Here is a 140,582-nt window from a genome sequence, read left to right on the forward strand (position 1 = left end):
TTGGATATTAAGGGTCTGTGGAGAACTTGTTTGTGTGTGGGGAAACAGCTGCTCTCTTGTCTGTGCACTCGATGCCCACCAATAACTCATTTTTAACAAGCATGCTTTGCCTTTATGCAGAAACAAGCTTCACAATTGCCAAACATAAAGTCTGGGGAAGGATAAAGTCCAAACACCATCCATTAACTTGGGATGGATTCCCCACCTCACACACACAATAACTGGTTTAAGTCACTACCAGCTCAGATTCAGCAGCAGCTCAACCTCAAATGCATTAAAGCCTTCAGGAAAGTTGTGTGATAACGTGTTATTAATTAATGTCTTTACCTGAGCTCAAAGTAACACCAAACCAGGTATTTCTTTTTAGGTAAGATTTCAAACTAAGCTCTGCAAAAATAAGAATTTTTTTCTGTTGGATTTGTTTTTCCCACATGTTTAAAGTTTATGTCTCTTCTCTATGTGAGCAGTAAGAGTAATTAAAAGAAAGGATAATTGGCAGTCATAATTTATTTGTGTTATACAGCATTCAGGAAAAACCCTTTCAGATCTTTAAACCCCACTAATTGCTAAGGATGCTTACACTTAACATCAACTAAAAAAATGCCATCTCAATTCCAAAGAATTTACTTTGCATGTATTTTCAGTAAGCAACACTTTAGAACCAAATATTCAGGAAGCATTAATCTAATATCTACACATGTAAAAATATTGGCTGCAAACAAATTCTATGGAAGCTGAACTACTCAGAGGCAAATGCTCCTCAGTCTCCTGATCAGTGTGAACCAGGTAAGTTATGAAACAGTGAGAGAATATACTGATCTCTCCTTTAAGTAACACTGGTCATTTCCTGAATTTTCCCAACCAAGTTATTAAATTTTCTGCATGCAACTATAAGAAACTGACTTTAAAAATACCATCTGGTCCTCACTTGAGCAGTTGTATCACTTCAGTATTGACTTAAAGTGAAAGATAATTACTGCTACACAGCAAAAAAGTGCAGCTCACAATAACTTCCACTGTGAATTACAACTGTGGGAGCTTTTCTACAGCAGATGCAGTGGATCTTTTCAGCAGAGCCTCCACTGAAGGCAAGTTCTCAGTGCCAAGTGCAGTCCATCTCCTCACCCAAGGACCTGTTTGCTGCCACACCAGAGGATGTGCAGAGCTCTGAGAGCAACATTTAGCACTTCCTCATCCATCACTGCCAAGGCTCCCTGACAGGGCATTTATTCACAAGCGCTCATTGTTATTCAATTTGCTGCTCATCCCAGGTAAGAATTCCGCGATGTGGGCAGCCCCTCGGACTGGGATCATTTTTCAGTGTGGCTCCTGGCTGGGGGCTGGCTCCCAGCAGTGGGAGTTCTTGCTCTGCAGCACCACACTGCCACTGCACGAAGAGCTGATTTATGAATATGAAGCACCACTGGCACCGGGGGAGCAGCTCCAGCCACGAGAGACTCCGGAACACTCCGCCTTGCTTCCAAAAGCTCGGCTACACACTTCAAGTGCTTTAATTTTATGCATGCATTTCATTATAAGCCTTGGCCAGAAGCTTTCCTAGACAAGCCAAGCAATCAGACAATCTTGCATCGTTTGCTGAAATCCAATTTTGTCCTTTGTCAGCATAAACAGTTTAATTTGATGTTCTCACTCCTGAGTAAGCACTGTGTACCTCTTAAATCTCTCTTGCAAGGCAGGACACCACTCTGTCCACAAAGACAGACCAAAATAAAACTCAACTTCTCAACCACCTTTCCTATTTAATACTGAATTTTCAGAAGTTAACTGGCCAAACATATCTACTCTGATTTAGTAAACCGCTTTTAGAACATTTGGAAAAAGACCCACAAAAACTACAAAAAACACCCCCAACAGATTAGTCTAAATAAGACTGAAATACAACTCCAACTGCTATCTTCAAGTGGACTTTTCATAGTTTTTTTTGCTGTATCGACTCTATCTTCATGCATGCATTAGCTAATTCTTTACTAAAACATATCCTGGCCACTGGAGGAAGTGTCTGTGCACCAGGGAAGGTGAAGGACCCTGATGCTGAGAAGGGCTTTGTCTGACAGTGCGGCCAAAAGGAACCTGTGGGCACCAGCCACACACCTGGTACTGCCCACAGCAAACCGAAGTTCAAGCTACACAGAACTTAATCCTCTGATATTCTGCTTCCCACTCGTCTGAACTTTGTCTGCTACCATGTTTTTTTTGTGGAGGGAAAGAGGAGCTGCCAGGATTTCTTGACAGGCCGCATTTTAAAGCTTTTAAAACCTAGGAAGAAAGTCAGCATGAGCGGAGTGTAGAGTGGCGGCACAGGGAAGCGGCTCCTGTGGCCTCGTTTGGGCCGGGCTACTGGGCTCACGGTCCCTCACGGTCTGGACCCTCACAATCCCTCACAATCCTTCACAGACCCTCACGGTCCGGCCCCTCACAGTCCTTCACGGACCCTCACTATCCCTCAAAGCCCCCACGGTCCAGCCCCTCACGGCCCCTCACAATCCCTCACAACCCCTCAAGGTTCGGACCCTCACAATCCCTCACAGCGCCATGGTCCGGACCCTCACAATCCCTCATGGCCTTCACAGTCCAGCCCCTCACAATCCCTCATGGCCTCCACAGTTTGGACCCTCACACTCCCTCGAGGCCCCACGGTCCGGACCCTCACAATCCCTCATGGACCCCACGGTCCTGCCCCTCACGATCTCTCACAGCCCCACGGTCCGGACCGTCACGGCCCCTCACAGACCCTCACAATCCCTCACGGGCCCATGGTCCGGCCCCTCACAGACCCTCACAATCCCTCACGGCCCGGCCGCTCACACTCCCTTCACGGACCCTCACTATCCCTCACACCCCCTCACGGTTCGGACCCTCACAATCCCTCACAGCGCCATAGTCCGGACCCTCACAATCCCTCACGGCCCCCACAATCCCTCACAGATCCTCACAATCCCTCATGGCCCTCACGGTCCGGCCCCTCACAATCCCTCATGGCCTCCACGGTTTGGACCCTCACAATCCCTTGAGGCCCCATGGTCCGGCCCCTCACAATCCCTCACGGCTCCAACGGTCCGGACCCTCACAGACCCTTATAACCCCTCATGGCCCCTCACAGCCCCATGGTCCGGACCCTCATAATCCCTCACGGCCCCTCACAATCTCTCACGGCCCCCACGGTCCGGCCCCTCACAATCCCCCACAGACCCTCACAGCCCCATGGTCCGGACCCTCATAATCCCTCACGGCCCCTCACTATCTCTCACGGCCCCCACGGCCCGGCCCCTCACAATCCCTCACAGTCCCACGGCCTGGCCCCTCACAATCCCTCCTCACGGCCCCTCACAATCCCTCGAGGCCCAACGGTCCGGCCCCTCACGGTCCCTCACAGCCCCATGGTCCGGACCCTCACAGACCCTTATAACCCGTCACGGTCCGGACCCTCACAATCCCTCACGGCCCCTCACAATCCCTCACGGCCCTATGGTCTGGACCCTCGAGGACCCTCACAATCCCTCACAGCCCCACGGTCCGGACCCTCACGGCCCCTCACAGACCCTCACAATCCCTCACGGGCCCATGGTCCGGCCCCTCACAATCCCTCACGGCCCCACGGTCCGGACCCTCACGGTCCCTCATAGACCCTCACAATCCCTCACAGCCCCACGGTCTGGACCCTCACAACCCCTCACAGACCCTCACAACCGCTCATGGACCCCACGGTCCGGCCCCTCACAATCCCTCATGGCCCCCACAATCCCTCACAGACCCTCACAATCCCTCATGGCCCCCACAATCCCTCACAACCCCTCACAGACCCCACGGTCCGGCCCCTCACGGCCCCTCACTCTCCCTCGGGCCCCCGGCCCTCCCAATGACGTCACGTGCCCGCGCCGCCGTGCTCGTGCGGCGGGCGCCACCCAGCGGCCGCGCTCCGCCCCGCCCCGGCCGCTAATTGCCAGCGTTAATCACGGCCCCTGTGCCCGCCCCGCCCCGGCCGCTAATTGCCAGCGTTAATCACGGCCCCTGTGCCCGCCCCGCCCCGGCCGCTCATTGCCAGCGTTAATCACGGCCCCTGTGCCCGCCCCGGCCCCCAGAGCCCGCAGGAAAACGGCAACCAGCAGCCCCCGGCAGGTGTGCTGCAGCCAAAAATGCCGACCAGAAAACAGAAAATATTAATGACAATCTATAAATGTGTATTTTCCCACCGCAAAAGCAGTATAAAAGCTGCAGCAGGCACAGGCTGACTTTACTAACCTGACATACTTCGTTTTCAGATCAGTTTTCTGATATATATCTGAACTTTCCCTTAAACTTTCACGGCTCTACCAAACAAGCTTCTGTTTAAAATAATTTGAGTCCTCCAAGCGAAATTTGTACAAACCACGAGTTAGGACATACTGCAAACCAAGTTTCTGAGAAATGTTTTTTTCCTTTCACCAAGATTTTGGGAATCCCACAATTCTTATGCTTTAAGGGGTGGAATATACACAGTATCAGCTTTCTGGCAGCTGAGTTTTATCCCAGCCCATGTCTGTGACGAAACAGAACGGTGCACCTGGCCTTATAAACACAGGTCTAACTTTATCATTGAAGTCTGAGCCCCCACAGCTCCCAGCAGACAAAGGGGATTTAACTAAAACCACTCTAAATACCGATGAGAAGTGCTCCCCGTGCCCTGGCCCGCGGCAGCAGCACTCACCCATGGTGACATAGGGCAGTTTGTCCGTGGATCCGTGCGGGTGGATGCTGTACAGGTGGGGGCCCGTGACATCCACTCCCCCCAGCACCAGCGAGGCGCCGATGTAGCCCTGGTACCTGGGAGCAATGTTTGTCTGTGAGTCTGCAGCCACGGCTCAGCTGTGGCAGTTTAACACAATGCGGGCATTTGGGAACTGTCCCACAGCTGACCTGCTCTGACCAGCTGGCAGCAGGAAAATAAAAAATGTACTAAAATACCGTTTATTTCAGTGTCCAGCAGACTGACTGAGGCCATGATTCTATCACAAATCAAAAGAAACTACCAGTTTTACAAGCTTGCACATCAGTCTGTTACTGGTGCAGCCTTCTCAGCACAAGGATACACAGCAGTTTTCAGGGGTGTGATTATATATTAAACTAAAAAAACACCCTCCTATTTTTGTTGTGTGATCGCTGCACAATTCTCTATAGCACCACGGACTCCTTTTCTCCTCCATCTCAGTTAAGAAGCCCACGAAGCAAAGAGCAATTATGAAATCTTTCCTGAAGTCTTGTTATGAAGGTTAATCAGGCTGAGGCAGGATCCTCCTTAAGCGTTATCTGGTGGTTTTACCAGCACTGTTAATATACATAAAGAATATACAAAGAAACCCACTCAGTTACCTGAACAGCATCTGCTTGAGCATCCGATTTGCCGTGACAACGCGTGGGAGCCGTCCCGTGGACAGGGAGTGGAGCTCCAGGTTGGAGGAGATCAGCTGGGTTGTCATCTCAGTGTCTGCAGCTGTTCCGGCACCGCAGCAGCTGAGGAACGGGGCGAGCAAATGAGGAACAGGAGACACAAACCTCCACACTTCAAAGCAGAAATTTTCTCATGACAAAACTGAGCGAATTAAGTTCTCACACGGAGAGCATGAAACAAGAGAGCCTGCTTAAGCGTAAATGGAATACCATGAACCCCCAAGCCTTGCTAATAAAATACCATTTGGAAACAGAGCTTAATATTCGCTGTTAGTAAAGAACACGGCTCAACACCCCAGTACTAACATCATTATGCAATAACGTACACAACAATTTACCACCCAGCAAAAAACCGCAATGCTTACTAAATATTAGGGGAAATGTAGTGTATTTTCGAGCAGTTCTTGTCAGCAACAACCATCCCCTCAGTTGCTCTCGTATCCGCTCCGAGGACGATGCCATCCTGCAGGAAAGGAGGATTATTCCCAAAGCCGGGACGTTCCCGTGGGCAGCTCGGGGGCCGGGCACACCGGGGGTGACTCAGCAGCGCGGAGCCTCCGCCGCGGCCCGGCCGGGCCCGTCCCCGCCCGCCTCACCTTGAAGATGACGCCGGCGATGGTGGTGCCGGTCTTGCGCGGCGCGGGCACCCGCAGCCCCTTCTGGACGAGCTCGGCCTCCAGGTGCGAGTTCCTGCAACACAGCGGGCGAGTGGGGCCGGGCCAAAGGCTTCCCCCCGGCGCCCCCCAGCCCAGCCCAGCCCGGCCCGGCCCTGCCCCGCGCTCCCCCGGCCCGGCCCCGCTCCCGCCGCCCTCACCGAGCGCAGTTGTCGAAGCTGAAGCCGCCGGCGGGAGCGCGCAGCACGGACACGGCCGCCATCTTCCGCCGGGCACGGGCGGGGCCCAGAGCGCTTCCGGGGCACGAAATGGCGGCGGGGCCGCGCGCCGAGGGGCGGGGCGCTGAGGGGCGCTGGGGGGCGGGGCGTACGAGGGGCGGGGCGCTGAGGGGCGGGGCGCTGAGGGGCGCTGGGGGACGGCCGAGGGGCGGAGCGAGGAGGGGCGGGGCCTGAGCGAGGGGGCGGGGCCTGAGCGAGGGGGGCGGGACGGGGGCGGAACGCGCACAAATAGCCCCAAACCGGCCCGAAATAGCCCCAAAACCGGCCCGAAATAGCCCCAAAACCGGCCCGAAATAGCCCCCAAACCGGCTCCAACGCCAGACCCAACACTGACCCCAAACCGACCCCAAATCTACCCCAACACCAACCCCAACACCGATCCAAAAGCCACCCCAAAATGACCCAAACACCAACCCCAACACTGACCCAAAACTACCCCAAACCAGCCTGAAACCGACCCAACACCAACCCTAACCTCAACCCTAACTCGACCCCAAACTGGCCCAAAACCGGCATAAAATAAAAGGTGCTCATTTTCAAAGTTACCACAGTTCTGCTGTATGTCACTAAAATTGATTTAATGCTTTCTGAGTAAATTACATCCAGCCTCCAGTGTAACTTTTCCTCCAGTGTCCCAAACCATTAAAGGAATTCTGAAATGTTTCCACAGAGAACATCTGCAGAAAGGATGTGCTTTAAAACAAAGCAGAGAGTGAGATTTTTCCAAAGTTCCCACGTAGGTGCTTCCTAGATGTTCTAAGTGCCTGAAATTAAAAATCTTATTGATTGAAAAAGATAAAGTGCCATTTTTTCACAACATTAAATATTAATTACTTGACACTCCTTCTCTTGCAGGAAAATGAACCTGTGGTTCCCTGTGTCCAACCAGATCTGCATGTCTGCACTGTCCTTCCTAATTACTGAAAAATTGCTGTTCTCCATCAGGGTGTTCTCCAGACGAACAATAAAAATGGGGTGGGTGGGCAAAGCTACTGGGCAATGTCTATTTTTTTTCCTCCAATGCTCAAAAACACTTGCCAGTTGGAAAGAACGAAAACAGCCACAGGGAAGAAATCCAGACCCCAGCCTCTCTCTTGACTGTGCCAGTCTTGCACAAAAAAAAGCCACCAGACCAAGCAAGACCATCCTTAAAGTAAACACACAGAGAACCTGTGCTCTGCACACTCCTCTCCCCTTCCTTCAGCCCTTGGGTAACTGAAATCCCGTGTTCTTGTACCCCAGTAAAGCTGGGAAGCTGTCTGAGAGACAGAATATCCTGCTGCCAGATGCTCTTTTTTTCATACTAACACAGTTGTTTTTCCCTTCACTTGATAAAGTTAAAATAAACAGTCTCTGGGGTGAATACCAGGCATCGAAATTGGATTGGCATATAAACTGTGGAGCAGTTGGTGGTGGGGAGTCTGGGGAAAAGGAAACAGCAGGTTTTAGCTAGAGGGGACAACAGCTTTATTTCCCTTTTGGTCCTTGACAACTAAGCAGATGTCCTACAATTATTGTTTTACCTTCTAGAAATACAGTGCCTTTTCCCATCCTCCCAGGTACACGCACGGCTGGCCCTTGTGCAGATGTGCAGGTACATCTCCTCCTGGTTCAAAGCCATCTTGGTGCACCACTAGCTCCATCTATTGCCGGGTGGTGGCTGGCTGAGGGTCAGACAAATCCTTGTTTCTCCCTCAGCTTCCTGGGATGCCTATTTCCAGCCCCATTAATGTGGATAACAACCGATGGTCTAAAGAACAAGATCTCAGGTCACCTTTTTCACACCTGTTATACTGTAAGCTGTGCATCTGGGTTGATGTCCACTGTAGACACAAGTGTCTGGTGATGTCCTTGAGAGCCCTTTGGTGCAGATGTCCCTTTGTCCCTTCCCCCTGACAGCAGATGGGAGGTGTCCCTGGGCACCCACTGTGCAGGGTTGGAGGATGGCACTCTTCTGAAGAGCTTGGGGAGTCCAAAAGCATGCAGACAAACACTGGGGAAGACAGTGCCGTGATCAATTAATTTTTAAGGTTCTGGTGCCATCTATAAGGAAAAGAATGTTATACATCTGGGAACTCCTCGGGCTGCACACCTCAGAGCTCACCTTAACTTGCTACGATGAGCTGCACTCAAGCCTGAAAATTGCAAAGTTTTCTATTTTTTTTTTTTTTTTTTAAGCAGTCCTGAAATCTGTTTCCAGCCTTAACAAAGCTGCAATCCAGGTTTGTCATCCTACAAGACATCTGACAGGGAAGTTAAATAGCACTCCAGACACATTTTTTAAAACTTACTCGGGATTGGAGGAACGTTTAGTGTTATCTCAGCAGGTGGGCATTGGAGCTGAGCTCTGTCTTTACTCTGTAATGTATAAACTCACAGGTATCTTGGTGTGACACCTGCCTGGTTTCCCACTTTTGTGTTCAGTGCTTTCTGAAAGTGTGAATGACAAATGACATCTTAAATTCTTGGACCTTTTGAAGACACACATTGGGTAACTTGGAATGTTGAACAAAATCTTCAGGATGGTTTTCCTCTCTGAAGCTTGCACCTGCTCTTGCAGTATGAGAGGCAAACTTGCTGTTTCAGGGTAACTAGAGGAAATCACCGGGAAATTTTTTGCTCTCTGGAATAAAGGAGTTAGAAAACGCCAAGTCTTACCAGGTGAGGCTGGCCTCTGCCCCACTCAGCCTGTCCTGCACAGGGCAGGTTTTCATTAGAGCTCATCAGAGGCAATGCAAACTGGCCAGGAGCTGAAAGCACTGCTGATGGTGCTCCTGACCCCTCATCACAGCTGTGTCTGGTGCATATTCCAACATTTTCCTGGTTGGTGTGTGTTCCCAACTCCCGAACTAGCCGGCAACTCCTGTGATGTCCCAAGGTGAACTTGTGTTAGGAGTGGAGCCAGGCAGGGAGATAATCGCTGAACTGGAGAATAAATGCACCATGTGTCTCTCCTGTTCCAAACCACTCTAATTTCAAACATCTCGCCTCAACAACGATCTGTTAACGAGCTGCAAGCCAAGAATCTGTCAGAAGAATTTAAATACAATTCTGACAGGATCAGAACTGGATAGACTCAAACTTTACCAACCTGTGGCTAAACCAAAGCTAATCGAGTAAGTGTTTGCCCAGGTCAGGACAGAAGGTGAGCTTGCTGGGACCTTCTTCATTGTAATTGAAACTTCCAAAACCAGACTTTTTCGATGTATTTAAATTCATTAGAGGAAATAGAGTGTTGACTTGAGTCCAAGAGAGTGCCTTCATCACTTTGAAAACTGAAAGAAGAGGTTAAAGCTGGAGCAGACAAGTGGCTCAGGCAAGAGGATGATGTAGTGAGATGTGAAGGAAGTTCCAAAGAGCTTCTGAAAGAGCCGTTTTCTGGATGGGAATGGCTTCTGGCAGAGGTGTAGATGTGAGAACAGACTGCCTCTGGCCATGGGACAGGATGTCAGAAAAAGGGATGTGAGGGGGTGGGGGGATTCCCAATCCAGGTTGGGAATATGCACTTGAGTTGACTGAACTCCAAAGCTGTGGAGACACCCAGGGCTCAGCTGGACACGATGTGTTTCCTCTTCCTTGACATTTGTGCTCCTGTAAACTGATGTGGGACTGCTTATGCCAGTTGTTTGTAGACCCTCCTGTCTTGTGACTGACGTGATTAAGCCCAGTAAAGAGATGGTTTCTCTACTGCCAGGCTCCTGCAGAGAAGATTTGGGCCATCTGCTTAATGGTCTGTTGCATTTCTGGCCGCTGGTGCTGTCGCAGTGGCTGGAGCTCTGCTGTTGTGCAACAGCCACGTATGGAAAGCTTTATCCTTTAATGTGAAAAATGGGAAAGACAGATGCAATCTGGGTCTAATATTGTTCTTGTATGCTTTCCTCTCATCTCTCAGGAGCTTTAGTGCTGCTGCCTTTCCTCACTCTGAGCATCAGAGCTCCGCTTTTTACTTGATAAAGCAGGCACAGCCACTGTCCCCCGAATCCAGATCCCGGCCTGAGGGTGTTCCTCAGGACCTCCAGAGGACATGAACCATCTCCCCATGATGGTTGTGACCTCAGCCTGTGCCTATTGACATCCCACAGGAAGGACAATTTGCAGAGTTTTTCCTAGCTGTGATTCCAGGTTCGAGTAGATGCACAGTGGATGTCTGGTTAAACCAGCAAAACCCCTTTATTAGAAAACTATGGAAAAAAAGGTATCAGAAAGATTTAGTGTTTCAAAGAGGATCAGAACCAGATTCTGCCTTGCTGGTAGGAGTATGGGAGATTTAGGAGGAGTGTGTAGCTTGAGACAAAAAAAAAAAACCAAAACTACCAAAAAGATGAGTAATACAGGCAGCTCCTGTTTTTTCTATTAAGTTTCTGGGCTATACAGATTTGTTATAAATGATGGCACTAAATAACCAGCCGTGCCCAAGCTCCCTGAAAGGCTCTGTAATATCAGCAGCTGATGTCCCACTGCGCAGGGACACAATTGGGTCTGTTCCTCCAGACAATACACCTGTCACTGGGAAACAGAAAGCTGGCAATTAGCGGGGAGGCTCTGTGTTGGGCTTTCATCCCAGACAATGGGAAGGGCCTGGAAGAGTGAGATTAAGGCTGGCATGTCCACAAGAGATTGCTGAAACAAACCTCACTGAGACTTGGGGGCATTTAAGAAGCAAAACCAAGAAAATACAACCCTGGTTAAATCTAACTCTACAAAGAAGTTAGAGTGCAAAACAGCACCGGAACGGGATCATTTGCATTAGAAATGTAAGTCTGGGGCTGTAGAGGAAACTTTCTTCTCAGCTGAGCTGTCTTGTATTTGTCAGTGTATCATAGGAAATTAAACCAAGTGGGGATCTGCACTCAAGAGCTACAGAGTTCTGGGAGTTCTGCATTGCTCAGCCAGGACCAGGACTAAGCAGCAGCCTCCACAGACAAGACTTTTCACCTAACTAAAGCAAGTTCCATGCCTGGAGACTCCATACCTTGCACTCTGAATGTTTAAAGGTCTCCCAAATCACCAGCCCTACAAAGGCCCTGAAAGCAGCACAGGTAGTGTCACCACGACAGGTAGTGCCAGTGACTGCCTGTGACCATCCTGAGCCTGGAAGGGAGCAGCTGTTAGAAAGGAGCTCATTTGGTCAGGAAGTCTCAAACATTTATTTTTTTTCTCCTGGTGCAGGTGTTCTTCCAACACGCAGGAATCAGGAAAGCCAGAAGAAAATCAGGAAAATCTTTTCCTTGCTACCAGCTCCGTCTCCCCAGGGATGTCACTTAGGGATTGTCACATGCCATAAAGCTGCCAGAGCAGAGCCCTGCGTGTCCCTGCTCACCAGGGCTGAGGTGTGATTGCTGTGCAGAGGGCAGGTCAGCTCCTGCAGACAGGGGCACGGGGGACTGAGGGCTGCAGGGAGAGCTGTACATTTTCTGTGCCAGGAGGTGGTTGGCACAGGCAGGTTTTTGAGACCTCCGTGGGTCACTCTGTCCCCTCGGGGAGGTATTGCCCTGCCTGTGACCTTGTGCCCTCAGCTTTGTGGGACACATATCCGTCACCTGCCAGGCTGGTGATGGGAAGCCTGCAGCATCAGGAAGTTTGGTCAACCCTGATGTGACAGACTTGAAAGGAGAAGAGGAGAGGAAACTAAGAGAAGTAGACAAATCCTGGCATTGCCAAACATGCGGGTGTCTGGCCATAAAATCACATCCGTGCAGACCTTCGGTGCGCAGGGTGAGGAATTCGTTTGGATACCTGAAGAAAGAGCTTGAGCACGTGTCCTCTGTGCCCCTGCCCTGCTGAGCTGTGAATGGGAAATGGCACCTGCCATCCCCAGTCCCAGCTGGGCTCTTGATGACTCCTGCATGGCCAGCCAGGGGTTGCTGTGCAGGTACAGACCAGTTTTCTAGGTAAGGTGAGCATGGAGCTCAGGTGGTGACACTGTCCCTTTGTCCAGAGGGGCTGGGAGAGTTGTCTAGATTTTTTTCCAGGCACTGCTGCTTCTGATAAGTTGATCCCTGTGCGAGTGGTAAGGTGTTTAGAGCACGTGTGTGGGGTGACAGGGATGGGATGTCCTGTGCTGAGGGCTCCCTGGGAACAGGAACAGAGGGAAGCTGTGCCGTGACCGGAGCACTGCAATGCAGGGTTAATTGCTTCCTGAAGGCTGATGGATCTTCTTTTGGGAGAGCTGGCCTGGAGAACCCAGCACAAGCCAGCAGCAGCCTGTGAAACATTCAGATGTGTGAAAGGGTGAAATAATTGCGATATGGCAGCTGTGTGACACACTTTGACAGCCCCAGTACTGGGGAGGGAGGTGAGTCTGCATCTCTTGTACTGGTGCCTCCTCGGTCAACCCCTGGGAAACCCTGCCTTGGGTCAAAACTGATCCTAATGAAAGTTTGGGTGACAGTAAACTCAGTGAGGAGGAGTTGGGTTACAGAGAGTGTCAGTTCTGAGCAGTAAACAGCAGGACAAAGAAAGACTGGGGGAGAATAAAATGCACAACTGGGCCGGGGGAATGCTGTTTTGAAGGATAACTCTGCAAGGGACAGGCTTGCACATGACTGAGTGATCTCTGACACGCTCCGTGCTTTGTTCCATTTCTCACTGCATCTTGCTCAGACACATGGCTTCTACTCCATTTGGCAAATATTTGATTTATAAAGATTAACATGTTGCTCGCCCATGTGCTGGGAAGCTCTTCCAAGGGTTGTGTGAAAGATGTGCCTTGAGGGTAGCAGCTCAGGGTTTACTCACTGCTAAGGAAACGTTCCTTAAAATGCACCTGAGCTGATTTTTTTAAAATTGATTGAGTGTAAACAGAACTGAAACCTACACCAAACCCAAGCTAACCCAGAGTGACAGCATCACCCAAATGGCACAACACAACTTGCCCTCTGCTCAGCTGCTTGTTAGAGAGATTTACCACCATTGAAAGTGCTTTGGGATTTTGCCATCTAACCACCCCAAGGTTGTATGTCTGTTTGCCAAGGTCTTCATGTGCTGGATAGACACCTCTTAACTCTAGGAACTCTGTCATTTCCACTTTATGTTAAGATATCTGAAGGAAGGTGATTCCAGAAACTGCAGTTGCCCTAAGGAGACAGCTGACTGGTTTTGTGGGAATTAGTGCTGATACAACGAGGAGCTGCCAGCACTGATGGCAATGAATCTGCTCCATGGCAAGGAGCAAACAGTTGGCAGTGCCCATGTGTGCACAGAAATGGTCTGGGGAGCCGGGAGGTCCAAAGGAACCACACTTCCTGGGCTGTGCTCTTTGGGGCCTTTTCACTGTCGTTTGAGGTGAAAGCACAATGAGATGCCAGCTATTGGTTTCCATTTGCTGGCTGTGACTTTTCTTTTGAAATGCCACTGATGCTTTCTTGCCAGGGTCTCCAGAGCCATCCTCGATGCCAGCCAAAGCATCGGGTCTTATTTGAAAATCCACTGTATGCTTATGGGAATTAATTCATGTTTAAATCCAGAGACCTGGTGGAGGTGAGGTTGGAAATGGGTAATGTTCAGTGATCACAGGGAACTTCTCTTCACCTCTCTGCATGTGCACAGAGAAAGGTTTAATTGTATATACGGAGAAGAGTGAGGCTGAGGGCTTGATCTCTTTTCTAATGCCACCAGAAAACTGTATTTTGTGATGTTACAAAAGGTGATTCATTCTCTTTAAGACACAGGCACAAAGACCACAGTTTTGATGTCTGCTGGGAAACTCTAACTCTCATTAAACCTGATCCAGCCCTAAATTGGAAATAATTTTGTAGTTCTCCTCTGAAACCTTTGGCGTAAAGTTGGGCTCTGCCTCCTCCCCTTTGCTCCCTGCACTGCTGAGGGAAGCAGTATCCACTTTTGGCCAAACCGTGGTGAGCAGCAGAGCCTTGTGCAGTGCTGCCATGCTGCTGGCAGGCCTTTGGCACTCTGTGCCATGCTACCCAGGAGTGCCAGGCCGTTTCCCAACTGGCAGCCGTGACTAAGCAGCCCAGAGCTGCTGCTTCCAAGGTCCATTCTTCTCTGGGAGATTTATTGCCCAGAGCAGAGGCGTTGGGATGAGAAAACTGCCTTCATTCCCAGGCCAAGACCCTGAAGAACAAAAGCCAGTTGCTGGTGAATCCGTGGTGCGATTCAAGCATTTGCTGGGATGGGAGGAGTGGGAACTGTGTGCCTGTTGCTGTAGCAAAAGTGAGTGGGCATCACCCGAAGGAGCAGCTCTGGCTGGTGAGGTGGGGAGTGTCACAGCCATGGGGGGGACCTGGACCCTCCAGCCTTGGCATTCTCCCCGGGGCAGCTGCAGCCCCCGCTGTGGGGAAACACTGGAACGCTGAAGGCACTCAGTGAGGACACTGCACCGGGAACCCACTGGGCATCTCCAGAATTGTCCTTCTTCACCTGCACTCCTCGGCTGTTGTGCCTCTTGCTGCAGTGAGGATCCCTGGTCACTGCCAGATTTCTTTGGCATGATCGTGTGCCAGACTTTCTGGGAAGGTTTCCCGGACACTTCTATGGAGCAGTGACTGCCGGGGAAGAAGATCCCGGTGCCGCTGGCACAGCGGAGCAGGGCGGGTGGTGAGTGCTCTGCTCAGGGCGGTGGGCCGGGCTGGAGGGGCGCCCCGGGCTGCGATGTGGGGTGAGGACGTGAGCAGTGGGGTGCGGGTGCCCAGCAGCGCCCCGGGGACTCGGAGCCTCCATCCCGCTGCCCAGCGAGCCCCTGCGGGGAACGGCGCAGCGTTCCGTGCGGGGCTGCGAGGAGCGGGGAGCGGAGCGGGGAGCGGAGTCCTGGTCCCGCAGAGCAGGGTGCGGAGCCGTGAGGAGCGGGGAGCGGAGCGGGGAGCGGAGCCGTGAGGAGCGAGGTGCGGAGCGAGTCCTGGTCCCGCAGAGCGGGGAGCGGAGCCGTGAGGAGCGAGGTGCGGAGCGAGTCCTGGTCCCGCAGAGCGGGGTGCGGAGCCGTGAGGAGCGGGGAGCGGAGAGTGCAGAGCCGTGAGGAGCGGGGAGCGGGGCTGTGCGGAGCCGTGAGGAGCGGGGTGCGGAGTCCTGGTCCCGCAGAGCGGGGTGCGGAGCCGTGAGGAGCGGGGAGCGGAGAGTGCGGAGCGGGATGCAGATCTGTGTGCGGAGCGGGGTGCGGATCTGTGTGCGGAGCCGTGGTCCCGCAGAGTGGCATGCGGATCTGGGTGCGGATCTGTGCGGAGTCCTGGTCCCGAGGAGCGGACCGGCCGCAGTTCCCGCTCTCCGCCGCCCCGGACACCGCCGGCCCCCGCAGCCCCGTGGCCGCTCGGTGGCCGCTTGGTGGCCGCTCTCCCCGCGGTGTCACCGGGCTCTCCCCGCGGTGTCACCGGGCTCTCCCCGCGGTGTCACCGGGCTCTCCCCACTGGGTCACCGGGCACTCCCCACTGCCCCGGCTTTTGTGCCCAACCCGGGCTTCAGGTTTCGTCTGCACCGTCTCCAGGGCCCTCCTTGGAGAAGTGGACACCTGAGGCTACAGGTGCAGGCGGGTTGGCGGTGCCCTGGCTCCCTCTCACCCATCAGATTTATAGTTTTGCCTGGAGGGCGAAGAGCTGTGTTCGGTGTTTCCAAAGTGGCTGCTGAACTTTGGAAGACTGTGGACGCAGAGCCCGGGCTGCAGAGCGGATCTCCGAACTCCCTTAGCAGCAAAGTGCTTAAATGAGCTTTTAGAGCGCCCACGGGAGCGCCCTCTGAGAGCTGAGATCGCTCACAGCCGGCCATGCCCAGAGCTTTAGGGCTTGTTTGCATTGGCGTTGCCACTTTCCATCCTGTGTCCTTGTGTACCCTCAGCTGTGATTTGACCAGGTTTTTTACTGCCGTGCCCTCGGGGTTTCCTCCCGCTGGGGCAGAGGTGGGGACATGGGGGTTCACCGCCAAGCCCTGAGGCTGGCAGCTCCCCGGGATGGCTCCGGGATGCTGGGCTCGGTGTCTGGGCTCACGGAGCCTCTACTGACCGCTCTGCAGGGCTCTTCTGGTGCTCTGTTCCTGCAGGTTTTAAAGGCAACGAGAAAAGCTGCCGGTGATGCCACACTGCTTAATGACGCCATTTATGGTGGCTTTTTAATTTAATTGGCGCAGATGAAGAGCTCTGCGATCTTGCCTGTCCGTTAATATTGCACATCTCTATGTCTTGTGCTTAATTATTTTGTATCCTGCAAACAAATGTTAAACTGAGACCTTAAGTTCTTCAAGAAGATCTGAGAATTCTATGGATAAGATACTATTCAGAACAGGTATTTCAGAGGGAGTCATTTTCTCCTTTTTGTTTTGAGATTTCTGAGGAAAGCAGCATTGTCAGGGAACTGGTTTTCTGCCGAATGCTTCTGTCTCTGCAATGCATCTCCAGTAATATTTTATTTATTCTGGCAAAGGGTGAAAGCTTCCCAGCTGGTCAGCATGTTTAGGAGAGACTTGAGCCCTGGTTCTTGGTTCTTCAGCTTTCTGGTGAGTTTTGCTGGTTGTTTTTCTTATTCTGGGTATTTGAGATAATATTAATGTTTCTCTGAATGTTTCAACACATCCTCTCCACCAGGTTGGTCTGTCTAGGAGTCTCCTTGCCTTTGCAGCCCTTGCCAAGAACCAGACTACTAAAGGTTAGTGTTTTTATCAGCACTCTCTATGTGTTTTACAAGCAATATCCAGCACAGAGAAACAAAAGGTTTGCCTGGTGGCGCGAACAAAGGCAAAGAAACTTTTTCTGTTATCCTGTTTTGTGCCTAAAATGCTGTTTGCAGAGCTGGTATTTGCCAGGCTGTTTGCTCAGCTGCTGCTCTGCGCCCCACTGCAACTCCAAACCAAACAGATTATTTTGTGCCTGCAAATTGCATCTGCAAGTGCAGGAGCTGGGAGGAGCTGGGAAGAGGGGACAAAGCAAGAAAATTTGTTTTTACCTGACTGCCTCGAACAAGGTTTTCTGAGGGGCATCTCTGGGCACAGCAGAGTGAGCTTTTCCTTTGTGCTGAGCCTAGCAAGGGCTGTGTGTCCCACAGGAGTGTGCCCAGCTCCAGCCCCGGGCGGGAGAGCAGAGTCTCAGTTCAGCTCCAATGTAGCCCGGGTTTAGCTGTCACACTGTGCCCACCAACCAGCCCGAGGGCTGCACGGGGGGATGAGCTCCTCCAAGATGCACGAGGCACTGTTTTTAACAGCGGGCTGGAGAGGGTTTTCTGTTTCCCCACGTTCTGTGTGTCTTTCTCCAGGCTTTGCTCCTGTCACAATTGAGACCCCGAGACACACGTATGAGTATGTGGCCACTGCTCTGGACTGGTGGCAAGCTGACAGATACTGTGAGCAGCGCTTTGCTCAGCTGCTCCTTGAACCCCAGGACAGTGAGCAAGGCTCCTTCAGCAAGCTGCTGCAGTCCCACCACATCAGAGGTTCTGTCTGGCTGAAGGAAAGGGACAGTGTCCCCCACAAAACAAAGAGGAGACGTGAGTATTGCCGGACATGGGCTGTTTAGAGATGTTTCCACTCTGAAAAATATCTCTGGAGAAATTGTCCTTTGGGGTTTTTTTATTTGCTTATGCTTCTTTCTTTCTGCTGACTGAAATTTCTTCTTCTAGGTGGCCACACTGTACCAGTGCTGATATTCGGAGACAAAACAGACACAAAATACGTGAAGGTGCTCTCTGACTTCCCGGCACTGCCTGCTGTCACAGCCTGTGCCCACGTCCAGTGGGACACCAGGACCCAGGAGGTGGCTACCATCTTCTCCTACGCCGTGCCTGCTTTCATGAACGAGTTCCAGCTCCGTGGCTGTGTGGATGAGGAAGGATTTGTTCGCTTTGCTCTCATAGTCCACGGGCACCATTCCCCTTACCTGCCTGTGTTCCGTGCTGATGGACAGTGGCATCACTTCTGCGTCACCTGGCAGCGGGAAAATGGCACCTGGGCCATCTATGCTGATGGGAAAAGGAGGGCGTCTGCCAGTGGTTTGTGTTCTGTGGGGCCATCTGCCCCCCAGGCCATCTTCGGCCAGGGGACCTTCATAATTGGGCAGGATCAAGATTCCCTGGGGGGCACCTTCAGGGCGAAGGAGTCCTTCAGTGGGAACATCACTGACTTGCACATCTGGCAGAGAGTCCTCAGCACCGAGCAGATTGAGAAAGTTCGCTCGTGCTGGGTGCTGGAGCAAGACCTCATCTTTGGGTGGAGCTCAAATGCCCTGGAAGTGGAGAGCACCGTCCAGACAGTGACCACAGAGCTTCTTTGCCCAGGTCAGTCTCAGTATCCTCGTGGCTGCTGTCCTGGTTCTTAAGGCACAGCCCACAGCGTTGGTTGTAGCAGGGCTTGAGGGTTTGCTGCAGGGAAGGTGATTCCTGCTGGGGATGGCACGTCCCTTCTGTCTGTGTGTGTTTCCACAGGGCCTGTGGAGGAATGCAGAGTTTTGGAAGTTGGCAGCAGCGGACTCAGTCATGCGTCTTGTTTGCAGGCTTTGCCTTTCATCTGTCACTACAGCAAGGGTACAGCATTTAGTTATTCGTGCTTCGCTTGCACCGCACGCACTCCTGGAGGTCCCTGCTGGGGTGGGGAGGCCCCTGCTCTGAAGGGTCTCCTGCAAACCCACCAGGGCTGGCCCTTCTCTGCAGCTGCCTGCGCTCTGGCAGGGGCTTTACTCTCCCCCAGCTGAGCAGTGGTGGTCCACCTTCCGTGGCTTCTGGCTGCAGTGCTGTGAGCGCCTCCCAACTCAAGCATTCCCAGATTCCCTGGCCAGGGGAGCGCGGGGAGAGGCAGAAAAGGAGTGTGAAACTGGCTCTCCAGATGGGATCTTGTGCTAAAAATAAAACACAGCTGTGAAGTCTCCTTGTCCTGCCTGTCCTGCAGACTTAGCCCCCATCTGAGGACCGCTGCCCAGGCTTTGAAGGTGGCATGTGTTAACCACGCTGTTGGACACCACAGCAGTGGTTCTGCTTCTGGTTTGTCCCCAGATGCGTACTGGCAACTGAAAAGAGCTCAGCTGGAGTCCAGCCACTCGCTCGCCAGCTGCGTGAACAGCCTTGCAGTGAGGACTGTGGTGAGTCCTGCAGCCCCAGCAGTGGCACCTGGAGCAGGCAGGAGCTGCTGGGGTGGGTGTACTGGCACCTAGTGCTGTTTGAGGTCGCTTTGCCAGCAGTTGTGCCCGGGAGCTTCCCCTGAGCTGCTGTCGGAGGTTGTGACCAACACAGCTGTAACTGGTGCTGTGAGCAAACAAGCAGTGTTGCTTCAGATTGACTCATTTCACTGAGGATGAGAGTCTGGACAAGAGATCCCTTCCCCAGGATATTCCTGGTTGGCCAGACAGGTGTCCTGATGCCAGCAAGGACACGCAGAGCATTGCCAAGGCACAGCTGATGATCAGAGGGAGTCAGGGACTGAACTAACCCTTCTTTTCCACGGCAGATTCCTGACAGTGTCTTCACCACTGGCATGCAAGACATGAACCTCTCTGTGGCTCTTGATGTTCTGGATATCTTGGCATCTGTTCTGAGAAGAGGAGAAGTGCCCGTGCTTGAGCCATCTGACCTCCTTGCAGTGCTTCAGTTACTAAGCCAAGTTCCACATATGGAAATCCAAGAGGGAGATGAGCTGGAGATGCTGGAGCAGTTGGGCCAGTATTTCATGGAAATAGCAGAGTTGATTCTGGAAGAGCAGAATACTGGGACATGGTCATCGATCAGCCAGGTAATGGTGTCCCATTACAGGACTTGTGCATCCAGCACAGCAGGACCTTGAGCAATGGGGCCACTCTTCTGCTGCCCTTCAGCTGCAGAGCCTATTTCTGGGTGAAACCTTTTCCAAGCAGAGCAGATGGTTGTTCTAGAGCTTTGTGAAAACCAGGAGTCAAGTCTAAAGGTCTTTCATTCCAGAAGCTCATTTAGTTATTTATTTCCCTGCTGTTTCAATGGCTTTTTATACAGAACAGCAAGTTTCCCTCATTGCCAGACTTGTCTCCTTGCTGAAGGAACTGGGAACATCCTTCAGTAAAGAAATCACAGAGGAGCAAAGCCAAAGCCTCGAGTCCCAGCTTCTCTTTTTTTTCTGCCAAGAACCAAATGTTTAAGGAAACACTTGTGAGCTGTGGGAAGAGAGGGCTGATTTCCATCTCTCTGTCTGTGTTTGCAGGTTACCAGGGGGCCCATGGCTGTCGTGGAGCTCTGTGACAGGATGGTGTCCCTCTTGGTCCCGCTGCTGACCCCCGAGAGGACAAAGATCACAATCCAGTATGGGAATATTGGTGAGTGGCCCTGGAGGGTATCTCACCAAGACCCAGAGCAGTCACCCCATCTGGTTCCCAGTCCAAATCCACTCCTGGCTCCTCTCCTGCTCTGGCTCACTTCTTGCCAGCCCTGCGGCCTGCTCCCCATTTCCTCCGCGCAGTGTCACAGTGTGAGGGCACCTCTCATGCTGTGGATTGCAGGAGGATTGTAAGAAACCTTTGGGCTTGGGAGAAACTGAGCCCAGATGCCTGTGGTTTGCACAGAAAGGGACCCGTCTGCTGCTGCTGCTGTGGCTCTTGGCGGCTCTTGGCTGGGATTATAGTGTCCTCGTGGTGTCTTGCTGTAGCATAGCTCTGGAGGAAGGCTGAACCCTGTTCCAGCACCTGATTTTACCCGTGCACAGGGGTGGAGGTGAGGGAGCTGGAGCTGGGTGAGCAGGAGCTGAGTGCTGAGGCATACAAAGTCCGGACCCCTGGGAAAGGCAGGCGCGACCTCATCGAAGTTCCCGCAGAGGAAATGCAAAGGCTGAAATCCAGAGGTGTGTTCTGACCCCTGAGCCTCCCCTGGCACCGCCTTCCTTGGCGACACAAACTATTTTCCCTTGCCCCTGTGAGGTCTGCGGGAGTGTGGGGAGGGGATGCCCGTGGTGAAAGGGAGAGGGGCCGTGGGGCAGAGGTTCTGTACGGCCCCTCTGGTGACACGGGGGCAGCTGAGGGTCTTCTGGGCCCCCGGTGTCACCCCCCAGATGAGGGCAGCGGTGGCCAGCGCTGCTCTGTGTTCTGTCCCTGACCCCTGCTCTGTCCCTGCAGGTCTCCAGAGAGTCACGGTGAAGAACATGTGGTTTGGCTACAGCTCCCTGCAGCGCAGCCTGTCCAGCAGCAGCTCCACTGCTGTGTCCCGGGACGTGGCTGCCTCTGATGGGGGACAGAAGTGAGTGAAACAGAACCCCCCCGCACCCCAGGGCTGCCCTCAGCACCAGAAGAGCCCATTTCCAAATCTGCATTGAGCTGGTGCCTCGATTTGGGGTCACCTTCATCCCCATCCATCTCAGCCCTCGCCCGTGCCCTGAGGTGCCCCGTGGGGTGTCCTGCGTTCCTCTGGTTCCCGGGGGTGACCATCTCCGCCGGGGTGGAGCAGAGACCCCCGTGTGGCCGGGCAGGCGGTGTCCCCGGGGACGGTGGCGGTGGCAGCGGGAGCCGGGCCCGCTGCGCTCCCGGGGCTCCGAACACTAGGTGGGGATGGCCGCCCGCACATCCCGCACACGCTGCTCCGCTCGGCCCCTGGGCTGCGCGAACCTTCGGGATGCTGCAGTGCCCGACCACGGTGGGGTTTTGCCGGGTGTCCCAAAGCCCCCCGTGCCCCGCGCCAGGCCCTTTGCGGGCAGCCACCCGGATCCCTGCCGCTGTCCCGTGCGCCGGGCAATGCCGTGCTCTGAGCGCTCCCCGTGCTGTGAGCAGCGTCCTCTCCCCGGCAGGTTCCTGAGCACCGCCGTGGGCACGGCTGTCATCTCATCCACGCTGCTCAGCGAGCACCAGGAGATCAGCACGGCCGTGCGCTACCGCCTGCAGCACCGCGTCCAGGTACCGGCCCCGGGGCCGTGGCCACCTCCTGCCAGCCGCACGGCCCAGCCCGCTGTCCCCAGGCACGGCTCAGCACCCCACGGCTCGGGGGTGAGGGCGTCCTGTGTCCCCTTGGCTCCTGTGCCCGGGGAGGTGTTTGTCCTGCGCTCCTGCAGCCGAGCGAGTGAGCTGTGTATCCCCAGTGTGACCTGTCCCCTCTCTGCCTGCAGGACCTGCCCAACACTCTGGTGGGGCCCCTCTGCGCCTTCTGGAACTTCAGCCTCAGGTGCCTTGTCTCAGTTCGGGTCCCCAGATTCTTTGAGCTTTTTATTTCCGCTGGAAAAACCAAACATCTCATTAGAAATGTGAGGGTAAGAGTAGAGATCTGGAATTTTTTGCCTCCTTTGCATGCTGACATCCCCTGTCTGCTGGAGCAGAATGCTTTCCTGGGAAGATTTCCTTTGGAGAAGTCATTCACGAGCAAGTGACCTTTAATGAGGTATATACAACTCAAATGGAAAGCCCCAGTTAATTATGATTGTTGCCTGTGACCGAGAAGAGTTAGTTCAAGATATATGCCCCAAAGACATGCAGGACTCCCAGCCTCATAAATCCTGCCTGGCACTGGGATGTGTTTTTGCTGAATGTCACTGTGGTGAGAACACTGAGGCTGTGATATATTATGGGTTGGTAATTAAGTCATTCAAGTGAAAAAAAAAACCCTCCTTAGAGTCCCAGAGTTGCAGCAGGCATGGATCAGGTTGGGGAAGATGGGGAGGGCATGATTTTGGAAACAGCTGGTTATTATCCAAAGCAGCCCTGCTCTGCTCCTGACCTTCCTGTGGCACTGGGGAGGCTCAGGGGACAGTGGGGACAGAGCTGCAGCCACGTCCCTGCCCAGGGAGCTCAGATGGGAGCGTTGCTGGGTGGCTGAGACAGGCCTGAGGACCCAGTGGCACCAGGCTGGGTTTGCTGGAGGCAGAGCTGGTGGGCAGAGTGAGGCACAGGCAGCCCGGTGCTGCTCTCAGTGAAGGGGCTGCTCAGGGAGCTCTTCCCAGAGCAGCTGGGTTCTGTTTGAAGCTCTGATGGCTGGACTCCACTCTGTACTGCACACATTGACACAGATCTGTTTGTGCTGCGTGCCTGCTGGATGAGGGAAAGCCGCTGAGACAAAGGGAGAACCAAAGGGAAATCCACACAAAGACCCGCTTCTGATATCCTCATCTTCCTCCTTTAAACTCTGCTTTTCCTGGGGGAATGGAATTCCCATCACGCCCTGGCTTTCTGTGGAAGTGAAAGGTGATTTCCGTGTGTTTTCTCTGTTTTTTGCTGCACGTTAGCCCAGATGCTGGTGGGATGTGGTCCACAGCTGGCTGCTCTGTGGTGATGTCTTTCTCAGACTCCACTGCCTGTTTTTGCAACCACACCACACACTTTGCCATCCTGCTGCAGGTGTACGAGCAGGAGGTGAGTGAGGGGCCTGTCTGGCTGCTGTGGGGTGGGTGCTGGGGCTGCCAGCTGGTGTGTGCTTAACTCAGGAGGGACTCGTGTCTCCTCTGGTTTCATGTCCGGGGCAGAGGACCACCACGGAGGAGTTCACGCTGCAGATTCTGACTTTTATTGGATGTGGAGTTTCCTTCTGTGCCTTGATAGCCACCTTCATTTTGTTCTTGGTAGTTCGGTAAGAAAAGCCTGTACACTCGTAGCCTTCCTGGCATTTTTCTACTCGATATTTTACTTCCGAGCCTTTCTCAAAGTGTCCTTTGCCAGCGTGGGGAGAGGTGGGAGCTGCCCTGTGGTCCAGGGCAGAGGGGAGTGCTTGTTGTTGGCTGGAGAGGGGCTCTGCCCTGGTTGTTTCTGTGGAGATGCTCATTGACCTGTGCACACACCTGGGTGTCAGCGGGAAGAACTTGCACCAATTGCTAACGATGTTTGCTATAAAAGCTGCTCTGCTAGAATTAATTTTTATAAAATAAATGGAGCAGGGACTATTTCTTTGATTGCCAACCCTTCTGTGTCACTTGGCAAGCACAAGAGATCTGCCTTGTGAGGCAGAGATCTCCCTCCACCTCCCCCTGACTGCCTGCTCCCTGAGCCGTGGCCGAGGGCTGAGCAGCTGCATCCAACTGTCCCCAGCACCAAGTGCTCCTGTCCTCTGCCCCTTGGGCTGTCATCTTTGCAGAGAGTGGTGGGGAGACCACAAGGGAGATCTCTCTGCACATCCTGAGAGGACAGGAAGGACCCTTTTGTCTTGCCCCTTTTTATCTGGCTGCAGCTCAGGGCTCCCTCTCTCCCTCCCCAGCGTCCCCAAGAGCGAACGAACCACTGTGCACAAGAACCTGATCTTTGCACTGGCTGCAGGAGAAGCTCTGCTCATGTTCAGTGAGTTGGCCAAGACCAACCAGGTGAGCCCACCGGGAATGTCCCACCCAGCCCAGGTGACCAGGCTCCAGCATCACTGTCAGAGCAACAGAAGCGCAAAGCCTTTTATTAATCACCTCTAAATGGCATCTGGGGTAGAATTGTCTGTCTGTGTGGAGATGCACATATATCCGTGGTGCAGTTGTGGTTTCTGTCCTCTCCAGGCGCTGTGTTTCATGGTCACTGCCTTCCTGCATCTCCTCTTCATGGCAGCCTTCTCATGGATGCTGGTAGAGGGGCTTCTCCTCTGGAGCAAAGTGGTAGCGGTCAACATGAGCGAAGACAGGAGAATGAAGTTCTACTACGTGACAGGCTGGGGTATCTGCACACTCCTCTGCCTTGGGTCCTCAGGAAATTATTCTTTTTCTTTTCTAGAGAAAGTTTTGATAGGAGACATGCACAGTTGTTTGATTTAATTTAATATGAGAACTGGGTGCCAGTGCCCCGCAGAGGCTCTCATGAATTATTTGTCAAAATGCTAATGTTGAAGTTAAGCAGCGTTTCTGTTGTATTTCTAAATCCAGGAGTTCAGTAAAAAAAAAAAAAATGGAGGAGGAGATTCATGGTAAGTTCTTGTCCTTGGAGAGCATCACTATTGTCTAATAGTAATTAAATATAAATGTGTTCCTCACTAAGCACCTTTTATTCTGAGAGAGCCCTTTAGGGACATAGAATTGTTTGAATAAGCCGAGTTTTATGTCAAAGAGGAGCCTCTTTAGGGATGTGCTGCTCGAAGAGCACACACCTAGCTGGACACTGGGCAACCACTTCAAGTATTTTGGATTGGTTTATGTCTTTGATTGTCCATTTTGTTAAAAAAGCAATCTGAGGAATAAATTGCTTTGGTCAGGACTCAGGACTTGGAATGCTTTATACCTCAGAGAAAGATGCTGACAGCTTGTAAATCTGGCTGTGTTGAGCCAGGGCAGATCTCAGCTGCAGAGAATTGATGTTGCTCGTGGGGTTTTGGAGTCTCACTGAAGCCTGTCTGATCAGGGAGGGGTTTGAAGCAATTGTCTGGTGCTCAGTGCCCTGCATGGGGCATCTCTGCTCTTCCCAGGGTTTAACCTGTGGGGTTTTTTTTCCTGCAGGGCTTCCAGTCCTTATCGTGGGGGTGACCCTTGCAACTTCCTTCAACGAGTATGTGGCAGACAACCACTGCTGGCTGAGCGTGCAGACCAAGGTCATCTGGGCCTTCGTGGGGCCTGCGCTCTGCATCCTGGCTGTGAGTGCCAAACCCTGCTGGGAAGGTGGCAACCCTCAGGCTCTGGTCCCAGAAAAGCAGTCCACAGTCAGGGATGCAGATCGTTGTGCCTGCTGCTTTTATAGGAAAAATATTGTTTTGCTTTATATAGACTTCTGCGGCACAAATGAATCGCTTCAATCAAAGAAGTTTTTTGATAGGAAAAAAAGTGCTCTAAGAAAATTGTGCTGGCCAGTTCTTGGTTGGCTCTTCAGTTAGGAATGTGGTGTGTGACACTGCCTTAGCTAAAGGTCTGATTTTAATACAGGAACATCTACATGCTCGAAATCTCATTTTACAAAACACAGCAGCAGAAAAAGGTCCAATGATCATGGGGTCCAGAACAGACCTTTAACAGGGAAGACGTTCTCTAGGAGAAGTTTTGGGATAAAGTTTCCTAGATTTCATACACGTGTAGATAGCTCTGTGAAGCCTTTTGGTTTCATTGCTTCCTTGGTAGTGATATTTGTCCCTGAGCTCTGACACTAGCAGGAGAGTCTCATCACTGGAGCTGAGGCTCCAGGGTGGGTTGTGTCTCCCTGAGCCCAGCAGCTCTGCCCTGGCAGGTGAACACCTTCGTGCTGCTCCGGGTGGTGATGGTGACTGTGGCCAGCGCTCGCAGGAGGTCGAAGATGCTGACGCCCAACAGCAGCTTGGAGAACCAGATTGGAGCACAGATCTGGTGAGCAGGGGAGGGCCTGGCTGCTCTGGGTGTGAAATATCCGAGATAGTGTTAGATATGTGGAAGAAATCCTTGTGAAGAGGGTGAGGCACTGGCACAGATTGCCCAGAGAAGCTTGGCCAAGTGAAAGACGCTGAGCTGTGGAGTCAGGGCACAAGGGGCAGAGGGGATTTTCTCCCCCAGGGTGACTGTGTCTCACCCAAAGACAGTCTCTGCTCCCAGCTGTGAAGCCCAACCAGCACCTCCAGCTTGGGCAGCCAGTGCTGGTCTCATCTGCACTCACACTCCCAAATCTCACCCCTTTGTGACAGGAGACCCTTGGCAGAACCTGCAGAAATCCAAGATTGGGACTTGAGTTGAAATTAAGGCTGCTGGGGGCTACACACCCAGGGGAAGAGGCAGTGGGGACTTCTGTAATCAGTCAATACTGAGAGACCTCTAAAAAACTGCTGCCTGAGTCATTACTTTATCATGCTCTGTGAATTTTTATTGTTGTTAGCTGGCGCCGGATACCCCTGCTAGACATGCATTGTTCCCCTGTAGCATAAATAAATTTCCCCAAATTTACAGAAGCACAAAGATAGGGCATTGCTGGAGGGCAGGGTGACATCCATGTGCAAATAAAATAAATAGAGAAACCCTCCTTGTAGCAGAAATTGGGGGGAAAATAGCTGTTTTCTCACGGCTGATGACGTCAAAGAGCTCCCTTCTTGCTGGCTTGCAGTGATAAATGAAGAGCAGGGCTGGCACACTGGGGTCTGGGAGGTGAAATATCTGATTTTTCCTGTCTTAACTTACTTTGTTTGCAGGGGAATTTGTTCCACAGCTACTGTCTCAGTAGTGTTTCATCTCTGAAACGTGCCCTGGGTAACCCTGAGCTCTTCCTCCCTGCAGGGCCACGGCCAAACCCGTGCTGGTGCTGCTGCCCGTGCTGGGCCTCACCTGGGTGTGTGGCATCCTCGTCCACCTCAGCATCGTTTGGGCCTATGTCTTCATCGTGCTGAACTCCCTGCAGGTGAGTCCTGCACCAGGTGTGTCCCCAGGTCACAGCCAGGAGACACCTCCACCTCCCTGTGCTTCGGGCTCTCTACCTGTCCTTGCAGCAGGGACACTTGAGCTCTGAAGCCAGCCCAGCTTTCCCAAGCTGCTGGGCTGTTTTGTCTGAGGAAACTTGTTTCATCCTTCCAAGATCCAAAATATAACTCTGGAGACCTTGTACATCTAATGACCCTCAGCACCAGTCTCTGCTGGTGTCCTACTGCTGCCACAGGTTTCCAGTTCAAATCTTGTTTCTTGTGTTAGTTTTTCTCACATCAGTGTGGTGATTCAATTCAAAACGGCAGTTACAAACTCATTAGAGTGTTTATTTGCTCGTATAATGGGTAATTAAGATGGTACCCGTGCAGTCAAATGGGGCAGACATCCCTCCTGCTGTTTGCTTCTGGGAAATGAGCTTCTTTCCTGCAGGACAGGGCTGGGCCCTGGGTGCCACTGTCCCCGTTAGGGCAGAGCCTGTCAAAGGTCACATCCAGCCACGGCACGCTCCGGTGGCGTGCTCCAGGATGGGTGTTTACCCACGGCTGCTGCTCAGACACTCGGAGAGGCTGTGAGCCCTGTGAGCAGCACAGAGCCACCTTCCCCTCGCCTGGAGCTCAGCTTGACTGGGGCAGACTGGGCAAGGACTGAGAATAGAGAACTGAGCCCCTTCACCCCTGAAATCCATGTTGTGTGCAGCCGTGCAGCTCCTCCCCGGGGCTGCTCCCAGTGCCCAGTGCCAGCTGTACTGGGAGTGTTTGGTGTGCCAGCTTTGGTGGGCTGTGATCAGAGCCTTGCTTGGTGCAGCTGGACACTTGGGGGCTGTTTCTGTTAAAGCCTTGTGTGGGTCATATCACCTCCTTCAGACTCTTCATTCCTCTTCATCACCTGGCCACATTTGTGAGGCTTTTTGCTTGTCTTGGCATCTTCCAGAGCCATGGCCAGGACTGCCATTATTGCAGTCGTGTTGTTAATGAGTTTGTGTTAACAGGGAATTCTGGAGGGCAGAAAGTAGCATCGTTACCTGGTGCGTATTTGCACCATTATTTTCAATATTATACCTTAATATCTGCTTCTGAGTTTACTGTTTTCATCAAAAGGCTTTAAAGCTGTAACCAGGCTGTTATGTGGTTAGGAGAGCAAAGCAAATCGTGTAAATCCCAGCAGCCAGGAGTGCTCAGTTCTGCCCCAAGCTGGGGCTGCTCCCAGGACCTGGGGATATCTGCACCTCAGGGACACACGGTGACAAAACCCCCTGGAACATGTGCTTGCCACTTGCCACCTGCGATTGAGAGCATCGACAGAGGCCTTGCCAACCTTGAGAGAAGGCAGCTGTAGATGGAGCTAGAGGAGCACTGAACACCCCTGAACACCCTGAACACCCCAGGGCTGGGGGAAGGAGGGTCTCAGCAGACAGTGGGAGCAGGGCTGGGGGGCACAGCGTGGGGCAGAGCAGCCCTGGGCTGAGCTGTGCTGCACCAGAGGGGCCCAAGGGCACTCCCTGGGCAGTCCCAGCCCTTGGCACTGCCCGTTCAGGGTGCCTTGCCCAGTGCTCGAGCACAAATCCTGCTCCAGGGGATCCAAGTGAAGGGAGCAGCTGGGCACTGCCTCCCCAAACCACTGGGATCAGAGAGTTTCCCACCCCCACCTCCCATTTTCCTTTCGTTTCAAGAGGAGTTGGCTCCTGCTGTAGCTCGTGCTTGTGGAGCAGCCAGGTTTATGGTGCTTCCCTCTGGCACACTCGGCTGTTTTCAGTGTAGCATTGGCCCAGCTCTCCAAGGGTGAATCCTGGTGTTCTCACCACGGGCACGAGATGTGTGACTGCCCAGGACTGTGATGTGACTGCCCAGGGCTGTGGGGTGGCTGCTCAGGGCTGTGGGGTGACTGCTCAGGGCTGTGATGTGACTGCCCAGGACTGTGGGGTGGTGTTCAGGACTGTGGGGTGACTGCCTAGGGCTGTGGGGTGGCTGCCCAGGACTGTGGGGTGGATGTTCAGGGCTGTGGGGTCCCTGTCCAGGGCTGTGGGGTGTCTGGCCCTGCTCCAGCAGCCAGGGGCTGCTCACACACATCCTCTGATGGGAGGTTCAGGAGGTTCCAGGGCCAGACAGGGGCTGCCTCTCCACATCTCCACTCTTAAGGATACCAGGAGGATGGCAGGAGGTCTGTCTTAAAGACAATTAAACAGCATCAGTTCTCCAGTCTCCTCATGCCACGCTTGGGCTACTGAGCAGGAGAGAACTGCAGGCTCAGAGCTTTGTGGACAGCCATGGCTGTGCTGTCCTCACTTTCCTCTGTCCCTTCATTCCCAAGCTCAGGACAATCTGCCGATTGCCCCAGGAGAGAAATAAATGCTGGGGAGAAGCTGCAGGGTTGAGAGAAAGTCACCCCACTTCAGGCCCTTTGCTGACTGTCCTGTGGATCAGCTGGGATTTCCTTTGAGGCCAGAGCATTTCTTCACCTGTGGGTCCTGTGCAGCTGTTCTGCTGCTGGGGTTGTTTTTTGTTTCACTGCTTTCTGTCCGCCTGCAGAAGCCCAAGCCTGTCTCCGAGGCTGCTCTGTGTGTTGGCACCAAAAGTGACAACCCCTTCTCCAGGCAGGCAAGGCAGGGACCCAGAGAGTGACTGAACAGCGAGAGGGAGCCTGTGGTGCTGTGGGGCAGGAGAAGGGCAGGAGAGGGGCAGGAGCAGCAGGAGCAGGGATGGAGGTTCAGGCAGGAGCAGGGATGGAAATGCAGGACGAAAAGGGATGGAGGTGCAGGAAGGAGAGGGATGGAGGTGCAGGCAGGAGCAGCAGGAGCAGGGATGGAGGTGCAGGAAGAAGAGGGATGGAGGTGCAGGAAGGAGAGGGGCAGGAGCAGCAGGAGCAGGGATGGAAATGCAGGACGAAAAGGGATGGAGGTGCAGGCAGGACAGGGCTCCCCCAGAGCTGCATCCCCACTCCCGCCCACTGCTGCAGCTGGGCCTCCTCTCCTTCCCCGCTCTCCTCCCAGCCGACCTCTCTGCTCCCCCCTCCCCACGCTCATCCAGAATGATTCTTTCAAGGAAGACCTGCCTTGGAAGCCTGGCCAGAAATGTGGTCTGGGGGAGTGACCAGCATTGCTGGCTGAAGGACAGGTCAGGGCGCGGTGCCAGGGGGCTGCTACCATTGTGCCTGCCAAGAGCTCGCAGATGAGAGCAAGGCTCGTTGGAGACAAGATGAATTGCATCTCTTGCTGCAGCTGATTTATCTCGCTGCGATAACAAAACACCCCACAGATATAACATAAATCTGGTGGGGCAGATAGGGCTGCTTTAAGGCCGGAATGGTGGGTCTGGAGCTGTAATTAGCCCCAGGCTGTGGCCCCCAGGCAGCGCTGCCTCTGGGGCTGGCCTGGGCACTCTCCTGGGCACATCCCTCACACAGCTGTGCCCGGCGTTCCCTGGGTGCCACTGCTCCTGGTGCTGGTGTGTGAGAGCAGCAGACTCTGTGAACAGCCTGGTCTCAGGGCTGGGGGCTCCTTGCTGCCTGCCTGTCCCTGGCTGTGCTGTGCCCACCCTCTGTGCCACTCTCAGCCATTCCCGTGCTCCTCAAGCCCCTTGGCTCCCTGCACAGGAGCACAAACCAGCCTTACACCCCTGACCCTTCCTCTGCTCTCTCCTTGCAGGGCCTCTTCATATTCCTGGTCTATGCCCTCTATAACAGTGAGGTAAGGGAAGGTTCAGTCCCTCAGCAGCCCACAGTGTGCTGGCACCTGGGGGAGCTGGGGTTTGGCACTTGCAAAGGCAGCACAGCCCCACTGTGCTTCTGGAACCATGGCTGCTTTTTCTCTGTGGCTTGCTGGAGCTGTGCTAGAGCTGCTGTGGCCCTCTCTCATGTCCTTGCTCTGCTGCAGGTGAGGAATGCCATCCAGAGGATGAGGGACAAGAAGAAAGCCCTCTCATTCACAGTAAGTTGGAAGGAATCCCTGCTGCCCCTTCGTCCACCAGGCACCCACCAGAGGAGGGTCCCGGCTGGACTGTGGGTCTGCTTTGAGGAGAAGATGATGGAAAGAAATCTCATTTTTTGCTTTTGTCCCCCTTCTTTGCAGCCTTGTTGGAGCCAAATATAGCCTAGCCCCTTCAGGCAGCAGCCTGCTCTGCCAGGGTGGGATGGGGACCAAAGCTGTGCTGATGAAATGGATCTTTGGAGCTGGATCTGGATGTAGCAAAGACTCCCTGCAATTTTCACTGACCTGTATCTCCTCGCTGTCGTTACAGAACTGCTCTCATCCCATCAACTACTCATCCAGTCCCAGGAACACGAGCTCCTGGGAGACAGGGAAGCTGAGTCCTGCAGCTGAGAGTGCCCTGCCAAGCCCTGTGCAGAAAGACCCTCCAGTGAAGATCATCACCAGCAAAGGTGAGAGGGTTGTTTTTGCTGTTGGCCCGGGCTGGGTGCTGACACCACAGTAAAATGCTATTCCCAAAACTTGAGTTTTAGTGCACCTGGCACTGCATTAATTCCTTTGCTTGTGTGAGCACAGGGTCTGCTGCTGCTGCTGAAGGGGAAGGCAGAGTCCGTGTGGGTCTCAGAGGGGTCAGGTCCATGGCTGGGGCTGCCAGGCTGTGCATTGCATTCTCCTGAGGAAAATATCCACATTAGTGTCTTAAAAATTAATTTTCTGGAGGAGAGGCAAAGGTGACAGTAGAAAATAGGGATTTTGGCTTAGGGGAAAAAAGGTTTTGCATTTTCCAACCGGTTTGTGGGTGCAGTGATGCAGAAAACCCATTTGATCCCTTTCCTTCAGTGAGGGACACAAAGCACCAAGTTCTTGAGAGAGCATGAATATTTCTGTTCTCTGGCCTGTCCACTGATTGTGCTGCTTCACCCTTTAGGAAACTTTGGAGCCAAAATTCCCATGGGGATTTCATCAATTATGTCCCCCGAGAGACCGGTATGTAACATCTGCTATCCTTCCTCCTTCACCCCGCCCAGAGCACAGCAGTTCTGTGGGGACACCCCTGAGCCTGGGCACCAGGGGACACCCCCCTGGGCTGGGGGACAACAGGACACTTTCCAAGGGCAGGAGAGGAGGTGGTCCCAGGACAGTGGAATCCCAAGGTAGAGGCTCCCCCTGAGGGAATGACACCAGGAGGGTGCTTAGAGCAGGGCCCTAGAGGAAAACGAGGTGCTGCTGAATTCCAGCCATGAAGCCCCAGGCTGAGGCTGGTATGGATCAAGCAGGAGACTTTCCCAAGGACAGCGAATCAAACCAGGCAGCGGGGCAGGTGCCATGGGCAGGTCTCATCTCTCCCAGGAGGGCTGTGCTGCCTGCATCGGGATGGAGAGCTCAGCATGGCGCTGCCTAAAGCAGGGAACAATTTAAATTTGACTACTCTGCTCCCACTTCCATCTCCTGCTATTGAAATGATCATCAATCCTTGTGCACTTGACACACAAGTGCCGTAATTTTCTCAGATTAAAATCCAACACTACTTTCGTGAGTCTCTCACTGAAGGATCTCTCTTTCCCTCTCTAATATTTATCCTTTGAAAACCTATGTCACAGAGACAGCTCTTATTTATCCAATAGATAACACTTCTATAGCTGGCGTATCGTTCTGAAGGCACTCAGCAAAATCCATATTTCCATCTCCCGTGATTTATACTGTGGTTAATGCTGCAGCACCAGGCCCCTCGTGCTGAACAGCACCAGGACTCTCTGGCAGGTGATGCTTTTCTCAGCCAGCCAGGTGCTGGCTGTGTGAGCCAGGGTCAGGGCTAAGCTCCTGGCACCAGATATGAGACGTGGGCCACAGGGATTAGCCCAAGGACCCGAGTTCCCTAAGGCAGGGGCATTAGGAGGCAGCAGATCCCCTAAATGCCAAGGCCGTGGCATTTCTGAGTAGGCAAAGACAAAAAGTGCTTCCCTCTGTGTGAGGGTCACTGAGGGCTTTGCTGTATCTTTGCTGCATAAACACTTAAACTGACAAAACACTGAGCCACCGAAGATACAAACACAGACAAGATGTTCTTTGTGTTTCAGCTTTTTAAAATGTTGTTTGGTGATCTTTGTTGTTGTTGGGCTGGGAGTAGGAATTTTACATCTCTCAGAGCATTAACCATCCTTTAAGCACAGAGTGTGTGGGCTCTTCCCACCACAGCACAGGGGTGCTCTCCTCCTTTCCTGCCTTCTCCTGTGGTCTCCAGCGTGGTACCCAGCCTGGTGGGTGACACGGGGCTGGAAGGGTCCCCAGAGTGGGTTTTTGGAGCAGGGTGTCCACTGCCCACTGCTGAGAGCTGCAGCTGTGTCCAGGGGCAGTGCCAGGAGCCCATCCCTCGGGGGTGGGATGAAGGCTGTGGCTCCCAGGGCAGCAGATTCATGCTGGGACAGTGGGTGGTTGGGTCCTGGGGAGCCCTGCCTGGCCCAGGGGGTGTGCTGGGGACAAGCAGCAGCAGAGCCATCAGGCCCATGCTGCCTGCTAACACACGCTCTCCCCTCTTTAGGCCATAGAGCTGACGGCGTTCAAGTGCTCAGGTAACGTTTGCCTCCACGGTGTTGTGTGGTTTTTGGTGCTGCTGGTGCTGGTTCCTGTGGTTGTGTGCTGGAGGGCTGCCCAGAGCTGCTTTCTGCTCAGGGTATTGTTCCCAAACTGCCCTGATGGGTCCTGCCCTGGCCAGGCTGGGGGAAATCTGTGTCCCCTGAACAGCTGAGGGAGAGGTGAGGGCTGTGGAGCCCCAGCAGCTCTGCCAGGGCACTGCCTCTCTCCCAGGAGAGCTGCTGCCCCAGCCAAATGTCCCCTCTCAGGGCACCTGCCTGGTTTGTCCCCACGTCTCTGCACCTTTCCTGCTGCCCACCCTTGTCTGCTCCAGCTGCTGGGGCCCCGCTGTGCCAGCAGAGCTGGGGGTCACAGGAGTGGGCCCTGCAGGTTCCTGCTGCTCTCTGCCCACCCCACAGCCCCGCTGCTCTGTGGGGTGCAGCAGGGACTGGCATCCCTTGCTGCTGGGCTGTTTCCAGGGGGGCAGCAGCTCTTTCTGCCCTGGGCTATTTGAAACCAGCAGCTGTGGCAGAAAACACCGGTGGGTGCTGGGAGTGCCACGATCCCAAAGAGGGGAAGCTGGGGAAGGTGGGGTGTTCAGACAGGGCTGGATTTATGGGCTTAAAAGCAGCCATTTAGCTTCTTCTGCTTCAGGTTGTGGAAAGGCCAATGTCACCATGGAGGTGGGTAGAATTAAAAGCAGAAATCCTTCCTAAGCCCCAGGCCTCTGCTGGATGGCAGCTCCCTGTTCCCTCCTCAGCCTCCCAGGCTGGCTTTGGGCAAGTGCCCAGCTCCTCAGAATACAAATGGAGCATATTTCGGTTTATTTTCTTTAACAACCGCTGAGTACTCCCAGTGCAGCTTCTGGATGGGGACCCTCAGGCAGACAGTGCAGTGAGGACACACAGGGGGTGGAGTGATCATCTTTTTTCAAGCATTGTGACATTTTCCTTTGTCAAGGCGAGCAGTGCATTAGCAGGTTTCTGATTCTGCCTCCACACACAGTGTCTAAGCAGGGCATCCTCAGACTGTTTTCGAGATGATGCCACCCAGAAGCAGTGCAGCTTTCCTGCCCTCACTGGACACGTGAGGAAGGCAGAGATGGTGGCGTCCAGGAGGAGATGTGCAGCAGCATTTTGGGCACAGCAGTGGGGTCTCAGAGGCAGCGAGACCTGCACCCAACACAGGCATTTGTGCTCTGTCCACCCACCCTCACCTTCTTCTGCACACCTTATAGCCCACGGGTGTTATTAAACTCCAGCTGTGTGAAGGAGTGGGCTGTTCAGTTTGGTTTCATTTGCTCAGGTGAGCCCTCGGTGTGTTTTTAAAAGCCCAGGTCTGTGCAGAGGGTGACGGAACGGTGCCGTGGCAGGGAGCAGGGCTGGAAGGAAAGCTGTGCACCCTCCCGAGAGCCCCCCAGGCCGCCCCCGTGGCTGGGCCATCCTTGAGCCCGGGGTGAAGGAGCAGATGTTGAAGCAGAAGAGCTCTCCTGTCACACTTGTGTTTGTGCGGCGGCACGTTGCCGGTGCCGGCCCCGCCGCTGCTCCGGGCTCAGCCACAAGTGCCTGCAGCCATTAAAGCCGGGAATAAAAGGGATATAAAACCAGCTGCAGAGGTGCAGGGGCACCCCAGGGCAGCTCAGCCTCACACAGCCGTGTGCCTTCACATTCTGGTCACAGAGCAGAGCGCTGCCGAGCTCCGGGGCGCCAGAATGGGGACAGATCATTCCAGCACAGACACTGTCCCCTCTTCTATTTGCTGTCTCCCAAATGGTTTAGTGAAGAGAGATATGTTTAGGCCAAGATATCTTTATTTGAAAGCTGCCAGCCAGCTGATGAAAATGCTGCTGCTGCCAGCAGGAGCTGTGGCACAGACATAGGAGGAGCCCAGCTGGGATGGGGTCCAGCACCTGGGATGGGGTCCAGCACTTCTCTGCTCCAGCCACACTCCTGTGAGAGCTCTGGACGTTGCACTGGCTCCAAGTGGCTCCATGGGGAAGTGGGAGGATGAGGGTGGATAAAATCCACGTGAATGCCAGGCCAGAGCCAAAGAACGAGGGGTTTTGCAGCACGGTTGTGGCAAGAGCCAGGCATGGCCTCCCCCCAAAAAAGGGCTCAGTGCATGGAGCAGTTGTGCAGTAATGAGCTCCAGCCCAGCTGTAGGGAGCTGCACTGTGCAGCCAGCCCTGCCTGGCTTCATTACACACTTTTTGTCAGCAGGGCATGGCTGGGGCGGTTCACATATTTGCACAAACAATAAGTCCCATCTTCCTCCTCCTGGCAAACAAGGGCTCCAAGAGGCCTCCACATCCTCCATCTCCTCGAGTGATGGCTGCTTTGTTTCCCCACGATAATTTCATTATTCTGTTTGAATACATTTATATGTTGCTAAGCCACACATAGCAACATGGATCTTGTCTCCACAGCCCAGCCTTCCTCTGATCGATACCGAGTAATTCTGCAACTCTCACCATGCTGTGTTACATAAGCTCGGTTTGAAATAATGAGGAATTTATGAGGCTTTGGGATTCAAAGGCAGAAAAGCACCTGAGTGTCCTGGGGAGAAATGCAGACCCTGTCTGCTGGGCTGAGCGTGGCACGGCCCTCCCTGAGGGGTCCCTTGTGTCCCCTGTGCAGCCCACACGGTGTTCCTGACACGGCAGAGCTGCTGTTTGCCTTAAATCCCATTTAAATCTCCTTGTTCCGTGCTCTCAGCACTGGGTGCTGTGCTCAGGGGTGACTGACCAGGCAAGAAAAGGTTTCCTGCCAGTTCTCCCTCTGCCCTCCCCTGCTGCCAGCAGAGCTGAGACCTCCTCTCCTTTGTTTTAGGTTTCTGACAAGTTTCTGGGCGAGGAGCCTGCAGTGCAGAGGGCCCTGCAGCAGGAAGGATGGCAGGTCGGAGGAGCTGGCTTCCCTTGGAGAGCTTCCAGCCCGGGCAGAGCTGTCACCCTGCCTCCTGCCCAGCTGCCAAACCAAGGCAGGGCAGTGTGGGCTCCCGTGGGGCTGTGTCTGCTGCTCCTCCCCAGGGTGGGCACCCCACACACAGGTACTTGTGCTCTGGGGTCCCCACAGCTCCTGCAGCCTCTGCTGGGGCAGTCAGGGCTGCCCCACGTCCCCCTGCAGCACTGGCAGTGCTGGGCTGTGCTCTCGGTGCTGCCTGAGGGGGCTGGAGCAGTGGGATGGGAACAAGCCCACCCAGCCGTGCCCACACTCCGTGGGGAGGATGGCAGCACTCCTGAGCTGGGGCAGGCCTGGGGACGAAGCACAGGCACTAGGGAAGCCAGCAGCTGGCTTCAAGCCTTTTCTAAACCAGCTGACATCAATAGCATCTTCTGCTGTTTAGGACAAAAATCCTCTCCCTGCTCCTGCTTGGGTTCCTTCCCGGCTGGCCTGGCCCCGTGCCAGCTGCTTCCCTTCCCTCTCCTCCTGTCACCTCTGGTGTGTTTAGAACATAGAAAATGTAGCGGGGTTTTTGGCCCATTTTGACAAGAGTAAATGCTGATTTTAACGACAACCTCCTCTCCTTGTTGCACTGTGTCCAGGGGAAACAGGGAAACTCGTGTCCAGCTCTGCGTGGCTGAGCCCAGTGAAGGGGGTTTGGCCAAGGACCAGAGCACTGCCCACTAACTGCCCAAAAATGTTGCTGTACCCGCACTCACTTGCAAAGCGCTTTAAGAGTCACTTTGGCAATTCCCAGCAGCACTCTGAACCAATCTGGAGTGCCCTGAAGCAAAGGCAGCAGCAGCCCCCTCACCACAGCCACGCTGTCCTGGTCCCACAGAGGCAGGTGACACCCCAGCAGTGCGCCCACAGACACCCAGCCCTCCCCATGCCAAGCACCAACCGCTAGGATTAGGAAGACAGCCAAAAAAGACAAAGTTTGCCGTTTTAAATGAACTGCAAAATTTATTACAGTGGTTTGCTCCTGACAAAGAAGTTGGTAACCTTCTGCCTGGGAAGGAGGGGGGAGGAGTGGGGAAGGGCAGGGATGAGAGGGAGGAAAGGATGTAAGAGACAGAGAGAGACACTTAAGGACACTTTTCATTTTCTGAAAATAAAACATCTTTTACCTCCCAAAACATTTTCTCCAGTTCTTGAAGTTCACGAAAAGAAGAAGGCGAAACCAAACCACAGACTTCAGGAGGAAAATGCACAAACGTGTTAAAGCAGAGACAAACATGCTCTTTCTTCTGTGTCTAACAAGCTTCACAAACGGCACGGCTCCGGGCAAGCCTCTGCGGCTCCTCAAGGCACCGGCTCTGCAGAGCTGCCCCTGGGCACCGGGACATCCCCTGCCCCGAGGAACAAACCTGAACGGCCCCGGGCACGCTGCAGGACCCCCAGAGCTGGGGGTCTGTGGGGCAGGGGCCGTGCTGGCCCCAGTGGTGGGGCAGAGGAGAGGAGAGCACGGCTGAGACCCAGAGAAAGCAGCAGTGAGAGTCCGGTTTGGGGGGCTGCCAGCCCCAGTGCTCCCAGTCCTGTCCGTGGGCCCCGCTCATGATGGGAGAGGAGCAGAGAGCTCTCTGCCTGTGGCTTCAGCACAGCATTTGCCATCCCCTGGGCCATGAGCACAGGGGCCAGGGGGCCCAGCATGAAGTGCAGGACAATCTGCATTCCTCCTTGCGCTCTCACCCAGGAGATCAATGAGGGGGGACACTGCAGAGCTCCCCGAGTTTCCCCAAGATCCTGGGCACATGCTGGAGCTTGTACCTCCCTCCTGCCTGGCTGCTCTGCCACCACACCAGTGGGCAGGACTGAGCTGTGCCCAGGCTCTGGGCACTGTGGGTACCACAGGACTGCTGCTGCAGCACCAGCAGGCACTAGGAAGATGCAGCTCAGCTGAGGATTCAGCACTGCCCACCCCTGCCCGCCCTCTCTTGGCCAGGCCAGCTGCAGGACACAGCTGGCAGCAGTTGAGACCCGGCCCTGCTCCTTGGGGTCCTGGCACATCTGCACGGGGCCGGCATCTCCAGCCCAGCCCCAGCGTTCTGTGTGGGTTTCCTGCAGAAATCCTCCACCTCTGTGTGTTCCCTGGAGACACCTCAACCGCCATAAAACCAAAACCTGGAGAGGTTTCACCTCCCCTCTCTCCTGCCCTGTGCACGAGGGGCCCTGAGACATGGGCAGGGCTGGGGAGGGATGGCAGCAGTGAAGGTGGGGACAGCAGGAGAGGAGCAGGAACAGGAGAAAATCCGGGACAGGCTTTACCCTTCCTCGGCGCTGCTGAGTCAGGCTGGCGGGTGGCAGTTTTGGGCACCAGCGGAGCTGGGGGTCAGCACTGCAGCGGGGCAGGCTGGCAGCCGAGCCACGGCCCCGCAGCCTCAGCTGTCCTTGCCGTGTCCCGAACCTTCTGGGGCGTTTCCGATAGCAGAGGTGAACTAGCATCACTGAGGAAGGCAGGGTGGGAGGCTGCTCCTGCCTGCCCCGGGCACCAGTCCTGCCCCGGGCACCAGTCCTGCCCCTGCTGGAGGCACTGGGGCGCGGCCGGCTCGTGCTGGTGGCCGCTCAAGTCCGCTTGGCGTGCAGCATCTCGATGAGCAGGTTGTTGCAGGGCACCTCCCCGCTCAGGTGCTTGTGGTACAGGTACTCCTCGGCCTGCAGGCTCAGCGCCCGCACCTCGGCCAGCCACAGCAGCAGCTGGCGGAACTTGTCCGTGGAGTGAGGGTAGTGGCACACCGTGTACTCCAGCAGCGCCGCGTTGGCTTTCTCCTGAGCGTCCTTGGCCAGCGTGTGGTTCTCCAGGTACTTCACGTCTGCAGGGGGGAGGGCGGGGGTTAAACGGTGCCCAAGTCACCTGTCTGCCCCACCTGTGCCACACTGTGCTGGGGGAGCCACGAGGGACACACATTCGCTGGTCAGCGATCCTCTGTGCGTGAAAGCACAGTGCAGGAGGGTTCCCACATCATCCCCACCCAGCCGTGGGCTCCCCATCCCTGCCCTATTCCCCAGCTCTTCCCTGGTGCTGAGGGCAGATTCCAAACCCCCCGGCCAGTAGGGCTGGTGTCTCACTGCCCAGGAAGCTGCGAAGCCAGAAGGTGTTGCCAGCTGTGCCAACTCACTGGGAGTCGCTACCACCAGCCCTCCTTAATTCCTGAAGGTCGAGGAAGCGGCTGAATTAATTCCCCTGATAAACCTGGTCTTTCCAATGTGGCAACCCGGCTCGCCAGCCTGGAAACCCTAATCCTGCACACCTTGCCAGGGCCACAGCAGCTTCCACAATCCTGCTGCCAGCGGGGTAGGGAGCAGCTCAGCAGCACCGAGGGGCAGGCAGGGTCAATTTTTGGTGCCTTTAGGTCACCAGCGCTGGGCATTGCCCCGTCACCACCTCCAGCTGCAGGCAGGGATGGCCCCACACCCTGCCCAGCAGAGACCTTGCTGCCAGCCTGGCACAGCCCATCCAAGGGGATTTAGAGGATTTACTGTGCAGGACGAGGTACGTGGGAGCACTGCCTCGGTCACAGCCCTAGTGGCTCTGCTGCATACAGACCCCGAGGCACGGCTAAATTCACACGGAAACCCGGGCACAGCCTGTGGCCAAGGCAGCTGGGACTTTGGGACTCCCTGGGAGGGATTGTGGCACCCAAGGCTACTGCAGCCCAGCAGAGCTGAGAGCCCAAGAGGTCAGAGCCGGGGGCTGAGGTGTGTCGGGGGGCTGAGCTGTGGTCGGGGGGCTGAGCTGTGGTCGGGGGGCTGCAGAGCCCCAGGGAGGGGAGGCACAGCGCAGCCGGGGGGCCCCGGGGAGCCCCAGCCTCAGGCCATGCCCACGGGCACTGCGGGGGCAGGCACAAAGGGCACAGGTTGTGCCAAGATGCAGTGGATCAGATCACCCTTCCCTTTTCACTCCGACGGCACATTTGCTCCTATTGTCTCCTGCTACCCGGGTTGTTGTTATAAAATCTCTTTATCTGCATAAGGTTATTGTGCATGTCATTAAAAAAAAAAAAGAAGTTATATTGATAAATGTCAAATCTATCCCCTGAGTTGGCTCAACAATAGCTAGTTCTACTCGATGAACTCACCTGGTTCTCTGAAAGACCCTATTCACTGTTTAATTGAATATTTGAATAATCTTTTCATTCCTGCAAGGAATAAAGAATGTTGTCCAAATAACATTGACTCACTTCATTTAGAGACACTGCAGCAGTTGCAAAGACTGTCCTGTGACAAAGCCTCCCATCACACATACAGATATGCCTGGGATTATTTCTATGCCCTCAAGTGTTCTTCCTATTCACAGCTCCTTTTGTTTGGGAGAAGCTGCTGATAAATTGCAAACGCTTAAGGGAATGTGGGCTATAAAAGCCTCTCTTCCTCCCCTCCCCAAGAGTAGCTGCTTCATGAATGTAAGTCATGAAATCGAATGATAGGTCAATCCATTAAGGCTCTATTAAGCCCTTCTGTAGAACAAAGCTAACCTGTGCCGTCCTCATAAATATTGCTATTTTGAGAAGCCCTAATTTTAATTAAATCTCTTTACCTGCTCAGGAGAGAAATCTATTTAGAACTCAAATGGCAGCTCTTGTGAGCAGGGCTTGGCTTTGACTGTGCTGTGGCAGAGTGGTAAATGTGGAAATTCTCTTGTTAAAGGCAATTACATCCTGCACATAATACACAATCCCGTCCTCTACAGCTGAGCCTACGAAGGGCAAATTACTCCAAGTGAGCTCTGCAATATGGAGAGAAAAAGTTGCATTTGGGGCAAAATGATCTATGGGAAAACACAGCTCTTGGATTCCGCTCTCTGCCTGAAAGCCGCTGCTCTGGGGAAGGCGTCGGGGGGACGCTGCTCGCTGTGCTGTGCCGTGCCAGGGGACAGCCCTGGGGACCTGGGGGACCTGGGGAGAGCACGGGGCAGCAGCCAGGGAAGGTCCTGCCTCGGGTACGAGCCCCCCCGGCTCCTTCAGCTCCCAGCCCGGGCACTGTTTGTGCCACACCTTATCACTGCCCGAGCCGCGGGTTATCGCGTCTGGCTTCTCCGGCTTTCTAAACAGCTCCAGAGGGAAGGAGAGCCGAGGGAGGAGATGCTGCAGGTGCAGGACAGGATAGCAGCGCTGCTCCCACCGCACGGGAGCCCGCGGGTGAGGGAGGACGAGCACAGAGCCGTCGGAACGGGGACTGGCTGGGGACAAGGACGGGGACAGCAGTGCCACAGGCGGCGGTGGGCTCAGCACGGCAGCGCTCGGCTGGCACAGGGCTGCGGGGGCAGCAGTGCCCGTCTCCGCTGTTATTTTGTCTGGGTGAGGTGGGGGCGTGTGACCGCAGGCTCCGGGCTGAGGCTAATCAGGAGCGCAGGAGCCCGCGGCCGAAGGAGCCCTGTGACGCACAGCCCGGCAGATAGAGCCGCCTCTGTCAACACGCCTGTTTTCCCCAGCCCTATCAGCGCTCCTTTCCCTGCCCGCTGTCATGGGCCAGCCACCAAAACAGCGCTCAGCCGGAGGGCTGACAACGTGCCCTGCAGCTGGAGCCGAGCCCAGCCCCGCACAGGGAGAGGTTTCAGGTCCCGGGGGACAGGGGGACAGGGGGACAGGCAAGTGCCAGCTCTGGCTCCGCATTAAAAGCGCCTTTTGCCCAGCCGGACCCTGGGCTGTGTGTGCCCCCCGGGCTGTGTGTGCCCCCCGGGCTGTGTGAGCCCCTGGGCTGTGTGTGCCCTGGGAGCTGTGTGTGCCCCCGGGCTGTGTGTGCCCCCTGGGCTGTGTGTGCCCCTGGGCTGTGTGTGCCCCCCGGGCTGTGTGTGCGCCTGGGCTGTGTGCCCCCCGGGCTGTGTGTGCCCCCTGGGCTGTGTGTGCCCCCTGGGCTGTGTGTGCCCCCCGGGCTGTGTGTGCCCCTGGGCTGTGTGCCCCCCGGGCTGTGTGTGCCCCCTGGGCTGTGTGTGCCCCCTGGGCTGTGTGTGCCCCCCGGGCTGTGTGTGCCCCTGGGCTGTGTGCCCCCCGGGCTGTGTGTGCCCTCGGGGCTGTGTGTGCCCCCTGGGCTGTGTGCCCCCTGGGCTGTGTGTGCCCCTCGGGCTGTGTGTGCCCCCCGAGCTGTGTGTGCCCCCTGGGCTGTGTGTGCCCCCCGAGCTGTGTGTGCCCCCCGGGCTGTGTGTGCCCCCCGGGCTGTGTGTGCCCCCCGGGCTGTGTGTGCCCCCCGGGGCTGTGTGCGCCCCTGGGCTGTGTGAGCCCCCTGGGCTGTGTGCCCCCTGGGCTGTGTGTGCCCCTGGGCTGTGTGTGCCCCTGGGCTGTGTGTGCCCCCCGGGCTGTGTGTGCCCCCGGGCTGTGTGTGCCCCCTCCAGCCAGGCTCCGCAGGCAGCTCCGTGTCCCAGAGCACTGCCCTCGCCCCCCGTGCCCCCGCTGCGCTCACCCAGGCTGAAGAGGATGAGGAACTTGAGGCAGACGAATTCATGCCGGTCCACCTGGAGCGAGTGCAAGTGCAGGACGAGCTCCTGTGCCCGCAGCACCAGCGTGTTCAGGATGGAGCCGGCCTGGGCTGCGATGGCAGACATGTCCACCTGCAGGGACACGCGTGGCATCAGCTTTGGCAGCCCCAGCCCCAGGGCACCTGCTGCAGGGCGCCTCACCTGGGGCAGGAGCCAGGTCCAGCCCTGAGCACTGACTGAGAATTAGGGGTGACATAAAAAAGACTGATAGGTGAAACGGGAACACCATTTAAAACAAGGGGGGGCTCTTCAAAGGATGCTGGAATTGAAGGCACCACATCTCCAAAAGCCTCCTCCAGGGAGGGAAGGGATTCCCCATCCCACTGCAGACAGTACAGGGGAGGCTGTTGGTCTCTCCATAAGAAATATTATTCTCCAGAGCAGGAGCTGTGTGGCAGGATGGGACAGGATGGGACAGGATGGGACAGGATGGCACAGGATGGGATAGGACGGGACAGGACGGGACATTCTGCACAAGCAGACCCAGAGTGTAACAACACCACCTGCCTGCCCTATGCCAAGCTGGCCACACTGAGACAAAAGGAAGAAGTCACTCCATTTCCCCATGCAGCCCCTGCCCGTCCCCACTGTCCCCCCACTGTCCCCCCACTCCACCAGCACAGTCCCAGAGGCTGTTTCTCACCTCCTGGCCAGTGACCAGCAGCACGCTGTGCTCCTTGCCGTGCTGCAGCTGCCTGTAGATGTGGTCAAACACCAGCAGCTCACTCCAGCAGTTCTGCAGCAGCTTCATCTGGTCACCCACCTGAAAGAGAGCGGGACCAGCACAGGTGACACCCCCCACGCTGCAGTGCACAGCACCCACCCTGTGCCTGGTGGGCATCCCACGGTTGGGGGGTCCCCTGGGGTGAGCATGGAGAGCTGGAGCTGCACCCCAGAAAGGGGGATCCTGCGCTGGAGGAGACGAGATGGGCAGGTGGCTTTGCAGAGCTGGGCTTCAAAGCAGCTCAACATGTTTCAGTGGCACTTGCTGGCTCTTATCAGCACGGGTCTTCCCCCACCAGGCACAACCTCCTCCAATCGCACACAGATTTTAACAAAATGACTGCGGGAGTGGCTGCACAAAGGCCCTGTGTGTCCAGACAGCCCCTCTGGAAACTTTAAAACGAAAGAAGACAGTGCCCATCCTGGACTCCGTGCCCAGGATGGCAGGTCTGGGGGGCAGCAGGGCCGTGGGGGAGCTGGCAGGCACAGGACATTGCTGTGCCCTGCAGCTGCCAGCCCGGCCCTGCCCACGCACCAACACACACACTGGTGGTCACGGGCACTTGTGCACATGTGCCGGGGTGTGTGTGCCCAGGGAAACACCTGGGGCTGTCCCCGTGAGGAGCTCGCGCCAGGACATCCGCTGGCAGGGTCCCCAAAGGCCCCACAGGCACTGGGGCTGGAGGCAGCACTGGTGACTGGCAGGATAAGCTGCCAGAGCCAACTGCTGCGTTTGGAAGAACTAAAAGCCCCCGGAGCTGTGGCAGGATGTAGGGCATGCTGCCTGCCCCTCTGTCCTGCCAAGAACCACCATGGGTCACTGGGATCATCCCCTTCTGCCCTGCTCTCCACTGTACCCCAACTCATTCCACACAGAACTGAACTGGACTCCCCTCTCCTCAGGGCCAGTGTAGGGAAAGGGTTGGGATCACGGTGCTGCCTCCACTACCGCCCTGAGGAGCAAAGCCAGTGCCAGCAGCCGAGCTCTGCAGGGCCATTGTGCTCCCCCGTTAATAGAGGGAAGACAGATGCAGCATCACAGGCCTGGATAATGCCCTCATTTTGCTGAAGAGGCTGCAATAAACCCGCGCTGGGAGATTGCAAAAGGAATAGAAGCCAGATGAGAAAGAGCTTTATGGTCTCGGAGCCGGCGTCTCTCGAGGGTGGTGGGTGGCCAGAGCAGGGTGTGTGGCAGGGACTGGGAGCAGCTGGGAAGGCAGTGACAGTGGCACTGCTCCTGCCCAGCTGCAGGGCCCTGGGCACCCCAGAGCTGCTCGCCCCTCATCCCCCAGCCCGTGCAGAGCATGAGGCTCCTGCCCAACAAAACCCTGGGGAAAGGCTCATTCTGCACTAAACCAAAAAGGAGGCTTTGTGCACCCGTGGTGAGCCCTGCCAGAAGGCCAGTGGCCGGCTGTGATGGTGGCCAGCCCCGGCAGGGAGCTGGGGCCAGCCCAGCTGTGTGATCCCGAGCAGTGCTGAGAGCCTCTGCTCTGGCTCAGCCAGGGCGTTGTTTTGGAAGTTCTTTCCTGTGCCTCATTCCTGAGCGGGATGAGCTCCAGAAGGGACAGACAGAAGGTTTTGCCTTGAAAACCATTTTTTAAAAATCAGCTTTTCCAAAGAAAGCGCTTCAACAATTTCGAAACCTTATTTTCTTCCTTTCGAAGTTGCTAATCAGCTCCTCCCAAGCTCTGAGGGGAGTTTGGCTCCTTCCCTGAAGCCCCTCAGCAGCACATTTCACCCTCCACGGCTGCTGCAGGGCTGTTCCCTGGTCAGCACGCTCCATGGGAACGTCGCAGTGCCCCAGAGCCACACGGCCATGGCATGGGGGGAACATGCTGGGGAGCACCATGGGGTGGGCTGGGGGCTCCGGGGGCCAGTCAGAGCTGGCTGGGGTCCGTGGAGTTGTCCCCAGCACCAAGCTGGGTGTCCCCGTGGCCAGGCTGGGTGGCAAGGGGCAGCCCCCACAGCCCAGCTCTGCTGCAGGGGGCTCAGGCTGGGGGTCACCGGGCTGCACCCCGCCCTGGCCTGGCCTGACAGGAGCAGGGGGCTGCTAATGGAGGGGCACTCAGAGGCAATCGATCCTCCCGGCGAGGCGGCAGCACACACGGCTCGCCGCTAAAAGTTAAGCAAAGGATCTTCCTCTTTTAATGTCAAGGCTTTTCCTTGGAGTGCTTTATCAAAGGCCTGATGCAAGCTGTCTTTGAGAGGCAATCCTTATCTTTTTTTTTTAAAGCGAGCATTTAACCCATTCACAAAAGACAGGGTGAAACCCTCCCCACACTGGAAGAGCAATCCCTGATGGGCTGCAACCCACAGAAAATGCAGTTGTCTGTGGGAGAGGGTCTGGGAGGGCGCTGGAGGGGAGGCAGGGCACTCAGAGGCAGGGATGGTGCTGCCCAGACACAGGGCTGCACGTCCTGCATGTGGGTGTAATTTTACATCTTCTGCAACCTTCCCTGTGGGTTCATAGGTACAAGGTGAGGAAACCCCTACAAGTGTCAGGACTCCACAAAATGTGCCCGAGCCACGCAGGGATGGCTCAGCCCCACAGTCCTCACTGCTCCCTGCGTGGCTCAGGGCAGCCCCCACCCTGGGTACCACTGCTTTAGGAAGCAGAGTGACCCACCAGCAGCCCCTCTTTGGCAGGAAGCCCTGAGCTGGTCCCAATATCCATCCCCAGCCGTGGGCACAAGCAGCACTCAGATGGCCTCAGCCTGTCCCCACCACACAGACACCCTCCAGGCCTCCACCCAAATCTCAGGTGCAGGATTTGCCCCACAGCCCTCTGGCAGGTGTGTGGCACATGTCAGCACCCCAGCAATTACTGACTGCAAGCAGGACCTGTCACCTTGGCTACTGAGAAGTGTGAAAGTGGATTTGGGTCCACCAGCCACCTGCAATGGAAAACCCACACATGTCCAAGGTGTGAATGGTCAGTGCAGCTCCCCGTTGCCGTGCCCAGGTACCACCACGATGTGCATCTTAAAGAAAATAACCATCAACAGCAGTGTGGCTAGCCCAGGATCCATCTCCCTGCTGGCTCCCACGCTGCTGCAGCCCTGGCTGCATGGGCACCACGGCTCTGCAGGCAGGGCTGTGCTGGCCAGGACGTGTCACATTTCCCCCAGTGCATGGGACTCTAAACATTGCTGCAGCATCCACGACCAGCAGGAGATTTTAAATCTGCCAAAAACGCTCTGGCCATCGGCCAGGAGATGGGGTCAAGATGACCCACATGTTAAAGGCAGAGAAGCAACTGACTGCAAATAGGCTTTGTGGTGGCTGTGGGATCTCTGAGCACCACTGAGGGAGAGCAGCCCAGCAGACAGACCCAGTGATCACAGGCACCTCTGGGTCTGTGGGAACTGTGCTGCCCTCAGCATCCCCCCATCACTGGAGCTTGATGGAAGGGTGGTTTGCACATTGGCACAAAAGGGCTGAGGAAGGGGTCGGCATCATCCCACCACCCTGCAGCTGTGCCGTGCCCCTCTGCTGGCGCGGGGACCCACTGCACAGCCAGCCCAGCCTGGCCTTCGGGCTGAAACCGTGGCAATTTGTTTAACATTCCTGGCTGCTCATCCCAATCTAAAGGTCACTGCAACCCTGTGCACACGATATTGATATGTAGGTATGGCAGTGACACCCATATAAACCAGGCAGTGCAAGACGTGTGTGTATAAACCACACCAAAAGCAGACACAATGCGGGCGTGCCAGCGCGTGGGCGTGTGTGCACATCCCTCTGTCCGTCTCTCCCCATATACATATAAAAAAATTACATCTGAAAGGACAAAGTTGCCCGAGACTCACAACCCAACAAAATATATTTCACCCCCGGCCCATATTTTTCTTCCTGAAAAGACGCTGCAAATCTTCCCTCAGTCCTGACACATCTCATCTAGACTCAGTTAAAGTTCGTATTTATGGGCGTCAGCGCTGACCTCTTCCCCCTCCGCCCGCGCGGCCTCGCGCCGCGGCAGCCTGGCCGGCCCTCGATAAACAGGCGGGCCCCCAAATCCCCCTCTGCTGTGCAGCGTTATTAGTCTTGCCTCCGAAGGCCAGCGCAGTCCGTAATTCTCCTCCTGGTGACACGAGATGAACGCCGCGACATCAGTCTCCCGGCGGATTGGCATGGGGACCCTCGTTTGTCAGTGGCAGACTGACAGAATTACTGGCCCTTAAATGAAACGATATATCTGGGAAGTTAAATCTGTTTTCAATCTGACTGCCCCGCGCCTGCGGGCGGACGTGGCGTGTGAGCCGATGTCAAGAGGCCATTAGCCCGTGGCCCCCCTCCTTCCCTGGGCTCAGCGGTGGGGCTGGGGGGCTCTCCCCAATGTCCCCAGTGCCAGGAGTGTGGAGACAGCAAAGCACCCATTCTGGCCCTCAGCAGATCGCTGGGGTGGGAATGGGAATGGGAATGGGAATGGGAACAAGACTGGCCAGCTCCACGGGAAACTGCTCCCACTCTCCCTGGGCAGGGACCAAAGGATCATCCTAACCAGGCATGAGCCAGCAGTTCCCCACATCCCTGAGGATTTGCTCCTTCCTCTCCAGGCTCCCTGTGAGGCTCCAGGGAGAAGCTAGGCCTCTGCTAACAGCCCTGTGGAAGGAGCACGGCAGTGCTGGGTGGGCTCAGGCAGGACAATCCATGATGTGGCCATCTGCCCACCTCTCCCCTTCTCACCTGCCTGTGCCTCCTCCCCGTGTAGTGCCAGCCTGGCATGACACCCTGGTGTCCCAGCACAGTGCCTTTCCAGCCTGGATCCCTGCACTGACCCCAGCCAACAGCCCTTCCCTGCTGGGCTGGGGACCAGCACCTTCACACAGCCCTTCCCAGGGGATGGAAAGGGCTGCTGGCCTCCCTGCCCTGAGGAGCCCCGAGCACCCCGCAGTGCCATTGATCTCGGAGATTGCGATGTTCCTCCGTGCTGGCTTTAGGGCAGAGCCATAAACCCTGCGCTAGCAGGAGTTCATTTACCGCCCCAGCAGCTGTTTGCTTTTATGTGCCAGGCAGGAGCAGGAATGGGCATTCAGGATCTCCAACCTACTCCTGCTTCCCACTGCCTGCTCTCCCATGGCCGAGGAAAAGCTTCCACCCTGGCCAGGGAGGATGAGCCGTGTGGGGTGGGCACAGCCCCAGCACCACCCGTGGGGACACTGGGGACACCAGGCACCTCTGCCCTGTGCTACCCGGGGCTCTGGGCACAGCAGAGAATGCCACGTTCTCCCTCTCCCTCTGGAGCCAGGGTGGGCTGTGGGGTCCTGCAGTCCCCAGCCCTGGGAGATGCTGGGAACGCACCCCACAATCACCATGTGGATAATAAGGCAAAGACCTTGAGGGATGGCAGTGATGGATGTGGGCACCCACCGAGCACCAAACCCCGTGTCCTGAGCACGGCAGGACACTTGCCCTGCTCCCAGCAGGACACTGGTGGCTGTGCCCAGGTGAGGCCTGTGGCACTGCCATCCCCCCCAGAGTCCCACGGCAGGAGGAGCACCCACCAACACCGATTCACACAGGAACAGCCTATTTTGGTGGCCCAATCACGCTGACAATGGAGCTACAAGGCTACACAGCTATACAGCTGGGAACTGAATTTACACTGTTTACAATATCTCCTGTGAAACAACAACCACCCTGTTCCCAAAATCCACGCTGGACACTGATATGATTGAAACGAGCCCAACCCACCCCCACAATGCCATTTCCTGACACTGTTCTGGTAGACAGGGGTTATTTTGAGCCACAAGGCTTGGCCACACTCAGCCCCATGGCACCCATGGCACAGGGAAGAGCCAGGTCCTGTCCTACAGCACACTCCCACTGGAAAAGGGTGGGTTTGGCCAAAGCCAGGCAGCACAATGTCATGCTGGAAACACAAGAAAGCACCTGAGTCTCATCACAGCTGCCCTAGGATGTTGCTCTCTGGGTTTTGGCCGTGTTGCAAAATTTTCTCTCCCATTTTTGTATCGGTTTGAGATCTTAATTCAGCCCAGAACATGAACAGAAAATTTCTGAGAGCTTGGCGAGGTGAGCGGGATGGCAGAAGCTGCTCCAGCCCTGCTAACCCTCCCCTGGCCCCAGTAAATGTTCAGAGGTGTTTGCTAGAGGGATGTCTTGGCAGGATGGAGGTCAGCTCCATGTCCCCAGCCGGGCACACTCGTGGGCTGCTGGCTCTGGAGCAGGCTCGGGCTGCCCCGTCTGCCTGGTGCTAATAGGACCCACCTGACCACATCGATTTTCCTCCTAAAGGCAGAGGAGAGAATTGTCTCAACTATAATTCCTCAACGTTACATTTTTCAATTATATCTTGAGCTTGACACTACAGTCACTGTGCCGGCGATTGCCTCCACACCTGCCCCCGCCGTGATGGATCTGAAATCATCAGCCCCCACGACAGTGGGAATGGCTCCAGCCCCTCCAGCCCTGCCGTGCAGGGAGCCGGGAGCAGGGCTGGGATGTGTCAGCACATCTGCAAGGATGGCCCCGGGCTTGTGCCCACGGGTATTGCCCTGTCCTCACAACATTTCACCCTCAGTCCTGCCTGCAGCCACATCCCGTCCTCACATCACGGCAGCCTCAGCCCGGCGCCCAGAGCACATCCATGCCACTGACCCCTCCTACCTCCAGCTCCTTGAAGAAGATGCAGCTCCGTGCCCACTCCACGATGGAGAAGAGGGTCTGGTCGGCCATCTTACACATGAGGCCGAAGGTGCTGAGCTTCTCGTGGCGGCCTTTGCCCTGCTCTTGCTGCAGGCAGGACAGTATCCGCGCCTTCACCTGGGCCTCGTCGGGCTCCAGCTGCAGCAGCTTCAGGATGACCTCGGGGATGTCGGGGGGAGAGCTGCTGGGGTAGGTCTCTGGGTACATGTAGGCAGGCACGGCCTCGTGGGCGTTTGTGTAGTGGTCGGGGTACTCGGATTTGATGGCACGATTGGGGAAGGACGGGTAGTGGTATCCGGGCAGCGGCGCGTGGCCGGGCACCGCCATCCCCAGCGACGGGGTCCCGTAGGGGCTGCGCTCGTAATCCACAGGCGTCAGGGCCGCCGGGTTGGGCGGCAGGGTCTTGGACATGGCGTGGATGCTGTGGATGGTGGAGGACAGGCTGTAGTCGCTCTGCACGGGGGACATGATCTGAGGCACGCTCTCCAGCTTGAAGCCGTTGGCACGGATCAGAGCTTTCTTCTGCTGCTTTAAGGCACGGTCCCGCTTGTACATGGGTCCAAACTTGTTCCTCCCTCCTCGCATCCGGTCTGCACGGACAGCTGGAGACACAGAGAGGGCAGAGGCTGCAGTGAACCCACGTGGAGAGACACCAGGGCTTCCACGAGGTGCAGAAAAAGTGCTGGGGGACACGGCTTAGTGGCAAAAAGGATTTTGGGGAAACTGGGGAGACCATCCCAGAAAGCTGGGGGCAGATTGTGTCACTCCAGCCCATGTTACCCTCAGAGCCCCTGGGGACTGCAGGAAAGGAAAAGACCTTTGGCTTTCACTACAAAATGAGCTGGGGGATAAAGTAGCTCTCATTCCCCGAGGGTTGAGGGGACAGCCCTTAAAGCCTGAGCAGAGGAGGGGATTTGACACTCACTTTCGTTTTAACAATCCGTTTCACTGGCCCGGCCCTGGGATTTCCTTGTTTCTGCAGAGCCTGGGACCCCCAAACCCCCTCTGGACCCTGGTTCCCTCCACGCAGGCTGCACATGCTGCTTCCCAGCAAACCTCTGCCCTTTGTGGGGCTGGCAGGTCCCAGTGGATGCGCTTCACCCCACTGCCCTCAGGCCGGGGTACCGGCCCTGGCGGGGGCTCTGCTGGACCATCCTGCCGCCCGAGTCCGTCTGACGGCTGCAGCAAGGCAGATTTCCCACCAAACCGAAATAAAACCCCCAAGGATCTGCCAGCATGCAAGGGAGCAGGTGGTTCTCTGCAGAAAGAGCCCGTCCTCCCGCACCGCCTTGCTGTGCTCCGGGCGCTGCTGCCCTGGCATCCCCCTGAAGAGCCTGGCATCCCCCTGGAAGAGCCTGGCATCCCCCTGAAGAGCCTGGCATCCCCCTGGAAGAGCCTGGCATCCCCCTGGAAGAGCCTGGCACCGCGGGCAGGCAGCGCAGGGGAGCGCCCGGAGAGAGCAGCCCGCAGCCAGCATCAAAGGCAAAAGCTCTCCGCGAGTTTGTGTTCCTGCTGACAGCCAGCGGGTCTCGCTTTGCCTCTCAGCTGTTACCTCTGCCTTTCTTTCGCCTACTTCTCCCGGGGCTCACAGCCAGCCCGCCCGGAGAGCTGCAGCACCTCCCCAGCGCTCCCAAGGCAGGCTGGAAAGGCGGGAGCGCGGCCGGGAGCAGCAGCATTTCCAGGACGAGCAGGAATGTGCTCCCAGGAGAGCCGCCCTGGCTTCCTCCCTCATTCTTTATTCATGAAAACAGCATCTCGCAGGGAGCGGGCTGCCAGCGGCAGCCTCTGAAGAGAGGGGTGCTGTGGCCCCCGCTCCCGAGAGCCGGCCCACGGCCCTCCGAGCTGGCCCGGGGCAGTTCCCGACTCGGGTACAGGGGGGCTGGCCACACTCAGTGCTGTGCACACCCCAGCCAGGGTCCCTCACAGGCAGCCCGAGCTGGCACAGGCAGGTCTGGGAGCCCTGGCCACACATCCCCGAGCCGGAGCGCATCAAACCCCAAATCTCACACCCACTCGAAGTGACGTTATCCCCCCGCTGCTCGAGGTCGGGCACAGTGACGTCCAGGAATCGCATCCCAAAGCCGAGCCCTGTGACCCTGGGCAAGGGTGCACAGGCAGAGACCCTCCGAGGGCTGCCTGCACTCCCACACGAGGCGAGAGGTGCTCACAGCCCGGTCTCACAAGCCCTCCAGAGACAACTGCAGACACCTCCTCCCCTCTCCCAGCAAGAACACAAAGGGAGAAAAGGCCTTTTAATTCCCTCCTGCTCTGCTTTTCCTGCCATTTGTGCTACACTTCGGATTGGCAACCACTTGCCATTTGCTGTGTCCCGACTGACAGCCGAGAGGAAGATGATGCATCCTGACCTGCAGGGAAGGGAGCCCAAGTGGAGCCACCCAGGAAGCGCCTGCACCCCCAGCAACGCCCCCAAAACCATCTGCAGGTGGCCCCAAAGCCTCACGCTGTGGCAGGAGGGGTCTGCAGCCCCCTGTCACACTTACACTGCCCTGCCTGCTCTCAGCCCAGTGCACAGCCCTGGCTGGGGCAGGCTGCTGGCCACGCTCTGCCTCCTTTGGACATCTTTCTTTCCCTGGCAGGGACTTAGAAGGTGCCACGGGTGGTGCCTGCAGGGTGCCCAGGGCTGTGCTTCTCCTCCCGGGCAAGTTTCACGGCCACCTCCCTTCAGGCACTTTGAGGGGTGCCTGTGTTAACGCTGTGTTCCCGAAATCAGTCCCCTTGGAGTTGTTCTTATCTTGTGGACCTGTAGACTCATCTCCAAAACATCACCTCAGATGCCTTGCCCAAAAATACTAGGAGCTGAAAAAGGTCTCTTTTATACCACAAAAGACGCGGTTCCACGGGAATATCGCCCTTGGCTGCGTGATTGTCTCGTCTGCTCAGCTCTGCTGAGGAGCCATCAGCAGGAAAATACACAAGAAAAGGCTGTCGGGACAGCTCTGGGACCAAAGCACCTCCACGGTGTTCACGACAAAAACTGCTGAAGAGGGATAAATTGAGACTAAGCCTTTTTCCCTCCGGGCATCCCAAGCACTGTCCCTGCCCTTCTGCCGTAGGGTCTCCAGCCTCTGTCCAGCGCCCAAATCCCCTGGCGACACCGATCAAAACGGCCAGAGCATGCACCGAGGAATTTAGGGCACCAGTGATTCCAGCCCGGGGAGAAGAGTGGAACTGGGATCTGTTTTGGAAGGCAGCCCACGCCGGGAGTTTGCAGGGGCTGAATTTGCAGCTCGATGTTTTGTCTCACTCCTGCGCTTCTGCTCGCAGGCTCCCACCCCGCTCCCGGGGCGAGCGGCCGCCCTGCCAGAACGGGAAGGACTTTGCGATTAACCGCGCTGTGTCCCGAGCACCGAGCCCGGCTGGCGAGGGGCTCAGCCCGGCCAGATTCAGGGGCTCAGCCCGGCCAGGACCAGGGGCTCAGCCCTGCCAGGGGCAGGGGCTCAGCCCGGCCAGGATCAGGGGCTCAGCCCGGCCAGATTCAGGGGCTCAGCCCGGCCAGATTCAGGGGCTCAGCCCGGCCAGGACCAGGGGCTCAGCCCGGCCAGATTCAGGGGCTCTGCCCGGCCAGATTCAGGGGCTCTGCCCGGCCAGATTCAGGGGCTCAGCCCGGCCAGGACCAGGGGCTCAGCCCGGCTGGCGAGGGGCTCAGCCCGGCCGGGATCAGGGGCTCAGCCCGGCCAGATTCAGGGGCTCAGCCCGGCCAGGATCAGGGGCTCAGCCCGGCCAGGGGCAGGGGCTCAGCCCGGCCAGGGGCAGGGGCTCAGCCCGGCCAGGGGCAGGGGCTCAGCCCGGCCAGGATCAGGGGCTCAGCCCGGCCAGATTCAGGGGCTCAGCCCGGCCAGATTCAGGGGCTCAGCCCGGCCAGGGTCAGGGGCTCAGCCCGGCCAGATTCAGGGGCTCAGCCCGGCCAGATTCAGGGGCTCAGCCCGGCCAGATTCAGGGGCTCAGCCCGGCCAGGGTCAGGGGCTCAGCCCGGCCAGATTCAGGGGCTCAGCCCGGCCAGGATCAGGGGCTCAGCCCGGCCAGATTCAGGGGCTCAGCCCGGCCAGATTCAGGGGCTCAGCCCGGCCGGGATCAGGGGCTCTGCCCGGCCAGATTCGGGGGCTCAGCCCGGCCAGGGGCAGGGGCTCAGCCCGGCCAGGGGCAGGGGCTCAGCCCGGCCGGGATCAGGGGCTCAGCCCGGCCGGGGGCAGGCGGGAGGACCCAGCCCATTTCCACCCGCATCAAAACGCAAACGATTTCAAGGGCGAAGTGGGGAGGGGGCGGCTGACTCTGCGGTGGGGGGCTCCTCCTGCCTCTGCTTTTGCTCTGCCGTCCCGTGCCAACGACCTGTCCCCTCAAATATATTTGGCTGCCAGATGCTGAGCATTGCAGAACCCGCAACGCGGGCTCTCGGGGCCCGACTCTGATGTCGGGATCCTCTGCGGCGACACGAGAGAGGTGGCGGCTGTGGGGCTGGAATCGCCCCCGCGGGGGTCAGAAATCCGTTATACTAAATGTCACCCGGAGGAAAAATATCATTCGTGGTGGGTCTGCGGCAGTTTTATTGCGATCCCCATAATTTTTAACGTTTTTCTTTAAGTCTCGGCTTCTGGAATTATGTGCTTAAGGAAAACAGTAATTTATTTGCTATTTCCCAACCTTCCTGCCAGCAAAAAAAAAAAAAAAAAAAAAAAAATCCTGGAAAGTTGAAACCGTAGCAGCAGGAACCCCGGGGAAAAAAAAAAAAATCAAAACGAAACAAGAAAAAGAAGGAGACGACGCGAAAAAACGATTTTTTTCGTAACTTACGAGGGGAAAACGGAATCGAAGCGGCGGCGGGAGTGACCGGTCCGGGGAGGTGGCGGCGGCGGGGACAGCGCGACCGGTCCCGACAACTGCATAGTCCCCGCACAGTGCCGACCCCGGCCCCGGCCCCGCCGCCCCCCGCCCCGCCGTGCCCTGCCCGGGCCGTCCCTACCTTCCAGGCGCATCCCCACGGTCAGGCACTTCTGGAAGCGGCAGTAGGGGCAGCGCTTGCGCTGGGTCTTGTCGATCTTGCAGCTCTGGCTCTCGGTGCAGGTGTAGTGCTTGTTGTTCTGCACCGTGCGCTTGAAGAAGCCCTGCGGCGGCGGGCGGCGGCGATGCTGTGGGCACGGGCACCGGCATCCCGGCACCGGCACCCCGTCCCCGCCACCCGCCTCCGGCAGCGGCTCCCGCCGCGCTCGGGGCTCCCGTCGCGGCCGCGGTCCCCTCCCGCCACCGAGCGCGAATCGCCGCTAACGAAAACGGACGGGAGAAGCCCCGCGGGCGGTCCCGCTGCCCCGGCCCCTGCAGAGCCCCGCAGCCCCGTTCCCCGTGCAGCGCTCCCCGCACAGCCCCCCGCACAAGGCGCCGGTCAGGCAGAGCCCCGGCCCCGCTGCCCCGGCCCCGCACGGCCCCAGCCGCCTTCCCCCAGCCCCGGCTCCCGGCCCCGACCCGCGCTCCCCGGCCGGTCCTACCTTGCAGCTCTCGCAGGTGAGCAGCCCGTAGTGATAGCCGGAGACCTTGTCCCCGCAGACCGGACACAGCTCGTCCAGGTCCTCATCATAGGAATAGTCCATCCCCTCCGGCGGCCCTGCTGCGGGACGAGCCGCGGTCAGCGGGACGGGATGGGACGGGGAAGGGGACAGAGGGCGGCCCCGGCCCCGGCGCTGGGTGCGGACCGGGAGTGGGCGCGGTGCAGACCGAGCGGCAGGTGCGGGAGCCGGAGCTCTTTATAGCGCCTGGAAGAGCATCTCCATGTTGGTGCGGGCTCACGGCCAGCCCCCCGGGGCTGGGGAACCTCCTCTGGGAGAGCGGGCGGCTGGCGGCGGCACGGACGGGGCGGGGGCGGAGGGACCCGGCGGCCCGGGGACCGGGGACACGGCGGCCAGGCTGGGGAGCGGCTCGGCCAGGCCTCGGCAGCATCAGGGATCCCCCCAGGGACTCCCCCGGGGACAGGCAAGGGGCATCGCTTTGCTGGTAGGGGCGTGAGACCCTCCCTTGCTCCCCCACATCCTCTGTGGGGGACAACAAGTGCCCCAGCCTCTCTGGAGTGTCCGGCCTGAGACACGCAGGAGCTGCTGAGAGCCGGGAGTCTCGGGGCTGGAGCAAAACTGACCATGCCCTGGGCCACCAGCTTTGTCAGAACGTATCATTACCCTCCAGCAGCTGCCCCTGCCAGCCCAGGAGAGCTGTGTGGGGACTGCTGGGGTTTGGAGTGGCTCCTGAAATCTCCTCTGAGGCCACCACTGAGGAGATGAGTTTGGACCTAGCACCGGCCACCCCACCAGGAGCACCCACTCCCAGTTGTGCCCTGGTCTGCCTGTCAGACAGCAGGTATTGACTCAATGCTTCACAATTAGGGTTTCTGGATGAAATGCTCCATGATGGCAGCAGACCAGCACAGGAGCACCCTGGCTCCTGGCATGTCCTGTTTATCAGGATGCTCAGGCCACACGCCGAGCACAGGACTTGGCTATGGAGAGCTTGAGGCTCCAGCTCTGAGCCAGGCACTGAGCTGAGCCCGTCCTCCAGGGCTGACCCACTGAGTCAGGGACCTTTCGTGGCTGGTACAGAGCCTGTCCCAGCATGGTGAGAGCCTGCAGCCAGCACAGCAGCACCTGGGGCCCCGGCACAGCCGAGGACTGTGCTGCTGGCAGTGCCCCACAAAGGAAAGGCATGGCTGATGGCCCCATACGGCTGATCCTGCCAGGCTGCCCCTGCCTGGTTTGTCCTGAAGGGCTCATCCCACAGATCTCATCCCACCCAGCTCGTCCCACACTCTCACTCCGCACACCAGCTGCCCATGGGTGCAGTGGGTAGGAAGCGGCGCTGGCGGGGAGAGCGGCAAACAGGAAACGGGCTCGGTGAAGCATCACTCCAGAGCCACCAGGAATGGAGCCCGGGCTAAGAATAGCAGCAGAGCAGCCTGCAGCACGGGTCAGCCGCTGTTCGGCAGGGAAGGAGCGCTCCCACCGCCGGCGAAGCCCCTTGGCCATGGCCCCCACAGTCACCACGAGCTCCTGGGGGAGCTGCCAGGCACGGGGCAGGACGTGCCACCCGGGAAAAGGAGCCCCGGAGGAGCTCTGAGTTGGGAGTACTGAGCAAACACTGAGAGCAACAAAAGCAACTCAGAGCCGAAGGCTGTGATCCCTACCAGCGTGGGATGGGGACAGGACACTGGCTCAGCCGAGCGCAGGAGTTGAGGGGTCCCAGATGCCTCCCATGCCCACAACAGGGTGTGGACGCTGACTGTACTCCTATGGGCAACTCCCAACCCTTGGGTGACAGGGGACCCCCAGGCACCACCAGCTGGGCTCCCGGAGCCCCTCAGGAGGCAGATGTGTCATTTCTGAGCAGCAGCTTGGCCACGGGGCCGAGGCTGAGGCGAGGCCTCGCTCCGCTGCCCGTGATCCGCCGAGCCGCCATCCCCACGCCCGCTGACGGCGACGGGAAGCGGAGGCCCACACACGACTGCTGCTTCCTCGCCAAGCCCGGCCGCGTCCCCAGCTCCGGCCTTGGCCGCCACCAAGCCAGGGAATGGCGGCGGTGGCCGGGAGAAGGGTGGGATGGGCAGCCCGGTTCCCCCCACGGACACGTACTCACCGCGAGGCGGCTGCACGGCTGCTGCGCGTGGGGCCGGCGGGTGGGAGAGCCTGGCTCGGCCACCGGCCAGGAGCTGCCACCCGAGGAGCCTCCGTGGGCTGTGGGTACCGCCGCCCTGTCCGCGCTAGGCTGGGGGATTTATGGGCACCCGTGTCTCTCGGGAAGGTGTTGGGGCTCTGGCTGCGCACACGCCGCCCCGGGCAGGACACCGGCCAATCTCCTCCCCATGGGGGCCAGGCTCAGCCAGGATGGACCCACTTCGGTGCCTTATTGGCTTCTGTGGCCACGTGACCGTGCTGAAAAACATCATAATTAAGCTCCAAAACACTGCCCATAAACTAGCATTAGAAAGTGACAGCGAAGATAAGTGGAACCCCTGCGGCAGATAAGGTGCCCCGGGAGGGAGACCCCGCAGGGAGGTGGGGGGCACCAGAGTGCCCCAGCACCCACGGCCACCCTGATTTATGGCCCAGGGAAGGAGGGAGGGGGCCGAGGGCACGGGGCAGGACACCTCTGGGAGGAACGTGAGCTCACCTCACCCACCCAGCACCGGGATGCAGCCTCCTCGGCCCTGAGAGGTCTCCTCTGCAGGGGAGGACAGGAGGAGTCTCCTCCACACTCAAGGCCCCACTGCCGGGTCCTTGGAGCTCACAGCGCTCTCGAGCAGCAGCTCTTCATTTGCCAGAACTGCACTCACAGAAAGCCAGTGCCCCTGGGCCCAGGCAGCCACGCCTTGGCTGTGTTTTTGCCATGTGTGATTCCTCATGTTTCACGGCCATGCTCGGTCCTACCCACGAGCACTGTGCCGGCAGATCCTGGCTTCCAGATCTCGGTTTTTCTGTTGCTCTGTGCAACACAGGAACTGCAAAGCCAAGGCAAGAGGCTGCATCAGAGACCCTTCCCTCCTGCCAGAGTGGGGATCTGCTCTCACTACCGGCCCCGTGCCCCGGCCATCCATCACCACGGTGTCTCCTCACACGTTTGCACAGTATTCTGCTCCCTGCTTCATCCCACAGTGACGACAGCCTTGAGAAGGGGCGGCTGCCTCAAGCCCCACACCAGCCCAGAAAAGGCTGTGCCACAGCTCTGCCGTGGCCAAGTGGCTGCTGGTAGCCAGGGTGGAACAGCAGGAGCCACAGCTCTGGGCTCAGGGAAAGGTTTGTCCTCCCTCAGTATCAGCACAGCCCTGAGGTGGTGTGACAGCGATGTGCCCTGCAGTAATTCCCGTGCAGAGTGAGGGAAGCACCGAGCCCCGGCTGCTGAGGGGAGAGGAGTGGGAGTGCGGGCTGCACGGCACTGCTTGTTTTTTCCTTGCTTTGCAGCTGAAGAGAGGAGAAAAACTAATGAAAACAGAGCTCTGGAAGAAGCGCCAGGCCTGGAGTGGCTTCCGCCCCGATCCCCAGCAATTATCAGCCACATGCCAGATGTTCCGATGCGATGCCAATGTCAGAGAAAATAAATCTGTGTCAGGTTCAAGGTCCCTGCCGGGCCGGCACGCAGCGGCTCGCGGCTCAGCGCCGCACGAGGCGGGACAGAGCTGCGGGCCGGCCGCTTCCTCCTGCCAGGCATTGTTCCCCTGGGAAGCCCCGGCCTCACACCGGCCACTTGCTATTTTTGCAGCAAGGTGCTTTCGGGGGTAAATACGTCCCTGCCGGCCTTGGGCACTTTCCTCTGCGCGGGCGCTGGCCAAGGCTGTGGCCTGGCTCCCGCCGTGGGCGCGGGGCCATGGTCAGGGCCGGTGCCTGGGCTGTGGGGCAGCGTGGTGGGGCCTGGCAATGGCATCAGGGCGGGTTTGGGGCAGGCCACACTGGAGTGGCTGCACAGGCACCAGGTAAAGCCGGCTCCCGGCAGCCTTAGGGGTTCCTGGGGACAGCGAGGAGGTACAGACAGGTGACGTTATGGAAGCCACAGCAGCTAGGAGGGAAGGATGAGGTGGGTCTGGCTTCCAGGAGCATGGGATGTGCTGAGGAGGGGATGTTCAAGGCTGGGATAGATCCCCAAGCTGCTGCCCTGAGCAGAATTGTCCTGGCCCAGGGAGCAGCTGTGCCCTCAATGGGCCCAAGCACCGCCACATCTGCCACCAAAGCCCCAGCTGTTGGCTTGGAGGTTGCCCACCCCATCTCCTTCCTCACGACCACGGCGCAGCCGGAGCCCGCGGATCCACACCACGGGCCGCAGCACGCTTTGGCTCCTTGCTGGTGCTTAGCCTTGATGCTCAGCAAAGCATATCTCCTGCTCGGATTTTATCTCCATCCACTCAGCTTATCGGCGCGGGGCAGCCCTCCTGCCTGCGCCACGTTCCCGGAGCGTGCCTGCAGCAGGTGTGGCCAGCACTACTGTTTGCCAAGCGCCGCTGCCTGCCCGCAGTCCCTGACTCCGGGGCCCGCGCTGATAATGCGGCGAGGACTTTGGCGAGAGCGTTCCCGATGACATTACCTTGTCCCCCGCATTCTTCCGATGCCACACACGCCTTCGCTCGGGCCCGGCCGTGGTGGTGGGTGCAGATGCTGCGCAGGCAGCACTGGGAAGTGCTGGTGGTCTCCTCCCGGGGGGACTCATTGACATATCAGTCACATAGTTCTGCATAATTGGGACTTGGATGCAGCCTCTCTTTATGTTTCCTCTTGGCAGTTGCCAACAACATGAAGCACTCCTGGGTCAAAATGACAGCCTTTTGTTTACTATTCCTGCTTATGTGCCTCATTTTCTTCAAGGATAAGAGCTCTTTATAGGAATCTTTATTGTGATGAGGTTAGCAGAGAGAAAGATTTCTCTCCAGCTTTCTCTCTCTCTTTCACAGCTGATTAGCAGGGTCGGCCCACGAGGACAGTGATGTGGAGCACAGATCCAGCATTCGCCTCAGGGTCCCCCAAGGCATGAGTCATCTTCTCCAGCACAGCCCCAACCTGCTGGCCTCCAGCACCCAGCCCATGGCACTGCTCTCCTCCCACTCATGGCAGGCTGCAGGGAGAGGATCCACCACCCCAATAAAGGTACTGAAAAACCCAACTGACCCCAGAAGCTTGGGCAGGAGCTAACACGGAGCACACAGCTCCTCTCCATGGTCTTACCAGCCATCCCATGGTGATCCATCCTTCATCTGATCTCTGCAGTAGTCACCAACCCCATCAGAAGTGTCCACACTTGGCAAACTGAGATGTGACACTTGTGACAGACCAGAGAATGGAGACTCACCACTCTGCTGCACTCAGAACTCTGGTTTTCAGGTGTGAACTCCAAACGGACAGTGGCTGGGGAAAGGATGAGGAGAGATGTGGGAGCAGTTTGTGACAAGATGAGGAGAGCTCATGGAATAGACATGGGCAGGGTGGACATCAATGGAGAACCTTCCCCAACTCTGGAAGAGGCCCCACGGGACCATCCCAGACCTTCCTCCTGCTGCTGGACTGACCCACTGCTGCAGGGAGGTGACCCAGCTGACCCCACAGCCCTGTCCCAGCCAGTGCCCGTGGGTGACACACTCCTGGGAACAGCCACTCCTGTCAAGAGGAAAGCAGCTTACCCTTGAAAGTTCCTTTGCGAAGGTCAAGAGTGGGACTGTGACTGAGCAGCCTGACAAACACATCTCCCTAAGTCCTTGGGGCCGATAATGTATGTCCCATGCAATGTTGACACTAGTGATCCACCAAAGATCAGGTTAACAAGTTTGACGTTAGTGACAGCGTGATTTGTTCTGCGCTGGCTCTGAATTCATAGAGCCGCTGGCCTTCGGTGATAAACTATTGCGCCGAGCACACGAAGCTGTGGCAGTTGTCACCCGCCGGAGCACCGAGATGAAAAGGAAGCAGAGCTCTAATCAAAATACAGTGGTCAGTAGGGGTTGAGCTGAAAATTAAAAGGTGCTGGTACTTTTCCCACTCCAGCCTCACTTTCCATGCCAGGCTGGGTGAGGGGAGAGGCTGCCTCGTCACCTCTGCTCAGCTCCAGCTTTGTCTGAAGGTGGGGACAAACCCATCACCCCGTGTGCACAGAGCATCCTCTGCCACCTCCCAGAGAGCCCCACCACTGCTGATCTTCCCTCACAGGGAATAAATCCCGTGTGGCACAGTGCCCTTATCACAGTTCCCAGCCACAGCAGCAGCCCCAAGGCCTTCAGCACAGCCACATTCCAGAAGCAGAGCAGCTGGCAGGGCAGGGCCACAGCCACCACCACCCAGAGCAGCGCTGGGCTCCCCACCCCGAGAGAGAGCCACCACCAAGAAGAGAAGGCACAAAGAGCCAGGAGACACCAGCGGTGCAGAACATTTCACATTTATTAGTTCATACAGCTAAACACTCACTAAACATGCATTCAACACTTATTGGTCACATTTCCACAGGTAGTCAAGTCCCGGAGCAGAGCAGCGGAGCAGGGGCGGGCCGGGCTGACACGGACCCGCCGGCAGAAACATTCATTTGGTCGTAGCAGGGTGAGGGGACAGCTCCCGGTGCCCGTTCCCCTGCAGGGGACACGGGCCCAGAGACTCCCTCCTGCCCCAGCCCCGGCTCTGAGTGTGCCAATGTTCACCGTGTGTCGTGCCGAGGCAACATCCTGCTTCCCTGATTTACACAAGGGATCGTGCGAAAAAGGAACGGGAGAAACCAGCACCAAGGAGGACCCAACGACTGGGACCGAGCCTCTTGGAAACGTCCCTCAAACCAGCAAGGGGCTGGCACAAGCAGCAAACCTGACCTGCTGCCTCCCCAGGCTGCCCAGGACGGACACACGAGGGGCTGTGAGGTGCCAGGTTACAAAGGCAGCCTCAGGACTGAGCTGGAACCCAACAAGACCCAAAGTGCCACGAGCCACGTCCTCCCCAGGGAAGGGACACCGGACACACAGCAGTGACAGGAGCCAAGCCCCAGCCCACGGGAAGGGAAACACAACTCCAGCAATCACAGCCCCTGTTCCTCGCTGGCAACAGACACTGGCAGTGTTTAGTTTTTCACACAATCCCTTTGAGATGATAAACAGGATGTCACACGAGGTAGTTTAGTTATGGAAATCGAGTCAATAATGTTATCAACTATTACAAGACATTTTATAAATTGAAAGAAAACAATGAATCACAAAAGGCTTTGTTAATGTTGATCGTCATCTGGTCTCAATTTCTGTTTCTTTTTGCCCTTGGGGGCATTTCTTCCACTGAACCATGTTGCTTCTTTCACAGACTTGTCAGAGGGCAGCTCACAGGAGCTATTTTAAATATTTTTTTCCCAAGGGAAGGACAGTGCCTGGATTGGCCTCCCAGCTTTTTGCGAGGCTGGTTCAAACTCAGGTTTGCTGAGGGTGCTGGGAGGGTGTTTCAGCCCTTCAAACTTCTGCTGACTCTCACTCAGGGCTGGCCCTGTCTGTGGCTGGATGGAGCTGTTCGGACACTCACAGCAGCTGAAACCCAGCCAGAGTCACACACCAGCACCTTCTCAAACTGTCTGACTGTGCCTACAACCTTAGTGAGAAAGTCGTACTGATGAAAATTAGGAATTCCTAAGCAACAGAGTACAGAGCCCTGCAACTGGCTGCCAGGGACACAGTGAGAAATTCCTGTTTCCTCTTTTCCATGAACAGTCAAACATTTAACACCAAAGGCAGAGGGATGAGGCAATGCAGAAATAGAGCCCCACAGACAGAGCTGGTGCCCAGAAACCTCGAACAGCCCCGTGCACCTTTGGGATGCTCTGCCCACAGCACCACGTCTGAGCCTTCAGCAGGCAAACTTCCCACAGCCAAAGTCAAAGCTTTTTCCCCCAAAATCCCCATATGGGGCTTTGGTCAGCTCTCTGCAGGTCCTCCAGACAAACCAGGAAAGAAGCAACTGTTGCAACATCAAAACTGGGGTTTCTCTGGGTCACATTTTAAATACTTATCCCTGAGCTTCTGTGCATTGAAACAACACACCGTGAACCCAGAGAAACACCACAGCTTGATACTGATAGCTATGCACTCCCCTCCATTTACACATCATCTACAACTTAAAAATTAGTTTCATACTTTAACTAGTTCCCCAAGTTTCCCCCTTTCTCCTGCCTTTCATGTGGCAGGGATGATTGCCGCTTATTATCCTGAGAAATAACAACATTTTCACAGACACCAAGCTTCATAGCTTCAAATCAAAACCAAGAAGGAAGAAAGAATGAATGGGAAATAGCACATTCACAGGAGAATCTTTTTTTTTTTCTTTTTTTTTTTTCCTTTTAAAAAATGTAGTAAAGGTAAAAGAAATTCAAGTGGTTGGTTTTTTTTGGGTTTTTTTTTTGTTTTGTTTTTTTTTTTAAAGTTGGTTTGAAGGACAAGACTTGAACTCCTTTATCTGAAGGGTCTGTGCAGAAGCCTGAGGAGCAAGGGCAGATCCTGCTGGCACAGGGAGGGATGCAGCAGAGGCACTTGAGCCTTTGCACAGGTGGGGACAGGGCCATCAAGGCCCCCACCAGCAAGTGAGAGCAGCCCAGGAGCCCTGCTGGCACCCCTGGGAGCTCTCACTCTCATGGGCTCCCTCAAAGCAACACCCCAGCACTGGAAAAACAGGTGGTAGGAGGCTGGCAGCTGCCCAGTGCAGGTGGCAATGCCACTGACCACTGGTCACTCTGAAAACGCTCCCCTTTGGGGCGGGAGGTGGCAAAAGGTTTGAGAATAAAATCTCTGGATGCTCCCTGCTGACCCAAAGCATGCAGTGTCTCTGCAGAAGGGAGAGCAGGAAGGGCACAGCTCACAGCTGAGCAGTGCAGTGAGTTCCTCTGCTCATCCCCTGCCCTCTCACAGGGCTGGACTCACCAAGAGCAGCCACTGCCACGTCCCTCGTGAGTGGTCAAGGCTCAGCCCATGTGGCAGGAGGTGAAACTCACTTTCCAGAAGGTTTTGTTGAGGCCCCAGGGTCTGACTGAGCCCCGTGAGTGGGGACTCCTTCCAGCTGCTCCTCAGCAGCCTCCCCTGAGCACGTGAGCCTGAGCACTTCAAATTTATGTCCCAAATCTCTGCTCGGATTAAAAGTAACTCTTCAGCTTTCTATCTGCACAGATGCTTTGAAGGAGAAGAGGGGGTCAGCCAGCCAATCTATCTTTCAAATCGGGGATAAAAATTGACTTGTCATGGCAGAAAATTCTACCAAAGACTATTATTGTTGATTGATTTCTCTATGACAGAAGGTCAGATAAGCAAGAGCAGATAGATACCAAAGATAATGAACTTCCCCCTAGTAGCATTAAGCACAAATAAAATATGAGTCCCTGTAAACTGAATGTTACGTGAAGAATGGAACAAAAATTCCAACCTTTCCAGGGTGTCCTTCAAACCAAATTCACAAATACATCTACCTAACGTCTCTACGTCTCTAGCTACATTCCTACCTTCTCATAATACCTGAGTTTGCAATGCAACACATTCACATTACCCTGTTTAAAAAATACAAGCCATTAGAGGACTTGGTGCAGAAGATATCAGGAATGACTGTCTGGTGATTCTGGTCTGTTTGCTGCTTCCTTACCTGTCAGTTCAGGAAGGATTTTCTACTCCCTATGGCAAATGTGTATTTGGGAACGGATACTGCTGCCAATCAACCTTTGTAAAATTTGCTTTCTACAACAGAAAGTGGAACATTCATGTCTGTTTGTCATCATGACTGGATTTAGGTTTTTGGTTGTTGTTGGTACAGCATTAGCTTTGGGAGGCTGTTTTGGAAAATCACAGATTACCCAATAGATCATTTTTCTTGGATAGCTGGCAACAAGATGACTGCTTTTATGTACACTAATTAAAACACTTATTTATCAACAGATTATAATAATTCAGTAACTGTAGAATAGAATTACTCCTATGCAATTTTAACAATTCCTTGAGTGAATAAAACAGCAAGCCAGAAATAACCCGTAATAAAAAGATCATAACAAGCTATTTGAAAATTAAACTTAAAAGCTGAGAAATACATTCTAACTCACAAACAGATACACTAAAATCTTCCCCTGGACACGTGAGGTATGGGCTGTATGCAGAAGGCTTTCCTGAGAATACACACGTGTCTCATTGAACTGTCAGAAAGGAAATGAGATTTATGGAACCACCTTTGGGTGCGAAGCTCCACGGAGCTGAGCCACTGCTGTGCCCAGCAGCTGTTACCCGTAACATCCTGTTTAAATAATGAAAAATCAACAGCTATGGACTTTCAGAAGAGGGGTGAGTTGAGCTGGGGGATGCCCAGGTGGGATGCCCGTGGTGAGGCAGCAGCAGGGGCCTGGCACGGTGTGACCACAGCCACACTGGGACGTGCCAAACCAGCAGGTCACAGCCTCCCTCAGGCTGCAGCCCAGGAGCATCCCCTGGGCCAGGGGAGGGAGGGAAAGACGACTTTGGTGCATGGGATTTTCCTCCTGCTCCCCATCACATTCATGCACAGCAGCTGCAGCCCTGAGCTCGCTCTGTGCCACGCAGCTGTCACCAGGGAAAGACAAGAAGGTAGTGGCTGGCCCCAAACACCCTGAAGGAACAAAAGTTGCTTCCACAAGTATTTTTAAACCAGCATTCAAACACTCAGAGAGGAGCCACCTTGCTAAGCGAATGCCAGATTTACATCTAAGGAGGCAGGGAAGGAAATCCAGCCAAGGCTGTCTAGGAGAGTGACGGAGTCTTTGAAGATTAATTCCTAATGAAGGAGATGAGATCAAGAGCATCTCATCCAAGCTCCTCATCATGAGGTCACTCACGAGAATGCCCAAGTTCAGCTGAACACCAGCACTGAGCAATCACTCAATCAGCTAATCAACTGTCATTAAACCAGTTCTCCATCTGGAGTGGTGGAGAGCCTGCGAGATGGAAAATCCAAGCCTTCCAAGACCTAGAACATGGCAGGCAACCAGCTACAGCAGTAATGTCATTTTTCCTGGGATTCCACAAGGAACAGGGCAGTCCTGGCAGGATGTAACTGTGGAACACCCATTCCCTGAGTCCAGCAGAGAAAGCCATGCCAGAGGACACTGGAGTCCCTCACCCCACTACACAGACCCCATTCAACACAGGATGCATTAACTGCTCCCAAAATGGGGATTGCTGCAATGCAGAAGCCTCAGGAGTCAGGTACCATGCTGGAGGAACACATGAACAGGGGCAATCCTGCCTCTTCTCTAAGTAGGTTTTTCCTGCTTTTGTAAACCTAAAATGGATTTTAAGGAAGTGACGATAAAGTCCTGACCATTCTTTAGCAACAGGAGCACCTTTGTGTAATGCCAGGAGCCTGTTATGAAACTGCAGGAACACAATTTCAGAGGAATTGGCAGGTGTTTGTGGTAATAGTAAGAGGGCAGCTGGCCAGGAGGGGCTGGGGCAGACCCCACCTGCAGCTGCCCACACAGGACAGGGCCAGGGAGCCCCTCAGAGCACTGCCATCCCACTGGAAACCTGCATCTGGAAACTGCCAGGGGAAAAGAAACCAACCGCCTAGACAGACTTCTCCTTCTCCACTCCCTGCCTTTTTAAAATTAAAGAAAAAGCTTGGCACTTCTCTAGCACCCACTTCTCCAAAGTAGTCCTTTTGGGAAACTAACAGCTCTGTCAACATTTGCTCTCTAGGACAAATGCTTTGGATGCAAATCATGGAAAGAGCAGTGCGTGAACAGCATCTTCTCCTTGAGGTAGTCTTAGTCATCTTGGTCCCCAGCCCCAAATACAAAAGAACTAACCCTAACAAACACTGTAACATTAAACATCTTCACATTCTGTAAACCGCTGGAGAATGCATCTGCTGCATTCTTACAGAACCTTGTGCATCGTGTTGAAGATCATACATTCAACTCTGTCGTGAAATAAATATATAGGAAAAAGAGTAAAAAAAAAAAAAAAAAGCCACAACAAACAAACAAAACAAACAAAAGATTCTTGCTACAAGGGCAGGGAGGCCCACTGCCCTGTCTCCTGCCTGGATGGCGTTTGCCCCTGTCCTGGGGTGAGCTGGCTCCTGCCCGAGGCTCAGCGTAAGGCACCGGCCAGGGGCCAGCTGCCCTCACTCTTTGCTCACACTCGTCTTGCAGGAATGTAGAACGGCCTTAAAAAGGAGAGGCAGCTGCTCCAGGGGGACATTCACCATTTTTCCTGGTGGAAAGAAAGCAGAATTAGCAGCCACTCCTGAATCAGATTTCAGAGACACCTAAGCCAGCAGCACTGGAGACGGTTTTACCTTGAACCTCTCGCAGAAACAGTTAATCATCCTACAGCTACATTAGACATTTGATATGCATTTGGACACAATATGATTTATTATTTACTGAATAGAAAGCAAAATAAATGGGCGAAGTCAGATCAAAATGATTTCTCCCCAACGGAGAAGTATTTATAGAAAGTGGGAAAGGCTAAATCCCATCTCACCTCAAACCCCCTTGTTGATCTCTGTGAGTAAATTACGAGAGCTACTCTGAGATGATTATCTAGCTCATTATGACGGAGTAGGATGAAGCATATGGAGCCTTGACACAGGGAGGCAAGCATCTCCCTTTGCCATAACATTCAGGAACAAACAGTTTTAGTAACACCAGACCTTGGAGATCTAATTAGTAACACAAATGCAGCTGAGAATTCACCTGTGGATTTCCGAGGTCCAGATGAGGAAACCTGGAGGTTACACTGGTCTGCCTGAACTCTGCTGATCACTTTCTGCTCAGTTCAGGGATCTCCCCTAATTCTGATGAGATAACTACTCAAACCAGGACTACACCCTTTTGAGACAAAATGCCCCTCAGCTGAAAGAAGAATAAGAGGGGACTGAAAAATGTACTTAGAGGGTGTCAGGGTGGAGTAGGCGCCTCTTCCCAGAGTGGGACTAACCCTGTGCCCACCAGGACACCTCACCAAGAGCCCCTCAGACTGGATGAGCTCAGGGCTTAAAGACGGGCAGAAGCTCTGACAGGAAATAATCCCACACAAACATCCTCCACCAAAGCCCACAAGAATTTCACTGCAGTGAGTTCATTATCCTTTTAGAAGCAAATTTCCTACTTGCTCCCAGCAGGAGAGGTGCTCAGGAGTTACCTGCGATATAGCGGATCTCCGGCAAACACATCATTAAATCCGGGAAGCGGTTTGGCTGGTGGGGGTATTTGTACTCTGTGAAGTCCTGGCAGACGTACCAGTACCGCTTATTCAGCTGCTCCAGCTGCGAGGCGTTGGTCAGACCCCTGATATCTGGGAAGGAATACGATTGGAGCAATGAAAACATGACAAAAGCGTCTCAGGAGAGCAGCAGCCTAGCACTTACTGCTACTTCTTCATGACAGACTCATTTCTGGCACTCTGATCTGGGTTCCTGCTTTGGAGACTGGCTTCAAGCACCCCGTTAGACCAATACTAAAATTCCCATCTCCCCCTCTTGCTGTGCCTGCATCATGGACACGTCTTTATATGTGTGTCTGGATCCAGGATTTCCCTCCACAAAGGGCTGGGAAGAGAACAGCTAACGTCCTACACTGCTCATTTGCAGCTCAGTGAACGCTCTTGGAGAGAACAGCAACCTGAAATCCCTGCCTGGCACAACACAGCCGAGTGTCAGGGTTTGGTCCTCACAGCACATCAGTGTAACACCTCCTCACAGACAGGAACACATTGGTTTTAGCTGTATCATCATGCCTGAGGACAGTGCTCAGCTCCATAATTCAGGATATCATCACATTTCTCCCCATCTGCTTAGGAATTATGTCACGGCAGCTTTATAAACTCGTCAAGTTCTTCTTTTTAAATTTAGCTTTGCCAGTGTAAGGCAACACACACAAAGGAGAAATGGGCAGGCAGGAAGTCCCACTGGCAGCATGACCAGTGGCATCAGCACTGGAGGGTCCTGGGGAGGATCCAGCACAGGAGGGAGGAAGCTGCAGAGCCTCAGAGCAGCCTCAGTGCTGGGAGACCATCTGACGGAAGAGGCATTCATCTACTGCCCAAAAGCTGACTTTTAAAAATAAGTCTCAGGTATTTCACATAAAAAATTGCAAACTTCAACTAAAAATAAAAGAAGACAGGAAGTTAATGAAAATACATTTTGGAAAACAATGGAGACAGCTCGAGAAGTGCATTATCCAGTGTCAGGAAACTGCCCAGGGAAGCAAACCGGAACCTCAGCCCGGCACAGATTGAAGTGTCAGCATTATCTCCCTCTGGAAATGAGCGGGGGAGGAGGGAGCCCAGAGCACATTTCTACAGACTGCAACTATCTTTCACAGTACAAAAGACTTTGGGGACATTTATTTCCAAAATTACAGCTGAACACTGTTCACTGAGCATTGGTCTCAGCGTGGATTTTGAAATGCCCAGGGTATTGAAGGAGCCTGAATTGCCAGCTTTAATATGCTGCTTAATCAACAGGAGGATACAGCCCTTTCCTAGGCTGAATTCATGGCCTGCATGTAAATACTTCATCTGTGATTACCTTTCACTGTGAGGAGTCAGATTTAGGTATAAAACCTAAAAAGCAGGAACCCAGCTGAGAGACCTAAGGATATATCCTGAGGGTAAGCATTTCAATGAGTCTGAAAGCTCTAAAAAGAGAGCAACCAGTCTTACAAATTCTTTGAAGCACAACAATGAAGGAGTGGGGCTGGTGCCTCCCCTCTGCTGCCCCACCTTGGTTGAGGAAGTTGATGGCTTTCATGCAGGCATACTCCTCGTTGCTGACCTTCAGCTGGTTGAATTTGCGAAAGAGGTAGATCAACCGCTCCATCACCTCCATCCCCTCTTCACTGAACCTGGAGGATTCAGAGATCACACATCAGCACACACACTGGACAGTCAAGGCATGAGGCTTATTGAAGTCACTTCAGAGATTTTAGCATCTCACAAGAGGATTAAAAAAAAAAAAGTCACCAAAACTGCCTGAAGTCTGCCAGTACAAAAAATAAAGAGGAAAATGTCTCAGTTACAAATGCAGGATCATAGAAACATGGAGTGGTTTGGGTTGAAATTACCTCAAAGCTCATCCAGTCCCATTCTCCTGCCACTAGACCATGTTTCACCTGCCACTAGACCATGTTTCTCAGAGCCCCATCTTGCCTGACCCAGGGATGGGGAGCCCATGATCCCCACAGATATCTGTATCCCTACAGATATTTGTAGGGAAAAACCCTCTCTTGGTGATTCAGTTCCCCACCAGCCTGCTCTGACAGAAGAGAAGGTTTCACAGAGCCAGGAATCTGCAGTGGAGCCAGTCACAGAGATGGGCAGCACTGGGAACACCCCAAAACCACCTGGAAAATTGCCTGATGGAGATTTTGTGGGCGCAGAATGAGATCCTCCCGCTAAAGAGGGTGCCACACCTCACCAGGAGTAACACCCCACATGCACACCATGAGAAAGCCACGGGGAAGGAGCAGGCTGGGATGGGAGGGTGCGGGGGGCTGTGGGTATCCTGCAGGCATCTCCAACCATCCCACGCCTGCCAAGGGCCAGAACAGCCTCTTGGGAACACATCTCACAGCAATCCCCCTGGCTTCAAAGCAACTGCATCTTGCAGAAGCGCTCAGAAGTGGGACAGAAGTGTTTCGGGAAGCTTCAGCGTGCTCTGGCATTGTGCAGCACAAAGAATAAGAGCACAGCCAGCAAGCCATCTCTGAATAGAACAGAAATAGAACCTTTTTCTCTGAATAATACCTTATTTTGGCATGTGTGTTTGTTTACTTCAAAGTTATTTGTAAAATGCATGGTGGGGTTTGACCTCTGCGAAGTGAAAACAAGCTGTCTGAACTCTGGGTCAGTTCTTCAAGAAAGTAATATTGTAAGTGATGAAAGCCTTGTCGGCTAATCTAAAGTTGTACAAGTTTTCTTGCTCTCCAGTTGACATTAAAAATCTTGCAGGTGCAAGATTGCAAAGCTCAAGAAGTTAATGAGCACAAAGACCACTCAGTCATCTGTTGGGTTTCTTTTTAGAGCATGCACATTTTTACCAGCCACTCATCACTTCATAAATCCAGGAGAGCTCTTCTCTCATTCCTGCAGTTGAACTGTCTTACTTTTCTGCACATACTTTCCTCCTCCTTTCAAACAAAGCTGTTCTGTTTTTCACAGCCCTATTTCTTCTCGAGGACTGACTCCTCCACACACTTTTCCTCGCAGTTTACACCAGGCAAGTTTCTGGCTGGGAGTTATCGGGATCAGCTGGGGAGGAGGGGGAAGGGAAACGCTATCAGGAGTGCTGGGGGAGGTCAGGAGTCTATTCATTTCATATTCATCTTCAGAAAAACAGCACAATAAAAGAAAACATTTGATCTAGCAGCAAACAGAACATTTAGCCAGTTGTTAGAGGCAATTAAAACACAGGGGCCGTGGAGCTCATTCTATGCCTTTGTCACCTAAGCTTTAGTACGGTTCTTGTCATTTTCTTAAGAGCAGAAATTAACCCTGAAGAGCAAGACTATCCCTGCTCGGTGAGATTTCTCCAACCAGGTGTGAGCTCTAAGGAAGCTCCCTTTGCAGGCATTCCTGGTCAGAGGGCTCTCTGAGAACACCCACAAACAGGACACCTGTCCAAAAGGGCCCCTCTCAAATCCAAAGGGACCAGCTCTTCCCACCAGTGCTTTGGACAGGGAGGCTGACAGCCACGAGCTATCCCACTGCTGCTGGAGGCAGCCCAGCCAGGGCAGAAGCACCATGAAGAGCAGCAGGAGGAGCCACGGAGCTCCAGACCCATCATCTGTGCAGCCTCCTGCCAAATGGCTTTTTGGGTGTGCATTCTCCCAGGTTACCAACGACAATGAGTGACACTTGAAAAGCTAAATCACAAGGAGAGACTGCAGAAGCATTCCTCTCCCAAGAACACCTATTTTCATCCACGTGCCCAGATCTTCTCTGAAGGACCTTCAAGGCGACCAGCTCTGAATCGCCGGTTTCTGCAGGGCGAGGATTCCTCCTTTGTCTCACCTCTCGCTTGTATTTATCACAAACTCAAAATGAAACAAACACTTCTCTTGTGAGGCTCTGACCAGGACAGCAGGAACAAAAGGACAGCTGAATGCAAGAACAAGTGTCATTGTGGTTTTCTATGACCCTCGGTGCTCCCGGCAGCAGCGGCACCAGATGCGCGATGAATGGTTGTGCAGAGCGGCGCCGCACGGGAACCTGTCCCAGGAGATGAGACACCTGGGGCCAGCTCCCTGCTCTGGGCTCAGCCAGTGCCTCTGCTTGTCACAACAGATGCACAAAGGAGCCCCCAAGAACCACGAGACACTGCAATGGCTGAGGATCACAGCAGTGTTTCAAATCTGTGCTCATCGGACATCCCTGGTGACCCCGGCAGCATCGTGAGCCCAGCAAGGGCAGGGGTTTAAAGGGAGCTTGGGCAGCAGTTTCTTTAAATTCTACCTGTTCTGCCATATCATGGTGAGACTGGGACTCTACTACCAAAAGAAGAATCTGTCTGGCACCAAGACTACAAAAAAAAAAAAAAAAATTCCAAACCAAAAAACAACACCCTGACCAACATGATAAATGAAAGGCAAGTACCTCAGAGCATCAGATAGTCTGTACCATGGAAAAAAATAAAGAGCTAAATTGCAACATCTTTAAATTTATCTAATCAAAACAATGAAATAGCAATTAATAATGAACACTTTGATAATACAGACAACCAGCTTTGGGAACAACCTTTCCACCAGCCCAAAGGGTTTTTAAATAAGACTTTCTTTCCTGTGTGCCAGGGTTACCCAAAGTGCTGGTTAGTTTTACCCTCCCCATAAAAAGGTGGCTTGTAGGGCTGTGTTGGAGGACAACAGCACTGCTGCATGGAATTCAAACAGCCCCATGCATCACTGTGCCCTTCCCCTGCAGAAGGGAATTGTGACCCAGCACTGACTAACCATGACGAGGTTTCTAAGCCTGGAACAACTGAACTGGAACAACAGAAAAGGAAAACAGCCACAGGTAAGGTGACCTGTCCCACAAAGTGGTCAGAGGACACCTGACTGTTGGGCTTCCATGGCTTCTCACCTCCAGCTCTTGCTGTCCCACCCTGGGCTCAGGCCATCTCACCTGTGCAGCTCGTCGTCAGAGGGAGAGTACTTGGAGGTGACATCTGCAAGGTCACCAAAGATCTGCTTGCTGTAAACAGTCAGCGAGGAGAGCAGGATCAGCTCCTGCCACGTAGAGCTGAGCAGGCAGGTATAGTCCTTGATGGAGAGCTCGCAGAAGAACGGCAGCTTCTTGATCCAAGCAATCTGCCTGAAAAGCAATTCATCTGCCAGACGACACAGCAACGCAAACAGCTCTGCCTGAGTCACTTTATACCTGTAGGCACAGTTAATACAAAGGTGGGAAAAACATTAAAAACATCGAATGACACCATCTGACGAGGCGCTTGGAAACAAGGCAAATGCCAAAGGAATTTGCCAGTGCCCAGGAGTGACCTGGTGACAGGAGCCACGATGGTCAGTCAGCACCCACCCTGCCCAGGCAGGGGCTCAGGGGCATCCTCACAGCCCCTGGGGTCACCCACCTTGTGACAGGAGCCATGATGGTCAGTCAGCACCCACCCTGCCCAGGCAGGGGCTGAGGGGCATCCTCATAACCCCTGGGGTCACCCACCAGGTGACAGGAGCCACGATGGTCAGTCAGCACCCACCCACCCTGCCCAGGCAGGGGCTAAGGGACATCCTCACAGCCCCTGGGGTCACCCACCAGCCCAGCCCCTGGCCAGACCACACAGCCTGTAAGCCCACTCCACACCCGTTCCCCCCAGCCGCAGCAGGACAGGCCAGGGCCTGGTTTGGCGCCTGCCCCGGGGCCCCCACGCACCCGTCCTCGATGAGCATGGGCGTGCTGAGGGGCTCCAGGTCCTCAGCACACAGCAGCTGGCCGATGAGGCCGTGGGACTGCGGCTCCAGGCTGCGCGGCTGCGGCGCCACCAGCGCCGAGTGCCCCGAGTAGCTAAAAAGGTGCGGCAGGTACTGGTAGTGCGTGGACACCGGCGTGCCCAGGTACTGATCCCTGAGTGCAGCGAAGCCGTTCAGCTCCACGGACCTACTGGAGAAGGAGAAGATCTTTAATACACCCTGAAAACGCCGCCGGATCCATCAGAGTGTCGCATCCGGCTCTTCAACGGGAATGTTAATAAAAATAGGGGAAGCAAAGAGAATGGGAATGTTTCTGCGGTTAGATCCTGCCCAGGAAAAGCTGGGTGTGCACTGGCTGCATGTGCAGCCTGGCTGAGAACAGGTTCCACGTGATGGAGATGTGGGAGCTGCTGCTGAGCTGCCATTCAGGGAGCAAAGCAGAAACCCCAAAGCCACCTGTGCCCAGCCTTTCCACCCCGGATTCCTTACAGGGCCAGAATTTAGGATTGTACATGAGGCACTCACACAGCCAGTGAGCACTAACAAGGCCAAGCTTAAGCTGCAACTGAAACCAGAAGGGATCAGGTCTGAGATTCTTTCTGCGTTTGCAATCAAAGGCTGCATCAGGAGGTTTGCACTCACAACAGCCAACTTTAATATAACACCCCCAATTACTGACATAAATGGTTTTGTTTTCCAAATCTGAGTGCAGTGCAGAGGAGGAGCATATGCAGAATGAGCAGTGAAAGGTGATCAAGTTCTCAACATCTGCAGAAAACACAACCAATATAAACTCAGGTTATTTTAAATTTAACTCCAGATTATCTTCCTTTGCTCACAGATATCTCACTTCCCAGTTCAATTCTTTTCAATCCAGGGCCTGTTTGTCTTAGAACACAATCAGACAGGTAAGAAGCTGCTGCATGACCAGTTTCAACAAGGATGCACTCACATGTTTTCCCTACACTGACCCCAAGTATCACTCAGGGAAAAAAATCCAAGATTCCTGTAACACCAAATCCTTCCAGGGGTCATTCCCACCTTGAAGATGGAGTAGAAACAGGTGAAGGCTGGTTGCTCTCAGAAACTCCATTTCCAGGGGAACTGTGGTCACTGTCTCCGTTGTTGCTCCATGACATGTTTCCCTCTCCCTCAAATTCTTGCCCAGACATAATTCTCTCAATCTCTTCCTCTGATATCTGTCAAATACAGGACACAAGGGTTACTTTGGCTGGCAACAGAAATGTAGAGCCTCTCTTTGCAAACACCTGGTTCAGTCACACCCAACAGGGCTGAGCCCCCCTGCAGGTACCACATCCCTCCTCTGCATTTAACAACACACACATGAAAAATTCTATTTACAGGTAACGGTGGTGACCTCCAGCTCCAGCAGCACCATTCAAGTGAGGGCAGCACAGCAGACAGGAACTGACACATGAAAAGATGATGTCAGATGGACACGGCAAGGAGCTCTAAATCAGCCACTGTCACACTGAAAAACCTGGGAGTAATTGAGGCCAGTGCATTGGGAACATCACTCAGGACTGGCAGAGGGAAAGGCAAACAGGAGCTGGAGCAGGCTCTCGTTTGATAAAGCAATCAAGAGAGGCAAGGTGACACATATAAAATCAGTCAGGAAAACATTTACAGGGAGACAGAGTTCCCTATTTTCCTCCACATAAGAACCAGGTGGCACCTGAAGTAGCAACTGAGCATCTAATACTTAAGTTCTAGAGAGTAACATGTACAGAACTAAAATGGACTAAAAAAACCTTAAATTTGAGTTCACTACAATATAAAGTTTAAGAAAGTCCTGGGCATGCTCCTGGAGCAATGATCCACCACTAATGGGGGAAACACAACAAAAATTTAGAGGCTTATTTTTTTCATTTTAAATTCTGTGTATGTTCTTTAATGCAAACAGCAGGAAACAGGTTTGTGTGGGTCCAGGCAGGCTGTGCCTGACACTGGCCACAGGCACTGGCCACCAGGGCACAGAGGTGTTTGCTTGGCTCCTCATGCCTTGTGCTGGGCTGAGTGCATCTTCCCAGGCACTCAGACTCCCAGAAATTGCTTTCAGTGTTATTTCTATTTTGCTAAAATAAACAGTAAACTTTTAAAAGACCCCCTTTTCCAGAAGCAAGCTGGAAATGGCCATCATTTCTCAGGCATGTGGCACAAGCTGCTGTGCTGAATTACCTCGCGCTTTACAAGGCATCTCTGGACAAGCTGTGCCATCAATCACACAGACATTTACTGGTGCCCTGCTCGCCACAATTGAAGGGATTGCAGCGGGCAGATTGAGATTTACTGGGATTCATGGAGGGACAGACGTCCTTGTGGGGCTCTCAAAGGACAGGGTGCTGGGAGCCTGTCTGTGTGTCCGTGCAGCACCCCGGGACAGGCAGCACCCAGCTCCTTTTCCCAATCTGCAGCCTGTGATGGATTTCTGACCCATTTCTGACCCATTTCTGACCCTGGCACGGCCAGGGGGGATGGAGGCTCAGCCAAGCCATCCCCAGCCCAGGCTGAGCTGCTGCTGTGCTCTGAGCCCAGCCCAGCCAAGGCCAGGAGACCAGGAGCTGAAGGGAAGCACAGAGTGACAGGGACATGTGCTCACCTGGACAGGTCCAATGCTTTTGTTTCTGCCTCCTGGCATGCCATCCTCCCTGATTGCTGAAAGACACAACCACACCTTGGTGAGGAACGCTACTGCCACGTACTCCCAAAGCACACAAGTAGATGTTCATTTATGTTGAAAGAAGTTTTTACACCTTAAAAGATTCTTTTATTTTAATTGAAGAAGTTTGCAGAGAAACCCCCAGTGCTTGAGCAGCACACACCATGGTTCTCACCCCAAAAAGCACAGACACATCAATGGGGCTACAAGCATTACTCAAGGATTTTAGTTTCTTTACGTGCTTCTTGAGTGACAGATAATGAAGAAACAGCAATCCTTTATCCCAATTAATTCCAGCATAATTTGAGAAGCGGTACACAGTAAGGAACCCTATTTAATCCCTGGGAATAACCCAGTGAATGCCCAGGAGTGTTGGAAAATGTGGAGGCCAGCACATCCAGCTCCACTGCCCACAGCCCCATGAAGCACCGTGAGCCACAGAGACACCACCAGTGCTGACACTGCACTTTTAAGGCTCTTTAAACAATTTCCAGTGACTCCAGCGAAGTCCAGCTAAGGAGATTAACCTGGAGCAGCTGCTCTGCCCTTCCTCTTCCCTCTGCCAGAAGGCAATGGCAGCCCTGCCCCTCGTGTGCCTCCCCCCAGGCTGGTCCCCCTCTGTTTATCGGGGCTCCATCTCCTTCCCACCACGACCTGGCCAGACTTGGCAGGAGGCTCTCCCCAGCTGCACGGTGACCTTGCTGCTGCACAGCCTCACCCTGCCTGGCACACGGGGCTGCAGGAGGATTTCAGCAAAAAAAATTCTGTCCCAGAGAAATTGCTTGGTTTGAGACGTCCTCAGCTCAAATCCTCCTCGTGTGCCTCCAGGCTGCTCCTGCAGCTCAGGGAGTGTCTCAGCAGGGCAGAGGAGAGGGTCACAGGACCTGAACTGTGGCTTCTCAAACCTCAAGCACCCATCTGGGCAATGCACAACACTGGCTGTCTGTTTCCTATGAAAGCTCTTTATAAAAAAATATCAGTTTCCCACAAAAGAAAAAAAAAAAAAAAGAATTATGTAAAAAAAGCTGTCAGAGTTAGCTGTTACCCCCTTTAGGTTTTTATCACTTACTGGAATTACAGAAATTCTGGGGGAATTTTTCTTATTTTCCAGTATATTTTACCACTAACTGCAATTTAGAAGCTGCCCTTCAGCTCATTCCATTATGAGCCCCTGGGCACAAATTGCCTTGGCCTTTTGATTTCAAAGTGTAATTTTAGCAGACAATAGCTTACACCTGCAACAAAATGTAGGAATGTTTTTGCCAGTGGTCCATTAAAAAGGCCTCAAGAGACCCAAATGCAGCTGGACTCTCTGGAATATCATCCTGGTCCTGGGCTGCATGATGCCACTCTCCTCAAAGCTGCCTTTCCTACCAGTGCTAAAGAGCTCTGCACCTCAACTGAACTCAAAAATGTTTGTATTTAGACCTAATATTTAAGGGATTTCCCGACCCAGCAATGCCATAACTTGGGCACAGGGCAGGAAGGGAAAGCTCCAGAACCCAACCCCAAGGACCTGCAGGGCTGCCTGTGGCCTCCCTGGCCTTGGCAGAGACTGCAGCAGTGAGGGCAACACACGGCTCTTTGGGGAAGGAAGAGCAGAGGAGAGGAGGAGAAGGAAGAGGAGAGGAGAGGAGGAAAAGGAAGAGGAGAGGAGAGGAGGAAAAGCAAGAGGAGAGGAGAGGAGGAAAAGCAAGAGGAGAGGAGAGGAGGAAAAGCAAGAGGAGAGGAGAGGAGGAAAAGCAAGAGGAGAGGAGAGGAGGAAAAGCAAGAAGAGAGGAGAGGAGGAAAAGCAAGAAGAGAGGAGAGGAGGAAAAGCAAGAAGAGAGGAGAGGAGGAAAAGCAAGAAGAGAGGAGAGGAGGAAAAGCAAGAAGAGAGGAGAGGAGGAAAAGCAAGAAGAGAGGAGAGGAGGAAAAGCAAGAAGAGAGGAGAGGAGGAAAAGCAAGAAGAGAGGAGAGGAGGAAAAGCAAGAAGAGAGGAGAGGAGGAAAAGCAAGAAGAGAGGAGAGGAGGAAAAGCAAGAAGAGAGGAGAGGAGGAAAAGCAAGAAGAGAGGAGAGGAGGAAAAGCAAGAAGAGAGGAGAGGAGGAAAAGCAAGAAGAGAGGAGAGGAGGAAAAGCAAGAAGAGAGGAGAGGAGGAAAAGCAAGAAGAGAGGAGAGGAGGAAAAGCAAGAAGAGAGGAGAGGAGGAAAAGCAAGAAGAGAGGAGAGGAGGAAAAGCAAGAAGAGAGGAGAGGAGGAAAAGCAAGAAGAGAGGAGAGGAGGAAAAGCAAGAAGAGAGGAGAGGAGGAAAAGCAAGAAGAGAGGAGAGGAGGAAAAGCAAGAAGAGAGGAGAGGAGGAAAAGCAAGAAGAGAGGAGAGGAGGAAAAGCAAGAAGAGAGGAGAGGAGGAAAAGCAAGAAGAGAGGAGAGGAGGAAAAGCAAGAAGAGAGGAGAGGAGGAAAAGCAAGAAGAGAGGAGAGGAGGAAAAGCAAGAAGAGAGGAGAGGAGGAAAAGCAAGAAGAGAGGAGAGGAGGAAAAGCAAGAAGAGAGGAGAGGAGGAAAAGCAAGAAGAGAGGAGAGGAGGAAAAGCAAGAAGAGAGGAGAGGAGGAAAAGCAAGAAGAGAGGAGAGGAGGAAAAGCAAGAAGAGAGGAGAGGAGGAAAAGCAAGAAGAGAGGAGAGGAGGAAAAGCAAGAAGAGAGGAAAGGAGGAAAAGGAAGAGGAGAGGAGCAGGGAAGGCGGGCGTGCGGCCGGCAGGTGGCGCTGTGCCCCCGCAGGTGACAGCCACCCGCAGGTGAGGGACCCGAGCTGTCCCCAGGTGAGGGAGCCGAGCTGTCCCCAGGTGAGGGAGCCGAGCTGTCCCCAGACCCACAGCACAGCCCTGACCCTCGGCAAAGGGGCTCTGAGCTGCTCCCAGACCCACAGCCCAGCCCTGATCCCAGCTCTCCCATCTCAGCCCCCGATACATTTTCTCAGGAAGATCCCGGTGGATTTGCAGTGAATTTATGGAAGTTTCAGCGCTCCTGACAGGGGGATTTCGTGTGAGTGATGGCCCAGAGGCCATCATCAGCCACATCTAAAACCATGTGGTGACACTGGGGTTTGGCAAACAGGATGGTCACTGCCCCACTGCCAGGGGAGCACAGCCAGCTCCTGCTTGGGCTGTCACACCAAGGAACCTTTGCTTTTAACAGGTAACTGCAATCCCAGGGGTTAAACACACAAAAGATTGGTGTGAGGAGTAGAGACGTGACACTGAAATCAACCACAGCCCGTTCTTCATCACTGATTTCTGAGTTACTTCAGGCTGTCCATCCTGAAGACGATACTGGGGCATTCCATCACCTCTGCACACCTCTGGGGATAAGGGGGACTGTCCCTCAGCCAGCCCACAGCTGCTTCTAGCAGAGCAGGTGGTCACTGAAAACCCTCACACCTCACCCCGGGGCAGCAGCTGCTGGTCTAAGCAGCCACAAACAGGTAACACCTGGCTCAGAATCTCTTGGGATTCTAGCAGCCTCTTTAAATGCTTGAATTTTTGCCTCATTGGTAGATTGAAGCAGGGAAACAGCGACCACTCCGCTAAGCGTAAATACAAACACTCTCAAAATACTGATACACCCTTTCAATTCATCCAGACTGCTCCTCCACACGGGAATGAAGCAGCTCAGCATTTCTGCGTGATTTTTAACCCACGGGCGATTTTGCTGAAGCTTCGGGAGGCGGAATTGAACCGTGGAGCTGGCAGGGGAGGGCGGAGCAGCCCGGGGAAGGGCAGTCCCACCTTCCCGGCCCCAAGGCAGCCCCGTGCCCCGTTACCTTTGCGGTTCATGCCCATCTGGAGGCACTTGAGCAGCCGGCAGTACTGGCACCTGTTGCGCTGCTTGCGGGACATGACGCAGTTCTTGTCCCGGCTGCAGCGGTACACGCGCTTGTTGCAGATGCTCCTCTTGAAGAAGCCCTTGCAGCCCTCGCAGGAGATGATGCCATAGTGCAGCCCCGTGGCCCTGTCCCCGCAGATCAGGCAGGTTCTCTGATCCACCCGCTCATCTGCAAGGCAAGAGGAAAGGCTTAGAGGGGGATTTGCGGCAGCTGGGTCTGGCTGAAGGGCGGCCACTGCCATGCCGTGAGGATCCAGCCCGTGAGGAGCCATCCCCAGCACTGCAGGGCCAGCTCCATCCTTCCCCATCACCAGGCAGGACCCTCGGGGCTCTCCCCAGCACTGACCTTCCCGCTGCTCCCAGCAGAGAGGAACAGAAACTCCAGTGAGGAATAAAGGGTTCTAAACTCAACTGCGCAGAGCAGGGTGTGCGAATACAGAAACCTGGCAGACTCCAGTGAGACCCTGTCACATCTCACAGGCTCCAGGGGCACCTCTGGGCTTCAAAACTGCATGGGCCACCACCCAGAACCCAAGAGAACATCATTACAGAAACCACTGGACGGTTAAGCTACAGTGATATGGTTTTACTGATCCTTTTCCAAATTTTTTAGAAGGCCTAAAAATGTAAATTGCAAGGCTCTCCACAACAGGAGCTGTCACATTAAATTCAGTATTTCAAGGCTGAGACAGAGAGCAGAGACTGCCCAGCTCGGTGAGATCTCCAGGCAGGGATGTCAGCCAGAAAGGAAGAAGTAAATGATGGTGAAGAGACCCAAGTAGTGAACCCAGAATCTCATCACCTCGTACTGCATAGGGAGGCCGAAACCTCACTTCAACCAAGTCAGCTATGCTTAAAATAATGCCAGCAAGTTGCACCAGCAACTCTTCCTGTAGCAGATGTTTCACAGCTCAACAGTATAACCCCCTGCATTCCAGGCCAAGCTGCCTCCAGCTTCCACCTCGTGTTTTAACCCATTAAAATCCCTGCAAACAGATCTGCACTGCAAAGGTGGGAGCTATTCAAATACATTCAAGGACACATAAATTGGCAGTATTCCAGTATTTTCCATGGGGTTGCTTTCCCAAATGTCAAGCAGGCATTACCCAAATGACTAGATCACCCTGGCTGGGCCAGGGCACAGAGCAGGGCACAGCAGCTCCCCGTGCCCACCATCCACATGAGGAGCTCAGACTCACACAAACCCACACTGTGCCTGGGGTGCTGCCCACACCCACTGCTCCTCTTTGGACACAGAGCTTGGAAAACCCAGCCTTTGGACAGCACTGGCTTCTGAGGATGAGCTGAGTTAGACTCACTTCAGCAGAACACCACCAAGGCTGACTTTGATCATTTAGATTTGACCAGGGAGTTTTCTAAGACAAAGGTCTTTATCCACAGGATGGATTTTGGGAGCAGCAGGAGGTAAGAGTCACAGCGAAATCTTCTCCAGCCTCAATAAAGCCCAAGCAAGCTGACAAACCAGGGTGCAGCTTCTTACTACTGCAGCACGTGTGAATGCAAGAGAAATGAATGAGCCAAATGTATCGGGACCAGAAATTAAAACAGTTTTCAGTTACACAAGCCAAGTAAAAATCTAAAGCAGCTGCTCCTACTCACAAGCAGCTTTCTCCAGAGCTTAAACCCAGTAGAAACCAGAACCAATCCGTGTTAATCTCTAGAAGGTTTGCTATGCACAGCATGCACATTTGCACTGTTCTGCAAATTTCACTGCTATAAAACATTGAAATAAAGGGATGAACAAAGGAAACACAAACTTTAAGTGAAGAAACGTTCCTGATTGGCACCAAAACATTCCCAGTTTTACCTGACAGACCACCTCAGGCATGTGCTGAAGCCAAAAGAATGTGGGTGCAGATCAGGAGTGGGGCTATCTGAGCATCTGTGAAGGGAGGGAGGGGCTAAACATGACTTTGTAGTCACCAAGTGCATAATCTCTACCTTCAGCAATCTGATAAACGTGGGGAGGGGTCTGGGGATTAGCCAGGACAGAGGAGTCCTCTATCTGCAGGGTTTAGCTCAGCCTCAGCTTAGCTGCTCACACAGCAGTGCCATAAATCCCGGGCTCTGCAGCAGAGCCTGGGCAGCACCAGGGCACCTCCACCCCGGGCTCCCACACGGGGCCAGGGGCAGGACACGCTGGGCTCACTCAGGGACGGCTCATTTCCAGGCACAGCTTTTTTATTTTTGTCGTGGGAAGAATGGGGCCGTCACCCAGCCAGTGTGGGAAGGCAGGATGATTAAAGCCAGGAGGAATCAGGATCCTTCCCTTGCCATCCACATCTCTCCAAGGGGGAGACGGTGTCAATGGCCACAGGGATGCAAACACCTCCAGCAGGATCTGTCCCTCGGGTTTCCAGAACAAAACTGGCCATGGAGCAGCAGCACACGCCGTGAACAAAGACATAGACCCCAGGGAGCACAGAGGTGTCCGTGCTCCCCACAAACCTGCTGCAAACAAAACTGGGAGAGGAGAAATGATGGCCCGCAGAAAGTCTTGGAGGTTTAGAGCTTTATAAAAAAAAAAAAATCCTGCAGAGACCCTGGCCAGGCTCATGGGTTTGCTGCTCCTGACCTTTGCCAGTTTTCACCCCACGTAACGCAGAACCTGGCGTGGGTGAAGGATGGGGCACAACCACAGTGAACTTCAGAGAAATGGTAAAGCACCAGCAAATCTAAAGCAGTTTTGTACTGAGGGTGCCCTGAACTCCTTTAACCATGAAATTTCACTAGAATATCAAAACACATAATAAGAATAGCAATTTTAAAGTGAATAAGCCTTCCCTCCTCCCTGTCTCTGTCACCTCTCATCTCACTGGTTTCAAATGCTACACAAGACAACACAGATGAGGACACAAAGCAATTGATAAGAATTTTTTTTCAAATACCTGTTTTATTTCAGAGAGAGAGAGAGAGAGCTGAGGAAGCTTCCCCCTGCTCCCCTCCCCAGTTTTCCTGATGGGTCTTACATTTAACCAACTCATACACGGGATATTCTGGCTTTGTTCTCCCAACCCATTGTAGCAGGGGCCACTAAATCAAACAGTTGCTGCTACGACAAAAGCACTCACAAAAATCTCAACCTCATCTTGAACCCTGAAGATTTTTATGGCTACTCCCTCGCTAGCCCCTCCCCGAAGCCACATTAAAGGATGTATTGTTTTCAGAGGTCATGGTAGGTTTCATACCACATACAATGTAAATTCTCCAAGAATATGATGATGTTACACAAGAATCACAGAAGACGGAATAAAAAAGATTTATAAAAAAACCCTCTCCATATATGTTTTATAAGACACACAGTAAAAACAATACAGTTAATTTTTCAAGAAACTGGCTTTTCCCCTCAGCAAAATGAGCAGTCTTGATAATTTTTTTAAAGAAAATTCCTATGAATTTCTAAAAGGAAATACCTTACAATCCTGCTGAAACACACAGCAAAGACCTGAACAGGAAGCACTACGGCACGTGAATGAGATTCTAAAACACACAGCAGATAAATTAAAGCACGGGGACACACAGGCAGCACATCCCTGTCACTGCTCCCACCTGTGCCAGCCCTGGGGACAAACACCCGGAGCAGGGACAGGGCAGGCAGAGCTGGGAGTGGCACTGCCACATTCCAGGAGGGGACGCGGTGCTGGCAGCATCTGCAGCTCCCCGGGCTGCCAGGGGCTCACAGCAGCCCTGGAGAGCCCCAGAAAACTCCACAGCAACTACAGCCCCCTGTGAGATTTACCTCGGGAACCTGGCGCTGTTGGTGCAGCAGGCTTGTGGGATTGGTGCTTTGGGATGGAAGAGAAACAAAGAATTTCTATCCAAAAGTGAAGGCACAAGCCCTCACCCAAACCCCAGAGCAGGCAGTGCTGGGATTTGGCCTGGCTGGAAAGCAAGAGGGAGGATGCAGAAAGCTGCCGCGGGCAAAACTTCCCATTTATACAACAGAAAGTGAATTTAAAGCTGAGAAAATATTCTTTAGCTTAAAAAAAAAAAAATTACAGGCAACACTCAGCGCTGCAATTCATTAATACATTTAACATCTTTTCAGCTGCGTGCCAGTTATTTGCTTCTTGATTAAGTGACCCTATGGCAGCCCCCTGCAGCAGCCTTTAGCTGGGTTTAAATCTCAAGCTGCTAAATACCAGCTGTTTGGGGAGGGGGGCGGAGGGGGAGATCTCACACATGTGTTACTGAAATCCCAACCGCATCTCGCTCTCCTCTCGCCTCTGGTGATGCCTCCAACACAAACAAACGTGTCGGGGCTTTCTTTTCCCCTTTATTTTTCCCTAACGGCGTTTTCCATTGTCAATTTTGAGTTTCAAGAAAAGCATCCCGGTGAAATTCAAGCCCCCAGAACTGGAGGAACTCCCCCCTCACTGTGGAGAGCTGCATTGTCCAAACAAGCACAAGCACATGCCCACCCCCAAACCAGGCGCCTTTGCTTCAGGGGCTTTTTTTTTTCTTTTTTTTTTAAACTTATAATCGATGAACACAGGGCTGAAATATTTTTCTGTGCGTTGGGACGGCGGAGAGCTCGGCCAGAGGCGGTGTTCGGGCGCACAAAGGGCCGGGCCCGCTGCCGCTGCCCATGGAGCCCGCAGATGGGGGTCCCAGCCCCACGCTGCAGCCGCGTCCTGCCCGCCTCAAAGAGCAGATTGTGCTGCCCCCGGCTCAGGCCGGCCACGGCCAGGGCTGAATAGAATTAACCCTCTGTGAACTAAAACAAAAACATTTGTGTGCCCAGCTGGGAGAAAGGTTAATTTAAATGGACAAGCCTCCTGAAAAAAAAAAAAAAATATATATATATATATATAGGAGGGGAAAGTGAGAGGCAGCCTGCGACTTTATTCTCTGTACTGTAAAAAGATGTTCTGCGCGCAGAGAGTCTTATTTTAAAATAAGAAGCAAGTGAGTAGTGGAAAGAAAAGAGGAGAAATGCTGCACTAGAGGAATGGCCAGTGCATCTCACTCTGCTCTCTCCCTTTCCACTTATGAAATCCCAAACTCACGGTCTTATCCCACCCCGATTCTGTTTCTGCCCAAGCACAGTTCAATCAAAAGCAAGCCCCTATTAAAAAAAAACCCCAGAAATCATCAGCTGCTCCTTTTCGGCTCGGTATAAATCACCAGCGTGCAGCTGATGAAACCCATCACCCTTCCCCTGCCCGGGACACACATCTCCATTTACATATCAAAACCTCATCTGTGAAATGCAACTTCTCCCGGGCAGGGGAGCCCCGGCCCCGCGGAGCCCCGGCCCGGAGCCGCCCGGGGGCTGCGGGAGCCTCTCCCCGCTCCATTGTGCGGGACGGCGGCAGGACGGAGCCCTCGCTCCGGCCGCTTGTCGCACAAAGAGTTTGGAACAAAAGCCCGCACACCAAAATGCGCCCCACGGGCCGGACCGCAGCTGGGGACGGGCACGAGGGTCCCGGCGGCGCTGCCCACGCTCACACACCCACTCCGAGTTTAGTCGCTCTCTCGAGGGATCAACTTTGGCTGCTCCGATTTTAGCAAAATAAAGCTCCGTGCGCGGTCCCTGCCCGGCTCCGGCGCGGCACCGCGCTCCGAATTAACGCCCGGGGCTTTAATTGAGACATTACAAAGCGGTAAGATGAAGACCCGATTTACCTGCCCTAAAACCTACACTCTTGGCCCTGCTGAAGCCGTCTAGATGTGCGACCGCTGAGAAGGATGCTGAATGAAGAAAATGTGAGGCTCACCCCACCGCAGCAGTGCGGGCTGCGGGAGCAGGGCCTGGCACAACTGAACGGGGACTTCCCCAACGTGTGCTCCCAAACACGCAGCGTTCTCCCCTGAAATGTTCCAGCCCTCCGCTGAAGGGGAGCTTTACCGCTGCCTTCAGTCCCGGAGGGGAGAAAAGGCTGCAGGCACCGGGGGCCGGCGCCGGTCCCGGCAGGGCGAGCGGCCGCTCCCGAGCGCCGCGGTGACCCCGATACCATCCATAATTAACCATACTAAAAAAAGCTCCTCCAGATGGTCGCAGGGATTAGGAAGTTTAAAATATAAACAAATTAAGCCACAAAACAAACTAATGCCCTTTCTTTCTTTCTTTCTTTTTTTTTTTTTTTAACTGTATAATCCTGCTCGCAGCCCAGGGCTCCGCTCCGGTCCCCGCAGCCCGGGAGCCGGGCGAAGGCAGGGAAATCCCGCACGGCTCGGTGTCCCCGCGGCCCCGGGCGGTCCCGCAGCCCCAGCCCCGCACGGACGGCGCGGCCCCGGCCCGGTAGCGGCTGCCGCGGGTGGCCGCAGCCCCCGGGGGACAAAGGCCCGGCCCCGCTCACCTTCCATGCAGGTCGAGTCCCGCTTCATCCCCGGCCGGCTCCTAGGGCCGCCTCATGGCGGCGGCGGGCGGGCAGCCCGGCTCGGCCATCGCCGCCGCCGCGGGCCGCCCTATGCTAACGACGCGATGGCGGCGCCGCCCCCGCCGCACCGGCCCCGCGGGGGGACCGCGCCCCCGAGCGCCGGCAGGGGGCTGAGCCACCGGCCGCACCGAGCGGCACACCGGTGGGAGCGACAGACCGACTGACAGACACACCGACCAATACACCGACCGACACACCGGCCGCACCGAGCGACGCACCGGATGGGAGCGACAGACTGACTGACAGACACACCGACCAATACACCGACCGGCACACCGGCTGCGCCGAGCGGCACACCGACCGACACACCGGCTGCGCCGAGCTGCACACCGGTGGGAGCGACAGACCGACCGACTGACTGACAGACACACTGACTGACACACCGCCTGGGACCGAGCGACACACTGGATGGGACTGACAGACCGACCGACTGACAGACCGACCAACCGACACACTGACTGACACACCGGCTGACACACCACCTGGGACCGACTGACACACCGCCTGGGACCGAGCGACACACTGGATGGGACTGACAGACTGACCGACTGACTGACAGACTGACACACTGACACACCGGCCAATACACCGACCGACACACCGGTGGGATCGACAGACTGACCGACTGACAGACTGACTGATCATCCGACCAACAGACTGACCGACAGACTGATTATCTGACCAACAGACTGACCAACGGACAGACTGACAGCCAGCTGAGACCGACCAACAGACTGGCTGAGAGACTGACCAACAGACCAACCGTCTGACCAACTGACTGACAGATCAACCAACCGACTGACAGACCGACTGACAGACTGATTGCTGCCCCTGCTGTGAGGCTTGGCCTGGGCAGTGGCCAGAAGGCATCAGATACTGCCCATTACCTCTGGCCACTGGCCACTGGCCACCAGCTGGCACCACTGGCCATCACTTTGCACAGTCCTTCCACCAGATTCCCAGGGAAGTTGAGAGAGGTGTTCACTGTGGTGTGAAACAACTACCACTGACACACACATCAACAAAACCCAGGGATCCCCAGAAGGAAAACAAAAGCTGCCCAGAGCAGCTGTGGCTGCCCCATCCCTGGGCATGTTCAAGGTGAGGCTGAACAGGGCTTGGAGCAACCTGGTCCAGTGGAAGGTGTCACTGCCCACAGCAGGGTGTGGAACGAGATGAGCTTTAAGGCCATTTCCATCCCAAACCATCCTGAGATTTTATGACTCTATGAAAATTATTTCTTTAAACTGATAGCAAGTATTGGCCAAAACCTTGTGCTTAGTTTTGATCAGCAGTGAAAAGGCAGAACCAGCCAGCACACACAGCTCACAATGCCCAGGCCAGTGCCCTCGGGGAAGCCCTTCCCATGTCCACGCCTGGACTGGGATTCCCAGTTCCCCCAGGACTGGGAATTCAGGTGTTGCTCTGGTGGTGGTCACTATGGGGCAGGGGACTGGAGCCCTCCTCGCTGGGGTCTGCACAAGTGAGACACTGGAGTTGAAATGGAACACAATAAATCCATGACTGATTTGGCTGCCCATTCAAAACAGGTACCACTGGCAGCACTGCTCACGGTGAGCTCTTTGTCAGGCACAGCCGTGTGTGCCTGCACCAGAAAATATTTTTATAAAACTCTTCTGCCCCTTCATCTTCCCTCTGGGATGAACTCAGCCTGGGCTACAGTGCAGCTCATGTGTCCTTAGTGCCCAATAAACTGTCCTGGTGCTCAGCTGTGTTTAACCAGCCCGAAGCAGTGCTCAGCACACCACAGCATTCAAAGGAAGGCTCACGAACATTTCTGCTGATGCCCAACCCAACCTGTCCTCCAGATGTCTGGATGTCTCAAAACTGACTCAGCTCAAAAGCCACAGTTTGCTTCTGTTCCTCATCCCGAGGACTGCAGCACCCAACTGTGCTCTGAGAAATGGCTGGCTTAGAATAAACAAGGCACAGAGGCAACAAAAGAGGTCATATTTCACTCCATCCCAAGCCTGAAATTTTATTGCTTTCTGGTGACATCCAGCAATGCAAGTAACCCCGTGAGCAGGCAGGGCAGGGCTCCGTGGTGTCCTCCTGGCAGGCTGGGCCCCCTGCTCCAGCTGACCCTGCTCGGCCAGGGGATGTGCCCACCAACCCCAGCCCTTCCACGATTCTCCCTCCTCATAATCCCGTTGTTAACCCGGCATTTCTGCGCGGCAGGTGCATTTGCAGGACAAACTCTGGCAAGCCCACCCCGCTCTGCTCTGCTGATGCTGTAAATCTGTGCAGCCCCGTGTCAGTCCACGAGACCCTGGTGGGGCTGAGCTCCCCCTTTTCCCCAGCCCCAGGCTGGGCGAGGAGCGGGGCTGCCGCATGGCCAAGGTAAGGCAGCCCTGGCTGCACTATTGACACAGCTGTTTGCAATTGTGCTGCTCCCAGAGCTCCACATTCTTCATCCCCTGCGAGCCCTCGGCTGGCTCCCGGCACCCCTCGGAGAAGTGTGACCAGAATGCAGAGTGCTTATTTTGTAAAGCCGCAGCGTGGTGTGGACACAGCAGGCTGAAACGAAGCAACCTCATCTCGAGATAACACAAAGTTGCTCCCACAACTGCTGTTTGGACCCAAAACACACACACCAAAAAAAACCCACCCCAAACCACCCCCCCCTCCAATTCTGAAACTGCGATTATGGACAAAACCTGGCTGGAGAAAATGATAATTGCCCAAACAACCCAAATCTTCCAAATTATTCCAAACTCACATCAAATACACGCCAGTTTATCCATAATAAATCCTTAAGGGCAGAAAATAATTGTAGAGGTCTGAAACTATTCTGTAAAATCACACTGAGAATGGGCAGAGGGCAGGCAAAGGGACAAGAAAAATGGGTTTTGTTGCCTGACCCAAACAGCCATGCAGCAAGTCCGGGCAAAAGAAAAATAAAGTAGCTGGTTCTTATTTTAGCCTGTATCAGCCAATTCCTGCCCAGACAGAAAACCTGATGCCACTGTAACCAGTATCTAAGATTTTATAATGACACCAGTTCATAACAGTAAAAGCTAAAAGCATTGCCAAAAAGTGGGCAAGTGGCACTGCTGCCTGCAAGGGATTTATTGTCCTGATGTTAAAGCCACAAGGGACAGGCACAGGAAGCAAGAGGAGGTACTCCCCTCTCCCGGGCGCTCCCTGGTCATGTGCCACCAGATCACCATCCCAAAGAGAAGGAATCCTCAAAAGATGTGACTGTTTCAGGAATACGGAGACAAAGTGGAGTCATGAGCCAGGACCAAACTGGACTGAAGAGTGCCTGGCCCAGGACACTCTCTGCCAACAGCAGCACTTGCCACAGCCAATCCCAAAAACTTGGATATGAAAACCCCAAAATCTGGGCAGAGCAGGGCTGGCAGAGCTGCGTGGCCCCAGGACAGGGGCAGCCTTTCCTTGAGCTCTTGCCGTCCCACCCACGGCCACAGTTCCATAATTCCCGTGCTCCGGCGAGGCTTTGGCCATTTTCATGACAATCGGGGCTCTGTTGTGTCCCCGCAGTTTGAGCCATCAGCCCCTTTGTGGCAGGAACAAAGTCCGGCCCGAGGACAACAAAACGCGGCACATCTCGGCGCTGAAGGCGACAAACCCGGGGCTGCCCCCACGCCACCGAGCTGGACCAAACCACGACACTGAGGGCGATTTGATTTCCAGCATCAAACAGATCCTCGGGAAATCCCCGACTCCTGGCTTCGTTTTCATTTTACCAACAACGCTGCTGCTGGCAGCACTCTGCTGGGCAGCGCCTGGGTGGGCAGGAGCAGGAACCGGGGGAACCAGAGCCACAACCAGAACCAAATGTACGTTTGGTGTGCAAATGTAGCTGAATAAACGATAAAAATTCAGATTAACACACCTCAACAGCCTCGGTGCTTTGCAGGCTCTGCAGTGAGAGAAGTGGTTGGAGGTAAAAACACAGCGTGTACCTCCCCCAAAAGATCTATTCCACTCACTATGTATGCAGCTATTTCAGAGGAAAAGATTAAAAATTAATATAAAATTGCTTAGAGGAGCTGTGCAAGGAACTGCAAGGAATGATAATAAACATCCACCTGATGTCTGAGCTGTTCTGTGATACTGCTTTAACAACAGATCGGGTAATTCCTCTCCTCCCTGGTGTTAAACACTCCAGGAGCACAGTGTTAATAATTCTAATGAAGGCGGTCACTTGGTGCACATAAAATTAAGCAATTTTCTCCTTCTTACGAGTCTGATAGGTCGTTGTGTAAATTGAATCCTTCTATCAATTTCCGGCTCTATCTGTTTATTTATATTTTTATCTGCCTGGCTACCGAATTTGCCGTCCCAGTCAATTGAGTGGTTACAAGAAGCGTTTCATTGCCCCTCGCTGGGTGGGTGACAAACAGCAGAGAGCAGCTCTGTGCAACAGAGGAAAAGGCAGGGGGGAGGTTAAGGGCTCCTCAGAGAGGTCGCCTTCAGAGGAAAAAAGGAAAACAAATGGGATTGTAGGCACGGGAAGTATATGGTTTTACTGCCTTAGTGGGAAAGTACAAGAAAGGGGAATTGCAAAGGGAGAAGCTTTACATTTCTATGAGGAGGCAATCGAGCTCCATTTCCTTCCATGGGATGGCTCCATCCATTCTCAGAGTGCATCTCCTGCGACTCCCAGTCCCCAAATCGGGTCACACAGCATCAGGTCACACTGGGACACACGGGGAATCCTCGGGCTGGGTCCCTGGCACCAGGCAGAGCCCCAGAGCCCGGAGCTGGGACAAGAGCAGGTCCAGGGCGAGGTGGGACCCTGCCCCTCCTCCTGTGGGCAGCTGTTTGTCCCACGCTCGATATTCAGGGACAGAGAGATGCAGCAGTGGGGCTTTGTCCCACCGACAGAACCCATCGGCCAGCGGGGACACAAAGGAGCCCAAATCTCTCCATCCAAACCGGGGCAGAGGATGCTTTTGGCATGGTGCAGGAACAGAGGGGAGGCCTGAGTATCTCCCAGATGTGAGGAGGTGGGAAAATTCTGTGCATTAAAGCGGTAAACCGAAAAGCCAAAGGATGACTTTATGGCAGACTTACACTAACTGCAATCACACATCTACACCAGCCTGCTGCAGTTGCTGGTGTTTTTAATATCAGCAACAACAGACCAAGTTTGTTATTATAACTGTAGTTATTATAGTTCTGAACAGTATTTACAAATTCCAGCTTGGTGGTGAGCAGCACCTTTTTGTACGCCTAGGGAACAACAAACAAACGGCGAGGACATTTCCTCAACTTTCAGGTCAGACGGCAAAAAAAAGAAGAAAAAACCTTCACAATTACAACTACAGTCAACCTATTGCTGCGGCTTGGGAGCTCCTTTGGATCGTGAGGTGTTGGGGACAGCCCTGTTTGGGAAGGTCCTGGCTGGGACCCGGCCGAGGGACAGGGAGGTGGCACATGGTGACAGCACAGAGAGCGCTGGGCCAGGCGGGGGATGTGGCCGAGCATCGCTGTCGTGCAGGGCTGTCACCGAGAAACGCTTGGGCTGTGTCACAGGAGAGAAAACATCCACGGGTCCCCACCCAGGGGCTTTACAGCCAGTTTAACTCGTGCTCCGCCGCGGGGCTCCTGCGGCTCGGGGACACGGGCCGGAGCGGTGTCCCCGCGGCTCCGTGCGGCCGCCGCTGGACGGGAGAGGGCAGCACCCGACCGGGGACACGGCCAGCGACACGGCGGGGACACCGGGACACCGGGACAGGGGATGGGGACAGGGCTGGGGACACCGGGACAGGGCTGGAGACACCGGGACAGAGGATGGTGACACAGGGACAGGGGATGGGGACAGGGCTGGGGACACCGGGACAGGGCTGGAGACACCGGGACAGAGGATGGTGACACCGGGACAGGGCTGGGGACACCGGTGTCCCCAGCGACACGGCGGGGACACCGGGACACCGGGACAGGGGATGGGGACAGGGCTGGGGACACCGGGACAGGGCTGGAGACACCGGGACAGAGGATGGTGACACCGGGACAGGGCTGGGGACACCGGGACAGGGGATGGGGACACCGGGACAGGGACACCAGGACAGGGCTGGGGACACCGGGGACACCGGGACAGGGCTGGGGACACTGGGAGAGGGCTGGGGACACCGGGACAGGGCTGGGGACACCGGGAGAGGGACCGGAGACACAGGGAGAGGGGACGGGGACACCGGGAGAGGGACACCGGGAGAGGGCTGGAGACACAGAGACAAGGCTGGGGACACCGGGACAGGGCCGGGGACACAGGGACAGGGCTGGGGACACAGAGACAAGGCTGGGACACCTGGAGATGGGTTGGGCACACCCAGCGGGTGAATAATCCTATTTTCCTTTTTTTAAAGAGAAAAGGAAAAGCTGACCTGAAATGTCCCTCCAAAATTTACAAAAACGGGAACAAAATCATGGACGAACTCCCTGGTGTGCCCTGACACACCCTCAGACCTCCCTTTTGTCCCCATGTAATCAGCCAGGAATACATCCATGCCGAAAACAGCATATTCCACTGAAAAAAAACACATCACCCGAACTTCCAGCTTCTGTAAGAACCTCCTGTCAACACCCCAGCTCGGAGACTGAGTGATTTACCATCTACAACCATCTATAAACAATAATTACTTCTTAAGACGAATTCAAGCTTAAATCAAATTGTGAAATGTCAAAATCTGTGGAAAGTGTATTTATCAGAAAGGCAAAATTGAGGACAACAGTGCAGGAGAAATCCCCAGACTCAAAAACTCCTTGTGTAAATTCAAATTCCTTTCTAGAGAGCCTCAAAGCATCAGGAGAAGGCCACCAGCACGGGAGAGTGGCACAGTGACACACCTGGCCCTGTTTTAGGGGGAAAAGGGCCCATAATTTGTCATGAGCTCTGCATCCCCTTTCCCTCTCCAGCCACAACCTGAAGTGCCCAGCTCAGAGCTGCAGAGGGGGCTCCCCCAAAAAACATGTTTTCATCATTTTGTTTCTGCAGATGTGAGGGAAATGTCCCCAAGAGCTACAGAGGTTGTCCTGGCTGCAAGGTCAGACCTCTGTGTGTACGGCAGCTTGTGTGATTTCAGCACAACACTGCAGAGCAGAATGGTGCTGGGGAAGTTCTTTGTGTCCTGTTCAGTCCTTTGGAGCAGCCTGGAAATCTGGGGCATTTCTGCACTGCTCCCCACTCCTGTTAATATTGGTTCCAATTCTGAATTGGAGCTGAATCCTGGAAAAAAACGTATGTTACCTCCCTGTCTTCCTCCTGCTAAACCTGATCCTCATCCTTTCCTTCTGATAAACTGGATAATTTATACATCACCTGTACCAGCAGCCCCCAGGCCCAGACACCACCCACCCCAGTCAGCACGAGGTTCCAAATTAAGATGTACGTGACTGCAAAGAGCCAATTTTATTAGACAAACACTAAGGAATAAAAAACAAAAACCTTCTATCCTCCTCTCATTTGTGAAGCCACACAGGGAGAAGTATTCCCATGCCTATTCCTGACAGGGAGAGAGGCTGCCCCAGCACAGGGGCTGCTGCTTTGGGTGTAAAGACTGAATCGAACATGCAGTATTTAAGACAATTAGGTTTTCAAAGAAACTACACTAAACATTTCTTTCATGTGTAATCAAATTATGTTAAAGCAAACCTCATAATTTAAACCATTCCATTGGTCAGCTCCTATTTGTTTTCCCTGCACCCTCATTTTTGCTCCAGATCTGTCACATTACATTAACACCTTTCCTAGTCACTGCCTACAGAAATAACAGCCTTCGACATGCCTGCACAATCCATTTGTCCTGCTCTAATTACTTTTTGACATAGCCTCTTCTGCTGTTATCTTGCCTTTTCTGACCTCTGTCTGTATAAAGCCATTTAAAACAATCTTTACACTCGGTATCTATTGTGATGTGTCTTACATGATACTGCTGGAGTATCAGGCGGCGACATTTTGTAAATCAAATATTTAAATCTATGGTAATACGATAATGTACTCGAGGAGGAAAGCTGCTGCACAGTGCTAACAGCTACAACTGGCTGCTCATAACACGAGCCCCCAGGACTGCAGCACATTTTCAGGAGGAAATTCCTATAGTCATGGAACTGTTCTACATAAGGAAGCTGCTCAAAGATAAACAGGGTCTCCTGCATACTGAGGAATTGCCCTCGATTTCACAAACGGGGAGGAAAGCAGCAGAAGCTGAGAAAAGTGGTCATCCTGCACAAGAGAACCCAAACAACCTCCAGACAAACTGAGCAGACAGGAAGAGGATCAGGCAGGGTGCACCGACAATGCAACCCATGACAAATCACACTCTTCTTCAAACCCAGAGAAGAAACCATGAGTCTCTAATCCCAATATCCCTCTGTTTTCATCAAGCCCATTGAAAAACTGTGCCCTCATTTTCTTTTGTGGTGATTCACAGAAGATGAGCCTCTAATTACCAGCTACTTCCCCAGCTGAAGCAGTGGAGGATCTGCTCTGTGCCAAGTGTCTGCTTTGGAGTCAAGAACTTTTCCACATGGTGGAACTCATTTTTTTGGATATCAAGTTGATCCCGACGTACACACGCCTCACACTATACAGTCTAACTACATCTTTACATCCTATTTTCCACATGATCCAGCCTCGTGCTCAATTAATTGGTATCTAGTCAATATTGTACTCACATTTCAAGAGATTCCTCAAATCTACATTTGCTCTGGTTCATTTACAGGGTAATTATCCAGCTCACACCAAGTCTGGCCTTCTAGATCCAACCAGTGCAGACACAGACACAGCTCTGCTGGGAAAGCACAGCTCTACACTTTGTCTTCCAGATGACAGCACTATAAACCAACGGGGGACAAAACCAGAGTCAATTAAAATACATTAAACGCAAAGCAACAATTCTATGATTTGTCATAGAGATTTTATTCCTTTGCATTCCTCTGACTGTGTCCTCAGGACATTAAATCCCATGAATGCTGCGGAAAGCTCTTCCCACAACACTTCCCTATGCTCATTTTTATTTTCCCCTTTCTCTTTCCTGTCAGCAGCCCTAGCCACAAACCTCGGCCTCATTAAGGCATCTAAACAGAGAAGGACCCGTGTCTGCACGACCAGAGCAGTCTGCTGGAAAAGCAGGAGTGTGAGATGATGCTGTGCTGGAGCTCAGCAATGGAAAGGTTTTTTCAGCTCTGGCTTTTCCCAGGACATCCAACAGCAGGAGCGGGTCATGCCCACACGAATTACTGAAACTGTGAGGATTTAGGGGGACCAAAAGCAACAGACACCAGACCTGGAAGCAAGGCCTTAGAGATTGCCAAATTTCGTGCTTGTGAGTGCAGAGGCAGAGCAGCATCTCCTCCCAGCCGGCTGCTGGCAGAACTCGGCGCCTTAAATCCTTGTGCAGGAACCTCGTGCTCGGAGGAGACCCGTGTTAGGACCGTGATTAGTTCTTAACAGATGCCTCTGAATTGCCCGCCGGAGGAATCCACCTCTCCCCGTGACTGCCCGAATTAGGGGGGTTGATTTCCCCTCATTAAGGCTGTCCTGAGCTGCTCCCTGCGGGAACCACAGCTCCCACTGCAGCTCCAGAGACACACGGAGCTCCAGGAACCCCAACTCCTGCCCTGCCTCTCCTGGCTCTGGGAGAGTGAAAACAGCAGATTACCCAAAGCAAATGGATCCTCCTGGTTGCTCTCAGGGCTGAGGAGTGAGTGCAGGATGGACAGACAGAGCTGCCCTGCTCTCTGCAGCACCATAAATCCTCCCCGGTGCAGCACAGAGGGTTTGGCCAGAGGGATCCTCAGCAACAGCGAGGTGCTGCAAGAAATGCGAGAGGGTTTGAGAGGAGACGTGTAAGACTCAGATTTGAAATGAAAATGATCTGCCCCAACAACAGCGCCTGGATTTCTGCATTAAATTTTTGACATTCCAATGGCATGATATGTCCGTGTTGCTCACCCGAGATAATCCCACGCGTCTTTTTTAGAAGTTAAAAATTAAAATCTGCGTTCAGGGGTTTTATCATGCTTCTTGAAAACAAGGCAAATAGAAAACTCCCAGTGCTCACCACCAGGCATCTTATCAGCAGCAACTACGGGGCTCTTTGTGCTGTGTTGTGATGACTTTGCAGCACACGTACTCCTAAAAACAGCCCCTGCTACTCACAGGAGACACCTTGGATGCTCAGATCTCACCGTGAGATCGTGTGTCAGAACAGCCCAAATCACACTGAGCGAGTTCCTACACCAAATTTAGCAAACTGCACTTGCACTACATCCACAGGAGCAAAAATGTTAGATAAAGGCCACACCGGGGTTATACACACTCAGTATTTGGTTAAATCAGGAATTGGACTTATGAGTTCTAGTGATATGAATGTCACTTAACAAAACAGAACATAAATATCCACAGGGCAGCGACCCTCTTTTTTTAAAGCAAAAGACATCCAGCTCTTCCTGTGTGAGTCTTGCCAAAGACTAATTACATTATTGCTTGCTATTTGTAACAAAACATAAACATTTTCCTTATGCCCTGAGACAGCAATCACAGAGGAACCCATACACCCTCACCTCAATACCCACTATCATACAGGATAGAAAGCACGCTGATCTAGCCTCATCCACCCACTAAATTGCTCCAAAGTTTGCTTGCACATATTCTGTGCAAGTCCAGGGAGAAGCTGCTTTCTGCACTGGCAATACAGCGAGCAGGGTGACAGTCTAACATGGTGTCCTGCTGAGATCCAAGAATAGCAATGCCTTAAAAGGCAGCGATGTTGAGATCACAAGGAAAAGAGAATTAGGGCACAGCTGTGGAGTTCTGTAGGCTAAAACATAGACTCAATATGTCAGAGAAAATTAAATCACAGAGCTACATGTAATTTCTAGTCTCATTTGGAACTTTGCTGGAGCTGTGCAGAATTTGTGCTCGGGTCGTACATGTGAGTCTCTGTGTTTCTGCACACAGAAATAAAGCGTGGAAATTATTTAAAAAGAAAAAAACAAAGGAGTTGTATGCCACAGCAACACAAACAGCTGTGTTTAGAGGGATGTGTACATGCCACTGCAGCTCACACACAGTTCTGTGGGCAGCTCTGGAGGCCAGACAGCAAAGCCCCAGCCCAGCCTGTGACACAGCCTCACCTCAGCACAAAACAAAGACAAACTGACCTGACAGATCTGAAAAACGGCTCTTTTTCTGCGGTTGTCAGACAAATGAAAGGGACCCTTCCTAAAAATTGAAGGTATGGAAAGTGATAACAAACTTCAGCACAGGCTTTCCTCCTTGAAGAAGTGATGTTACATTTTCCAGAACAGTATGTAGATATAAATTTACCAGTAGTTCTTTATCCTTGAAGCCCAGCACCAGCTTATCCTCTGAAAGCATTCAATATCCAACAGAATACAGTCTATTATCCTCTGCCAATATCTACTATCGCAATCTGCATCCAACTAATGAATCTTTGGGATGTCAGGGTCCCTGCCTGTCAGCACAAGAGCTGTGCCTTCAGCCAGGAGCTTGGTGCCTTCCCCAGCTCCAGAGAAGCCTCTGGAAGGCCCCATGGCAGAGAGCAGCACCGAGGGGTGTGATGGTAAGAGCTGTGGGTTCCATGGGAGCCCCTGGATAAAAGCTGAGAGCTTTAGGCAGAGCAGGAGGGGCTCTCCTGGCCAAACCTGGCCCCATGGAGCAGCTGAGCAGTGCCTCACCCGCACAAGGGACCAGGCTTTACCTGACCAGCAGACCAAAATGATCTCTTTAAAAGGCTCTGAGGGTCATGGACAGATAAGAGACAAGACAGAGAAGATAAAGCTGCTGGCAACAAGGGAGCGAGACTGACTGGGATGAGGTGTAGATGGCCAGACTTTCCTGAATCCCTGGTACTTGAGCACTACTGTGGTACAGAACTGCAAAAATACAGAGGTTGGGAGCTGCACGTAATTACAACTGTGTTTAGCTAAGTGTATTTCCTGTGGAGCTCACAGAGCACGGCTGCACTCCAAGCTGCTATGTTGGTATCAGCCATTCTTTGTCCCCAAAGAGGTAAATTATACCTCTGATTTGTATATAAAGTTGAATAGTTGCTAATGGTTATGCTTGAGCTGCAGACAGAGCTGCAGACTGACATCTCCAGGAGTCAATTCCTATGAAGGGATAGTACATGAAGAGGTTTTACAAAGAGGGAGAAGCTCAGCAGCCAAGAGGCAGGGAGAAGTGGAAACAAGCCAGGGAGGGACGTGCAGGGCAGCCCAGGGGTGTCTGCTGGGGACCAGGTGGGACAGGACCTGCTGACCCCTTGGCCGTGGCTGGTGAGAGACATCCCTGCCCACAGCAGTGGGGCCGGAGCCACATCATCATTAATGCAGCCCAAAGCTGGGGTGTGACTCCCTGAGCCAGCTCCTGCAGCAGCGGCAGAGCTGTGTGCACATGGCACTGCCGGGCACAGGAGGAATTCACCGCGGTAGGCATCACACGGGGAAGGAGAGGAGCACAGGGATGTGTGGGTTGAGCCTGCAGCGATGGAGCAGAGCTCTCCTGGAAGCCGCAGGGCTCACGGGGCTCTTCCCCGCACTCAGGGTCACACCACGAGCTAATTCACGGCGAAAACGCCCGAACTGCCGCACACGAATCGCCTTCCCCGAGCAGAACTAAGCATCACCTACTTTAGGCACAGCCCGTTCATACCTATGCAAGGCTCTTCGCTGGGGGGAGCAATCCCCTAAATGAGGATGCCGAGGGAATTTGGCGGTTCTCGGGGACACTTTGGGGAGCAGGAGGAGCCCCGCTCTCCATCCCTGTCCATCCCTCTTCATCCCTGTCCATCTCTGTCCATCCCTGTCCATCCCTGTCCATCCCTGTCCATCTCTGTCCATCCCTGTCCAGCCCTGTCCATCCCTGTCCATCCCTGCCCATCCCTGTCCATCCCTGTCCATCCCTGCCCATCCCTGTCCAGCCCTGTCCAGCCCTGTCCATCCCTGTCCATCCCTGCCCATCCCTGTTCATCCCTGTCCATCCCTGCCCATCCCTGTCCATCCCTGTCCATCCCTGTCCATCCCTGTCCAGCCCTGTCCATCCCTGTCCATCCCTGTTCATCCCTGTCCATCCCTGTCCAGCCCTGTCCATCCCTGTCCATCCCTGTCCATCCCTGTTCATCCCTGTCCATCCCTGTCCAGCCCTGTCCAGCCCTATCCATCCCTGTCCACCCCTGTCCATCCCTGTCCATCCCTGTCCAGCCCTATCCAGCCCTGTCCAGCCCTGTCCATCCCTGTCCATCCCTGTCCACCCCTGTCCATCCCTGTCCATCCCTGTCCAGCCCTGTCCAGCCCTGTCCATCCCTGTCCAGCCCTGTCCATCCCTGTCTATCCCTGTCCATCCCTGTCCAGCCCTGTCCAGCCCTATCCAGCCCTGTCCATCCCTGTCCATCCCTGTCTATCCCTGTCCAGCCCTGTCCAGCCCTGTCCACCCCTGTCTATCCCTGTCCAGCCCTGTCCAGCCCTGTCCATCCCTGTCCATCCCTATCCATCCCTGTCCATCCCTGTCCATCCCTGTCCACCCCTGTCCATCCCTGTCCAGCCCTGTCCATCCCTGTCCATGCCTGTCCATCCCTGTCCAGCCCTGTCCAGCCCTATCCAGCCCTGTTCATCCCTGTCCAGCCCTGTCCATCCCTGTCCAGCCCTGTCCATCCCTGTCTATCCCTGTCCAGCCCTGTCCATCCCTGTCCATCCCTGTCCATCCCTGTCCAGCCCTGTCCAGCCCTGTTCATCCCTGTCCATCCCTGTCCAGCCCTGTCCAGCCCTGTCCAGCCCTGTCCATCCCTGTCCATCCCTGTCCACCCCTGTCCATCCCTGTCCATCCCTGTCCAGCCCTATCCAGCCCTGTCCACCCCTGTCCATCCCTGTCCAGCCCTGTCCACCCCTGTCTATCCCTGTCCACCCCTGTCCATCCCTGTCCATCCCTGTCCATCCCTGTCCACCCCTGTCCAGCCCTGTCCACCCCTGTCCATCCCTGTCCAGCCCTGTCCAGCCCTGTCCAGACCTGTTCATCCCTGTCCATCCCTGTCCATCCCTGTCCATCCCTGTCCAGCCCTGTTCAGCCCGGCACGGCACGGCCCCGCTGCCAGCCCGCCCTGACCCACTTTCCCGCAGCATTTCTGCATAGCGACAGAGGTCTGGGCAGGAGAATGTCACCTCCCAGCCCACGGGACTCCCTCCCGTTTCCTTCTGCTCCCGCTGGATGCGCCCAGCCTTTACACGCGGGCACGGCATGGCACGTAAATGTAAGTGAAGGCAGCCACAGAAGGGATTAGAACAACAGAAATCCTGTCGTCGTTGCACAGAATATTCCTCGGAAGGAGATACAGGGCTCTGAGAGTGGCTACATAAATATCCATCCCATGGATCCTCCTTGGGAGAAGCCTGAAGCTGGCCAAAGCTCTTTTAAAGGGACTTTGCTCGTTTCTGCCTGGTCTGAGCATTCCTGTTGCCCTGCACCATTCCTGCCCTTTCACTTCCACCAAAAGGAATCCTGTTTACTGAGCCACCCAGAAGATTACGATTCCTTCATTACCCCCAGCCCAAGCTGTGACGCTGTGAGGAAATGCATTTTCCCACCCCAAGCCCCACACACCTCGTGTACTGTCCTATTTCCTACTCCCCCGGCCCCTGTGGAATTACAGTGTATTGACTGCAGATGTACTGGCAGTTCTGATGTCATCTCCAGGCTTTTTCTTTTTTTAGTTTTTTTTTTTCCTAGGTGAAGCATCTATATAACCTCCGTTCCGAAATTTTGTGCTGAAACTATAACAAGCCAAAAACCTCTTCAATGGGAAATTTCACAAACGGAGGATTATGACTTCAGCTCCAGAATAAGCAGCAGGAGCAGATGGAACTCTTCAGAAACAATGATTCCATTTTCATGCAAATTTCCTTAGTAGTTAAAAAAAGACGACGAAGAAAAAAAACCACCAAGATATCAGAATGGTCTCTAAATGGAAGATTTTTGAATGATGCTAAAAGCAAAGGGCTGGTAGCTCTCCAGAGTCCCAAGCGTTTTAGCAGTAGCCAGGATGAAAAAAAAAAAAAAAAAAACCATGACAAACTAAACCCAGACTCCGTCCCCACTCAGAGTCAGGATAAGGGAAAGGGAAAATGGAGTGCATGTGTATTTTAGTTTTTATGATTTCCAACATCCTCGGCTTTGTGCTAATGCACACTTCAGAGCTAATTCTTATGCTCTTTAGGAGCGCAGGCTTCATTCATGAAGCAGCATGACAAAAATTCTTTATCCACTTGATGACTACAGAAGGTGACAGGCACCGAGAAGCAGGCAGCCACGGGGACCCTGTCAGAGTGCTAACCTGCAGCGCTCCTCCTCGGAGGACAGCGCTCTCCTGATTGCAGGAACACAGGCATGCATATTTCATAGCCCGAGTGTGGAAACTGAGCCAATTCTTTTGTTATTCATACTGGCAGCACACCCTAAAAAACAAATAATGCACAGAGTTAGCAGCCCCTCTTTCTGGCTCTTTACCGACTCCTTACTCAGTTTTGGTCTTGTGCCTTGATTTCCCCCTTGTGTTTACTCCCCAAGTGAGAGAATTCGAGCTGCTCCCTCCCTCTCAGCTGTGCAGAGGACAAGTGGCTTTGCACACCAGAGTGTGACTGTGCCACGCTGGAGCTCCAGCCACCGTCCTGTGGTGCACACAGAACACATGCTCACGTAGTAAATGGAATACTTTGGAAGGCCCAGGGAATTCCACTTTTACCCTTTCAAGCGGAGGTTTCAAAGGCGAGGGGAAACGATACGCACAGAGGAGCAGGAATGCAAGGACCTGGAGCTGTTTGTCCCTGCCCAGGGACCAGGGGAATGTGCAGCCAGGTCTCTCCTGAGCAGAGCTGCAGCCACCAGGACCAGCCTCTCTAAACTCAGGTGTCCCTCCTGCCACCGCTGCCCCTGCTGCTGCTCCTCATGTTTTGCAGTGAGGCTTTGTAAGCGCCTATCAATTCTATCAAACAATTTCTGTCTCACTCAGTTTCACATTGATTTTTTAAATTAATCTTATCCTTCATTTTTCACGCGAAAAGGATAAAAATTTGGCTCCAAATAAGGCTGCCGAGAGTAAAGGCCTCAGAGCCATGTGTTCAATACCAAGAATACTTCTGTTTAATCCCATTCTACCTACACTTATCCCTTTCATCATGTCACTGGCCAAATCTTTTCACTTTGAATTTGCTCTCAAGTGAATCTCTTTGCTTCCTCATCAAGTTAGATGGATTTAAGCAATGACAGCTATCAAAAGGACAGAGTAGATACAAAATAACTCAAAAAATGGGCTCAACAAGGTTTATTTTCAATCGCTTCCCTTGCTTACTTCTTAGCAGAAGGATGTAAAGAAACAATTTCCTCACTTAATCCCTCCTTGACCCAAATTAACTTTTTCCAAACTATTTTCTTAAATAATTTCTTTACAGCCTTGCCTGAATGAACTTGACAATAGGCACATCTCAGTCTCCCAAGGAAAGGAAGAGAACTGCAATGGGGAGGGATAAGAAGATAACTCAGCTGCTATGACCAGCACAGTGCTGCACATTGGGGTGGTGGAAGAGAGGAGGTTCAGATTAACACTCTGGATTTCTCTTTATTTCTCAATAAAGATGACACTGGAGAGAAAAAATACATGTAACCTTTAAGCCCCCACTTCCTCACTTGCTGGTCTTTACAGCATGAAGAGAAATGAGACCCATCTGCCCTGGGTCTTGCCTGTCTGGATCAGCACATTGGATCTGACCAAACTCATGGGAAGTCACAGCCTTTCTCCAGGATGGGAACTGCCAGAAAGACTTGAGGATGACTGGAGGAAGCACAAGGGAGTACTGGCATTGCCTCTCCTTTAGACGCCTCAGCGGATCTCCATCGCTTTTTCATTTTGACTCGGGTAAATTCTAAGCAGCAAAACGTAACCCAAAGTTGATGACAGCAGTGTAAAATGGCTGAAAGGCTGAAAACTGGGTCAACCCCCACCTCCTGCCCCCAGCCCCATCACCACTGACAGGGTCCTGCAGGGCCCAGCTCTGGCTTGGAGGAACAGCCACGGCACAACGGCCTCGGCCACAGTGCCCTTGCCTGGGGAACTCGCTCTCCACGGCTGCTCCAGCAGCTCACTTCCCAATGGGAAATGATGTTTTCCATAGATTCAGTGAAACACGGTTCTAATTTAGTCATCGCGATGTTCATCCCACTGAGCAGGAGCGAGTGTTTTGAGAACGAGAGCAAAATAATTAGGACGAGCCTCAAAATATTCAAGTGACTCAAACATTTGAAGATCACCTCTGATGTGGGGACAGAAGGAGGCACCTGGAGGTTGGCATGTGGTTGTGCTTGCACACTGTGCCAAAACCCTGTTCCGTTTTCCAGACCCTAACATTCCATATTTGAGGACTTCTGTGGTATCACTGCTCAACTTAAAATGGGTTCCATAGCTGTTCAGATACCTTGTAAAGCCCACACTGTCCTCAAAAACAATCTTACAGATGCATTTTTATTTTTCATAAATAGGATCAAAGATACCATATGTTTTTCAGTCAGAAGCCCACTCTTAGCCCAGCAAGCACCAGAATATGTATCTTAACAACTGCATCGAGTATGTTTCACGAGTATAACGAAATGACTCAAGAAATGAAGACAATCCTCAAAAGAGGAGGCAGATAGGAAGCTGTCTGGGACTGGAGAAGTTACTACGATGATGATTGTGGGCAGAATGGACAGCAGATACGAGTTATCTCCTTCACACTCATGACAGGGAGGTGGGAACCTCTTCATCCACATCAATAGCAGCTGCATGACAGTGATACGAGCCTGGGTCACCATCAAAGCAGTATGTCAAGCTTTTTTTTTATTTTTTTTTCTTTTTCTTTCCAAATTGCTTCCTTTTGGACGAGTTCCATGTAACTGTCATTTGTTTCCTCATTTCGTTTTCATTTTCCATTTATGCATTCATCCAGCCCCTTGAGGGGGAATTCTACAGAAATCCGTGTCAAGAATGCCCACAAGGGCCCTCTGACCCACCCCTCCCACTCCTCCGTGTCCCTGCTAATGACATCATGGCACAGCTGAAAAACTCAGCAAACTTGACCAGCAAAGGGCAGGAACTGCATTGCTCCTTCCCTTCATCCGTCACCTGCAGCTGTGCCGTGCCCCAGGGGGCTGCCAGGCCACCAAAGCCCAGGAACCCAGAACCAGCAGTGCTTACTGCAGTGCTTACTGAAAGCGTTTTAACAGCAGCAAAACATACAGAGAGAGAGAACAGCCATGCAGCGTTAGAGAATGAGAACCTGTCCTACGGGATCGTAGGTCAGAAGGGACCTCAGGAGTCACCCAGCCCAAAGCCCATTCCAAGGAGGCGTCCAGGGCTTTGGTCTCCCCCTCTCAATATGTTCTGAGAAGAATAAAAGGTCAGTAACTGAAAAAACCGGAGGAAAAAAGACTAAGAAATGTGGAAGAGAATGAGAAGAAAAAATGCAATTACAGACATTGACTTCTGCTCACTGCTCAGGCCTGGGCTCCCTCTGAAAACACTTGACACAAACTAAGTTAGTGTGCTTTAGTGCAATTCCAGAGACATCGCAGTGTCTTGTTTCACTGTTCTAGCACAGGGAAAGGATGCAGACGAGCTGTGGGAGCAGCTTTGCGTTTTGTCACTCAAACCACTGAAACTAGCAAGGTAACGCAGCTCATTCATCATCAGGTGGTCTCATCGAGAACGTGCTTTTAAAGTGTTTTATTCTGTCCTGCCATACAACCGGCAAGGGTTGCTTTCACTGCGCTAAAGAGCGGAAAGGAAACAAACACAAGTGGAAAATCTCTTGGATGCCACGTGTGGTTCAGGGCGACGCTGCCAGCGGGGTTTGGAGCTGCCGTCCTGCCGCTCCAGAGCGGACAATCCCGAGGTTTTCCTGGAGCCCGCAGGCGCCGGAGCCGCTCTCTGACACCTTTTAGGCGCCTTTAAGCGCCGACACGAAGCGGCCTCCGGCTATTGCCCGGCTCTGGCCGCGCTGGCGGCGGGGCCGCGCCGTGACCCAGTTTCCCGGTGGCCCAGAACGCCCGGCGATCACCCGGGCGGGGGCTCGGGGGCCGGCGGACCAGGCCCGGCCACCGCCCGGCGGGGCCGGGTGACGGCGGGTGACAGCCCCGCGGCGGAGGCGGCGCCGTGCCCGGGCGGGGCTCGGTAGGGCTCGGTGGGGCTCGGTAGGGCCCGGCGGTGCGGCCCGGTGGCCGCGGGGCAGGTGCGGGCCGGAGCCGGCCGGCACCCAAACAACCGCGGCCCCCAAACAACCCCGGCCCAGCGCCCGCCGGCGGGGCGGGACGGACCCTGAGGGCCGAGGGCGCGGCCCAATCAGCGGCCGGCCCCGCGCCGCCGCAGCCAATGAGCGCGGCGCTGGCTCGCACGTGACCGGGCGCGCGGCCGCCCGTCAGCGGGCGCTATATATCGGGGCGGGGGCGCGGGCGGCGGCGGCCGCGGGGGCTCGGCGGGTCCGGCCGCTGCTCCTGCCCCGCCCGGCCGCGGCCGCCGGTCAGCGGCGGGAGCGCCGGACCCTCCGCACCGCCGCCAACTTTGGGGAGAGCGAGCCCAGCGCCGAGCCGAACCCGGGAGCGCCCCGCCAGGTAAGGCGTTAATCCGAGTCCCGGCGGGCCGGGGGGAGCCGCCGGGGGGGCGAGGGTCGCGCTGCGCCCCGAGCTGCCGCCAGTTGTTTTTTTTTTTTTTTATTATTATTTATATTTTATTATTCCAGTCTCATTTCTGCACGTGCTCCTTTGTTCTCCAACAGAAGCGCTTTTTTTTTTTTTTTTTTTTCATCTATGTATATATATATCCGTTAATGTAACGCAGCTGGAGCGGCCGCTCCCCGCCGGTACCGGGGGAGGGGGGCCCAGGCAGCGGCTCCCCATTACCCCCCACCCCTCTCCCCGCGTTATTCCCTCCTCCCGCGAAGAAGAAGGAGAAAGTCGAGCGATTCCGCAGCGCTGGAAGTTGCTCGCGGGTCCGGGTCGGTAACCAGACACGCGTGTCGCCCGAGGGCTGGCGGGGAGGAACTGAGCCAGACGGGGACACAAAGGAGGGGGGCAGCCCCAGACACGCCGTCCCCGCCCCGCGGCGGCAGCGCCCGGCACCGCCGAGACCCGGGCGGGGACGGCGAGCGGCGAGAGGATGCCCCCGGTCCCCCCTTTTGTCTGCCTCCCGTGGCACCTGCGGGGGCGAGCGCTCGGCCGCCCCGCCCGCGGACCCTATCGCGACAGGCGACGGCTTAGCGACAGTCGCGGTGGGAGAGGGGCGAGACGGCCCCCGGGCTCGGCGGTTTGCTTCTGTGGCCGCGCAGGGCTCCGTTCCCTGAGCCTCGTGTTAATTAACAAAATCATAAAAAATACGAGGAAAAAAAAGCGGCAATAAAATGAGCCCCCCGATGTGCAGTATTCCCCCCAGTTCTCGCTCCATCACACACGGAATTTTTTAGCGTAACTTGCTCTAAAAGAAATTTAGCGTATTTGCCCCCAGACTGTCGGCAGTGATTAGCTGTGCCGCTTGCAATGGACTCAGTACAATAACTAAAGGAAATTTAATGTATTTGCTCCCCCAAACCATCTGCAGTGATTTACTGTGACGATTGCAATGGGCTGTGTATACGGTATCTAAAAGAAATGTAACTTATTTTCCCCCAGAATCCTCTGCAGTGGTGCTTGGGCTCTGTGCGTGTTAAAAGACGTTCAGCGTACACTTAAAAATGTGGTATTTTCTAAGAAAATAATTTTCATAAACTTTTCCTATCGTTTCCTCAGAAAAAAAAAAAAAACAAAACAAAAACCACCAACCCATTACGAAAGCTCTAAGTCGAATTCTTCCACAAGTTTAGCAAGTTGAGAAGGGGATGATTTACCCTCTTTGTTTTGTCCAGGAATGCGAGATAGCATATTTTAAAAGTTAATAAGTATTAAAAGACCACGAGGAGCATTAAAAAGTGTATTTCCAAAGCGGCGTGCTCCCCGCAGCCGCGGCGCAGAGCAGCCAGCGCAGCGCCTGCAGCTCCACGCAGAGCAGAGGTTATTCACATGGCTGTTCGAGAAACTCCATTCATATCTCTGACTACCTGGATTTGAATAGAAACCAGACAGCAATTCTTTGGTCCCAGCCACTATTCGCCCCGCTGGACAATAGAGATTTGTTAGCACACAGGCACAAGCCCTGGGACACAAAGCTGGAGGCAGTAGAGATAGGGGCTTCACTGCACAGGAAATTACAGCTTTTGATGCACTGTTGGCAGGTCTGTCGGTTCAGAACAGCAACATGCCTGTGCCATGTTTAAGAGCTCCTGACTGCCATTTTTAACCACCTAGAATGTCATAAAAGCTTTATTGTCGCAGTACATAAAATCATGAAGTCCATATGGTTACTTTTCAGCTGCCCTGGGTCTGGAAGGCAGAAGCATGATCTGTTTGGAAATTTTCATTTGGAGGTAGTTGGGGGGAGAATTAGAATTTGAGGAGGAAAAAAAAAACCCTCTCAAAGTGTTTATAAAAGCTGAGATTTGTTACCGAGGCAGCTGATGTCCAGCCTGAGGTGGGGTGATGTTCTAATGGACTTGGTTTAGTGGTGTTTGTAAGGGGACATGGCTGGGCAGCTTATTTCATCCTAAAAGGTGCAGTAAATTTACTCCATGCAGCTCCAGTACCAGCTGTGGAGAAGAACATTGTTCAGTTGTGTCAACTTGGCAAACACGAAAATAAATAAGAAAAACCAAACCGCTCAGTGTCTGGTACCTCCCATTTCCCCTACTTTTCCCCCCCAGTCTGGAGTTAAAATGAGAACTGCTCGGAGACTGGGCTTTAATCTGCTGATTGGAGCCAATGAGCAGAAATTATCGAGATTAGAAAACCAACCAGCGGGTTTTATTAGCTGAGAAGCCAGCCCCTCGCTGTGCGCGGCGCCGCGGCTCGGGGCGCTCCTCGCCCAAAGAGCGGGAGGCTTGGGGCTGGTTCTCCTCTCTTCTTGTGTTTTTCCATAAATCTTACCTCCCCTGCCACCTTAGCAGTAGATGGAATACCCAGTCTAACAGGCTTTTAGAGTGTTAAAATTCCGCCAGGCACACGGAGTGAGGGTGGCTCTAGGTGTGAGCCTCGCTGCGAGTGGGATGACTTGGCTCTTCTTCACCCAGGAAAAACAATGAAAGTCAGAGTTGTATGTTGCAGTTGGGACCTGTGTGTGTGTTTGTTATGAGCTGCAGCCATACAAAGCATCATAAAATACAGAAAACGAACGTTGGGCTGCTTGCTGCCATTAAGCATGTTTTTATCAACGCAGTCTTGGTGAGCTCAGGAAATGGGGAAGAGTTTTAAAGCAAGGAAGGTCCATCTTCCAGAGAGACACCTGGGAAGAGCAGTGCTAATGCTCTGCACCAGCCCACGAGGCAGATGATGGACTTGCTTCCACTGGTCCTTTGGGCAACGAAGGGCAAAGAAAAGGCTGGATGACTACAAGAACACACTTCTAAAAATGGTGCTTCTTGTACAACTAACAAGCACCCATACATGTGAGGGGCCAGCTCACAGAATTTTCAGCTGCTGTTTCAGAACATTAAAAATATAAATGTGAATGTAAATACTTTTCACAGGAGTCAGTTTTGTTTGAGTAATTATATAATTTCCTTGAATTTTCTTCCTCATAGAGTATAATGGCTTGGGTGTATTACTTCTCAGTAAAACTTAGATTGATTGTAATCTAGCCCAATTCTTATCACCTATTTTGATTTTTTTTTTCTTGCTGGTACTGACAAGCCCAGAAGGACCTACCTAAAATAGGCCTTTGAACAAAAACATTGTTATTTTTAATAAAGGTTAAGAATATTGATGACTCTATCTATAACACACTTTTAGATGAAATTCTATGGTAATCTTAAAATGCAGCAACCTTTTCTGTTACCTGTAAGACTGCTAATATTTAATATTCATCCAGATGCTAATGTTAAAACCTACCCCTTGAAAGTGCTGTCTTAAAAAAAAAAAATGTGCTGAAAAGTTAAATTCTGTCCTCGCAATTGGGTCGCAAGATTTTGAGTAGCTGTTAAGCACATAGTTTTGAATGGAAACCAGACCATTATAGGTAGGCAGAAAGCACTTCTGCTTAATCAAAACAGCCATAAGAGGAATGTCTGGGCATAACCCGCCCCCAACAACATCCGCAGACTCAGCCTGGACATGGGAATAATCCCATCAGGCACGTAAGAAAAGGATGCTGATGGCTCTTCTCATGCGGTCAGGGTTTATTTAAACTGCACAGAGGAAAAACAGATAATTCCAAAGTCAGTTTTCACAACTCCACTTACAACTATTTCAAGGGAAAGCTTATAAAGTCTGAAGCGCTGTGACAACCACTAACAGCCTGGGGAGTTGCAGCAGATGCAGAAGAGCAGCACGTGTATAATCCAACCATTAATAGATGGTATTGCATTACAGGGTTGGTTGCCAATAAAAATGCGTCAGGTATGCTGAGATCTCACAATACACTTGGCAATTTAACAAAAAAAAGTGGAATCCTAAGAATTTCATTTTATCTTAATAATAGCCAGCAGATGCTGTAATCGTTTCAGACCCACAGTGTTGATTAATAGTGCTCAACAGTTTCAAATGTTGAGAACTCAAAAGATAACAATTGGGTATTTTGATATAAGGATAACATGGAAGCATGTGTTTCCCTAAGAAGCACCACGGCCATAGAGACTGATGACATCACCTTTTCAAAGAGACTTCAGTCATTCCTGCCCTCCCTGTTCTGCCTCAGAGTAGCTCAGACCATCTGCAGCTGCCTTCTACCATAACACAAAGGAATGAACCCCACTGCCAGCAATGACCTGGGTAAAACTGCACATTTCTGAGTGCTGCATCTCAAACCCAGGAACCCTCCTGCATTAGCAGTTAATTGCGTGGGAATGAATATTGCAGGAAGCCTGGGGAATGGGAATTCTGCTGCCCAGCAGCAGGTCCCTTTCCACCATCACGGCTTTGGGATGCCGCAGAATTTGGGTTTGCAGCACCACACTGCTCAGCCCTGCGGTTAATCCACGTTTCCCTGGGAAGGGCTGGGCTGTGTGGGATGAGATGCCCAGCTCTAAGGGCAGGGTGGGCACAGGCAGCACGTGGAGCAGGAACGTGTCCCCTGACGGGCACTGCCCTCAGCTCAGAGCTGCTCTGACACGGGGGGACAGGGGCTGTGTGCTCTGCGGTGGCTCCAGCCCAGGCAGGGTGAGCCCAGCTCTGGCACAGGCACTGCTGGTCCAGTGCAGGCACACTGGAGTGCACTGAGTCCTGCCAGGCATCGATCCCCAAAATTCTGTCGATACATTTAGTGATTCTCAATTTGGTGACCAAATCAGTTTATAGTTCTCTTGGAAAATACCTTGTCATATGAATGAGTATTCGAGGCTTTCCTACTTCACTTTTTCACACGTTACTTGAGCATCAGAGCACACATCCCTCTATTCCCGTGTACAAGTCCACAGTGCCTCTGTAAACAGTGCTACATCTTGGGTCTGATGTCATGAACAAAAAGGATTCATCCTATGAGCAGGAGTGGTCAGGGTTTCACCACGCACTGCAATTCCCAGTCTCTCCATATTTACTTCCATTTCCAGCTGCACGCACGCCAGTGCCCCGGAGTGGCAGCAGCTCCATTTACATAACCAGGGCTGGGTACCCCGGGGGCCCGTGCTGGAGCTGAGCCCCCCAGTGCAGGCCAGGAGAGAGCTCCCACCTCACTGAGAGCACTGCTCCTCCACGGGGGAGGCTGGGGAGCCCACCACGGAACACGGGGCGGCGGTGCGACGGACAGAAAACCCTCCCCTGCTTCTGGGTGTGATGAATGGCTCTTCCCACTCGGATTTATCTCTTTAGACAGAGCCCCAGTTCAGACTATTAAGATGATCAACACGTATGAAGACAAGGTTCACATTAAAAAGAATCCTAGTTACAAAACAGAACGCATTCGAGTTTGCCATATATTATTTTCTGCTAGAGATTTAAATATCATGTGGCTTTAGCTTTCTTTCTGTTCACTGAATATCAAGGTCAATTAGGAATGATGTCTGGCCAGTACTCTCAGAGCAGATTAGACAGTTGCATCAAAAACTAGGACCATGTATAGGTCATCTGTTACTGTGACCTAGATTTCTGAGAATCTGTTCAATTTGTTTTATTGAAAATGTGGTCCTTTCTCAGTTCTGTTTCTCATAGCAAACCTTTCTGTAATAGCAGAAAATAGCTTTATTAGATACTTAGAGACATTGCTTACTACTTCTGCTAAGACACAAAGAAAATCAAATCCATGCAGCAGACCGGTGCCTGTCATCCATTTAATTTTAAAATAACTTAAGGTTCTGAAAGGCTTATGCCTTATAATCTAAAGCATTTGGTCCACATGCCAAATACTAAGCAATCTGAAATACATAATAGCTTAGCTCCAGCTTTGTTTGCCCTATTTAATTCATTTTTTTTGCCTTCAGTAACCAGTGTGTAGATGCAATATTTCTGCAATCTACTTTAGAAAAGAAAGAAGTACTGAAATATCTGAGTGAGGCTGTTTTGTTTGTACCTGTGTGAGCTTTGTGGTGCTCTGGGAGGAGAGTTGGTGTGGATTGTCCAGATCCAGACGTCTCTCCCAACCCCGCCTGTTTACTGAGGATCAGGATGGTGCTGTCTGAATCCTGACACTTACAGTACATCCACCTGTGCTTGCTGGGTTGTCATTCCGAAACCACATAAAAGCAGATTTCCATTTGGAACGTTTTAGCCGAATTTCCTCTCCTCTCACAGCTCCTAATTGTTCCGGTAGAAAGCAATTACTAGAACAGAGACCAAGCAAAACCCGCCGTTGGTGGTGTAAGTACTGGCGAGGGGAAACACAAGGTGGTGTATCTTAAAATATTAGAAACTGTTTTCTGAACACCAATGAGTTCAGCGTAAAAGAAAAACTGTAAAAATACTGAAGCGATTGCAGAACTCGCAATCTGAATTGGAGCATTACCAGTTGTCATCAGTGCCTGTGGCTTTATCCTGCTGGGGTACACAGCACATCTGGAACACCTGTGCCCTCATCACACCCCAGGACAAAAGGTCGGTCACACCGTCAAATGTCAGGGGCACCAAAAAAGAAAATATGCCAATATTTGTACAAATGACAACCTGCAGTACGTCCCTCCCTCATACATCGATCGTAGGAAACCAGTTCCCATTTTTTCCAAAATTCTAACGCCAGTTCTACCAACTCATCTGAATTTTATACTACTTTCATATTCAAACTTTTATGTGCATCTCGCAGCACACGGGGACCAATTTATTTTATAGGCAAGATAAAACCCTGCAATATTTGGTGACGTTATCCAAAGATCATTCTTCTAAATGAACATAAGTACATTTTCTCCTTTTTGTTTCACATGATGGCTGCATTTAAATAGGCTAAATGTATAATTCAGAGAAGAATGGCTGCGTCCTGCTCACCTGGGGGTCATATCCACATCCATCCAATATTTAAAAGCACACAAAAGCAAAGAAATTAAATATATAAGAGGCGGGGGAGGAAGTCTTCCGACAGAATATTTGCCTGGTAACCAGATAGAAGACCGCCTCTTTTTTTACCCCCAAATCACAGTTAGTTGTTCTGCAAGTCTTTGAAGACACTTCTATTTTAAATTTTAACACCTGAAGGAACAATTCAAGATGTGCTGCTCTGGCTGAGCCACACACAGTGGGAGGAAAGTCTCACAGAAACCCAGCTGAAGCTCTGAAGCCAACACCGCGCGATCGGCGCGCGTTCCGACCACGTGTAAACAAGGCTGAATGAATTCTCTGTGAGAATGGGAAAAAAGAGCAAGGAAACCCACCCGTGGTGGGGATGGGACCATGCTTAGGATGGGATATTTCCCTGTCAGCCAGGAGAACATCCATCCAGACCTTGTGGTGCCTGCTGGAGCTGACTGGGAGTGACCACGGCCAGAAGATGGGAGCCAGAGGTTCAGTGAGATCAGGGCACCTGTTCTCTGTGGCTGAGCTCACAAGGACCACACTCCTCATGAAAAGAATAACACGCTTCCAGCTAAGCCAGATGTTGGCAAGGGATAAGAAACCTCATAACTTTTGGGAGGAGGATGGGCAGAAAGCCACGCGAGGGTTCGTTTTCCTGCTCATTACAGTGTCATTGTAATGTCATTTTCTTTGCTTCAGTTATATACAGTTACTAGAAGTAAAATCTTCATTGCAGTGGGTGCATTGTGAAATACAAGATGGCAGGATAAAACTGACCCGGAGGTGCCACACTGCCAAAACTGAGCCAGAAAGTGAGATTTTACAGGTATTTCTTTTGAGAAAAACTTCAAATCTTGAAGTCTATCAGATGAGAATTGCTGGATTATAAAGATGAAAACCAGGAACTAATTATCTTCAAAGGGACAGTTATCAACGAATCAGGAGGAGACATTATGATTATGAAAAGCAAATCCTCCATTTGATCCCTCTCCATCCATACTGCTTCCCAAGCAGATAACCTAAGCTTTATCCATATGGAATTGCTACTATGCCAAACAGGGAATCAAATATAAAAGTCCCAATTAGCATATTTTTTTAAATCTGTATTTTTATGGTGTTGGGAATGATCAGTGTGTGAACAGGGACACATGGCAGCAGTTCTATGGGGGTCATGTCCCAAGTCACATGAAATCTCAACAAAACAGACCTCAGATTTCTCTCCCAATTACTTTCCAACTGTATTTTTCCCATGTTTGCCCATTACGAGTGCAGGCTCTGGGCATGTCTTTAGTATCTCACATGGGAAAACTAAAATGATTCCTGTGAAACACATCCAAGGGCAGACATTGTGCTGGGGTGAGCCCACCCAGTGCACTGCCCCACCAAAGCCAAGGAGACCTTAACTCCAGACCTGGGATTCTCTGATTATCTATCCAGAAACAATGAGAAGGGAACCTCAGCTGGACTCTGAGGACCCTTCCTGTCCTCTCTGCCCCTGGCATAGACCAGCAAGTCCAGCTCCTTCCAACTTCAGCACAACAAGGCAATTCTCTGCAACACAGGAACTAATTTCTGTGAAAACTGTCAGACTGATGACTCGATCAGCAATTTCTAAAAAGCTAGAAGGCGGAAAACAATCTCAGTAACCGAATCATCTGCAGTTAGGATCATCTCTCTCCTTCCCGAAACAGGCACAGGAACTGTGCATGAATTCACAGCTAATGGGAAATCTTTTGATCTTCACAGACACAAAGCTGCCAGCCAAGAAGAGCAGTCAGCACAGGGGGACCTTCTGAAGAAGCACTTATCCTGAATTCACCATCACAATAAATGTAACACATCCTGGGTCTGGAGCAGCGCAGTCCTCAGTGATGAAGACCTGTGAGCATGTTTAATACAGCAGAAAAGACAACGTTATTTATATCTCACAAAGCTGCTTACCCAGCGTTAGATGTGCCCGGGCATAGTGCAACTGCAGGAATCCATCAGGAGGACACCTGAGATTCCTCTCCATTAAAAGTGATGGATCTAACACAGCCAATCGTCTTCATGGCAACAAATGTTATCTTAAAAGACAGGGGATAAAAGTTCACAGGGAAGCTGTGCAAAATTCATGAAAAGAAAAAGGCATTCCTGGTGACTGAACGCACAGAAGTCTGTCTCCAGAAGTCTGTGTGTGTTGAAAAATGTCTGGAAGACAGGAGATGATTAGCAGGAAATATGCAAGCTTCTCCTCCTTGTATCCTTCTCCAGACATCCATTAGCCACTGGTTTGATTTTATTTAAGAGTCAGAACTGCTTTATTGATTGCAGCCAACAGCTGCAATTCAGTAGTGATCCCAAACATCCAAAGCAGTTTTATTTTCCCAACAAAAACAATTTCTGAAGTTCTGTGAAATGAGATGACGACACTGTTACTGAGACATGCTGGACTGAGGTCATTTTGTCCCAGTCCAGGTACAAACAGTTCATAAGTGGAGCTCCCTCCAAACCCATCCCTGCTTGTCTGCTCAGAACAACATCCCTTACACCAGCCTTGGGGTGCTGAAGAAGCTGCTGATCCCCTCCCCAGCCTGCCTGGTGACACTGTGCTCAGTCCTTGGGGAAATGGGTGTGGGGGCAGGCAGAGCTTGAGACACCACGTGCTGATCCCTTCACCTTGCACAGAACAACTCTGGAGACAGGACAGCGAGCTGGGCTCTAATCCAGGCCATCACTCCTGGCTAAGTAGGTCAGCAAGGAAACCCCTGCCCGTGGTTGTGTCTTCCAGCCTCCCCCACCGAGCAAATTTGACAACTGTTTCCTTTAAGAGGTCCCAGAAGATGGAGAGTTTGATTCTGAGAGCTTGTATGTTTGTTCTAGAAATGTAAACCAAGTTTTGCATAAAAGCATCTTGATAGCTCAGAAAGAGTTTGGTGAAGCACCTAAAAAATTACAGGGTATCTCATTACTCAATCTGGGATGCAAGATGGCAAGAATATTCAGAGTAGCTCATTCATAAATGCCCTATTTTAAAATATTTGGCAAAAAAAACCCCAAAAACCCAACAAACAAACAAAAACCCCCAACAAACACCAAAATAATTGTACTTTACTTTTCAGCTGAAATCACTTGCTGAGTCTTAGCCCAGCATTTTTGAAGCATGAGTGTCTAATACCATTTTCTTGCAAAATCACATCCCAATAGGTCAAAAAAGCTTTCCACTCTTTCATAATGCTCTTGAAACACAAGTTGGTACCTTGAGTCTCTGAAGAGTCACACCATTTTCCCCTGCCAAGGTTCTGTTTCCTCACCGTGAAGCCAGACCCATTCCCAAACCCAGGGCTGGGTTGCTGTGCTCTAACTGACTCAGTTGTTCAGGTAAAAATGTTAAGAGACAGGACAAAACTCCTGAACCTTCACTGGTTTACCTCAGAGAACCTTATTTTCCTGGTGACAGGCTTTCTGATTATTTAATTGCTCTCCACTCAAACGTTGGGAAACTGGCTCAGCTCAGTGATGTCTTCAGGGCAGCCTGTGCCAGAACTGGCTAAAGCATCCTTTCAGCAGTTTCAGGAGAACTAAATGCAGATGCACCAGCCTGTGCTGCTGTTCAATATTCCATTGTTTGCACAGTAGTAGGAGTGAGATTGTGCACACACATGCAGTTAATTATCTCCGTGGCAAGTTCTGCTTCATGGGCCGAGCCCTTTATCCTCACACGTGGTCTCTGTTCCCTGCTCCCAAACATGGAACTGTGCATTCAGCTCTACCAAAGCATTCACTTACACTTGATTTACCTAGAGATCCAAATCTGTGTCACTCTTCTGTCCAAAAACCCCAAACCTGCTAATATGGGACACTACATTTCTCCCGGGCCAGAAACCACGATGCTTTAGGATTCAGCCAAGTCACTCTAAGGCTGCGCCAACTGGATCAAGTTCCCACTTGGAACTGCATTTAGACCTCCCCATTTGTCATTTGTTAATCCTTTTAACATTTGCCACAGCAAATTTGTATCATACCAGTTTAAATTGTCATTCGGTATTAAGTCAAACACCTTACAAAAGTCTGGGGTATGTTGCATCCACAAGCAAGCTTGTCAACTTAGAATGAGATCAAAAGAACTTGCTAAGTCCTCCCTAAATTGCTGGAAACTGGTACTAACAGCATTTCTCCCAAGTCCCAGAAGAGCTCAGCATCTGTTTTCTCTAGGATCATCATCACAGCTCTAGGTCCTAAAAGGGAAAATGGAACAGACTGGTAACTCTGTCCCCCAATTTTATGGAGCCCCTGGACTTGTCCAGTAGTAGTCCCAAGGAATTTTTGTTCAGTTAAAAATAATCTCCAGGGCTCACTGGAGAAGACTGCTGAATCTGAATTGTTTGGCCATGGCTTTGCCAGTTAAACACCCAAATCTCAATGTAACAGCAGTAACTAAAATTACCACGAGCAATTCCACGCTTTTGTCTCCCCAAGGTGTATTTGCATGCTTACCATGCTGAAGTCGTTTACCTTGACAAAGAAAACACATTTTTATAGTACAATTAAAGCTTGTTCCAGGACAAAGCAAACGTGCTTGCACATGGCATTTCTGTGGATGCTCCAGGCAGGCAGAAAGACACTGTCATGTGCTGAGGACAATCCTGGCCTCAGTTTCCTTCACTGGGGACACACACCTCCCTCATGAGAGTCACAGCTACAGCACACGGGGTGGGACGAAAAGGAAGCTGATTTACTACCAGATGCATATGTAAAATTTATTTAGTTATACTTTAGGGCAGTGCTGTTGGGATTCCTGGCCTGCTAAATAAAAGCCTTATTGTGAGGAGTTGGTAGAATGACTGGATTAGGGTGTAAGAATTGTTCAGGCACCATAAATACAAAGAGCACAAGAAACATCCACCAAATGAGCTCGATCTTGAGCAGCTACCTCTTACAAACAGGTTAACCACTGTGTTTCAGGGTTTGTATGCAAATTCTCTTTGAACAGAAACCCATTCTCTCCACTGTAATTTGAAAGAAAACCCTGTGTGCCCTGAATGTTCAGTACTTTCACTCACAGAAAAGGTCTTGTTCAGCAGTCACTGCCTCCTGAGTGGTGGCCTTACAGGGATCCCAGTTTACAAGGTGTTCCGTGCAGAGAACAGAGCTGGGCTTTCAGCAACCCCTGTCAGCATCTGGGGAGGGTCCACTTAATGCTTTTTTCACAACAAAAAAATAATAATTAAGGAAAAACAATAGAGGTGGCAGCTGTCAGCTCTAGTTTCAGTGCTTCCTAGATGAGAGAAGTCTGAGAGAAAGGAAGGTATGTTGAAAGTTCAGTGCAGACCAGAACTTTTGGAATGTGCCTTGCATACATTGCCCACTTACAGTTTCCAGAGAGCTATTTTATCATTTCGGAGTCTGTCCAAAAAATCTGATGGAGAGCTTTGAACTTTGCAAAGGGGAAGGAGTTTGCAGCCAGGATGTAGAAATAACATGTACAGTTTAACTTGCAGAAGAAATTCAGGCTCTGGAATTATGAAACAAGAAGATGAAGGATCCTACCTCGAAGGTCTTTGGAGGGATAAAGGAGGAAGAAGTAGTGAATTGAGAAAAAAGCCTCTCTCACAATGTCATTTAAATATAAACACGCTGTTTTGGTTTGTTAAAACCAAAATTTCATGCTTGACTTGAACTGAGTTTCCTTGATTTATGTTACACCTACCACACGTAGTCACCCTTCACACTGGGACACTCCTGAGGCTTAACACTCCAGGCTGAGCACTGCTTGTGATTAATTCAAATTGTCTTTGTTCTTTCCACCAGCTCCTACTCCAAATGATGGCAAGAAAAAGGTGAGACTAATTTTTGGAAAATTCTTTTGATTTTCAGTATCAGCTGATGTTTAATGATACCATTAAAATCAATCAGTTTAAGTGCAGGCTACAAACTGTATTTCTGGAGCAAGATTGCTTTAAGTACTTTATTAGACAATACACTTACTGTTAAATTACATGTATCAGCTCAGGATATTCAGAGAAACTGCTAGATCCCTACAACAAGAGAAAATACTCCAAATTTAAAGCAAGTTTCCAGAATTTAAGCAGTAAATCATCCCCACTGACTCTGTAGGCTCCACTGCACTCACAGGGAAGTTACTTCAGATACAGCAGCAGATTTACTTTTTAACAAACACTGCAAATAAGTCATCTCTCTGGAACCATGCAAGCCAGGTGGAAAAGGTGAATATAATTAGATGTGATGTAGAGATTTAAAGAGATAACCCCCCCCTTTTCCTCTTTCTAGGGGAAAGAAAAGCAGGGGCAGGAGCTGTGGAAATACAGACATTATGTAGATCCCCTTCTCTCACTTCTGTTGGTTTAGCACTATGGATGAGCCCCCACCCCCAGTTTTTTTCCAAGTGAACTTCATAAAGAAATCTGCATCATCATAAATATCCTTAGTGCTGCTATTGAGAACATGCATATCCACAAGAGGAAAGGCTTTCTCCACAACTGCAACTCCGATATATTCAAAGCTGGTTTAAGAAATACTAAGTCAACTCAGCATCCATAACCAGAGTGTTACACTTCTGCAATTCATTAGTCCTCGAGGTTCCATTCCGTAATTAAAATACTTTGCAGTTTAAGGCTTTACAATAAAGAATGTGCAGTCCTCAGCAGTGTTTCCACTGCCAGTCTATGGAAAACATATGCATGGAAAATCTGTACAGTGCATGTATACAGCCATCTTTGGATAGCTTCAGTGAACATTCAACGCTGTCGGTGAGTTTGAGAACTAGAAAAAACCATCGACCGTTGACTGTACCTTGAGGTTTATCACAAACCCTCTGTTAAAATGGAAAGCCTGAACCTTCAGAGATTTCAACATGTGGTTGCCATTAGCAGGTCATGATTTACAGATTATATTAAGAGCTGCAGAGGTTGAGTTTTTCCAGTTCTACTTTCTCCAAAAGTGAATTGGTGTATAAGAAATGCTTGTTTTCTCTTAAAAAAAAAAAAAAAAGAATTAAAGGTTTATACTAGCACAGAATTTCTGCAGAACAGAGTATAAGAGATCAATGGAATGTTTTGTGGGGGCAGCACAAAAGCAGGAACGTATCCACGCCATATGGGACTCTTGGAAACAAATCTGAGCATGGTATACATTCAAAATAGCAGAATACAGGCCAGATCAGGAGGGAAACCTTTCCATTTGGGCTGGCAACTGGAGCTTTGCTGGAAAAAGCTTTGGAATGTCCGTTCATTTGCTCCCAGGAACCTGCACTGGATCTCAGCAGCTGCTCTGCAGGAAGGCCGGGCGAGGAGCGGCTCCCTCCCGGCCAGGTCCAGCTGCTCCCGCGGCTCAGGCTGTCGCCCTGCAGCCAGGCAGGCAAGGAAACATCCTTCCTTTCAAAGGCACAGAAAGCCAAGGGCTGGGGCACCTCAGTGGGACCTGTGTGGAAGCTTTTCCAGCCCAGCTGGGTGAGCAGAACTGCAGGCTCTGGCAGCGGGTGCCTTCACAAGGGTGCAGGCGCTTGTTCTGCCCGAACAGAGACTTACAGAATCCATTAAATAAGAAAAGACCCCAAGCACGTGACAAGGAATTTTGTCTTGGGCTGCTCTAGAGTGACAGCACCATCACCGTGGCGTGGCATCTTCAGCATCTAATGGCTGCAATCAACATTCATTGCTGTCGGTGGGTTTTCATTTCTATCAACTCACTGATCAATGAATGCAAACTGCGGACCAGCCAGCCAAGGACCACCCACTCACGTGCCCAGGGTGGCCTCTCTGGCAAGAAAAAGGACACTTTTGCCAAGGAAATGCTGTATCCAAGTTCTGCCTCCCAAAACTGTAAGGTGGGTCTATGGCTGTGCCATTGTCCCACCAAAGAAGTTCAGGACACGTCATCCAGCTCCTTCATGAGCAAATCTGAGTGCTAATTAAGAAATGCACAGGGATTTTTAAAAGAGCAGAACAGTTGAGGAACTAGTTCAGTTTTAATAAAAGTGGCACCCAATTGGTAAATCTGTCAGTAAAGCATAAACCTACAGCTTTACCAGGTTATAGGAAATTAAACTTCCTCCTGAGCGAGCTGTAGAACAGCACTGGTCCTACAAAGTGACCAGTGAGAGATGAAAAGGGACTGAACTGTGGGGCTTCGGATTGACAGGGATGAGAAAGAGAGGAAGCAAAGCAGAAAACAGTGATTTAAGGTTCTGCTGCAGAGAACATTCTTCAGGGCTGTGGTGGGCAGGGCCAGCTTCAATTATACTGGAAAGGTGAGCTGGAGCTGACAGCCTGGGGCAGGCAGGGACCTTCCTGCTCTGCGGCTGTGCAGGGAGGAGCAGACACATCTCTGCATGACAGACACAACTGACACTGCCCTGAGACAGAAGAGCAGCCTCTGGAGCTGCCCTCCAGGTATTTCTACATGACTGGCGTGGCATACCTGTTCCCAGAAATGGCCCTGTCTCTGCACAGGGCGATGCAGTAAAGGAAGGAGGCTCCTGTGGTGGCCCCCACGCCACTCAGACCAGGGATGGTGGTCTCACTCTGTTCAGCAGTGGTGTCAGTCAATTCTCTGGGCAGTAAAGGGTCCAAGTACTTCTCTTACGCCTTGTTTGCTCCTCCAGTTGCTCAGAGGATTATCCTGAAGGAGCCTGTTGAGACATGCTGTGCTGCTATCCCACAGGAACCGTGTCCCTCAGCTCACTGTGCAGCTCAAGTCAGAACAACTCACCAAGGACTTCTGAACTCCATTAGGTGAATATTCAAAATGTGCTTGCCCTGTTAAAAGACTTAAACTTGTTCAATTTTACACAGGAACAGCTCCACCAAGTTCAACAGCTACACACTAAAGAGACTGAACTTTGCAGAAGTGGAATTTTAGGAAAAATCTCCCCTCTCCCTGAGTCTGATAGCAAAGAGCCCTATTCAGTCACCCACAGCGAGCACTTCCACTGACAGCCTGGGTAAGTGTGGTGGTTTGGTTCAGGGAATTTACCACAGCAGTGTAACAGTGAACAGCCCAAAAGCATGCCTGCCAAATTGTTTTAACATCATGAAAACAAGTCAAATGACTCATTTTTGATGCAGTTTGACATTCTGCCTTTGAAATCTCAAATTTTTCAGCATGCTTGGAGGACTCATTCGGAAGTGAGAGTGCACAATTTGGATTTTTTCCAGAGACATCTTACATGATGTACAAGAAGGCACTTCTGTGTTATTTTAAAGACATTTCAGCCAACTGGTTTTCCTCATGTATACCTGCATGAAAGTAGAATATACAGAAGTCCTAACAGAGGTGTTCACCTTTACAGCAAGGACATGTGAAAATAATTCACTGCAATTACTTTGAGTAAGACATTTCAGACAACCAGGGGAAATCACAGTGAAGAGGCCATTACCTCAGTTTGCCAATGCACAAAGGCTTGAGCAGACATTCCATACCTCTCAAATTCTCTGGGTGCACAAATAAGGGTTAAAATTTGGGTTCCTATTTGGCTGTAAAAAATCCTCCAGATTTTTTAAAATTTAATTTTGGTAAGGAGACAGCAAGGGAAAAAAAAAAACAAACCTAAGGAAAGACAGGTTAGCAGGCATGTTCAGAATGTTTTTAAATCCATGCTTGGGAAGCTTTAGATGTTTGTGTCAGCAACTGTTTGCTGCCTACCAGAGCCACCACCCTGCAGCTCCACCTGCCCTGGGGCACATCATGGTGACACTGAGCACCAACAGGTTCAGTGCTGCCACTGCAGCCGTGGGACAGCTGGGGCTGGAGAGGTTTGGGAGCTGCCCAGCAGGAATTGCCAGGGCTCATCCAGCCACACCAGAGGCCAGCACTGAGGGCTGGGTCATCGTTGTGACTGACCAGAGTGGCCACCAGCACTGACCGGGTGATTGAGAGACAGCAAGACATCAAAAGAACTCGAGGAGCTCGGTTTATTTCATTTATCAAAAGTTTATATAAATATCTCCACAGGGAACACACAAGCATTTTTCAGTTTAGCAAAAGATAACAGACATGAAAGCTGCAGCTAGACAAATGCACGCTGGCAATAACATACAGTTATTTAAGGAGGAAAGAGGGTCAGACAGCTCATGTTGGACAGCCCTGCCCTTTTTTTGCAGATACATTCTGCTGGGAGAATACTATGGAAAATTTAGTTATGTTTTAATACCTGCCAATGCACAAGAGTAAATACGAGCTATTTCAGGCCACAAAGGTTCAACAGAATATTAGCCAATATCTTATCATGAGCTATACATGTCTCTAGATGACAAATTACATATGCATGTGAAATTATCTGTTTCCATATAAAAGTGATAAACTGCATGAAAACCCAGCTAGATACCCACAGAGATGTGTTTCATTAATCAACAGGCAAATCCTGCACACATGTTCACAACTGGGAGCCTACCAGGCATGCTTTCAGAGGGCTGTTCTCATTGTAAAAGAAGGAACCAGATTTTCATTCCCATCATACAGGAACCACGGGTCTCCAGTAAAAGTAAGTGCAAGTCCACTAGCACAAAGGCTTGTGGAAAGGACAATGTCCTGGCTCTGGGAGGCTTTTAGCAGTTGTGAACGTCTGAGCATTACTTTTGAAATGAGCTGTCAGTTAAAAGTCTGCCACATTTGAAAAATGCACAGAGTTCCCAACCAATGAGATGAAAAGTTGCTCTGAATGAGGGGTTCTCAGCCCTGGTAAGGACACGGTTTCCCAGTCCCAGCAGTCTGACAAGGGCCTGTTGCCATCTAGTGGATTCCCATCGACTGCTCCCTCCTCACAGCAAATGCCACTAGATGGAGTGTTAAGAAGGCATTTGGAATTCCTACTTTTTTAGGTGTCCAGCAGCTCAGGTTTTCAAAGTCTCAGAAAGTTACAGGCCCAGAATTACCCTGAAATTGAGGAGGATTTCACCAACTGCTCTCAGTTTCATGAGAAATTCCAGGCTATAGATTTTCAAGAGTAATAATGAAAGACTACAGAAAAAATACTCCAATGTGGACATAATCTAAGTCACCTCAGGGGTTTCTGTCACTCATACAGGCATCTCTTTCACTGAGATATCTCTGGTGGCAATAGATCTTACACAACCTGCGTTCTGCTGGTGTCAATAGTGATGTACAGACCTGGTCTGTGCTACTTCTGTGAGAAATACCTCATCAGCTCTTAGCTGTGGGAATCCCCACTTCCACGAATAAGCATCAGCTGTAAAAGTTCTCCACGTCTCTACCATGGAGTATCAATTCACATCTCTGGATTATCTCAAAATGAGAAATTCTACCTCGTCACACATGGCAAGAAAAGAGGTACTTACTGCCCATGGAGTTCATAGGGAGGACAGGAGAGGAGGAACTCATCTGCTCCACATCTGCAGCTAATGGGAAAGTGAAAATGAGAAAGATGTGATGTGCACGTTACTGAGAAGGTTTTATTTTGAAAACTTTCATTTACACCGAAATTGAAAACACATGTCTTCAATCACCTGAGGAGGCTGCTTAGAGAAGCAGGTAATTTTAACATTTTAACAAGCATCAGCTTCCCCCTCTCAAGGTATTTCTACCATACATACACATTATCTGCAGATCTACTTTTCTCAGCAGTCATATTAGCAATCTGTAACTTGTGATGGTTAGAGAGTATCAATTCAGAGCAACTTCCAGCACAAAGAAAGTCTAAATTACATCAGGTTTAACCTGTATGCAGAGCATTACTGTGGAATGAAAGGATATGATGATCTCCCATCTGTGTCCAGTGAACCTTCAAAAGATTCCAGATCAGAAGAGAGATCCTCTTCCAAAGGCTGGCAAGCTGCTGGAATTTGATCTGGAGCAGCATCAGAAACAAGTGTCTTTAAGCACAAGACACTCCAAAGGTTTATTTCCTAACAGCTGAAAGAAGAAACAGAACTTCCTGCCTATGTCTGCCAGTGAAAACCCTCAAAGTCAGAATGTGATCAAAAACAAATGCCAGATTGCCCTCTGTGTTTTGGAGAGGATCCACCTTTCCAGGACCCAAACCAGGAGAAAACCATCTTGCTCTAACAGGGGCAGTTTTAACCCAAGATGGGCTTGATCTCTCTCAAAGGACCACAGCCCCTCTGAGCACATCACCACCAACACCCAAATGGAGCAGCTCAGTCTCCATCTCCATGATTTGGATGCTGGTAGGTCCCACATAATTACATATTCTGTAACTCTTGTTTAGCTCTAAGACCCAGTAAGTGCACACTACAAGTTTACATTCCTAACCACAGAACAGCCCCAGAAGCACAGCTCCAGCCCACAGCCAGGCTTTGCTGCCAGCCCAAATCCTGCCTTTCACATTCCTGCAATTCCCATTTCTCGGGCAGCAGGCAGTTCCCTGAGGACCACTGTTTACACTGAAAGTGCAAAGTTCTGCTCTAATTAGGCAAACCACAAACAAAAGTAAACACTTCAGCAGACCATTTTCACAGAACGTGAGAGCAGACACTGCAGCACACTGACCAAATCCTCCTGCCATACTTCCATACCACTCTGACCTCCTCAGTGTAGCTACTCAAAGCAGCAGCTTTAGTTCATCATGTTAAACACCAGCCATAGCTGAGAACAGCAACAAACACAATTACAGATTTATTCACCAGTGCCCTGGCTTGTTCCTGTCCTATCCCCCACTGAATTACCAAGGCATTTACTGCCCAGAACATCTACACGTTAATTTATCCTCTTGCACCAGTGCTCAGAAAGCTGCATGTGACATGCTGACTGCAGACCTCCCAACAGGCTCTGGATTACACTGCACAGGTCTCTGATGAGCCCAGACAAGGAAAATTATTTTGCACCTTCCTATTTTCCACCTTAATACTATAGTCTCCCTAATTTAGGAACTAGCAAGCCATATACTATACATGTTTTGTAAATTAAAAAAAAAAAAAAAAAAAAAAAATTCTTCATATGTAGCACAGCCACTCCAGGTTCCTAGAAAGAGTTTTGTACTTTTGCCTACTGAAAGCTGCACATGCTTTCACATACATCCAGATTAAGCCAAAAAAATAAGTGCAGGTTAAAGTTACTGTGACTGTTTTGAGGGTGGTGCAGAGCCAGGCCAGAGCACAACTCAGCTTTCAGGAGGGCTGAGGGCTGAGCAGATGGTCACTCCAGGGTTACCTGCTGCTGTGGCACACAGAGGTCACTGCCCAGATGGCACAGGGCAGGCACTTGAGAGGCTGCTGGGACAGCAACAGCCACTTAGGGCAGTAAGCTACACCTGCCAACATCTGGAATAGTTTATCAGGTATCATTCAGAGAGCAGCTCAATAATGCATGTGCCTTCTGAGGAGAGGTTATGGGTGGGAAGTGTTCAGAGAGAGGCAGTGCAAATTCTCTTTAGCCCTGACATTTTAGATGGTTTATTGTAATGGCACGTTACAGGCTGCAAATAACCAAGTGTAACTGTTTCCCAGCCATACTTGGAAACTGCAGTTCACCTTTGAAATTGTGTGCTTTAATGACTCTTTGGAATATGTGTTCAGCAGTGCAGACAGCATGCTCACCACCACCCAGCTGCTCAAATCCGAGCTCAGAATCCCCCCAGTGTCCTGCCTGGTGCTGCTGAGAGCCCAGCAATCCTGAGCAGGAACATGGCACAGCTGGGGCATCCAAGGGCAGCAATACATCAGCATTTCTGGTCTTCTGCACTACTGGCAGCTGGTGTTTAAGACATATTAATCTCAAAATCACACTTGGATTTTTTTTCTATGTACGTAAAAGCATAACTGCTTATTGTACACCTGGCCTGGAATAGATGGATTTAAAAATTTCTCTCAATATTAAAAAATTTCAAACAGTAGTTTATGAAACATGGCAATGCTGGTTTGCTCTCTTATCCATAATCCTCCACCCTTCCCTCCAGTCTTTTTTATCTTCATAATTATATGTAATCCATTAAATTCCTAAAAACAATTTACCTAAGAAAGAGGAGATAGGGACTAACAACCAGACTAAGATTTTGGAGTGTGGTTTGCTCTGAAAGATGAAAAGGACAGAAGTCTGCTCAGCTATGAAGAGCAGCTGCTGCCAATACAAGTATTTACCTCCTGACCTCTGCTCTGCCCACGCAGTGAACAGTGCCAATTGTTTTCCTGTATTATGTACTGTTTACAAGCCCTGAGTGGCATGAAAGGAATTAATAATTCAGCTCATGGAGCTGATGCCCTTTCTTGGGGTACCCCTATTTGCTGAGCAGGAAATCAGCAAAAAGCTCCCTTGAAGCCACAGGGTTTCTTTAGGAGTTTTTCACTTTACAGCCTAATTTGCCACCATAACATAAATCAATTATTTCTCCTGTTTTAAGCAACAATGCTTATTCTCAACCCCTTGATTTCTGACCTCCCCTGTATCAAGCCAGGCCTTGTTCTTTGACTTTTACAATGGTCTGGTCAGCACACCAGCAAGGCCAGCATGGAGAGCTTTGCATGGTCAGGAACATTTGGGAAGACCAGCAAAAAGAGATTATGCTATTTTGAATTCCTCTTGACCTTTGCCTGCCCTTGTCCCCGTTGGTGCTAATTAAAGGGGAATATGGGCTACTCCTAGAAATGAACTTAGCCTGAACCTGTGACACAGCATTGGACTTTGAGGATGAGTTGTGGCACCCCCTCCCCACCAGAGGTGACTCTGCCATGTCCCACAGAACAAGATGTAGTAGATCTTGGTGAAGATCACCAAGGGGTTCTGGCAACCTGTCCCAAGCCCAGCCTGGCTCAGTTGTGAGGCTGTCCCCAAGCCCAGGTCCTCTCTGCTGCGCTGCTCCCCATTCCATGGGGTTATCCAGGTGCAGGACTTGATGTTTGTGGCTGCTTAACTTGGAAGTTTCAATCAACCTTTTCCTTCAGGTTGTTGAGGTCCTTCTGAACAGCAGGTGTGCCCACCTGGTGTCATCTGCAAGTCTGAGGAGTTTGTCCATCCCACCATCCAGATGGTTGATGAAACTGCCCCACCAGTGAGTCCCAAGGACAATCACAGCATAATGTTAGTGCCTGAACTAGACTACCATCCTCTGAAGAAAACAGCCCAGGGTTTCACCCCAACTGCCTGCAAGGATGGCAGGGGAGGCTGCATCAGAAGCCTTGCATAATGCTAAGGTTAATGACAAATTCCTCTCTCCTCATCCATGGACCCAATCATTTCATCACAGAAGGAATGAGGTTGGTCAGGCACGATCTCTCAGTAAACCCACAGTGAGTGTTCCCAATTACCTTCCTGTCCTTCAAGTGCCTGGAAATGCCTTCTGGGAGGATTTGCTCCACACCCACCCCACTGAGGGACTGAGACAAGGCTGACCAGCCTGCAGCTCCCCAGAGCAGCTACTGCTCAGCAGAGCAGAGTTAAAGGTGATTCATTATCCCTTATCAGCTGAATTTTACTATACAGAGACATTCCTCCCCTTTCCCCTACATTGGGTAGAGCTTGTCTCACCTCAGCACTGAAAACACACACTGTTTGCAGAGAGGAGTGGGAAATAAGGTCATCTCGTGATAAGTATTTTTACTTATTTTCATTTACATGGAGAATCCCAGTTCCTGCTCACCAACAGAACTGAAAGGAAACCTACACAGAGCTGAATCTTCCGTGTACCTGCACTGTATTCCTCAATACACTCTCTGCAGACATTGTTATTTAAAATGCCTGTTTACATTCCAGTAAAATTCTGTCAGCATGGTATCTGATTTATTGATGCCATCAAAAGTCACAGGATTCCTGACATGCCTCCTGAGGCACAAAAATCAAAGCAGAAAGGAGATGCATGTTGCTGTGGGATCAGCATTACCACATCCCATATTTTCCAGGGTTTGCAGAAGCCCTCTGTGATTTCTGGGACGGAGCACAGTGCACTTTTGGAAAGCTGGTGCTTCCCTGAGAGGTTCAGCAGGATCTGCTCCTAAAAAACGGGGTGGTGTGGAGGAAATGCCCTGAGAGGCAGCTCGTGGTAACAGCAAGGCTCAGGGCAGCTCTCAGCCAGCTCATTCCTCTAAAAGGGACTCATACACATTTGGCATCTTATTTTAGACTTTTACCAAAAGGCAAAACACAGTCAAGCACCAACGCTTTTTAGAAAAATGATGATGAAGAAAAAAAGCCTGTCCTAAAAGAAGGTGATCCTGTCTGTGTTTCACATGCAGTGCCTCTCAGCACACAGCACCCCAGCCCTCAAGCACACTCTCTTTGTCCCTGGCCATCAGATTTTTTTTGCATCTTCTCTACCTGGAGGACATTTTGGTTTATTAGGATATTGCCTACCAGGCAGCCCAGCCTACTCCAATATTGAAAGATCAATTGCATAATCAGTCTGTAAATCCAGGGAAATTCTTTATTGACTTTCTGATAAAGTGTTGGCCAACACAAGGCATATCACTTCAGCAAAATCCATCTAGAGTGCACTAAAATCACCTACATTAAAGAAACCAGGATCGACTGATACTATACAAGAGATGCTCTTTTTTAAGAGTCAACACCAACACAGATTAATACTGATCTCCTAATAAATAACAGCAGGTTTATGAAATACAGAATATGGCAGAAATCATGTTGCAGATTAGCCAGTGCTCCCAGAGGACCCCAAGGAGTGCTCCAGGTTAAAACCAGGTTAAACCCCCTGTAAGTGGACACGTGTCAGTGTGGGAACAGACACAGGTGTGGCTCTCTCCTCTTTGTGAGGTCTCCACTGGCCACCTGAAGTAGCTCGGGCAATAACTGACCAGCCTTTGAGGTTTCATTCAGCTTTTCCATGACTGAGCTGAGCATCTTGCTCCTGAAATTCCGTGGTGAGAGCCCCATGAGCACTCCTCTCTCAGCCCACCAACACCAGCATCCCAGGTTTTGTTGGAGTGAAAGGCTCCCACTGAGCATTTGGCCTCCCAGGGACAGGGATTACAGAGGGGCAGGAATCAAGGGAAATTTGATTCCTTCTCCCCACCTACCTCTCTGCCTACTGTCTTCATGTTTGCAAACCGTATTAGCCCCTGCTGCTTGCAATTCCAGAAACACTTCCCTTGCTCTTTAGGGCTCATTCCAGCCACATCTGCCTATTGCTATAATCTCATTTTGCAGGACGCCACGTCTCTTAGTAGCTTTTAATTGTGGTAACACATCTAAGATCTTAAAAAGCACATCAGAAACTGTCTTGACAGACAGAAAAACGCTGTAAAAAATAGAAACATCATCCCTGACATTTGGATATTTGTGGATATTTGTCGCCACTTGTACTAGAAAATTACCTTAAATGCAGAAAAATATCTACATTTTTAAAGAGAAGGCTCCTAACCTTTTCAATGAGAAACTAATTTTGGATTGAATTTAGTATACACTGCTGCTCTGAAGAACAATCTGAATCTTACTTGACTTTTAATCTACCTTAAATAATACAGCAGTTCCTGATTTGCCAATTTCCATGAAAAGACAGTGCACAATTTTGCCTATTTTAAAATCTACGTTGGAAGACATACGATCACAAGTTTTACAATTTAAAAGTAATCGTTTCATACACTGCTGCAGGAAATCTACCCTTTTGAAGCTGCTGAGCACTGGTGCTCCACAGATGGTGGTGTTCTGTTTGGGCAGTGGTGGCAGGACCACGGCCACGCCTGAAACATCTCCCTCTCCTCAGGAAAAATCACCCCAGAGGGATGGATTGCTGGGCTAAAGGAGAGGAGAAAGGCTGGGCCACTGCCATTTATTTGGCCATGATTATGGCATTTCTTATGTAGCAACTACTGCAGGGGTTTTCCTAGGAAAAAAAACCCCAAACCTGTAAAGAGGTCTCTTGTTCCAATTTATAGCATCTTACTAGAATATTCTGTAGTATTTCTTATTTGGATTTGAAATTATTATTTGAACTCCTACTTGAATTCGAATAATCCCTATCCTACAGATGTTGACAACTACAGCTCACTCACTATTGGGCAATCATACATCCTTCTTTTAGCATAACCCAAAGATAAAAAAAGATCAAGCACCCAGAGGTGCATTTCTTCCCCAGTACCAGTTTGCAATAGAAGCCATTTCAAACTTATGTTGTTTCATACAAAAAAGAGCAAAATTTTTAAATTCTGATCCTCTAGAGAAAAATATGCTGCTGCTGGACCTGCCACTTCAGAACATGGAGGTTTGGGATCAGGAAACAAACCCTTCACCTGCCAGCTACAGAAAAGAGGTAAATTAAAAAAAAATAAAATCTAAGAACAAAATAACAGAGCATTGCTGAAAACAAAACCTCGAGTGCAGGCTGGTGTAAGTTAGCAGTTGTGAGTGAGGAGCAGCACAGCCCCTTCCTCCTGTCCCCATGAAGGGACATTGCTGCCAGGGCTGAGCCCCATTTCCCACATCGTGTGATTGATTACACTCTCCCCCTTAGAAGACTTGATTGGTTTCCTGGTGCCAGGAAAATGATTGATGAATATTTCAGGCCATGGGCCTCTCTTCCTGCTGGGTGTCCTTTTCACAGGTCCCCAATGGGCCTGGGGATTTTTTTTCAAGACTAGGAAATGTCATTTTTATGGATATCCTGTGATAGGGACAGTTCACTGCGCAGAGGCTTTATGTAAATCCAAGTGAAATACTAAAGGTCAGCTCGAGTGTTAAGGTGAGGGACCCCACTGGTGGTGCCAGGTAAGCAGGAAAACAGAACTGGGCAAAGAAAAGCTTCACAAAGCAAAGCAGGAGGCACCCAGAGCTTGGTACAGCAGCAAACTGGGACTCAACACTGGCACCTTTCCTCAGCTCCCTTCAATTTGTACACCATCAGTACAATAAATCTGCAGGTAAGGATAACCCCTGCCTGTGACCCACAGCAAGGGCATTTCCTTAGCACTGCTGATAAAACAGGCAGAGGATAGAGAGTCTCCTGGCAAAAGCATTCAGAAGACATCTGAAACAACATACTTAGGAATAATTCCTTGTAAGTATTGCCAAACAACATAAAGCTACAGCTGGGAGACCGAATGTAGAGATTCTTGGAGGACAAGCTGGTGTTTGGCAGAACTTTCAGAGACTCAGAGTTCTTTTACAAATTTTTACTACAACCACGACAGCCATCATTTAATCGCTTGGCTTCAGGATCTGAGGCTCCACAGCAATTCCTGCAGGTAAAGCCTGGCCTTCTCAGCAGCCAATAATCAGAATAAACCCTAGCACTGACAGGAGCCCCGTGCTCCTTCACAGCAGCTCTGTGAGCAGTGCAGGGAGCCCAGCACAGGGAACACCTTCAGTACCACCACTGCAACCCACAGTTCCTGCAGCAGGAGCTGGGGAGGCTTTATCCAACAAGAAAATTTGGGGATTTAATCCGAGGGACATCACAGTCCCACATTATGTTCCCATAAAAACTGTCAAGGACATCACAGCAGTTTGCAGTCAGCCTGGCATTAGAGCTGTGATAAATATTTACTGGTTTGGGTTTGGGTTTTTTTTCTTTAATAAAGAGAAAAAATGGCTTAAAAAGATAAATCTTTCACACTGACCAGCCATTTCTCTAAGTTTAAATTTCACACCTTTGCAAGCCCAGAGCTGGGATGATTAGGCAATGGAAGTTAGACATGGAACTTGTGCTCTCTGAAGGACACGGGGTCCACCCTGGGTAAATGAAACCTCCTTATCAAAGTGCTGGGGGAGAACTCAGATACTCCAGGCATATACTGCTTTCAAGATAAGTTATTGGCAATCATTTACCAATAAAGAACTTCACTGCAGCCAGCCTCTCCGCGGAGGATTTTCTCTTTCTAACAAAACCTGTACAGAGTCATTTTTATCAGCACATAAAATCTGGAAGTCTTCTAATTATGTAATTAGAACTGTAATAATTAAAACCAAAGCTCAAGCTCGAAGGGTCCCCATGTCCCCCAACTTCCCTTTCTCAATTAACTCTGCACAGTGATAACCACTTTGGCTTAAAGGCTAAAAAAAGGACAGGATCAAAAGGCTGGTTTAATACAGCTGGAGGGAAAGAATGCATTTCAGCTCCCCAGCAGCCATCTGATGAAACCCTGGGCCAATTCCCTATGTAAATGACTTAATTAGAATTACCAGATTACACTGCTGAAGGCTTTATTTAAATAGGCAGTTTATCAACAGGATAAACTGTGCTCCCATTCTCACAGAATGCTGGTGTAAATGCATCTGTTCAAAGCTCTACCACGTAGGAGTTGAACAGTAATTCAATAAACCACTGGCATATTTTCCCCATCAAAAAAAGAAATGCCACAAAGGACTTGCCAGAGGCAAGACAGAAAGACAGCTATTGCTTCCCAACAATCAGGAATTAGTCTCCCAAATGGGAAAGCTCCCTCATTTTCTAAAATACAGTATCTTTATACTGTTTTAGAGCAAAGCAGGGAAAAAATCCTGTTGTTGCAGTGTCACATCACACAGTGCATCTGCTCGACATACAGCACTAGTCCTGGGCTCAGCACAAAAAGGCATGCATAAACCCATCTTCCTGATTAATGATCTACAGAAGCCATCAATACCAAATTCCAACTTTATACCAAGAGGTATTTTTCCATCTTTACCATCAAATCAAACAAAGGAGTTAAACTGTCCCTAAATTACAAGGCTTTCACTTCCCATCACGGAACTGAGCTCAGAATCCTATGCATTATTTTGTTATTATTTACAAAAGCAAGAGACATCCACGTTCAACAAGCCAAGGCTGAGCTGAAATAACACTGCAGCTTCTTGTTTATTCAGAGACATTTGACTTCAGCAGCGTTGCCATTCGACAACTCCATTTGTTTTTCTTCCTAAATCTTCAAAGAAATGTTTATAGCAAGTAAACTAAGACCCAACTATATCAATGAAATAGTCTTTGTTAAGCAAAGGCTTATCTCATCAGATGCAAAGCAACCAAGCATAAAGAGCCACTAAAAATGTCAGTGTGTGCCAGTAAAGTTTGGGAATGCTGTGGAAAAGGGAAGGGATGCAGGCAAAGAGATTTTTCTTTGAAAACCTTACATTCTTTGTGCTCTGACAACTTTCCTCTTTTCTCTGGTATGAAGTTTATCCAGATCAGTAATCTGCCCATCTGAAACTCTGATAGTTTTAGGGGAAGGCAAAATTCGAGGAGCTTCCCGACAAATCTGCCTTCCAAGACCACAGCACACAACAAAGAGTCCAAAGTTACCTTAATTCTAGATAATCTGTTGTGTCCCTATTTTAACAGCTCAAATAAAATTTAAATATAATTTAAACTATGTAAAAGCCATCATGTCTCACTCACAAAGGAAAAAGACGCCAACTGAAGCTATAGAAAAACTGACCTTAAATGGGACCCTGTTGAGAAATAATTTCTACTACTGCAGGGAAAATGAACGCCTTAACGAAAGTGCTTTAAAAAAAACCCTGGTTTTATGCCTTGGCATTGATTTGCTCAATGACAAAATACGTTTCTTACGTGGAAGCACTCAAATTGGCAAGGGAAAACCATCATCTTATATTCTAAGAACGTCAAGTGTCCCCTCAAATAATGAGGCTGCAATTGCCCGTAACTGCTGAAATAAAACTACGCCCCTGCATTTCAAAGTTATCCCGAGGCTTCTCTCGCTGAAGACGCCAATAAACTTGCAACAGTTTACTCTGGGTTAACACAGAAGCCACGTGCAGAGCTTAAGTTCATTAATGATTTTAACATTAACAATTTAACACCACGAATACAATCTGACTTTTGTACCTCATACAATTTTCCACTGGTTTTGTTAAGAGTTAAGACCTCAAGGTACCGAAATTACTATGAATCTTTCTTAAGAGAACAAAACATTCAGAGTCTTCGTTTGCCATTATCATTTGCAGGTATTTTATGAAACCATGAATTAACAACCCAATCTTTCCTGCTCCTCCCCCAGAGGCTTTAGAAAGACTGAAGGTCAAGCAATGTCTCAACACCGCACCAGGATTTCACATTTTGGAAGGCAAAGGAGTAAAAGGCTGTTACATCACCCATTCAAAAGACTAACCACAGGTACGTCTGTCACAAGAAACAGCTACGCCAGAAACTCTCTTAAAGCTAATCTGATTAATCAAAAGAGCTTTCCCCCAAAATCCCTCATCTGCGGGAAAAATAGCAAATGCAGACAAAGCATTAATATTGTTGTACTCTTCGGGACCCTAAAGCAACTAAGACTTTGCGAATTAAATCAGAAAGTTCAAAAAGTATTAAGGCTATATTAAAGTATTAAGAGCGTTATTAGAACGTTATTAAAGCATCTAAGAGTATTAAGTGTCTTGCATCCAAGTGGACATCTAATTAAGTGCGGAGGAATAAAGTGCTTCCAAGGACAACTCAACACCGCCCGTCAGGGCAGATACAGAAATGCCCAATCCTGCAGTTCCCACTCTGCCTATCCTTCGGCACCGCCCGTATCTCCAAAACCGAGGATGCTGCCTGATAAAAAGCCTCTTTTGTCTGAGCAAACCCTTTGTAGAGAACCCGAGTACCTTAAGATGGTAAAATGCAATCGTAAACCATAAAAATTGGCAGGGACATTCAAGTGCAGATGCGGCATCTGCATACGGGAAGTGTAAAAGGGTCCCAAATGGTGCCCATAAACCCGGGCCAGGGTCCGGCTCACGGGGGCCGAGCCCAGACACCGCGGGGCAGCGGCGGGGCACCGGGACACGGCGGGCGGCACCGGGACACGGCGGGCGGCACCGGGACCCCGCGGGCGGCACCGGGACCCCGCGGGCGGCACCGGGACACGGCGGGCGGCACCGGGACACGGCGGGCGGTACCGGGACCCCGCGGGCGGCACCGGGACCCCGCGGGCGGCACCGGGACACGGCGGGCGGGACCGGGACCCCGCGGGCGGTACCGAGACACGGCGGGCGGCACCGGGACACGGCGGGCGGTACCGGGACCCCGCGGGCGGTACCGGGACCCCGCGGGGCTGCCCCGGGACACCGCTCGCACCGACCCCCGCGGGACCCCGCACGGGGAAAACGCCAGTTTTACCCAAGGAGCTGAATTCGCAGCTGAATTCCCGCAGCGCCCGGAGGGAGCTGCAGCGGGCGGAGACCCCCGCGTGTCCCACCGAGCCCGAGCGGCTCCCGGCTCCCGGCTCCCGGCCCGGGGCAGCGGGCAGCGGCCCTTTGTTGCGCCCCGCGGCCGCGGAAAGTTGCGGGGCCGCATCGGGCAGTCGGAGCCCGCGGAGCCCCCGGTACCGCCCGCACCCCGGCTGGCACTCACCGCTGCGGGGCGGCCCCTTGCTGGCGGCGCGGGGCTCCGGGAGCTCGGCGGGCGGCTCCAGCTCCATGGCGGCGCCGGGGCCGCGCCGGGCCGGGGCTCGGCGGGCTCAGCGGCCCCCGGCGGCCGCGCTGCCCCATGGCCGCTCGGGCGCTGCTGACAGCCGGGGCCGGCCGCGCTCCGCCCCCCCGGGGCACCACGGGAGCCGTAGTCCGAGCGCCGCCGCGGGGAGCCGCGGCCCGGCCCCGACGGCCGCGCCCCCGGCCCGCCCCGGCAAACCCGCGCCGGTGCGCCGGGAGCGGCGGGGCGCCAGGGGGGCAGCCGCAGGCCGAGCCCCGAGCCGTGCCCGCGGCGCCGCGCTCCGCCGGAGGGGAACCGGGCACCGCCAGACGGGCGGAACCGGGCACGGGGCATGGCCCGGGGAAACCGCACAGCCCCGGCCAGGGTCCGGCCGGGCTCGCCCGGGGACACCGCCTCGTCTTCCTCCTCCTCCTCCTCGGGGATCGGCCAGCCCGGGGAGGGACGGGCAGCCCCGGTTCAGCGGGAGCCCCGGTACAGCGGGCAGCCCCGGTTCAGCGGGAGCCCCGGTACAGCGGGGGCCCCGGGCGGGCACGGCCAGCTCCGCCCGGGGGAACGCGCCGCCCCCGCGCCGCTGCTGGGGCCGGTGCCGGCGGGACGGGCCGGGCCGGGCCGGGGCGGGGCGGGACGGGCGGACGGGACGGGCGGCTCCTCCCCGCCGCCGGGACGGGCCGGGCCGGGCGGAGCGGGCGCTCGGTGCGGGCGGTCACCGCCGCTCTCGCCATGCGGGCGCTGCTGCTCCCCGCGCTCCTGCTCCCGGCGCTGGCCGCGGTGCGCGGCGCCGCCACGGTAAGGACGGGCCGGACCGGCACCGGCACCGGCACCGACTGGGCTCGGCACCGGGAAGGCGATCGCGGCCGGGAGCGATCACGGCGGCGGTCGGGAGCGGGCAGGAGCAGCCCCGTCCCCGCGGGGCCGGCCCGGTGTCCCGGCGCTGGCTGCTCTCCGGGCTCGGGCCGACACGGGCAGCGGGCGGGGGTCCCGGGAAAGGCTGCGGTTCGGTGCCGGTGCTCCCATCGCGGCGGGGCTTCGGCGCAGGGAATGAGCCGGGAGACGGGCGCGTTCGAGCGGTTGGAAGGTGCCCAAGCCCCGGCGGCGCGGTGATGGGCGCTGCAATGAGCCGCTCCGTGCCAGGGAGCACAGCCCAGACAAGCCTTTCCCCGCGGGGATGAGGAGCAGGAGCGGCACCGGGCGGCGGGGGGAGCCAGCCTTCCCCGTGCATCCAGGAGCCCTCGGTTCCAGCTGGAAGACGTCTTCCACGGGGTCAGTGGCCGTAGCGGGGCCGGAGCGGGGACACCGGGACACAGCCCAGAGGAATGGTGGTGGGAGCAGCTACTGCTAGGATCACCAAATGTTAAAACGACAGGATTTCCCAAGACGTTTGGTGGAAAACGACACTAACACAGCTGTTGTCGGCAGCACTTAGCTTGGAACAGATATCCAAAGCCTGGAATGCCCCGTTGCTTGGGTTCCCGGCGGGGTGCCAGGGGTGATGCTGGCAGGACTCAGCGATCCACGCGGTGCCGCCGCCTCCTCCATCCCTCCTCCCCGCAGGTGCTGCCTGCTGTGCTCGGGGGCGTTTTCTGCCTCCTTGCCGTTGGATGGGGTCCCATCGGTGGCCGTGCGTGTGCCACACGATTCCCTTGGCACGGCTGTGTCCCCGTGACCAACACGGGACTCCCAGCGCCCGGGGCCTGGCCGCCGTCAGCCACGGCCCAGCCCTGCCAGCCCCCTTCTGCCTCAGCTGCAGGACGTGTTTGACACCTTGTGCCAAGCCTGGCGGGAGGAGGAAGAGGAGGGTGACACGGTTTCGCTGCCGTGACGGGGACGTGCCTCCCGGCAGCTGTGCCAGAGGCGTGCGGTGCGGCAGCTTATCAACGCTGCGTGTTTTCCTCCGAGACGAGTCCTCTGGCAGCAGCCAAAGGACAGCTCAAAAGCTGGCCAAGGGTCATTGTCAAAGGTCCCGCTTTCTCCAAATAATGTCACAAACTCTGTGCTCACATGGATGCTCTTGCAAGAGGTCCCGGAAACTGGGAAAATTACCCAGCTCGCAAAACTTGCAGTGAGGAAACGCTCAGCAGAGTGCAGGGACACTGTCCCCACAGCGGCCGTGGGTGTGCAGCCCCCGTGGGGCTGGGACCCGCTCGGGAGGAGAGGCAGCAGCCACCTGCCAGCACCCTGGGGTGCTGCAGCGACTGGGGGCATCCAGGGAAAGAATCACCAGAGCCCCCGCGGGGCTGCCTCAGCCCCCCACGCGGGTTTATTGGGGAACTCACAGATTCCCACCTGGAGAGAGCAGAGCCCCACGGGCTGCCCTCTGCACTCACGTCCCCAGGCACCTGGGCACCGCCGGGGAGAAGGTCTGTGCGTGCCCTGGTGTGGCCTGTGCCCTGTGGAGTCGGCTACAGCCAGGCACGGGCTGCCAGAGAGCACCCGGCCCGTGTACCGCCGTGGGCGACCCTCACAGAGTCTCCCCACGTGGGAGCCTGTGTTAGAATACTTCCTTGTGGGCTTGTCTGTATAAATAGAGCACGCAGTTCCTGTGGAGGGGAGCTGCCAAACGGCAGAGCGAGGTGTGGTGTTACGGCCCCGCGGGAAGGTGCACAGACACCCACGGCGCCTTTGCCCACGCGGGACGGACGCGGCCGGAGCCGGGCGGGTCTCC

At 52.7% G+C, this 140,582-nt stretch overlaps 5 protein-coding genes across 6 annotated transcripts in view; 2 read left to right on the forward strand and 3 right to left on the reverse strand.

The window, feature by feature from the left end:
* Positions 1-6,395, reverse strand: part of PSMB7 (proteasome 20S subunit beta 7) — a 20,976-nt gene extending 14,581 nt beyond the window's left edge. Inside the window, exons 1-5 of the mRNA XM_066332973.1 lie at positions 6,260-6,395; positions 6,042-6,135; positions 5,811-5,908; positions 5,368-5,508; positions 4,706-4,821 (exon numbers count right to left, since the gene is read on the reverse strand). Coding sequence (XP_066189070.1) covers positions 4,706-4,821; positions 5,368-5,508; positions 5,811-5,908; positions 6,042-6,135; positions 6,260-6,321 — 511 coding nt within the window. The 5' untranslated portion in view covers positions 6,322-6,395. The remainder of the gene's footprint in view (positions 1-4,705; positions 4,822-5,367; positions 5,509-5,810; positions 5,909-6,041; positions 6,136-6,259) is intronic.
* A 10,328-nt stretch (positions 6,396-16,723) lies between these two features.
* Positions 16,724-37,805, forward strand: ADGRD2 (adhesion G protein-coupled receptor D2). Its single transcript, XM_066333067.1, is given in 27 exon segments — positions 16,724-16,771; positions 16,860-16,920; positions 17,524-17,754; positions 17,887-18,540; positions 18,688-18,786; positions 19,252-19,337; positions 19,703-19,984; positions 20,426-20,537; positions 20,924-21,058; positions 21,330-21,450; positions 21,995-22,100; positions 22,310-22,365; positions 23,420-23,546; positions 23,657-23,760; positions 24,382-24,484; positions 24,665-24,818; positions 25,592-25,725; positions 26,310-26,425; positions 27,320-27,440; positions 31,104-31,145; positions 31,332-31,385; positions 31,696-31,837; positions 32,314-32,372; positions 33,925-33,955; positions 34,962-35,104; positions 36,785-36,850; positions 37,737-37,805. Coding segments are annotated over 27 exon segments (3,456 nt in total).
* A 29-nt stretch (positions 37,806-37,834) lies between these two features.
* NR5A1 (nuclear receptor subfamily 5 group A member 1) lies at positions 37,835-58,597 on the reverse strand. Its single transcript, XM_066332975.1, has 7 exons — positions 58,383-58,597; positions 56,255-56,373; positions 55,735-55,876; positions 50,718-51,358; positions 44,011-44,130; positions 43,292-43,439; positions 37,835-39,708 (listed from the first exon to the last, which is right to left on the reverse strand). Exons 2-7 carry the CDS (start codon positions 56,354-56,356, stop codon positions 39,461-39,463), a joined length of 1,401 nt encoding a protein of 466 aa, XP_066189072.1. The 5' UTR covers positions 56,357-56,373; positions 58,383-58,597; the 3' UTR covers positions 37,835-39,460.
* A 9,610-nt stretch (positions 58,598-68,207) lies between these two features.
* On the reverse strand, positions 68,208-88,139 carry NR6A1 (nuclear receptor subfamily 6 group A member 1). Of its 2 annotated transcripts, none has more exons than XM_066332977.1 (9): positions 88,029-88,139; positions 81,644-81,874; positions 77,788-77,843; positions 76,209-76,366; positions 75,130-75,354; positions 74,368-74,622; positions 70,972-71,093; positions 69,391-69,543; positions 68,208-68,457 (listed from the first exon to the last, which is right to left on the reverse strand). In XM_066332977.1, exons 1-9 carry the CDS (start codon positions 88,054-88,056, stop codon positions 68,369-68,371), a joined length of 1,317 nt encoding a protein of 438 aa, XP_066189074.1. In that variant the 5' UTR covers positions 88,057-88,139; the 3' UTR covers positions 68,208-68,368. The 2 variants fall into 2 exon arrangements, with proteins under 2 accessions (XP_066189074.1, XP_066189073.1); XM_066332976.1 differs by having other exon boundaries at positions 75,130-75,357.
* A 50,446-nt stretch (positions 88,140-138,585) lies between these two features.
* OLFML2A (olfactomedin like 2A) overlaps positions 138,586-140,582 on the forward strand; it is an 8,324-nt gene continuing 6,327 nt past the window's right edge. Inside the window, exon 1 of the mRNA XM_066332978.1 lies at positions 138,586-138,706. Coding sequence (XP_066189075.1) covers positions 138,641-138,706 — 66 coding nt within the window. The 5' untranslated portion in view covers positions 138,586-138,640. The remainder of the gene's footprint in view (positions 138,707-140,582) is intronic.

This window comes from Sylvia atricapilla, chromosome 19 (assembly GCF_009819655.1).
Source record: "Sylvia atricapilla isolate bSylAtr1 chromosome 19, bSylAtr1.pri, whole genome shotgun sequence".
NCBI lineage: Eukaryota > Metazoa > Chordata > Aves > Passeriformes > Sylviidae > Sylvia > Sylvia atricapilla.

Coding starts and splice junctions, on each gene's coding strand:
- NR5A1 (XM_066332975.1), bottom strand. CDS start 56,356: ATGGACTATTCCTATGATGAGGACCTGGACGAGCTGTGTCCGGTCTGC. Junction 55,877..56,254: donor TCACCTGCGAGAGCTGCAAG/GTAGGACCGGCC, acceptor CCGCCGCCGCAG/GGCTTCTTCAAGCGCACGGT. Junction 39,709..43,291: donor CCTCATCCTCTTCAGCCTGG/GTGAGCGCAGCG, acceptor TCCCCCCTGCAG/ACGTGAAGTACCTGGAGAAC.
- NR6A1 (XM_066332976.1), bottom strand. CDS start 88,056: ATGAAGCGGGACTCGACCTGCATGGAAG. Junction 77,844..81,643: donor GATGGGCATGAACCGCAAAG/GTAACGGGGCAC, acceptor TGTGTCTTTCAG/CAATCAGGGAGGATGGCATG. Junction 69,544..70,971: donor CATCAACTTCCTCAACCAAG/GTGGGGCAGCAG, acceptor ATTCCTTCCCAG/ATATCAGGGGTCTGACCAAC.